This window comes from Schistocerca piceifrons, chromosome 1, assembly GCF_021461385.2.
Source record: "Schistocerca piceifrons isolate TAMUIC-IGC-003096 chromosome 1, iqSchPice1.1, whole genome shotgun sequence".
NCBI lineage: Eukaryota > Metazoa > Arthropoda > Insecta > Orthoptera > Acrididae > Schistocerca > Schistocerca piceifrons.
Genome location: NC_060138.1, coordinates 903,631,260 through 903,775,438, shown reverse-complemented (window position 1 = coordinate 903,775,438; position 144,179 = coordinate 903,631,260). Strand labels below are relative to the sequence as shown.

Genomic DNA, 144,179 nt, shown 5'->3' with positions numbered 1-144,179 from the left:
GTATCACACAATCTGCCCCACCTCCCTATTGATTATGAATCCTACTCCCGTTGTACCATTTTCTGCTGCTGTTGATATAACCGTATACTCACCTGACCAGAAATCCTTGTCTTCTTTCCATTTCATTTTACTGACGCCCACTACATCTAGAGTGAGCCTTTGCATTTCCCTTTTCAGATATTCCAGCTTCCCTACCAATTTCACCATTCTGTCATTCCACGTCCCGACTCGTAGAACGATTTCGTTTCGTTGGTTAGTCCATTTCTTTCTCGTGGTCATATATCCCTTGGCAGCCCCCTGCCGGAGATCCGAATGGGGGACTATTCCAGAATCTTTTGCCAATGGAGAGGTCATCGTGACACTTATTCAGTTACATGACATACGTGCTGTGGGTATATATCATGTGTCTTGAATGCAGTGGTTTCCACTGCCTTCTGCATCGTCATGCCGTTGATCGTTGCTGATGCATTCGCCTTTGGGGGCAGTTTCCCACCCCAAGGGTAAGAGAGTCCCTGAAATTTTGTCGACTCCTCCACACTCTTTGACAAGACCGTTGGCAGAATGAGGGTGGTTTCTTACCCCAGAAGAGCTAACGATTTTTAATCAAAATTTAAGCAGTGTCGTGACGAACCACGATGCGAGACCGACAAAGTTTTGATCACTAACCAAAACTACTACCGGTAGATCACGGTTCGAATTCATCCTACTGCTCACAAAAGTAGACCAAAGGAGACCCAAAGTCAATAATTTTGTTATTTGTTGATTGTGGTGGCCGATGTGGATGTGATATTTCATCCCAGTGCTCAAAAAAACAGTCCTGGACGATGTGAACTGTGTGAAGAGGGACCCTGTCATCTCGGAACATAGCATCACTATTTGAGGACAAATATTGTACCATGTGATGGACATGATCTGTCAAAATAGTCGCATATTCCTTGGTAGTAACACAACCCTGCAAAATAACCATGAGGTCCATGGAATACGACCGAATGGCTGCCCGAATAATCACCGAACCCATGTCAGATTTCGTTCTTGGGATGTAAAATCGTCCCGAAGTCGGACACACGGTGAAACAAGGCTCGTCCGGACATAAGACTTTCTTGCATCCCTCCATAGTCTAGATTTTTTGGTTTCGGCACTATTTGTTCCTGTTACTGGCTTTTGCATCGCTGATGAGTGGTTCTGGAATTCCAGTACGCTCTGCATCTCCCAGATTATGAAGCTCCCTTCGTGTTGTTTTGGTGCAGACAGTGTTGACGAGTGTTTCATTTGCAGCTGTTACCTTCTTATTTTTGGTCACAGACCTCTTCGACGACTGTCTGTCAGAATCACTCAACACACACTTTGGTCCGCATTATGACTTAGCTGGTGATGTTTTTTCCTCTTTCCCTGTATGCGATACAAATCTTCGATACGGTGCTTCTTAAAACACCAAGAACTTCGGCTACCTTGGTTACGGAAACAACCACCATACAAGCACAACAATTTGCCCGTGTTTGAACTCACTTATCTCCGACATAATACACTTGCAAATACACAGAACACTATTCCGACTAGCATTGATGACATGCAACGCACTGAGGACATTTGATATGTACCGTTCGTGGTCAAATAAACAGCAGAACCTACAGGATTGATTAGCATCTCCGTTTATGTGCAAGTATGCATTTTTGTCGAACCTCTGCATTTTCAGATGAAGATTACAGGTGAATAAATTTGTTTCTCAAAATTTGGTAAACTGTTTTAACAAAGCTCTCTTAACAGGATGTTTTTCTACAGCAAAATTTTACGCCTGTTTTTATATACGTTTCATTCTCTAGGTGGAACAATGCTGTTAGAGTAATGCCTCAGGTAGATGCCAGACTGAGATTCATAGGAGATATCTTCATGAAATGTAAACCACCCACGAAGGAAGTGGCTTATAAGGCGCTTGTTCGACCGATTCTTTATTACTCTTAATCAATATGAGAATCCTACCAGGTAGGAACTGATAGAAGGGATAGAGATGATCCAACAAAGTCACGGGCTAGTTTGGTTAACGAGAGAGCGCGTCACAGACACTCAACAAACGCCAATGGCAGACTTTCCGAGAGAGCTGTTGCGCATCACAGAAAGGTTGAAAGTTAAATTTTCGAGAACGTACTTCCTGGGAAGAGTCGGACAACATACTACTTCCTCTCACATACAATTCGCGGAATTGCTACTAGGACAAAATTCGAAAAGTTAAAGCTAATACAGAGTCTTGCGGACAACAATCCTTCCCAGGCCCATTTGCGAGTAGAACAGAATAGGAAGGATCAGATAATGGTACCAAAACCACCCTTCGCCACACGCCGTTAGGTGGCTTGCGTAGTGTGTTATAGATGACCCAAGGTAGAGTTACTAACATTTCAGCCAATTGCCGCACAAGTTATATTGGAGCAGAAGCATTTCCACTTAAGAGTAACAGGGAAATGTTCTCCATTTCCTACGTTTGGCTTACAACCAAGGAAAACTTCCGCAAAGCTTTTTTCGCCCGTTGTTTACCCAATATTGTAGCATACTGAGGAAGAGTCAGAAGGAATCTCAACTAAGAAGAGATCTGAAGATACGAATTCGCCTCATAATAATGGGAAACCTCTACCAACGTTCATCATACTAGGGGACTGAAAGAAACGGCCGTACCACCGAGAGTGTTAAAGCACCGCTTTCTAGTTATGGAGAGGCGATCCTGCCCCGGATCGAATCCGCGGATTAATGACGAGGGCTCGAAAGCCGGTCAGCCTTGATATTGTTTTTAGGTGGTTTCCCACATACTACTAAGTTAATACCGGGCGGGAACCCAATTCGCGTGTTAGACACCCACTGGGCAAACATTTAGTATATGTTCTTACACTTGCACATGAAATTTACTGTAGATGCAGACATACGGGTACACAGATTCTGTCCCAGGGAGAGTTGCGGCACCAGGGAGGGCGTGTCAACATCTACCACAAACATTGCCTCAACCTGTATCGCAAATCCGACCCTGTAGAAAAACGGGAAAATGCAAAAGGAGAAGAACAAGAACGATAAGAACAAAACTAAGTTACTAGGAGATAGTAACTATTTCACTTCATCTCTGGGAAATCCCAAAGAAAATTCAGGGAGGTATTTTTGGGAACCGATCTTTATCGTCAGGTAAGTCACACATGAACTGCAACTGAGAGTATTACTGTTAAATCAAACTAGAATAGAGACTGAATATGTTATTTTGTTCGGACTACCATTTAATTTTTTTGCACAATAAATATACTTACCGTAATCGATTCTTAACTTGTACGTCTGTGTAATTTGTGCAGCCGACGACGAGATGAACGATCTTACCTTCTCCGAACAACGACCTCTTCGCTGACCTGCTGTTCGTAATGCTCTTTGACCATCGATGCGTTGACCAACAGTGTTAGTCAGCACCTCTAGTTCCAATAGTAGATGAACACAAATTCCTTGCTCAGTTTATCAGTCGCACGTCAATCCTCTCCACATAATTCTGCCTGTTATAAAAACTGAAAAATAATTAACCTGACAGAATTGATGGAAGGAACACATATTGATGTTTCTAGAACATACTCAGACACTAAAACATTATAATACACATCTGCACATTAACTTCTACATGACACAGTCTTTATTATGAAACCAGGCCATCGACAAAATTCCGAATTATTTGGTAATCACACCGCTTCTGCCTCGCAACCGAAAGTATCAATCATTCGTTGCACAAACCTTGTATTTTTAATTCAACAGTTTGTCACTTCAAAGAATACAATGTTTCGTGTTTCTCATATGCTTCTTTCTTAACTCCAACAGTTTTACTTTTACACATCCCACATAAAAAACGGGTGTTGATCCTCTTTAAAGCTGTCTCGCTGATTTATCTGACTTCAACTGTCTCTCGTTTCCTTATTCATCTCAGATATCATATATAACAAATTAGTTTCTCTTTGGTGCAACTCTTAAAAAATGGGTTGCATTTCATACACACAGAAGTATAATTCACTAAGACTTTAGTATAAAGAAAAATTACATGAATTCTGTTACAAGATTAAAGTTAACATAAACCAGGACATATATATGTTAAAATTCTTGACGACCGAGGGTTATCCTTTGCTCTTCTTCTTCGTGCTGAGTACGCTGTGGACAGTCCCGTCTTCCAAGACGAGAACTGTGGTGTCCACAGAAATGCACGCAATTTGAGAAACACACTGGCACTCCATCGCGTTTCGAATAGTCTGCTGAAAGACCCTACATTAATCCGGTAGAAAATGTGTCGGACTAATAAATTGGAAAATCAGGTGAAACATAGCGAACTACATCTCCGTAATTTTATAGCTTCGCAACTACATCTACACTCTGCATCTCTTGTCTGCAAGCCACTTTCCGGTGCGTGGAACGAGGTACTTAGTTACCACTGTCACTTCCCCATCTTCTCGTTCCAGTTGTGAATAGTTCGCATGGATAACGATTGCCGATAAGCTTCCTTGTGGGTTCGAATTTCTCTAATTTTATCTTCAGGGCCTTTTCGCGAAATATACGAAGGTGGAAACAATATATCTGTTGACTCTCTAAGAACGTACGCTCTCTTCAACAATATCCACAGAGTGGTGCAGTACGCAACTCTTAAAACGTCTGCAGGTGGCGTTGTAGATAATCTCTATGACTCTTTCGTGCTTACTAAATGAAGCTGCAACGAAACGCGCTGCTCTTTTTTGGATGTTCTATATTTCTCTTATCAGTCCCATATGGTATAGATCCCATACTGACTACCAATACTCAAGTAATGGGCGAGCGAGTGTTTGTAAGCTACCTGCTTTGTTGACGGATTACATTTCATGAGGATTCTTCCTAATACTATCAGCCTGGAACTTCATACGTCTGGTAGGTCATTTACCTAGTGGTCCTATACCATCCCTTTGTTGTATGACCGAAGATAATTCCACGTCTGGAGACTTCTCTCCATTCAGAAGGACGTGCTGTGTTCTGTATTCTAATCTTCACTCATACAGTTGATCTGATCTTCCGTATGCCTGTGTTTTGTTCATTAGGTGGAAGTACGGAATTGTATCAAACGCCTTCCTGAAGTCAAAGTACACGGAATCTACCTTGGCGCCTCTCCGCGCCCTGTGGGCGAACGGAGCGCACTGGGTTTCACACGATCGTTGTTTTCAGAACCCATTCTGGGTCCTATGGAGGAGATTTTTGGCTTCCAAGAGTGTCATAATACGCGAGCGTAAAACATGTTCCAAAACTCTGCAAGAGACCGGTGACAGAGATGTAGGTCCATAGTTTTGTGCGTCGGTTCGACGACCCTTCTCGAAACTGGCAATCGTCTGTACTTTGTTCCGGTCATCAGGATCACTTTCCTCCTTCAAAGACCTATTTCTGCGAAGAGGGGCAAATTGTTCCGAATAGAATCGTACTGGTAACCCGTCAGGTCCAGCGGCCTTCCCTCTGTTGAGCGATTTCAGTTGCTTTCCTATCCAATGATCACTTATTGATACAGTTTTGGAAAAAGACGTTTATTTCGGCCTTTTCTGTGCCGTACTCCTTTTGAGTGTCATTATGGTCAGTCAGTATCTGGAAGGATGGCTTCTTAGGATTTTCTGTCCAATTTTACTGCCTAATTCATTGAAGGGGCCACGCTTGGATGTCCTTACGCTTATTGTGGCTCCGTTTGATTTTTGGTTCTCTCAGAGGCTTTGAATACATTTAAATTTGCCGTGAAGTATGGTTTCACAGCAGCTTCCTGACAAGACTGTAGAATCGCGGCAGGTCTCTTCCATCCCTCGCTTCTTTGCTCGGCACGTACCTGTCTAAGCGTATTATACAATGCTCTTCAACTTTGTGCATTGAACTGAACGTCGAAGGTCAAGGAGACGACATTGATCACTCAGATAATCTGAAATCTGTTTCTTGTCGCTCTTGCTATGCAGAAATGTCATTCTGCCTTCTTTAGCATTCCTGTTTATCACCGTATTTAGAATGTTGTAATGGTCTAGTCGTCACTAACTCTCTGTTCCACTCTGAGTCGAAAAGTTTTAATCCAACGATCTAATGATCCATGAGTGGCTTCAGTTCGGTATTACACTTGAAGGAGCATGTGGGCTATCTCCTTCTGCGTAATGAGTCTATTACTGAAGCCAATGTTACCCGGTATTAGCGTGATGTATGCAAGAATGGGAGTGTTTTTTGTTTCTTGGCCAGTGTGCTTATAAATCACCTTGAGTATAGCGTTCGTAGTCTCATGTGGCTTATCGTAGGTGTTTTAGTGGTGTACAGCGAGGTGATATCATTAGAAAATTTGTTGCGAAATAAAGATTGACTTGTAGATGATTAGCCGCTGATGCAAAAGGAAGAAGGAGGAAAAACTGGGTTTAACGTCCCGTCGACATCGATATCATTAGAGACGTAGCTCAAGTTCGGATTGTGTCAAGGATGAGGAAGCAAATCCCAGATGTCGGTCATCCGCCATTGATGCGAATACTGGTCGCTTGCTCTGAGAAAAAAAAGGAATGCTTTCTTTTCAAGTATCGTTCAACAGCCTCGAATTCTTACCAAGTTGCATTACTCAATAAGTACTACGTTTGATAAATGGAAGAAATGGAAAAAACGACATTTTGTCTATGGAGTTCTTGATTGATTATATTGTAAAAATTGTTTTGTTTATTTATAGACGCAATCACATGTTTATGACACAGTCATAAACCTGTGGTCAGTGTATGCCGCCTTTAGAATCTGAAGATGGTCATTGTATGGCCGAAACCGGTTATGACTGTGTCATAAACATGTGATTGCGTCTATAAATAAACAAAAAAAAGTTTACAAGAGATGGAAAATATTGAAAGTAGACGTGCAGAAACGTCACCCGTTTATTAGTTCGGTTGATAGGGTCACATAAATACTTAAAAAATACCACACGTAGCTCTACACCTACATACATTACAGACCATTAAAACGCAGACAGGGAGTACAGTACTTGGCATTGTAACACATGACAGGATTTTTTTCCTTTCCAGTTGCGTATAAGTCACAGTTAAATGGCTGCTTAAATGGCACCATGGGCGCTGTAAATTAGTCTAACCTTATTTTTGCGGACGTTACGGTATCGACACGTACGAGAGCGAAGAACGTCTCTATATTCTTCACTTAACAATGATTCTCGAAGCTCTGGAAGTAGCCTTGGCAATTGGGCATCTATCTTGATGCGTCTCCCAGTTCGTTTTATAGCACTGCGTGACGCTCTCCCGTTAAACAAAAGTCAAAGAAATCTGTGATCGTTTGTTCTAGCATTTTTTGTACACGTTTAATATACCTTGTTAGTCCAATCTGGTATAGATCCCATACATTTGAGGAATACTCTTAGACAGGAGTCACTTTTTTAGATTGCGTTCTGGCAGTATTCTTACCTACGGCTAATACTATGTAATCATTCCATTTCATAGGTCTACTAAATACTGCAATGACGGTTTCAGTGCCCGTGTTTATACAGTGTACATATCTTCATATTGCAATATGCGTGCAAGCATGTCTGAAGGAACAGACACAATTCTGATGATTACAGCTGCGGTAGGCATTACAAAATGGATTTCCATTCTGCGACTCTGGATTGACGACAGCGGTTTGTGACACATCAAAATCCTTGCTGGGCAGAGCCTCAAACCCGGGCATCCCGCTTATCGCGAGCACTCACGTTAACCACTTCGGCTATCCGAGCCCGCCTGCAGGGTGGTGGATTCAGTGACATATGGAAGTTTGGGTCGGTGGTGGAAGTGTACTCGGAAGCCGAAGTGGTTCAGGCGACCTCTTGCGATAAGCCGGAAATCCGGGTTCGAATCCCGGTCTGGAACAGACTTCCGTGTGTAACAGACAGCTTACGTCAAACCAGTTCCGCAAAATGCGAATCCATTTGGAAATCCTTACAAACCGTTAGGTCGGGATATTTGTATGACTTGACCGATTGGGACTGTGACTGGTTCATGTAGTAGCAAAGGATACTACTTTCCCGCGTTTCGCTAAGTTCACACTGTCATATTCTACACATTTCAAGCAAGCTGTCAGAATTTGCATCACTTCGGAATCTTGTCAATATCTGACTGCATAGTTGCGTGAGATCTTTCAGATAGGAAATCATTATAGATAATTGCAACATCTAAGAAAAGAGAGTGGCTACTATTAATATTGTCTTGCTTGTCGGCAAGGGTCCCTACACACTGCACGTGGGCACACCTGTAGTTATTTCTACTTGTGTCGACGACTCCATCCAAGATAACATGCTCCGTTCCCCATCGAAAAGTTTTCAGTCCAGTCACAAATTTAGTTTGATACGCCATAAAATCATGTGTTAATAAAGCGTGAGACGGTTGAAGAGAGACGGCGTGCATCGTCTTCATACACGTACACACTAGCCCAACGAAGGCAAACGAATGACAGACAATGGATTCCGGCGGAATTTGGTCGCCAACGTATTGGCGTTCGGCCTGCCATCCTCACTATACCAAAGAGGTTGGGATCAAGAAATTTTGAACCACACTTGGCTCTAACAACCTGTCGAGATTGTTCCCATTTTGTTATTGTTATTAAGTAGCGTCTTAATAACATTTTGACCACCAGATGTTATGAGGGAATAAGAGGGTTTAACAATCGTGTAATGTGCAGAATTTATTTTACTGCAAGAACCTGATCGAAAAAGAAGAAGAAGAAAAAACGACGCTAGTGGACAACCTATTGTAGGTGGTAAGTATTGTAGTGGGACAAAACTGAAGTCTTGCCTTAAAGCTGAATCGAAATATGGGCTATTTCATAACTTTTTGGGAATGAGAGCTACAGATTTCGAATTGTTATTGCATTATGTAGACCCTAAGAATTCCAAAGTTGATAATTCTAGTACGCGAGCCATACCTGCAGTAAAAAGATATTCATAGTAAAAAGATATTCATAAAGATTGAAACAACCCCTTAGAAAAATTAAGAATGACTGTGCTGGCAAACTTCTACATTATTTGATTTTCAAACAGCTGAACGTATGACATTTTTCTCCTTACTTATTCTGATCATCCCTAAACTGACACACAATATTTCTTTTAGCGCAACGCAATCTGACTTTCAATAATCCCTACAAAAGAGTGGCCCTGACTAACAATAACCTATACCTTTCATGAATCACTTACCTCACAAAAATCTTCGTTACTCAAACTACTGCAATACAACGAGCGCCAATGCTGCCAGCTAAATAAAAGATTCTAACTACTGAAGGCACTAACTACTGACAGGCATAGTTGAGAGGCACCCACATGCCTTGCTCATACTGTGGCATCAAGCAGTCAGGCCTGCAAGATGAGTGGTCCGCCAAGCGAGTGGATTGATTCTTATTTATCGAGTAATATCATCAACGACTGATTATGAGCTCTAGTACTCACAATTAAGCTACAAAAATATTCTCATGTTGGAATATTATGCAACGGAAACCGATAACGCACATCTGACTATTAAAAATTTACACAACTCTGATTGTTCACTACGCACTGGCAATACCACATTTTCTTTCTCACCCAAAGGCTTTGATCAACACGTGGCCATCGCACTGAATATGAATGGTGCACACGTTATAAATTCTGGATATCATGACTACACACTATTCGAGGAACAAGGCCACCAATCTTTCTCTTTTCACTATCTTTTTTATTCAGATAAATTTTATTATGATTCACAGATAACATAAACACACCATTACATTTTATACTACAATTACACATAAGAAACTCCGCCCAGTGGGTATGGCTTTACATTGGTGATTATCTTATGGTCTCGTAATGATCTAACGCTACAGTGCACTTTCTGGACAGGATGGTGGATCTTTTGCTATATCTCAGACTTCGACTCTCACACCCATCATCACGAAAATTTCCTCCAGACCGAGCGGTACAAAAAGGAACATGCATAACCCACTGCCTCCGAACCTATTTTGCTACTCTCCCCTGCAAACCACACATACTTAAATTACATGAAATACATCACACTGGCAACATATAATACATCACAAAGAATAGTCACAACGTTAGAATCACTTCACTTTCAGCTTTCCCACTTCAATTAGTATTCATCCCAGTTTCACATGACACTGCCCCACTTCGTAACTTTTCTTTCCTACTACGAACTGTGGAGGATATATGCACGTCTTCCTGTGCAACAATGCAAGCCAAGTGGCGTTGCTGGATAGACGGCTGACTCACCTTGCTTCTCTCTCAGAGTATCAGAGTTTGAATCTAGCGTCACACGGAAACATAACACGCCAAGTAATATTAAGATCATATTCATCACACACACGTGTCCTCGACTGATACCATGGACGAGTACTTCTCTTTATCCTTTGTCTCATACACAGATTGAGACTCACACAGTACTCACCACGTGGGAATACTCGTCTCTAATTTCAAGTCCCACACACGTCATTTCTTAAATATTTCCAACTTATAGTACACACACCAGTAATTCAGCTTAACTTTAGCACTTAGTACTAGCACTTGCAAGTATTTCAACTTATTGCTACACGTGGTTTCATTGTGACCATTGATCACTTCCAAAGATTACTACGATCCCCTTAATATTACCTGCCTGTCGTTTAATTCTGTCCCCAAAAGTTTCTGAAATAGCGAAATAATTATTCCAAACTACTCTTAAGTATTCCACATGCATACCATTCTCTCCACTCTTTTGTCTTTACGGAGCACACCTAAGACAGGTCTTACCAGAGTGCTGAAACATGGCCGTTCTTCTGGCCATCTCGCACCTCAGCCGAGGTGGGGGAACACCATGCTACCGTATTGGTCAGCCACATTTCAGACGCTCAAAGCTAAGGTAAATTTCATATATATATATATCAGTTCATGACATTCAGTCTTACAAATTTCCTTTTTCTGACGGACACACGTTCAGATCGTCCGCTCTCAAAACTCTGCCATCTCTCTCTCCACATCCACCACTGCTGGCGGCTCACCTCCAACTGCTCAACGCTATGCGCTGTTCACATCCAACTGCCCAACACTACAATAGTAAATATTCCAACAATGCAAACCAGCCATAGACTGCACACAGCATAGTCAGTGATTTTCATACAGAGCGCTACGTGGCGTTACCAACATAAAAACCTAAACAGCTTACTTACAAGATTCTGTTTTGTTTTTCACATCTTGCATGTTATTTTCTAACAGCTGACTTATTTACCTCCAAGCACCTAATCTTTTCAATTTGGTTTTACGATCGCATTAGGTAGAGCCCCATAAACATATTCGTTCGCGATAATACTATCAACATTAATGCCGTCTTCTTGTTCCACTGCCAGCTGCTGGTGGCCGAGCGGTTCTAGGCGCTTCAGTCTGGAACCGCGCGACCGCTATGGTCGCAGGTTCGAATCCTGCCTCGGGCATGGATGTGTGTGATGTCCTTAGGTTAGTTTAGTTTAAGTAGTTCTAAGTTCTAGGGGACTGATGACCTCAGAAGTTAAGTCCCATAGTGCTCAGAGCCTTGTTCCACTCAATACTCGAATATTCTTAGACACACTAAGTATATAATAGTACAACGGCCACAGCAATTCTCTCCTGCACCAACGAACATTGAACCCGGCTTCCACACTAGGAATTGCGTCCCATGCCCAACACACCGCCAATGCTTTGGTATTATTGCCGGCAGTCCGAACCGCAACCAAGGTCGTCCGCTTCGTTGGCTCCGATTTGCCGCCCGTGCAATGTAAGCAAATTTCGGCCAACGAAGTGGTTGGTTGTCGTTCGTTGGTCCTCGTTGGTCTAGTGTGTACCCACCTTTACATGGTTCCTGGAGCCATTGTTCCAAGATCTGTGAAGACTGTTACTTTCTTAAACATACGTCTGACGTAATCGGACGAAGGGTCGGGGGGAGGTACATTCGATGTGTAAGAGCGGAGGAAAATCGGTGATTTCACTGATACACGCAGCACTTTACGGTGGCTTGTGCAGTACACACGAATGTCTCCACTGTGGGCAGAGAACTATTTTTAATCAGTTGTTTTGAATGAAATTTTTGACCGTCGCTCTTGCTACAGAGCTACTCGGAGACGGCGGCGACGACACTCTGTCTTGTCCCGGCTGGCTTCTTTTCTGTCTAGAAAGAAAGGCTCACGCGTGCCAGGAGCGTAAGTAGGCCGTGCCACTTGCCGCATTCTCCGCCTGCTGGTGGGACTTGGCGCGGTCTCACGTCTGCTGAAGGACGGCGCGGCATATGAAGAAACGAGAAACGGAGGGCACCGCCAGCAGAGACCTCACGCAGAAAAATAATCGCTCCGCTCCACTCCACTCCACTCAACACAGCACGGCTAGCGAGCTGCCTTGCCTTTAGCACGCGGCCCTGATACGCCGGCAGCCTTCTACTTGTCGCCGGAAGTCATACGTCTGCACGGCTTTCGACAGCTGCAGTCATACCCTTTCCCGAAATCCTGCTGCCTTCTTAGGCTGCGTATTTTGGAAATACCTTCTACCGTACCCACTCATCAGACTCTCTGACCCTCAGTTCGACAACAAGCATTAACAAAGGAACAATCAGAGACTTTCCAACTTTCTGGTAGCCTCTTCTCAGCCACTTACCTCTGCTATTTTTGCGGCGATAATCTGCTCTCTAGCACCAATTTACAAAAGTAGCTGGTAATCCTTATTTCCGTGTATATCAAGACACTCTTGCACTCAATAAAACCAGATCGCTCCCGTCATCCAACTCTAGAAGACGCAAATTTTTTGGTGGACAACGGAGTAACCATAACAGATTTGTGGGCAGAAAACGTTGTAGAACAATGTTACTCCAGAACAGCTTAAGACGCCCTGCATTTCGTCCACGCTACTAGGTTTTGAAGAACACTGCACACAATAATTCACCAGCTGGATATATGTCTGTATCCTTATGTGCTTTGTAAACATTACAAGTTCAGTTAACTTATAATTATGAATTTCTCACTGTGTTAAATGTAAATGTATCTATTGTTAAAGAGAAAACAGTTTGTATTGTTCTTTGTTATGCTGGCAAACGCAAAATAAATAAATAAATTTTCTACCGTAAATTCCGGAGGTACTGGAGGCATCTACATTTGCATACATATACGGCAAGCCACCATGTGGTGCTTGGCGGAGGGTACCCTGTACCACCACTAGTCACTACCTTTCCTATTCCTTTGGCAAATAGAGCGAGGGAAAGACGACTTTCTATATGCCTCCGTACATGCCCTGACTTTCATATATTATCTCTGTGGTCCTTATGCGAAATGTTTGTAGAATCATTCTGCAAGCATTTTCAAATTCCAGTTCTCTAAAGTTTTTCAATATAGTGGAACCTCGCGGAGCAAACATAATTCGTTCCAGAGACCTACTCGTAGTGCGAACCATCGTTTAGCGAAACAATATTCATCTCCAGAATGAGATTTTCGCTCTGCAGGGGAGTGTGCGCTGATATGAAACTTCCTGGCAGATTGAAACTGTGTGCCGGACCGAGACTCGAACTAGGGACCTTTGCCTTTCGCGGGCAAGTGCTTTATTTCAGGAGTTCTACTTCCGCAAGGTTCGCAAGCGAGCTTCTGTAAAGTTTGGAAGGTAGGAGACGAGGTACTGGCAGAAGTAAAGGTGTGAGGACGGGGCGTGAGTCGTGCTTGGGCAGCTCAATTGGTAGAGCACTTGCTCGCCAAAGGCAAAAGTCCCGAGTTCGAGTCTCGGTCCGACACAGTTTTAATCTGCCAGGAAGTTTCAATATTTATCCCATATAAATTAATGTAAAACACGATAATACGTTGCATGCACCAAAAGTACTAAAATTTACCTGTTATTCATGCCATTTATTGGAGGATGATTATATGTACAGTATTATGTACTTTGCTGTTCACGATACATAACTAATTCTTTTTTTACTAGGAAGCCAACAATGGTCATTTGTTTCTGCTGATGTTCAGCACTTGGCGAAATTGCGACAGAACATTATGTTCAAATAAATTTGTAGCGAGCATAGTCACTGCTTTATTGGTGTGATAATTATCACTGTACGGTGCAACAGATTCCCAAGCTTCCAGCATTTCTCTTATTGCGCCAGAGGATTGCTGCTTCGCTGTTACAGCCGCCTCCTCCTCCTTTGAAGAGTTCCTCTCCAGAACTTCCCGCAATGAAACACTCTGCAACTCCGTAAGCTCTTCAGTGGTCATTTCTTTGCTGTTATCTTGCACAAGCTCATCGATATCATTATCATATCCAAACCCTTGCTCTTGGACGAAGACACAATCTCGTTGACTACAGGCTCTACAGATACTGACTCAAACGCCACAGGATCACGTTTGATAACGCGCTCAGGCCAAAGCTTCTTCCAAGCAGTGGTGATAGTTCTCTTGGTAACCCCAGCCCACGCCTTATCGATCATCTACACGCAGGTAACCACTTAGAAGTGATACTTCCAAAACACTCTGAGAGTGAGATTGGTAGCTCTAGTCAACTCAAAGTAATGCTCGAACAGTGCCTTATTGTATAACTTCTTAAAGTTAGAAAAAAATCTGCTGGTCCACAGGCTGGAGTAACGAAGTGGTGTTGGGAGGCAGTAATTTGATCTTGATGAACTGAAATTCTTCAAGGAGGTGGTCTTGTAGGCTTGGAGAATGGGCAGGAGCGCTGTCCATAACAAGCAAGACGTGAACTGGCAGATTCATCTCAGGCAAATATTTTTTTCACCGAAGGACCAAACATTTCATTGATCCAGTCCCAAGAAAATCACGTGTCACCCGACCTTTGTTGTTGGGCTCCACACGACACTTAACCAGCTCTTCTAGACTTTACACTTCTTAGAAGCTCGTGGAGTTTCTGAATGGTAAACAAGCAGCGGTTTAATTTTCAAATCGCCGATTACATTGGCACAGATTAGCAGCCTGAGATGGTCTTTCATTGGCTTGTGACGGGCAGTGCATTCTCCTCTGCTGTTATAAAGGTACGCTTCGGCATCTTTTTCCTGTTGCGGTATATAGCCCCGCACAATCTACGAGCATCTTGAAGTTACTGATGAAGTTCTCTGCTGTCTTAGCGTCGGGGCTGGTTGCTTTTCCGTGCCTCACAACCCTGTGGATACTGGTTCTTCTCTTGGATTTCTTGAAACACCCACCGCTTCCCTTAAACAGCCGGCCTCTGTGGCCAAGTGGTTCTAGGCGCTCCAGTCCAGAACTGCGCGTCTGCTACGGTGGCAGGTTCAAATCCTGCCTCGGGCATAGATGTGTGTGATGTCCTTAGGTTACTTAGGTTTAAGTACTTCTAGGGGACTGATGAACTCAGAAGTTAAGTCCCATAGTGCTTAGAGCCATTTGAACCCTTAAACACTTCTTCAACCACTGAAGATCCCAGCATCTTCTTAACAATGTAGGCAAAATCCATTCGCGCCTTCTCACAAAAGATGTTCTTGTTAATAGTGTCGCCTTGCTATTTGCTTTTCGTTTATACATATAAGGAGCAACCTTTAGACATGATCCAGAGTAAGAAACCGTTTTTAGATACTCTTGTCACTCCCTTAGAAGCATCTATCTCCTTAATCTTGTCCTTGTTCTTGAGAATAGTGCAAATAGTTGATGCAGACCAATTGTATGTGCGTGCTAAATCAGCAACGCTCACACCACGTTCGCGTTTTGCATTAATTTTACGTTTCAATTGTAAGGTCATTTTCTTTCTCTTATGGACGCCTTCTGGCGGCTTTATCTTACGGAACATTTCTAAGAAGGTTATTAAATTTTGCACACAAAAAAGCACTGTGTAAACACGAGTTTAGAAAAATGTTGATCACATGCCGCACTGAGATGGTAGCAGAAAGAGCGGTAAACCCAGTCTCCAGTACGTGCTAAAAACATTGACCATATGCCACTGCCGGCAGTGAAAGGTGTTCGTACTGTTGAACGTTTCCACCGCAGCGCGCGACGGCTGGTGCCGCAACATTAAATCATCGTCACTCGTTTCGCGGAACATTGCTCATTAAGGGAGTCATTTTTTTGCAATTTGTTTGCTCGTTAAGCGAAATGCGCGTTATGGGACGTGTTCGTTAAGCGAAGTTCCACTGTAGTGTTCTACGAAAAGAACTTCGCCCTCCAGGATTCACATTTGAATTCCCATAGCATCTCCGTAATACTTGCCCGACGTTCGAACCCACCGCTAACAAATCTGGCAGCCCGCCTGTGAATTGATTCGATGTCTTCCGTTAATCCACTCTGGTACCGATCCCAAACATTCGAGCAGTACTCAAAAATAGGTCGCACATGAACCATGCTTTCCCAAGCTTCTCTCAATAAACTGAAGTCGACCATTCACCTTCCCTCCCACAGTCCTCAAAAGCTCGTTCCACTTCTTATCGCTTTCCAACGTTACGACGTGACTGTGTCAAGCAGGTCACTACTAAATCTGTGTCCGAACATTACGGGTGTCTTTTTCCTAACCATGTCTATGTCAACTAGTATCGACACCTTTCCGCACATTAGCAAACAATCTCAGATTCTACTCACTCTGTCCGCCAGGTCATAGATGTACCGGGTGATCAAAAAGTCAGTATAAATTTGAAAACTCAATAAATCACGGAATAATGTAGATGGAGAGGTACAAATTGACACACATGCTTGGAGTGACATGGGGCTTTATTAAAACAAAAAAAAAAATACAAAACTTCAAAAAATGTCCGACAGACAGCGCTTCATCCGATCAGAATAGCAGTAATTAGCATAACAAAGTAAGAAAAAGCAAAGATGATGTTCTTTACAGAAAATGCTCAATATGTCCACCATCATTCCTCATCAATAGCTGTAGTCGAGGAATAATGTTGTGAACAGCACTGCAAAGCATATCCGGAGTTATGGTGAGGCACTGGCGTCGGATGTTGTCTTTCGGCATCCCTAGAGATGTCGGTCGATCACGATACACTTGCGACTTGAGGTAACCCCAAAGCCAATAATCAAACGGACTGAGGTCTGGGGACCTGGGAGGCCAAGTGCCGGCTGAGCACACGATCATCACCAAACGACGCGCGCAAGAGATATTTTACGCCCCTAGCAATATGGGGTGGAGCGCCATCCTGCATAAACATCTTATGTTCCAGCAGGTGTTTATCAGCCAGGTTGGGGATGATGCGATTCTGTAACACATCGGCGTACCTCTCTTCCGTCACGGTAGCAAAAAAATTGGCTCTGAGCACTATGGGACTTAACATCTGAGGTCATCAGTCCCCTAGAACTTAGAACTACTTAAACCTAACTAACCTAAGGACATCACACACATCCATACCCGAGGCAGGATTCGAACCTGCGGCCGTAGCGGTCGCGTGGTTCCAGACTGCAGCGCCTAGAACCGCTCGGCCACAGCGGCCGGCCTCACGGTAGCAGTTGCTGTCCAGCGCCATCTGTTGGACATTTTGTGAACCTTTTACTTTTTTTTTTTGTTCTAAGAAAACCCCATATCATTCCAAGCATGTGTGTCAATTTTCACCTCTCTATCTACATTATTCTGTGGTTTATTAAGTTTTCAAATTTATACTGACTTTTTGATCACCCTATATATAGAGAGTAACAGTGGTCCTATCACCCTGGGGCACTCCTGACGACACCCTTGTCTCCGATGAACACTCGCTATCGAGGACAACATACTGGGTCCTGTTACTTCAGATGTTTTCGAGTCACTCACATATCTGCGGACCTATTCCATGTGCTTGTACTTTCGTTAACAGTCTGTATTGGAATACGATTTCAAATTCTTTTCGGAAATCCAGAAATGTGGAATCTGCTTGTTCTCCTTCATCCATGGTTCGCAGTGTATCATGTGAGAAAAGGGTAAGCTGAGGTTCACAAGATCGATTCTTTCTAAATCCATGCCGATTCATGGAAAAAAGCTTCTCTGTCTCAGGGAAATTTATTATATTCGAGTTTAAAATAAGTTCAACAATTCTGCAGCAAACCGATGTTAAGGAAATTGTTCTGTAATTTAGCCGATCAGTTCTTTTACCCTTCTCATATACAGGACACACGTGCGCCTTTTTCCAGTCGCTTGCGACTTTGCATTGGGCAAGAGATTTGCGATTAATTCAAATTAAGTAAGGAATCAGTGCCGTAGCGTACTCTTTGTAAAACCTAATTGGTATTCCATCCGAACCTTGCGTCTTATATGTTTTCATGTCCTTCAGTTGTTTCTATACGTCAGGGATGCTTATTATTGTGCTGTCCATACGGGAGTCTGTTCGATGGTCAAACGACGGTATATTTATGACATGGGTGAGTGTCTACTGCTGATAAATTTGCTGCCCATATAGTAACGCACTTTTACTACAGCGCCTGATAGCGAAACTGGCTGAATTTGAAGTCAATTTCGAACAAAGAGATGTTCAGACTAACAGTTCGCAATATTGAAATAAAATTAGAAAGTTGTCAGTAAACTGTGAGCCACAATAACCACCTCTGAATGACTGTCAGGTTTTTCTGAGCGAATGATGTTTCGGTTGGAAGATGCGATCTGCCATAAGTTACTGTCTTGCGCTAGTCCGTTTACGTCTTCGTACTTACAAAATCCAGTGTCTGTAGAATTTGAATCATCCCTAAAACGCACTTTCCAGCACAGTTAGACTGCCTTTTAGCATTCGTCTCAAGATCCTTCGGAAAAGGTGTTTGTTTATCCCTTGATTCGACAATAACAAATTCATTACATGTGTCATACAGCTACTACTATTCAAAAATGGTTCAAATGGCTCTGAGCAAATGAGCAAATAGCTCTGAGCACTACGGGACTTAACATCTGAGGTCAGCAGTCCCCTAGAACTTAGAACTACTTAAACCTAACTAACCTAAGGACAACACACACATCCATGCCCGAGGCAGAATTCGAACCTGCGACCGTAGCAGTCGCGCGGTTCCAGACTGAAGCACCTAGAACCGCACGGCCACCGCGGCCGGCTATTGTCAGTTGCCCATCTGGTTTATATAACGTCAGCAGATTCTTTTCATGCTAGTTACTATCGTTAAAGTCCTATTGGTTTAATTATAAAACGAGCTGCATTGATGGCAGCTATTTAGTTTTACTATTATTATACACGTAATAGACCCTTTGTGGATCACGTGAAAAAAAAAATGGTTCAAATGGCTCTGAGCACTATGGGACTTAACATCTGTGGTCATCAGTCCCCTAGAACTTAGAACTACTTAAACCTAACTAACCTAAGGACATCACACAGATCCATGCCCGAGGCAGGATTCGAACCTGCGACCGTAGCGGTCACGCGGTTCCAGACTGAAGCGCCTAGAACCACGCGGCCACATCGGCCGGCGGATCATGTGAAGCTTCTACAGTTCCTCCTGCGGTTTTTCCAAGAGACCTTCATTTTCTCGCTCATGGCTTTCTTTCTTTCATCCGTCCACTTTTTACCGGTCTATTTTGCTCTTGTCTCTGGCTGGACTTCCCACTTGTCTATTTTGTTTATGTAGATGTTACGGTCTGCAGTGACCTGAATGGTGAGTTGAGCATCAGTAAGGTCTCTTCGTACTTGTTCGGCCCATGTCATACCTTCAAGGTTTTCAGTGGCTCTGAGTATCTGGCGTGTGAGTCTACACTCAGGGAGACTGTGTATGTTTCCATAAAATTTTAGGCGTCTTTTTCTAATGTCAGCAGCTATATTTGAAATTTGTTGGTTTGCAGTCTATATCCAGCTTCTGTTGTTCGTCGTCGAAGCATTTTCCTAATGATCTTTCGTTCTTCTTTCTGTAGATTTTGTAGCAGCATCTTGTTATGGAGTGACAAGGTTTCTGTTGCGTACCTAGGGCTTAATGACAGTGCTGTAGTGCCTGATTTTTGCATGCATGAACATGCACTTTTTGTTGCGAAGTTGGCGTGTTCGACCATAGACCCTCTCTAGTTTCTGTGCTCGAGTTTCTTGTGATTTTTTTTTTTTTTTATAGTCCAGTGGGTTGCAAAATTTCTCCCGGGTATTTAAAATGTGGAACACTATTTAGCCGTGCATATTTTGTGGTGAGATTATTTATGTTTGAGAGTGTACACATAAATTGTTTTCTCAAAAGAAATTTGCAAGTCAACCTTCTCGGCGCATTCCTTGAGTATTTCTATTTGATGTATTGCATTACGCTCACTGTCTGTCAAACTTGCAAGGCCATCGGCAAAGTCTAGGCAGATGACTTCAGTTTTCCTTCCAGTCTTCATTGGTTTCCATAGACCACGTTTTCTAAGCTCACTCTCCCATTCCCTTATGACTTTGTCCAAAACGATATTAAACAGAATTGGAGATAGTCCGTCTCCTTATCTTACTCCAGTTCTGATCTCAAAACATTCCGAGATTCCCCTCATGAATTTTACTTTATAGGTTGTGTTGGAAAGTGTCTGCTCAATGAGCTTACGTGTTTTCTGGTCAAGTCCGAGTTCTGTCAGTGTGTTGACAAGTGATTTACGGTCGACTGAGTCATACGTCTTCTTGAAGTCGACGAATGTACATATGGTTGGCTTATGTCTAATAGCTCTGTATTTCGACGCTGTTTTTAGATTTAAAATTTTTCAGGGCAGGAACGTCCGGGTCGGAAACCCGCTTGATACTCCCCAATCTTGTGTTCAATTTGTTCCAGTGTTCTCTGCAATAGTCATGAAGAGCAGATATTGTAGGCGACTGGTAGAAGTGTAATGCCTCGGTAATTGTTAACATCCGTTCTGTCTCCTTTTTTGTGCAGGGGATGGATAAGTGCACGCTTCTAATCGTCAGGTAATTCTTCTGTTCTCCAATATTCTTTAATAATTTCGTGAGCTCCTCATGTTTTAATTACATTTACATTTTGTTCCTTAAATTGTTATTTGAACACGTCGATTTTATGTAAGTTACATAGCCAGCTGCTAACGCCACCTAGCGGTCTTCGCCTCAAGCAACGTGTCGAAACTTGGTGACCCTCAGTCTCCATTTCCCTTCAGTACCGGCGACACACGTCTATACTATGTATATGCGGAATGTTGCGTTTCTTGAACGTTATAATGGGCATCAGCTGCCATACTATTCACATGTACCACGTCATATAGCAACATATATTTGATGATCTCTGTTACGAAATGGTGTAAATACCGATTGTGTAAGTTACTAAGTTGTAACGGCATAAAGCCTCTGGTTAGACTATACCTTTTATATTTCGTTATTTTAGTGTATAGTTCCTTGTCCAGATTTTGTCTTATTTTCCACTGCCTCTTATCTGTATTAATGTATATTTTCGCTTTGATGACTATCAATTCAATTCCAGTGGCCATGAACGATAAAAAGCTAGTTTTACGATGAAAAGCTGTTTTTAGTCATGTCAGATATGGATGTTGTAATTTCACGATGTATGAAGACGTAATGCCTCCAGCACTAATCAAAACTGGTTTGTGGTATATATTCTCTAATTAATTCGTCTGTATACTCTTGGACCCTGCTGGAATATTGTGTGCAGCCCTGTAAGCTGTTGTGTGTTGCTAACATGGGTTCAAAAATGGCTCTGCGCACTATGGGACTCAACTTCTGAGGTCATAAATCCCCTAGAAGTTAGAACTACTTAAACCTAACTAACCTAAGGACATCACACACATCCAACTGCGACCGTAGTGGTCTCGCGGTTCAAGACTGTAGCGCCTAGAACTGCTCGGCCACGCCGGCCGGCGCTAACATGGGAAAAAATTTGTTTTATACCTTAGACCTGAAGATGACTAGATTGTTAGCCGAATCCAGTTATCAACCAAGATAAAGGATATTTCATGTGCAATCTTTACTTCATGGGTTTTAAGTCTCTAACATAAATAAAAAGAATATTCACAATAAATTTAAAATCCGCACAAAAATGCGAAACAGTGAATAGGAAATAAAATTATTTTACTTTCCAAACATTAAACAGTGTTTAACTTCATTTTTAACAAGACAGTTCCCATGTCTCTATCAATTTTTGATTTTCTTTCTCATACGATTATTACTTTCATTGAAAAACTAGCGAACAGTAAATCTATCTGTTAGTGAAAACCTTATAAAAATGCCTAGAGTAATTCCTAAGATTGCATTCACACACAAACAGAAAAACAGGCGGCGGGATTTTATAGATGATGATTGAGTATTTGTTAATTAATACTTCTATTTCAAAATAAATATAGAATGTGAATAAAAGTAGCAACAAATGCACCTAATTAAATTCCCTCCAACAACTTCACGATTACAAGACATGTACGCTACACGCTCAACAACTGGTAACTATGTTCATAAAATCAAAATGACTCGCATTTAACTCGGAAATTTTCTAATTTTAAAAGGTGATTTTTAATTGCTTTGAGATTTATGTCTTACTACTTTGTAAATTGATATCCTCCAACTGACCTTGAGTGTTATAACTAAGAAGGAAATGGAAGTGGTCCAATCTGCAAGGATCCCTTCTCTGTGTGACTCCCTCTTAACTCCAGCAGGACACTTTACCAGAGAGGGAATCGTAAGCATCATGTCACTTCTGAAAGAGTACTCGAATGGAAGCGTAAATCTAATATTTGCTTCTTCGATGCAAATTCAGATAGCCTCGATTCATTGCTGCTGTTGCTGCCACACACAGCATTTTCCAGCTATTTTCCAAGATAGTTTTCCACGCTATGGAGCGTCCAGCATAAATGTAATATTTGTTTCTTCCACCGAAATTTTGAGACCCTCGATCCATCGCTGCTGTTAGTAAGGCTCGGCTCTGAGCACTGTGGGACTTAACATCTATGGTCATCAGTTCCCTAGAACTTAGAACTACTTAAACCTAACTAACCTAAGGACATCACACAACACCCAGTCATCACGAGGCAGAGGAAATCTCTGACCCTGCCGGGTGTTAGTAAGGCTTTCCCAGCTATCTTGCAACATAGGTCTCAACGCGCTGGACTGCCTGAGCAACCTGATACGGACTTAATCGCGCCAGTTAAATGTGCCGGAATTACTATCCAACTGGAAAAAAAGTTTGCTGCACGAGAAACAAGATCAGACTTCCTCCAAGTTACACTGTTCCTATAGGTCACAGATATCGCCATCCACAGAGTCTTCAAGTAGTTTAAGTCGTTTCCCCATGGGTAGGGTGGCTGGTTCTACCACTACAGCATCACCTGTTCCACAGGCAACCACTGGGTTCTATCTACTCATTGCGCCTACGTATTCGTACCTCATCATCGAGTAAGGGGGCGTGGGAGTCAAAAACACTGAACTCGCATTTAGGAGAACCGTGTTTCAAATCCCTGTCTGGCCAACCTATAACTCTGATGGCAAACACCGAGATGGTTCCTTTGACGACGGCGGAATTTTTCGTCACCTTTACACAATCCGATCTTGTGTTCCGTCTGTGATGACCTCGTCGTAGATGGATAAACTGAGCTTGATCTTTCTTGACCTGATCTACATCGTAGAGTAGCTAGGCGACTCTGGTGTGTAGTAGCTTCCGAAATCCCCCTTATTTTATTCCGTGGAACTCATTGCTCCTGTAACTCAGAGTGTAACACACAATTTAGCTGCAGTTAGATCTCGTCACTGGTTCATGTAAATTTTCTGTAGGTCACCACTCAGACCCCCTCTTTAGATGGATTTGAGTAGTAATCATCTGCAACCACCGAGAAAAGTTTTCCGTAACTGTTGCTTATGTCTCACAAAAAAATGGTTCAAATGGCTCTGAGCATTATGGGACTTAACATCTGAGAGGTCATTAGTCCCCTAGAACTTAGAACTACTTAAACCTAACTAACCTAAGGACATCACACACAACCATGCCCGAGACAAGATTCGAACCTGCGACCGTAGCAGTCGCGCGGTTCCGGACTGAAGCGCCTAGAACCGCTCTCCCACCGCGGCCGGCTATGTCTCACATTAGATGCAATTTTTCTATGATAAATACTATCAAAATGATTTGAGTGTTAGAAGTGGCAGTATGAATAAGTGGCACTATGGACTAATAAAGTTAATATTGGCAGTACTTCTAGTACTGCTGCCACTAATTATGATAACAGCAGTAAAGATAGTAATAACGACAATAATAACAACAATGGTACTGGCAGATATAAAAAGAATTTATAAGTGTACAAAACAGATGTTTTCTGATATAGTGAGTTCTGCACCAGCACAGAATATTGGAAAATGAGGAAGATCTGGACGGAAAGAAGGATGTACGGGGGTAAAGTGTGCGTACAGGGACATTGGTAATCATTATTGCACCCATATTAGATATGTCGTTGATTTGTGAAGCTGAAGATGTTATTCAGATCACTAAAATAATGCGGGGGGTTATTACACAGTCGCGTTCGTACTACCGATGACTTCGAGAAAGCAACTGAACGACGGAGTGGGACAAACTATTTTTGTCTTGTGAGGCCGGGCGTTTATGCCATGTCGTTCAGACACGACAGTTAAGGTCGAATCGATATATGAGGAACAGTTCACGTAGCTGCAGTCTTGGACTGTGCGGCTGGTCCCGGCGGAGGTTCGAGTCCTACCTCGGGCATGGGTGTGTGTGTTTGTCCTTAGGATAATTTGGGTTAAGTAGTGTGTAAGCTTAGGGACTGATGACCTTATCAGTTAAGTCTCATAAGATTTCACACACATTTGAACATTTTTTGAGTTTACGTCGATTTAAACATAAATATCAACACTTCTAAAAGACAAATGTGGAGTGCAAGCTCCATGTTTGTGTGCGGTGTAATTAAGGGTTGTATTGAAATAGGGACGACGCAGAACACAATTACGTACAGATGTTTGAATTTACCTTGTAATTGGTAACCGGCACTGAATTTATTAAAACCTCGTCGGTAGTCTAATGCTCAAGTACCAATAAATAGCTTGTAATGTACTTTTCGCGGAGTAGTAGTGCGGGACGCGTAGAACAAAGGGGTATCAGGGCTCAGTTGACACCAAAGTCGAACTATCAACAAATAAGGACGTAATGGCAATAATAGCAGGGCACCTCTCGCAGCAGCTGACGAATGTTGCGCCGTATATCATCGTAATATTGTTCGTATTAATCGAATTACCATCTCTGCACGACATTCGAAAACACATCGTCATTCGACGACCCTGATAAAACTTACAAAATCATATCGGAGCGGCTGCTTGAGGAAAAAGAGGGATCTGAATTTTAGAAACGGATGGGGCACGGGTATTCCTTTAGTTTTGTCCGTTCTACGGGATTTGAGGTATCGCTTCTTTCACCTTTCTATGTGGTCACAGCATCAACCTTATGAACTTATATTCACGTCCAACAATAACTTGTTTTGAAAGTACAAGCTCTGATCATCATCTTCTTTTCACTGTTACGGATCGTAATGTATAAAACCTTTGATAATTTCATCTTCCTTCCTCTATCTTTCATGTGGAAAATTGATTCTTTTGAAAAAGTGTCCTCTATGTGCTCAACCACCAATCTGATGTCAATATTAATGAGCAGACACATTTTTACCCTCATATTTCCTTAAAACGCTTCTCCCAGTCTGAGAACATACTTCATTCCGTGGGTGGAGCGTTGCATCATAATCAACAGCGAAAACTGACGTGGGTGAAAGTATATGTTAATACAAGCCAAAACGTTTCAACAAAGATAGGTGTCCGAACAAACCGCTGGCCAATAACAGCGAATGTGTGTTTACGAGATACCAGTGGCTTCAGAATGATATAATGTCCTATTTAGTGCAGATATACAAGAGCGTTTAATAAGTAACGCATTCATGTTTTCTGAAAACAGGTTGGTTTTATTCAGAATTCCAATACATCATATGATTTCCCACTCTTTTGGCTACGAAACCCTCTCGGTTCAGTGGCTCGCAAGGTGCCACTGTCCTCGTCAACGTCAGAGCTGAAGTCTTGTTACATCAATAACCCCCTCTTCATCGACATACTGCTTACCCTGCAGTGCGCCCTTCATTTGGCCATACAGATGGAAGCTCTTTATGGCCTTCTGTTAATAGGCGAGGAAGCCAGCAGGCACATACCTTTGATTTCCCCATTCGGTGGACGAGTGTGTCAGCACTACCAACAGAAACGCACAATTGTGCAGTGAGATGTTTGACCGTGATTCGTCGATCACCACATTCCAACATGGCAGGAGTCACGTCTGTGTACGGCCGGCCGGCTCTTGGGAGAAGGAAGAGGTTTGAGCGAGATTGTTACAATGACAGACGCCTCGACAAACGACTCACTGTACTTCTGTTCACTGCCAGGTCTCTGTAGACATTCTTCAAGAGCCTATGAATATCTGGGATGCTGTGGTTTTCCACCGAAAAAAACTCAATAAGAGCTCTCTGCTTGGATCGCACCTCCGCTACAGACGCTATTTTGAAGGTTACTTATAGCGCTTGCACTATCGGAACTCCATGAAACTATACGGGCTGAAGAGCGAATATTTCACGACGTGCCACGACAAATTCCGCATTTTTTCAACTGAAATTGACCGAGAAAAAATGCGTTTCATTAGTTACTGAACAACCCTCATAATTGAAATGTAAACTTTTCCATTAAGTTCGAATGTAATTGAGCTCAAATTTCATCCACAGCACATGGTTGCAAAATGTAGTAGATGCGTGATGCACCACGGCAAATGTTTCTGCTGATGTATGATGAAATCGAATGCAGCCGTATTGTCCAAAGGTGCTCGGCTGTTCACTCACTGTACTTTTGCTCGCAACAAGGCCAATGTCAAGTGTGCTGCATTTTCTGTCTGGGATCATCGCAGAAATGAAGTGTACAGCAGTCCAGTTAATACCCTTGAAGAATCGGACCAGCGAAACTTAGGAAATGAGTTGTGTGTGGAAAGCATTAGCAACCCCTGCAGACACGAGTGCAGTACTCCGCCCACATGCGAGTATACCTCCTCTGGTAGGTACGAGTGTACAGACATTCTTAAGTGCTGTAATAATACTGTATTTCTTGTTACCGTAGGCCAAGCGTGAAATTTGAGAAACACATCGTCCGTAAAAAAAACTTCCGAGACAGATTTTATTCCTCGCGTACAAGCGACGTGAGCGCAGTAACTATGGCGGCAGTTTGAAATAACGCCCGCATCTCGTGGTCGTGCGGTAGCGTTCTCGCTTCCCACGCCCGGGTTCCCGGGTTCGATTCCCGGCGGGGTCAGGGATTTTCTCTGCCTCGTGATGGCTGGGTGTTGTGTGCTGTCCTTAGGTTAGTTAGGTTTAAGTAGTTCTAAGTTCTAGGGGACTGATGACCATAGATGTTAAGTCCCATAGTGCTCAGAGCCATTTGAAAAGTTTGAAATAACAATTGTAAACAGTAGATTTGCATTCGACCAATCAGTTGTGAGCTGGCAGTTTTACGTAGACAACGAGCGGCCGTTGTGTGTCAACATTGTTGTGCCAGAAATCGGAACGATGCAATATCTCTAAATCAAGTGTTCAAGATATTCTTCAGAATATTTTGAATAGTAGACAAGTGTGTGCCAAGTTTGTCCCTCACACGTTGACTCCAGAAAAGAACAAAGACTACGATGTGTGGTCGCTTTCTACAACCTGACTGAAGTGTAAAACCACGACAAATCTTTTCTGGAGGAAATCTTCACAATTGACAAATAGGCGCAATGCATAAACAGTTTGATGACATAATCGACATCCAAGCCAGTCTGTCGCGTGGGTTGAACAGGCAGGTCAAAGAGGGACTTTCGTCGTAGTTACCCATGGTTGCGTAACGCTCTGCGCTTCGTACTAAAGAGAGGGGCGGGGGATAGGGGCAAGTGGTAGAATACCCGGAACATTAAAACAAACATCAGATTAACTTTTTTCTAATTTTTTTTATTAATCAAGTTACGAAACTTTTTGAACTGACGGGTTACGTGGAGATTTAATGCAAAAGTCTGTATTGGAAATACATTTACGTTAACTAGGAAAATATTTTATAACAAATCAACAGCGGCTCTCAACAACACATTCGCCGTTATATTGGAAACGGCTCTTTTGTAAATTCATGTTTTCTTGGAATTTTTTTGTTTCTGTTACTGTAAAAGTGGACCAAGTGACTAAGGAATTGCTTCCTGATAAAAACGCACTCTTATACTGTAACCCGGATTAACATGCAACAGTGCTTCTTGCATTGTGCTGCCATGCCATTAGTAGTGGAAGCAACGGTTACGTGCAGTACACCTGACGTGGTCACAAAGCTAATTTGTTCGTAGGTGGAAAAAAGTGTTTGTGGATTTCTTGGAAACTTTCTTCTATTGCCTACAACTTTGAAGATACGTACGACTAAGTGAACGCATGTCAAGATAAATAAGTTATAAATGTTGACCATTTTACAAAATAATTAAATTTTACTAACATTTACTTCAGTTACTGGGAAACGAAAAATATTATACCTATATGTTATACCGGTGACTTTGTGACAGACAGCACACACACTTGCAGAAACAAGAGTGACATTTGAAAACATGGAAAACAAATTTCATTAATGAAATATGGGATGTCTGTGAACGATTTGGTAAGAAATATGAAGTATTATTCCACATTCTAACTTTGTTTCTAAATATAATATACAGTTGCTTAGAACACTGTATAAAATTTTGTCATTACGTTAATTTTTCTGACACCACTGAACATGTTCACGAGTAACAGTTTGAAGTAACTGTTTTGCTTAGAGTACATTTCGATAACTGAGAAGTGCTTGCGCGAAACGGTATAACCGTCAAGTGGTATTTTTTTCGGGAAATGAAAAAACCGTCTCAAATGTTATGTAATGTTCGTTTGCTATTAATAATGATTTCATTGGATCACAAATACAAATACGCTGGTGTCAGAAATTAAAGCAATAAAAGTAAGTTTTGTAAGGTTGTGTTTATTTTGCTACAAAACAGTATAAACAGGTGATAACAAAGTAGAAACAATGCAAAGAACACAAGCTGTAAATAAATGCAGCAAGCGTAACAGTAAAGATGTTCTTCGATTTTTCCAACATGCGTGTTAGTAAACAAAGACGTTCGTCGATTTCTCCAACTTAACAGATTTGAACACAGACTCAGACAACTGGTTAATTTGTTCAGTGTGAGTTGTGGCCACGTCTGGCAGAAATACAGGCCTCACAACAACGGATCATGCTGCGAATGATGTCGTCAGTCTCCTGTTGAGGCAATAACGTATCTTTCAGAGATGCTCGCAAGCCTTGGAGAGTGGTTGGTGGATGCTGACGTGATGCAGCCTATCCCCCTAGTGTATTCCAGGCGTCCCCTATTGGATTAAAACCGGGAGCGAGAGCAGGTCGCGCCACGCATGCAATATCTTACGTTTCCAGCAAAAAGTCTGTAAGAGGTATGCGATGTATGCGCTGCCTGCAATAGGCAAGGTATATGAGAATCTCTGACCAGAGAGCAGTATGTAGTTAGTTGTCGCGAGTCGGTATTAGTCTTCAGTAGTCTGCAGGAGTCTGCGCTAGTGTGTGGTAGTCTGCAGTAGTCGACGGGAGTTTACGCGTGTCTGCGCTTGTGTGCAATCTGCTCTGGTCGGGACTCTGGAGAATGAGTTTTATTGTAGAAGGTAAAGAAGCAGCCTTGCGCATATCTAGTAATGTATGTGAACTGTCATCCAATTTCTTTTAAAAAATGCCCCAATAATAATTTTTATAATATAAAGTAATTTTTTAAAAAAAGCATTCATTTCAATTTAAAGAATATATCCAATGCATGATCATTCCTTTCACGAATCACAAAAGTATACGCCAGCACTGCACGGAGCTGTGTCGAAAATTTTTTAGGTAAGAGCAGATATATTCGCAGTTTTTATTGAGGTAAGAATTTTTGCCTTTTTTTATTCAGAATACAGGGCCGTGGCGCAGCGCTGCTGTCGTCATAAAATTTACCAGGTTACTGAATTTTTTATTTTGTGGTTTAGGAATTTTTTCTGTTTCAAACTTAACATTAAATGAGAAAAGAATTTTGTGGGTACATTAAATGTGAATGCATTTCTGCACGGAGATTATAAATGGGAACCAATTTTGCTCCGAGGTTATAATATTTAAAATTCATTTAATTATTATTTCCGTCGGGAGGTTACACTTGGTTCACTTTAATATTTTTTGTGGGGAGGTTACAAGTCAACCACCCGTGCTCTATGAGATCGAGCATTATCGTCCGTCAGCATGAAATCTGGGTCCACACTACCTCGCAACGATCGCATATGAGGTCCCAAGATCTCGTCACGATATTTGTCACCAGTTAAATCTTGCTAATCACCCGTAATATTTCATGAAGATGTGTTCGAGTCGTCAACATTATCCCTGCCCACACCTTTAGGTATCCTCCTCGATATCGGTCTCTTCCATCGATATTTCGGTGCCAAAATAGTTTTCCATGCTTCCTCCAGATGCGAATCCATCGACAATCTATCTCCAGACCAAATCGGGACTTATCTGTGAAAAGAACATTGGTTCACTGTTCGGCTGTCCAGGAGGCATTTGGACAACTCCACTCTAGATGTTTCCTTCTGTGAAGACGCGTCAGAGGTACACATACAGCAGGTTTCCGACGATGGACTCTGCCGAAGCATTCTGTACACCATTTGCCTCGATACAACAAGTCCAGTGAAAGCTGCCAGGTCAGATGTCAGTTGATGTGCGGTAGTGTGGCGGTACCATTATGCCCTTACAGCCAAATAACGGTCCTCTCTTTCTGATGCCACATGTGGTTGGCCCTGCCCTGGTCTTAGGGATACAATTTCGGTCTCTATAAACTGTCGTCATATCCGAGAAACGACAAAACGATTCACATTAAACTACCAGGCTGCATCAGTTTGCGATTACCCTGCTTCCATTATTCCTACGGACTTCCACCTCAGAGAGTCTAATAGGAGTCTTCTCTGTCCCATACTGCATCATCTGTGACTATGTAACAGCGATTGTGCTTCTGTATCTACCCGGAAAACGCTATCTCATTCGATAGGTGATCTGAAGTCACCGTTGTCGAGGTTGTCCATTGACCGGAATGCCATCTTGCGTTCAGCACTCGATCGTACGGACATCTGTCGACAGTTTATATGATTATATCGTGAACTAGACACAGAATGGGGAAATAGCAGTTTGTTCAAAATGGTTCAAATGGCTCTGAGCACTATGGGACTTAACAGCGGAGGTCATCAGTTCCCTAGAACTACTTAAACCTAACTAACCTTAGGACATCACACACATCCATGCCCGAGGCAGGATTCGAACCTGCGACCGTAGGGGTCGCGCGGTTCCAGACTGAAGCGCCTAGAACCGCTCTGCCTCTCCGGCCGGCAGCAGTTTGTTGTTTTAATTTTGGACACTAGTGTATAAATAGTACTGAAAAGGTAAACTTTTCAAATAAATCATACGGAACAAGAAATGTTAAGTGTTCTGAAATTTAATTCCAATTCTCTGTCCATTTTAATTGCTTCGCTGAAAACTTTCTGTAAAACATGTGGTATTTCTTACCCACGTAAGGAAACATAAACAGAAGATCTTTCCTTCTTTTCAGCATTTATTTCAGGTGATGGATTTAACTGAGGAGGATCCTCCAGACGGGTCATATTTTGCATTGTATAATCTGTCTTGAAGACCGAATATACATTCAGTTCCTCAATTTCACCGAAGGTTTTCTCGACAAGAATTTTGTTGAAATTACTCACTTCAAGTGAAGAATGTGGAATCAGATTGAGTTTGGATTTATTGATGAATAGACCAGTTAGTGCACCCATTGCAAAAACTCTTCACCTTGCATGTTAATAACTGCGAACTGAGGTTTCAGTCTGGCTGACCTGAACATATTTTGAGGTTATAAACACAATACATACATCTCGAACTAGAATTTTTGCTGGTTTATTTATCTCCGTTGTGATGGAGTGTAAGCATTTCCATGAACTAATAAGTCTGTCCTAGCATACAATTTCTTCCTAATAGTAATACATTCTGTATTTAGGTCCATCTTAATGCGGTAAGCTAATAAATAAAGAACTGAAGCACTTATATGTTCACGGGAAAAGCACAGAGAAAGGAATGTATGGTAGGTGTCAGCACTAAATGGTAGCGTTGATGGCAGTTATATCGGTCTCCATGAAAAATGTAAGCAGGCATTTCAGGTGCCGTAACTGGACGAGTTTTTGAGCTAAATGAGAAAGGCCTGGCGCTTGCACAGTATTAGCAGCAGTACAAAGAAAGGTTTCAATGTAAAATCTGAAAATGATATGTCCTGGCACTTCTACCGTTTCCACAAACTGTATTCAAATGGTTCAAATGGCTCTGAGCACTATGGGACTTAACTTCTGAGATCATCAGTCCCATAGAACTTAGAACTACTTAAACCTAACTAGCCTAAGGAAATCACACACATCCATGCCCGTGGCAGGATTCGAACCTGCGACCGTAGCGGTCATGCGGTTCCAGATGTAGCGCCTAGAACTGCTCGGTCACCCCGGCCGGCAAAACTGTATTCAGTTGTAAGTTTTGTGACCTGTTTTTTTCTCATAAAGTTCCACTGAAGAAATGCGTAAATAAATGTATAGAGAGTTTCGATGACCCAGATGTTAATAATGTATAAAAGTTTAGTTTAATTACCTTGGTTAAATCTTACAAAAACATAAGAGTACTTCACGCCCACTTTTTGAAAATGTTGTCATCTAGTCAGTATTAATTTTTATTTTACAATTTGGAAAGTGTTTTATCGTTTTTAATGAATTGTCCTACCAAATTTTTCATTTAAAAACTTAACCCAAAACCTTAAGTCTTAGTGGTAGTCACTTTCCACAGTGAATGTCAAATACAATATTTTCAGGTTCACGACCTTACATACGCATCAACAACTCTTTATAAAGTATGTTGTGAGTAAAAGACAAGATTGCATTTAAGTACTACCCCCTCCCCCGCCCTCCCCCCTCGGTAGCATACGATGTTGGAAGTCGGTTGTCATTGCTTAGAGTGTGTTGTTATAAATTTTCAGGTTCTGGACCATACTTACACATCAGTATCTCTTTAAAACGCATGTTCTTAATGCAAGCCACAAATATGAACAAATTTTATTTTATTTTCAATTTTTTAGGGTGAGACAAAAGTACCCTCCCCACAGTGGTAATGCGCATTGAGGAAACTGCGTTGGTATTGCTGGGGTTAATACAGTTTTTTTACACTTATTTTGTTTCAGTGAGGATAGGCTCCTAGTTACCTGGATTATAAGAAAATTAAAACAATACATCTCACCAAATTGGCAAATATTGTACCAATAGTTTTTCTATGTACTGGGAAAACTGAACTCATGAAACTGAGCAGATGTGTGAGTAAAGAATTCTGCGGCAGATGAATTTAAATCTACTTTCTCTGTCTTAGACTTTACATCACAATGTTGTGCACAACTAGGGGAGTTGGAGTTGGGGGGAGGGGGAGATTTTGGACAATATTCCATTTCCCAAATAGACGATTCCACAAAAAAACTTCATTGCTGTCAAAATTAAATGATAAAAGTTACAAAATTCCATATATGAGGAAATTCAGTGTCTCAGTACATATTTTTATAAGATTACGGTACAGAAACTGCTAAAAGTGTCACAAAGTTGCCCACGTTTAAGGTATTGCATATTTTCATCCGTTTCAGTTTTCACTGATCATTATGATACATATGTTCAACATTGATTAACTCTGTTCTGTCTGAAACTTTCGCCATGATGCGAACATAGTATAATCCCAGAATGCGATTTTAATTCTACAGCCGAGTATGCCCTCATATGAAACTTCCTGGAAGATTACAACTGTGTGCCGGACTGAGACTATCAAAGGTCCCGAAAAAAAAATGAAGATATGGTTCTAAGCACTATGAGACTTAACATCTGATGTCATCAGTCCCCTAGACTTAGAACTACTTAAACCTAACAGACCTAAGGATATCACACAAATCAATGCCCGAGGCAGGATGCGAACCTGCGGCCGTGGCACTTCTTACGTAGTAGAACCCAGTACGGTGTCCTCGATGGTGAGTGTTCATCGGAGGTGAGGGTATCACCTGGAGTGCCCCAGGGAAGTGTCGTAGGTCCGTTGTTGTTTTCTATCTACATAAATGATCTTTAGGGTAGGGTGGATAGCAATGTGCGGCTCTTTGCTGATGATACTGTGGTGTACGGGAAGGTGTCGTCGTTGAGTGACTGTAGGAGGATACAAGGATTTGTGATTGGTGTACAGAATGACAGCTAACTCTAAATATAGATAAATGTAAATTATTGCAGATGAATAGGAAAAAGAGTCCTGTAATGTTTGAATACTCCATTAGTAGTGTAGCGCTTGACACAGTCACGTTGATTAAATATTTGGGCGTAACGTTGCAGAGCGTTATGAAGTGGGACAAGCATGTAATGGCAGTTGTGGGGAAGGCGGGCAGTCGTCTTCGGCTCATTGGTAGAATTTTGGGAAGATGTGGTTCATCTGTAAAGGAGACCGCTTGTAAAACACTAATACGACCTCTTCTTGAGTACTGCTCGAGCGTTTGGGATCCATATCAGACCGGATTGAGGGAGGACATAGAAGCAACACAGAGGCGGGCTGCTAGATTTGTTACTGGTAGGTTTTATCATCACGCGAGTGTTGCGGAAATGCTTCAGGAACTCGGGTGGGAGTCTCTAGAGGAAAGGAGGCGTTCTTTTCGTGAATCGCTACTGAGGAAATTTAGAGAACCAGCATTTGAGGCTGAATGCAGTACAATTTTACTGTCGCCAACTTACATTTGGCGGAGCGACCACAAAGATAAGAGAGATTAGGGCTCGTACAGAGGCCTATAGGCAGTCATTTTTCCCTCGTTCTGTTTGGGAGTGGAACAGAGAGAGAGGATGCTATTTTGGTACGAGGTACCCTCCGCCACGCACCGTATTGTGGATCGCGGAGTATGTATGTAGATGTAGATGTAGCAGCCGCGTGGTTCAGGACTGAAGCGCCTAGAACAGCTCGGCCACAGCAGCCGGCAAGGTCTCGAGTGCGCCTCTGGGTCCGGCACACAGTTTTAATCTGCCAGGAAGTTTCATATAGTAGTCACTTTTCCCTTGGTTCCATCCATTGCCGTAAACTGAGGCTGCATCCAGGCGAACAATATTAATGAGCCGAGAGTTGTTATGTAGCTCAGCTAAGAGCTTCGGCGTTGGCAGCAGGTAGTGCAAGAAAGTCGTGAGCTGCGATACAAACTTGTCTACAGTAATGGGACACAGCCTTCCGAGTAATGGGCGGCTGCAGGACTACAGCCGACCCGGCGCCTCTGTGGGCGGCGCGCGGCAGTCGGCAGACACATCCCCGCGGCTGAGGACAAAGGCGAGGCTGTGTCCTCGGGACGCGACGCGCTGTGCTAACAACGCTGAGCGGCGGCCTTCCCGCGGCCTCGGCCCGCCTCTATTTAGCTCACCGGCGTGTTGCGCACGCGGAGCAGACATCCATACCGCCCTTCCCTCCCTGAGCCCGGTGCCCGCGGGGTCGCGGCAATACCGAAATGTCAGAATTACTCTAACCTCGATATACTGGCTGACCTCCACCGCGTGCCTCAAGCATGTCGTTCTCTTCCCTTCGCCTTTCTTCGTTCGTCCAGAGATGGAAAAACCCTTCTACATCATTCAGCTAATACGCCAGAAACTAATTAAATGATTATGGAGATAACATGGAATACTTTTCCCGTCACGGCGATTACTTATGCGAGTAACCGTTTAAAGGTGAGCCACACCCCTCCCTACACAGGGTGTTACAAAAAGGTACGGCCAAACTTTCAGGAAACATTCCTCACGCACAAAGAAAGAAAATGTGTTATGTGGACATGTGTCCGGAAACGCTTACTTTCCATGTTAGATCTCATTTTATTACTTCTCTTCAAATCACATTAATCATGGAATGGAAACACACAGCAACAGAACGTACCAGTGTGAGTTCAAACGCTTTGTTACAGGAAATGTTCAAAATGTCCTCCGTTAGCGAGGATACATGCATCCACTCTCCGTCGCATGGAATCCCTGATGCGCTGATCCAGCCCTGGAGAATGGCGTATTGTATCACAGCCGTCCACAATACGAGCACGAAGAGTCTCTACATTTGGTACCGGGGTTGCGTAGACAAGAGCTTTCAAATGCCCCCATAAATGAAAGTCAAGAGGGTTGAGGTCAGGAGAGCGTGGAGGCCATGGAATTGGTCCGCCTCTACCAATCCATCGGTCACCGAATCTGTTGTTGAGAAGCGTACGGACACTTCGACTGAAATGTGCAGGAGCTCCATCGTGCATGAACCACATGTTGTGTCGTACTTGTAAAGGCACATGTTCTAGCGGCACAGGTAGAGTATCCCGTATGAAATCATGATAACGTGCTCCATTGAGCGTAGGTGGAAGAACACGCGGCCCAATCAAGACATCACCAACAATGCCTGCCCAAACGTTCACAGAAAATCTGTGTTGATGACGTGATTCCTCAATTGCGTTCGGATTCTCGTCAGCCCACACATGTTGATTGTGAAAATTTACAATTTGATCACGTTGGAATGAAGCCTCATCCTTAAAGAGAACATTTGCACTGAAATGAGAATTGACACATTGTTGGATGAACCATTCGCAGAAGTGTACCCGTGGAGGCCAATCAGCTGCTGATAGTGCCTGCACACGCTGTACATGGTACGAAAACAACTGGTTCTCCCGTAGCACTCTCCATACAGTGACGTGGTCAACGTTACCTTGTACAGCAGCAACTTCTCTGACGCTGACATTACGGTTATCGTCAACTGCACGAAGAATTGCCTCGTCCACTGCAGGTGTCCTCGTCGTTCTAGGTCTTCCCCAGTCGCGAGTCATAGGCTGGAATGTTCCGCGCTCCCTAAGAAGCCGATCAATTGCTTCGAACGTCTTCCTGTCGGGACACCTTCGTTCTGGAAATCTGTCTCGATACAAACGTACCACGCCACAGCTATTGCCCCGTGCTAATCCATACATCAAATGGGCATCTGCCAACTCCGCATTTGTAAACATTGCATTGGCTGCAAAACCACGTTCGTCATGAACACTAACCTGTTGATGTTACGTACTGATGTGTTTGATGCTAGTACTGTAGAGCAATGAGTCGCATGTCAACACAAGCACCGAAGTCAACATTACCTTCCTTCAATTGGGCCAACTGGCGGTGAATCGAGGAAGTACAGTACATACTGACGAAACTAAAATGAGCTCTAACATGGAAATTAAGCGTTTCCGGACACATGTCCACATAACACCTTTTCTTTATTTGTGTGTGAGGAATGTTTCCTGAAAGTTTGGCCGTACATTTTTGTAACACCCTGTATATACAAGATAATGGCTACAACACAGAGAAAGCACGCGGCATTATCAGAAGACTTCAAGAAGAATATAATAATTCCAATCCCAAAGTAAGCAGGTGTTGACAAATGTGAAAATTACCGAACTATCAGTTTAAAAAGTCACAGGTGCAAAATATTAACGCAAATTCTTTATAGACGAATGAAAAAACTGGCAGAAGCCGACCTCGGGGAAGATCAGTTTGAATTCCGGAGAAATATTGGAACACGTGAGGCAATACTGACCCTACGACTTATCTTAGAAAATAGATTAAGGAAAGGAAGACCTGCGTTTCTGGCATTTGTAGACTTAGATAAAGCTTTTGACAATGTTGACGGGAATGCTCTCTTTCAAATTGTAAAGGTGGCAGGGGTAAAATACAGGTAGCGAAAGGCTGTTTACAACTTGTACAGAAACCAGATGGCAGTTATAAGAGTCGAGTGACATGAAAGGGAAGCAGTGGTTGGGAAGGGAGTGAGACAGGGTTGTAGCCTCTCCCCGATGTTATTCAATCTGTACATTGAGCAATCAGTAAAGGAAACAAAAGAAAAGTTCGGAGTAGGTATTAAAATCCATGGAGAATAAATAAAAACTTTGAAGTTCGCCGATGATATTGTAATTCTGTCAGAGACAGCAAAGGATTCCGAAGAGCAGTTGAACGGAATGGACAGTATCTTGAACGGAGGGTATAAGATGAACATCAACAAAAACAAAACGAGGATAATGGAATGTAATCGAATTACATCGGGTGATGCTGAGGAAATTAGATTAGGAAATGAGACACTTAAAATAGTAAATGACTTTTGCTACTTGTGGAGCAAAATAATTGATGATAGTCGAAGTAGAGAGGATATAAAATGTAGACTGGCAATGTCAAGGAAAGCGTTTCTGAAGAAGAAAAATTTGTTAACATCGGGTATAGATTTAAATCTCAGGAAGTCGTTTCTGAAAGTATTTCTATGGGGTGTAGCCATATATGGAAGTAAAACATGGATGATAAGTAGTTTGGACAAGAAGAGAATAAAAACTTTCGAAATGTGGTGCTACAGAAGAATGTTGAAGATTAGATGGGTAGATCACATAACTAGTGAGGAGGTATTAAATAGAATTGGGGAGAAGAGGAGTTTGTGGCACAACCTGATTAGATGAAGGGATCGGCTTTTAGGACATGTTCTGAGGCATCAAGGGATCACCAATTTAGTATTGGAGGGCAGCGTGGAGGGTAAAAGTCGTAGAGGGAGACCAAGAGATGAACACACTAAGCAGATTCAGAAGGACGTAGGTTGCAGTAGGTACTGAGAGATGAAGAAGCTTGCACAGGATAGAGTAGCATGGAGAGCTGCATCAAACCAGTCTAAGAACTGATGACCACAACAACAACAACAGTAGTGAACATCTTGTACACGTTAAACCACGCAAGTATTTATGTACAATACTAAGAAGCAATGCGTTTTATCAGTCTGTGACGGGCTTAATCCGTGAAAGGGAGGTGACAACTGAGTGTAAGGAATTGTAGTACAAGATGAGCATTGCACTAATAGTGACATTTGCATCGGAAATCTGAAAAGTGGCAAGAAGACAGGAGAGTAGAATCCAAGATGTAAGTTACGGAAAACGAGGAGAGAAAGAGTGAGAAACAATGATGTTAGGAAGGTAATTAGAGTTGGAAAGTTAAATGATAGAAATGAGAAGAGTGGGTTAAAATGGTTTAGACATATAAATAAAATGAAAGATGGAAGGATACCAAAACGAATGATGCAGACGAAGTTTGAATGCAGGAGTGAGACCCAGAGCAAGGTGGATTGACTCGGTTTATACGAGTCTAAGAAAAAGGGATCTGGACTGGATCAAAACATAGATCAAGAATGTTCGGAAGAAAAGAGAAAGTGGAGATGTACCAGATTGTCCCAACCTGGCCTGATGGTGCAGGAAGAGGAAACGAAAACACCGACGAAGACTAAGGAGTGACTGAATTTTTATGATCAGATAAAAACACAACTTAAGAATAAGACGATTTCCCGGCGTAATGAGTAAGATTTCGGGATTGCAGCCAGAGGACGCCGACTTCTAGCCACGATATTTAGGTTGACAACCAAGCATCTATCTTTGGGAGCCTATATATCGGCTGCATTCCTATTTTTTTTAAAAAAAGTTGTATTAAAATAACTTTTCTTCTGCTTACAAAGACCTGTTCTTCTCGGTTCTGTAAAGAATGATGTGCGTCGCTGAAGGCTGGAATCTAAAAAACACCATGTCAATGTGAACCTTTCTGACAGATTAAAACTGTCTGCTGGACCGAGACGCGAACTCGGGACCTTTGCCTTTTGCGGACAATTGCTCTGGTGGAGCGCTTACCCGCGATAGGTAAAGGTCCCGAGTTCGAGTCTCGGCCTGACACACAGTTTTAATATCACCACACACTCCGCTGTAGAGTGAAATTTCATTGTGGATCAGTGAAAATTTCATTCTGGAAACATGTCAATGTGGCAGGCAATATGTACAGTGGTTAAACTACACGCGCAGCATCTGAGGAACATGGTCGCCACACTTGCCTTGGGCAGTCACAGTAAGGCAGCCATTGCCGAACATGGATCTGCCACGTAAAGTTCTGTGGTTTACTTTGGCACACAAATCTTGACCACGACGACATCCTTTTGGGATTCACTCATTAAGGTGTTTGTGGAAGTACGTATGGTTGTAGATCTTACTAATCGTGATGGCGAATTTCAACCTGATGAAGGCTGCAAGCCGGTGGTTTCTTTACTATTTCACAAACACAAAATTTTTCACAAAATTTCACGTCAAGCAACAGCCAATTTTATGCTTTATCTAACATCAGTACTATGTGTCCTTTGCTGTGCACAGTGGTGTGTCTTGCAGAGTATGTATACAGTTGTAGATTAATCGAATCCGCACGTAGGATTATTGACGGTTTGCCTCGTTCACTGCCCAGCTTGAGTGTACGTCTTAGGCGCTGTACCGCACACGTCTAGACAAACGCTGGGTTGGTCCGCTACTTACAGATGACAAAATAGTGTACAGAAACAACTGAAACACGACAACACGCTTAACACAGTTTAACCGGTTGAAAGACAATCGCGGACACGACTTCCTCCATTTACTGTGGCTAGCACAACCTTGAAATAAAATTAATTCGACAGTTGGTAAAAAAGCGCACTCCATATAAATGCTCGGGAAGAGAGAATCACAATGTGTTGCCATTAATGACTGCACACGGATGGGAAATTAATTACCTTCAAGTGCCATCCAATGGCAACACACGGAAAAAAGTAAGTACACACTTCATTATATCAAAAGTAATCGTCATAACACTTAATACATTTATCCCACGGTGAGGCAAGGCGATTAGTGGCTAAATGGTTCAAATGGCTCTGAGCACTATGGGACTTAACATCTGAGGTCATCAGTCCCCTAGAATTTAGAACCACTTAAACCCAACTAACCTAAGAACATCACACACATCTATGCCCGAGGCAGGATTCCAATCTGCGACCGTAACGGTCGCGCGGTTCCAGACTGAAGTGTCTAGAACCGCTCGGCCACACAGGCCGGTGCGGTTAGTGCCTTCATGAAAAAATTTTAGAAGTTATCTACGGAACCATGATTAAATTGAGGCTTCGTCCGAAGCAAATCGATGGCTCTAAAAAAATTGGCTATTGCGTGCGGAGAGATCGGGAGTGCATGGAGGATATGTAAGCCGTCTCCAACAAAACTTCTGCAGTACATTCGAAACAACTTGCCGAAAAGAATGCCTGCCCACATGTTGCCGAAGTTCTTTCGAGTATGGTGGAGCTGTTTTTCTGGGGAGCTCTTATTCATCCTCAGTACGGTCCCGATCTCTCCCGATGCGATTTCCCTGTTTTTGGAGCCATGAGGAAAGACACGTGTGGCAGTCGTTCTGCTTCAGATGAAGTGGTACGTGCCTGCGTACAGTCATATTTCCGTAGGCAAGCACAAACATTTTGCCATGGAGGCATTCACCATCTCGTCTCATAGTGGGATAAATGTATTAGCTGTTATGGCGATTACTTTTGAAATAATAAACAATTTATTCCTTTTTCTTTACATCTGTCACGTGTTCATTTCACTGCCATTTATATGTATGTCACGTCAACGGTCTTGCAGCAGCGGTCGCACTGGTCCCCGTCAGGTAAGTTAAGCACTGTTGGGCTTGGTTAGCACTTGGATGGGTGACCGTCCGGGTCTGTCGAGTGTTGTTAGCAAGCAGGCTGCATTCAGTCCTTGTGAAGTGAACTACTTGAGAAGTAGAAGTTCTGGTGAAGTTAACCGAAGTCGCCGGGAGAGCGCTATGTTAACCATATGCCCCTACATTTCCGCATTCCGTGAAGCCTATCGACTGTGGATAATACGGCGGTCGGTCGATACTGTTAGACCTCCAAAAGCCTGCTGGGACGAAGTATGTTTCTGTCTACATGTTTTTATGGTGTCATCAGGAGTAGCCTCACGCTTCACCCCTATTATATCCTCGAACCCTCAATGACATGTCCTATTACATACGATAATGTCTGTAGCTGCTCTGCCGTTTTTGAAAACCAAGACAAAAATTCGGAGGGTTTGTTGAACTATGTAGCAGAAATTAACTGTAACGACTGCAGAAAGATGTTGTACAAAATGGCCCAGCAACTTGACCCTTCTGTAGTCATCAGGAAGATCAACGAGACATCAATCTCCACTATCGTATGGCTTGAATGGCTCTGAGATGCTTCAAAAGTGAGAGCTACTGTCGGTACACCCTTCGGCGTAAAATCGTGCGTTTTTACCATGTGTAGTTGAGTGGTCAGCGCGACAGACCTAGGACCCGGGTTCGATTCCCGGCTGGGTTGGAGATTTTCTTCGCTCAGGGACTGGGTGTTGTGTTGTCCTAATCATCATCATTTCATCCCCATCGACGCGCAAGTCGTCGAAGTGGCGTCAGATCGAAAAACTTGCACCCGGCGAACGGTCTACCCAACGGCAAGCCCTAGTAACACGACATTTACATTTACCATGTGAATGAGTCCAAACAAGATAAAACGATCGATCTCCACGTAATGTATTCATAATCCTTTGAGATTTAGACTCGTTATGTCCCGCCGACACGACATTTACCCTTGCTAGAAACTAGTGAAGTCGCGAGGGATTAGCCGAGCAGTCTCAAGCGCTGCAGTCATGGACTGTGCGACTGGTCCCGGCGGAAGCTCGATTCCTCCCTCGGGCAGGGGTGAGTGTGTTTGTCCTTAGGATAATTTACGTTAAGTAGTGTGTAAGCTTAGGGACTGATGACCTTAGCAGTTAAGTCCCATACGATTTCACACACATTTTTTAAACTAGTGAACACAAGAAGGGCCGTACATAGCAACGAACAATTCATTCATTACTTCACGCCCATTTATGATAATCGTCTTGTTCGTAAAGCTGTAGTGGACCGCAGAGCTTCGTTTACAGTGTGGCGCAACCGTGGAGTCATGGAACTGCGTCAAAGGTTCGTCGCCACTGTCTGCTGCGCACTGCACTAGTAAATACCAGGCATAACATTGCGTTGGCTTTCGTTGTCACGCACACTTCAGAATTCAATGCGCTGGATACGCTAACGCCGTTTCTGATTGAGTGCATTTATAATTGCATCTGCCTCTATACACTCTATACATCGCAATGCAACTTAAGGTGTGTGGCAGTGGGTACTTTGCACACCAGTGGCACTTCGCCGTTTTCCTGTTCCAGTCGCGTATGGTTCACGGGAAGAACGGGCTCCTATCTCTTTAATTTTATGTTGACACATATGTAAGAGGAAACAATATTTTGGTTGACTCTTCTAGAAACTTACGCTCATGTAACATTAACAGTAGACCATACCGTGATGCAGAACGCCTCTCTTGCAGCGTCTGCAGCTGAAGTTGACTGAGCATCTTCATGATGCTGTCGCGATGACGCTTTCGTGCTTGAAAAATGAACCGGTAACGAAACGTGCTGAACTCCTTTGAATCTTCTGCATTTCCTCTGTCAGTCGTATCTCGTACGGATCCCAGACTGACGAGCAATATTCAAGTATTGTGCAATCATACAATAAAGGGTCTTCCTGTCAATGAATTCGCAATACTGTACGTTTGTTTATGTTGAGGGTCAATTGTCACTCCCTGCACTAAACGTCGATTCTCTGCAGGTCTTCCCACATTTCACTACAAGTTCCCGGTGTCGCGATTTCTCTGTATACAACACTATGGTCCGCGAAAAAGCCTCATGGAATTTCCAACGTTATCTACTACGGCATCTACGTGTATTGCGAAAAGTAACGGTCCTTTAACTGAGTGGCAAAATTTCTTTGAGCGAATATGAAACTTGGGTTACTATAAGGTTGGTCTTCATATCAGGAGTGCAGAAGTAACTCTTACAGTAACACTATTGATTTTCATTGTGGGTACGTTTTGGATCAGTTTATTTACTTCAGTCTTTGGACTGAGTTGGACTGACATAACGATATCTGAAGATGATATTGTGTAATTTCGAAATAGATCAGGTGAATTAAATAGCATCAGTAAAACAGGATAGTCGATTTTTCAATAATGGCATATTGGCAAACTTTTGTGTTTTCTAACGAACCCCAACACAGATTCTTTTTCAATTACGGTCTCATAAATGTTAGATGTTATTGTGGCGACCTCAGGTTAAGAGCTTGTAAGAAATTACTCCTTTTCGTCAATGCACATCTCCCCTCTACAATTCTTACTGCACTGCCAACTTCTGCTAAGTAAACGACAAAGCAACTGGGTCCTTTTCATGTCTTGTGAGTTTACGCTGTGCCATGAAAGAAAAGGGACTGGCGTATTTTTTCCTACTCTGTATCGTTTACGTTTAGAAGACTGTAAACGGTTGAGGTCTGCTGGTATCTGCGCAGAAAATCAGTTCCCTAGATTAGAGACCAGGAATTCATCTTGCCTAGCAGAGAAATGTTTTCCCGCTCGGTGCTGTTTACTTATAATAGTCTGCAGATGGTTGAGGTGTCCTGCTTTCTGCACAGGGTGTTAATTTCTCAGATTTTCTGCCATGCAATCATCTTGCCTTTGCTGGGGATGCAGTCACTTGGAACGGCATGGCAACCCATGGAAGGGATCACAGTTTTAATCACTTTACCGTTTATCATTAACATACATTTGGAATGAGTTTGTTTTATGGGGGTCTGGTCCCAGATGCCTAGAGCCATCAGAAGAGAGTTAGGTGGGATGCTGTAGTGAGAGCCCTGTTACTATCAAAAGCGCCAAGAAAACATCACTGACGGTAACACATTTATTAGGCAGTAATACAGGATCGTTTTCCAAAGCGCCGCGCCAGAGCTAGGCCAGTGGAGTAGCACCTCGACAGGGGCTGGAGGCTGGCATGTGCTCGTCTTGCAGTACCCAAAGCACAGTGAGGCGTCGAGTTGCGGCTGCTACGTCACAGGCGGTCATCGACTGCGGAATCCGGCGGCGTCCTGCCCTGTGTGTCGATCTCCAAAGCGCTCTCATAGATGTCGAAGATTTGCACTCAGGACTCTCGCCCTAGGTATGGTTCAAATGGCTCTGAGCATTATAGGACTCAACATCGGAGGTCATCAGTCACCTAGACTTAGAACTACTTAAACCTAACTAACCTAAAGACAGCACACAGATCCATGCCAGAGGCGGGGTTCGAACCTGCAATCGTAGCAGCAGCGCGGTTCCGGACTGAGGCGCCTAGAACCGCTCGGCCAGACCGGCCGGCCCCCCAGGTATATTATCTCAGAAGTTGGCAATGCAGCTAGCAGCAGCAGCTTCCTTCTAGTCGGGCTCAGGGTTCCATCGAAGAAAGCTAGCCATGTTGAGGGTCGACCTCTATAGCCTCCTCTATCACTCGGTAGCTGCTGCTGACACTGAGACTACGCACTGAACAGTCGGCTATCGGCACTCAGCAATCAGACACTTTTTCAGAAGGGTGGGATATATATTCTGGCGCTTCTCATGCACTCTGAGGCGGTGGAGATGGCATGACATCATGTGCCTGGATTTTCCCTCGCTGTCAGCTCTCCTAGTGACTTCAGACTTGCGTAACTTCACCTTTCAGAGGTGGCTTAACCTAAATACTTAAGGTTGCGTTATAGCTAGCCTCCCTTACAGAACTCTGCTTTATCACTTGTATGACAGCATCTCTCAGCCTCTATAATGTCATTATTCTTCTTTGCTTGGAGACATGGGCTCTCGGTCGTTCCCCCGTGCTGTCATAGCTTTCATGTTCGCCGTGACTGACTCAGTATTTCTCCCTAGCTGGCAGTCCACTGGTCTGGTAGCTGCCAAGGTAGAACTTGGATGAAATTTTAGGGTCTAGGCATACTATCTTGGGACATAACAGTTCTCAGCCATTATATTCCAAGAACTTCTTAAAATATTTTCTTACTTTGCCACTAATGAACTATAGTAATCGGCATCGACACGTATCTATCCAGTTAAATCTACGCATGTTGTGTGAAATACCACGCTTCAGCATCTGGGTCATCACTGATTTAGTAGCAAAAAACTGCAGACTAGGATCAGGCGCATGTCCCATCTAGCTCCTGATGTACTCTAAATATTCGATGGTGGTCGTACAGAGGCTTCTATTTCCACTATTGGATGCGCTGCAACGCCCTTAATATGAGAAAAATATGGCATATGGTTATTTACAGCCTAATCTTTTTGGTTACTCTATTACTCTCAGTTGTAAGAGGACATTAGGGCAATGAATGTAATCTTTGAACTATTGTCCTCGCATTTTCGTGTGCCGTTCGCTACCAACAGTGTTACAATTTTGCGCCTCACACACACTACGTCGATTCTTTTATTTAGTACATCCAACTCTTTTTTCCCATTTCTCATAGACCCTCAATCACATTCAATGCAGTGGACCATACGCAGTGTCGTTTGCACGATGTTAAGCCATTGTGCTGTAGCAGAAGATTTTCACCTCATTATCACCTCACTGAAGGCAGATCAGTCTCAGATATACTATTACCCGGAGACGTTCTTCTGATAGTACCGTTTAAAGTCTCTGCGGAGCGTTGAAAGGATAGGCTTACATGTAAGAATTATGAAGGGTTGAGTCCGCCCACGAAGAACGCTGCGGTAACGATAATTGCAGCACACTGGCCGCAGAAGGCAGGGATTTTGGCTCCGGCTCATAACACAGTTCAAGCTTCTCACATACAATCTATGACGGACTTTAAACTTCACGCCTGCTCTGATTTATAAAGGATGAGTTCATAAATCTAGGTAAAAGTACAGCAGTCGGCAAATTATAAAAATTAAATGTAAATCAGCTACAATGGATGCTGTTTACATAGCTCGAGAACGTTCAGTTCTAAGATTATTTACATGTGTTGACATCTTTATCGAACCATCTGATTTGAATACATAGAAAGATTCAGATACTAACAGCGTAATCAATCACAGTTGTCTTTAGCTGGAGTTGCGCCAAACGAACTCTAGCTGGAGACGACAGACAGAGATACAGATCTTGACTTTGCACCGTCCAAGAGATGTCAAGCAACTATTACTACTACATTCATTTAGCATAAATACTATGACGAGGAATCAGAGAAAAATGGCCTCACACTGGAATGGGACAGGATACTTCTAATACTAATACACAGTGGACGCCCTGCTGCTCATCACACTATGGCTTACAAACCTATGCGTAGAAATCCCTTAACTACTGCTTATGTTAAGTGGTACGAGCTAATCTCTCTTCCGTTTATTGGCCCATAAGATTTCATTTTTAATACCCCTATCCTATTAATAAAAGTTCTTTCGTAATGAGTAAAAAATCCGTCGTCAGTTACTATGAGTTTCAAACCTACGTTACTTTGAAGAGCTGGTCGTAATGGAAGTAGATTACACCTACCTTACATAGACCCAAGAACCAATTATAACAGGAGCGAAGAGCAACAGTTTTAGTATCCTAATAATGGTGTGAACTGATACTTTTCAAGTAAAGTATGTATCATCACAGATGTTAACCACGTCAAATGCCTGGACAAATCGTAGGTGCAGCTATGCAGTAAGAGCTTGACAATGTGAAACTTGAGCTTTCCGTCGTGCATGGAATGTTCCTAAAACTTACGGGATTTTTGTTTCAATTGAAATTAAAAGTAATGCTAAATCAGGTGGGTTTTATTCCTTAAACTTTTTTCTTTAAGAAATCATTTTCGTATGCACATAGGACGCTCCCTCTAACCGCTGCATCTGGTGGACGGATCCCTTGCAGCCGGATCAGTGGTCGTCGGTGGGAATTTCAGAAGTCCTCATGTTGGATCTGTAACAAAATTATTTTGTATAAGTCATTTTCGATATATTTTCTATCTGTATACATAGGATGACTGGAAAACAATAAACTGTAACAAAATAGCGACGTGCGGCAACAAATCTCATTTTCTTCGCCCACAAAACTGAGACAAAAGCGTGCAATGAAAATAAACTTTTGGCGGTATCGCAAAACTGCTTCGTACGCTGAAAGAGAATACAGTTTAGATGGCGGAGTAAAATTCCGATCAAAATGGTACCTACCATTCTCAAATTACTTTGTTTTCAACATAGGATTAAACATCCAGGCGGCTGCACATAAACGGTAGGTACAGTGACCTAGGTTTCGATTTCGACACCTACTAGTGGTGTTTTCATCAGCATAAATGTTGCTAAATCGTTAAATAATATTGCTAAAAAGCAATAGTCAGAATTTGGAGCAGCTATGTTCCGATGTTGTTCCCAGCTGGACACATATGTGAAACGCACGAACGTTATATTTTACTTTTGACAGGAACATAGCTGCTCCAAATTCTGACTATTGCTTTTTAGCAGTGTAATTTTAACATTTATTCTGATGAAGACATCCCAAGTAGATGTCGAAACCTAGATCAATGTATTACCGTTTGTGTGCAACCGGTTGACTGTTTAATCCTGTGCTGAAATTAGTATACTGTTGCTGAATAACAGCCATGTATAAAACGGCAACTTACGTTTCCCGCCAATTTGAAAAATTTAGTTTCGAGAAAACTGCGTTTAGAGTGTTGGGCTATGGTTCAAATGGCTCTGAGCATTAAGGGACTTAACTTCTAAGGCCATCAGTCCCCTAGAACTTAGAACTACTTAAACCTAACTAACCTAAGGACATCACACACATCCATGCCCGAGGCAGGATTCGAACCTGCGACCGTAGCGGTCTCGCGGTTCCAGACTGTAGCGCCTAGAACCGCTCGGCCACTCCTGCCGGCTGTTGGGTTATACTTTTTGAAGTTCATTTAAACACACCTCTAGTCATCGAGTCGTGAGCCATACAGTAATACTTTCTGATCAAAAAGAAGATCTTCCTCCTACTTACTAGTGGCCACCGTGATCTTGTTCACCTCTTTGTCAGCTACTGTCATTCCGGGCTCTGCTCGATACAGGTTTCGTCCGCTTTTCTTTTTTTTTTTTTTTTTTGCAGAAGTTGTAACAGAATGGTCCGATTTCAGGTTCGAGCACGTTCATGATTTCCGTAAGGCCTGTCAGGAAGAAGTTGAAATTACATGCCGCCACAATGGCCACGATGTCGACTGTTTCTTTTTCTCTCGCTGTAACCGGTTTTCTGAGACACTTTTTCGCCTTGTAACTGGATAACGGACTTTCTAGTGAGCTTGGGATGAACACTACAACAAAATAGACACCACAGAGAATACCTGAAGCCTAAAAGACTATTTTTCCCCTTAAGGGAGTTCAGCCGTTTAACGACTCGACAAACGCCAATATTTCGACGGGTGGTCATCCCGTCGTTTTCAAGGAAAAAGTGAAACGAGAGACGAGTGTCCAAAGAAATTTTTAGACCTTGAAGGACGGAGCTATGCCAACCTGGAAACAAAAAGACGACGTATGCGGAAAGACAACACACACTATAAAAAACTGTTGCTACTGCTCGACCGAAGGCCCAAGAATCAGCCAATTATGAGAGGAACGCGGGACGACAAAGTTATACAGAATCGTAATCACTATGTAAACTGTTACATTTCACGTCTAAAATTGATCACCTTTATTTTTTGAGGCCCTAGGTTTGGTTGGCGTGGTTTAGCACAGAGAAGGTTTAAGCTGCCAAGCACAGCGACCTCTCGTTTCGCTTATGCCTTGAAAGCGATTGCTGTTGTCTAGTGTGTTACCAGTTTCATTTCCGTACTTCGAACAATGATTTGACAGCACATGTATTAAGATGTATAACCACAAGTATCATGCCGATACAGGTTTTCCTCTCCTTAGATCTATGCATGTGTAGGTGACTGAATATCCTGCTAAGTACTACATTTGTTAAATATTTTGATACGCTCAAATCCGCATACCATGGACTTACTGTTGAAAGTTGCAAGATTCTTTTGCTGTACTTCTTCTACGTTGCATGATGAGAAAATGTTGAGAGGACTGAGAATAACGAAGCACGTAGCAGTAACGTTTGTGTTTAACAAGTCTCTCTACAATCCGTAACCCTTCTGAACTTCTCTGGTGTTCCATCTTAACTAGTAAATTACCTAATGTGGCATACTTGGAGCAGTCTTGAAGCACTGTGAAGGCATTACTTTACCGGAGAGCTGCAGCATTCTGAGGATTCTAGAAACGCGGAACAAGAACTGCGGCTCCCCTCTTCCCACTTGAGCGCGAAGTAATTCACGAGATTGCTGCCGCAGCGGCCGGCGCAGACAACAGGTTCCCCTAGCGGCTGCTTAGCGGCGGTCGCAGTTCCCTTATTGCGGTCTGTCCCGCCCGTTTATCTTCAGCGACGGCGGAACGCAATTACCTTTGAATGTCTTCGTCCGAATATTTGTACAAGCCGAGAGCTATTATTTCTGGCAATGGTAATTCATCTTGCGCCTTGCCGCAGGATTTGGCGTGTACTTGGGTTATTCAGTTACCGCTGGGGGACAAAAAACCACATTCAGAAAGAAGCGCCGTCCATCAGCATAATGAAATGCTGAAAGTAATGCGACGTGCCGGCGAACAGCCCGTTCCGCGATACGTCGACAGTGGTTTCGGCTGTGGCACTGAAAGTACTGCGCTATTGTGCTGCCTGTTTGGAAGAAAGATTGCATGTTGGGCAGATACTACAATTTTTTTCTCGTACCTACTCCGCTTTAGAAAAGTTTGCTTGCAATTTGCACATATTATTTTTCCTTTTACAGTTACGAAATTTACTAATAATTATTTTAACTGTGTAAAGCAAAGCCTCCGACTTTTATTACGTGAAGACTCCTAAAGCTTTTAAATAAAGGGAACATTATTAACATTCTACATGTCTATTCTTCATGTCTATATATTTATTTCTCAACATACTCACGCTGGCGACCAACACATTTCACCTAGCAAGCGACCGTCAAAGTAGAATGTTTGACGTTGTTGACGGAGCCACAACTTCACCTATGGTTCCACTGCTGCAGTACTATCAAAATGTCCGTCCCGATAGCTGAATGCCTCTTCCTGATCCTTATCCTTCGATCCTCGAACACGTTGCTTGGGCATGGCGGCGGGATGGCCAGGCTTCAGGTATTGACCCCTGCCCTACCCGTCGTCCTGCTCCTGCAGCGGTTCCTTGAAAAAAAAGACTGCCGTCCTCAGGGGCCCGGTTCGATTCCCGGGATTCCGGGATTTTCTCCGCTCATGGACTAGATTTTGTGTTGTCTTTATCATAATTTCATCCCCGTCCGGTGCGCACGTCGCCCAATGTGGCATCGAATGTAATAGCACCTGCACCAAGGCGGCCAGACCTGCCCCGTACGGGCCTTCCCGGCCAATGACGCCAAACGCTCTTTTCCACTACTATCAGAATGAGGTCCTCGGTTGTTAAATTTTGGAAACAGATGAAAATCGGATGGGACCAGGTTGGGACTGTATAGAAGATGATCGATGACAGTGAACCGAAGGCGCCGGTTTGGTACAGATGTTGCAACGCTCGTCTGTGGTCCGGCATTGTCATGCTGAAGGAGATTCATCACCCTATGTGTAATAAGGTATTCTGCGATTAGAGCCCCAATTAGAGCACGCTTTTTCTCAGGCACCGACTTAGTTACGTTACACGTCGGTATGTTACATGCTACAATTTGGAGCCCTCTAGCGGCAGAGGCCTGCAAATATGTAGACATGAAGAATTATAACGTATAATGTCAATAACGTTGGTTTTATTTTAAACACTTTAAGAATTTACATATAAAAATTCGAAGAAGCCCTCGTAGAATGTGATATTACATGTCTGTGGAATACCAAATAGGTACCTGAAAAATAAACTGCGGAAAGAGAGAACACTGAAACTTTATAAGACCACAGCTGTTCGTACTTTATTCTATGAAAGTGACTCATGGTAGACATGCAAATAAATCCAGGCAGCATAAATGAGATTTATCAGTGCAGGAAAAAGATGGCTCAAATGGCTCTGAGCAGTATGGGACTCAACTGCTGTGGTCATAAGTCCCCTAGAACTTAGAACTACTTAAACCTAACTAACCTAAGGACATCACACACATCCATGCCCGAGGCAGGATTCGAACCTGCGACCGTAGCGGTCGTGCGGTTCCAGACTGTAGCGCCTTTAACCGCGCGGCCAGGAAAAAGATGTTCATTAGACTAATGACATAAGGAGGGGTTTGAATATGTTTAAATTTGGAAATAAAGAGCACTTAATTGGAAAGAACATATTAACAGGAAGAGTAGCCAAAGTATACCTCCCATAATCATAAGTATCAAATGTAAAGTCAGAAGGAATCAACGAAAATAGAGGAAAGGATATGGGTCGTAAAGACGAATGGCTTTTGATGTTTAGATCTTCTCTTCTTCTTCGTCTTCTTCTTCTTCTTCTTCTTCTTCTTCTTCTTCTTCTTTTAATCTCGTTACATTCAGGTACAGATCCTAGGTCCCGCTCTGAGGGAGAAGGGTCACGTTTCGCTATTGGCTCTCCCTAACACCATCACTCTCCCATCAAACAGTACATAACTTGCTGTCACCTCCATTTTTAGCGTGGTGCTACGAAGGCCAATGATTTTAATAACAATAACTTTAAAATTTATAAAATGTCCTGATATAATAATCATAATTTGTTGGGATCGATGGTTAGTATATTGTTTTAACACAGCTTTCCAGAATCTGCAAGTCAGGGAAATACAGTAGGCAAACCATAACTCCATCAACAAAACTTCGGAAATTGTTCAGCGATTGTTCATCATTGGTGCCAAGTGGCTCATTACAGCTCAGTCGCATTTATTTTGATTTTTTGCCCTCATTTAAATTTCTATACGTACTGCACCGATAATATCAGCGTAATCATGCAAATACCGAAGGAATGCACTGTGTCCCGTTTGAAACGCCTTTTCCATTCATTTACGATACTTCTTTTGACAACAGTAAAGCCCCCTTTACTCCTTGACCTCAAGACTGAAATCAGTACTGCTCGGTTCTATCTCGCTTTTATTACTTTTTTTTTCATCCAGCTGAGTTAACTGCGCGTTAAGAGTCATGCAAAGCAGTAAGGATAGGTTTGGCGAAATACACGAAGAGTGTGCGTTCACTGAATGCAAAGTGACACGACGACGCTGTGCTAAGATGTTATCCCATTGACGGCAAACCAGTTACACTGCTTTGGCAACTGTTCGAGGTTTGTTGCATCGCTGTGTTTTGTGTTGTCGTATTACAGATTTTCTAACTGCCTAGAAGGTATTTTCCCGTAAATAAACGTAACTGTGATGATACACTCAATAAATCATAATTATATCGTTAACCTGTAACAAACCCTAGCAACTTCGACAACGCCATAATTTAGAAGATATAAAATTGCATTGTGCGTACATCATTATCAATATTTCATCACGTTCTGCGACAGTGAAGACAGGGGTGCAGTCTACGGCTAAGCGAATATGTGAATGGGGGAAATGTTACATTCTGTCAGTCCCTCCAACATTCACGAAAGTCAGAATTTACCGTTTTGTTTTCTTTTTGTATGGTCTTTCCCATCCTGTCTTACCGTATCCCATTTCCTGCGATTTTCTGGTTCACTCATGAAGCGAATGACCACCTTCACCTGGTTGAAATGTCTTCGACACCCGATCTGGCCGAAAGACTATCCATGTGAGAAGGGCTCCAACCAAGCATCTGGATAGTGTCCTGCGTTAAATACAACTCCTAATGTTCTATTATCCTCTCCATTTTCGAGACTCTTAGTTCTCTTTCTACTTTATTCTCTGACACTAGGTTGTTGAGAAATCTGATGTGACCTCATCCAAAGCAATTTTACTAAAGACGTTAATGCTTTTACTTTCCCAAACGTCGCATGGATCTATGTCTGTTCATATCCACATTTAGCACAAAAAAAATAAAAAAACACCTAGTACATTGTCTGTATATTTGATTTGTTTATTCATTTCTCAAAGCGATGGCCTTCCTTTGCCAGCTTCATTTTGTTTTAAAGCTTATGTTGTGGTTTTTGCATTAAATTATAATGTCTCATTTCCAAATCTGAAGGAATTGGGCTTCGACTTTGGTAAGTAATGTCATCTAGATTTTAATTCAGGGAAAGGCTTAAAGGACTTTGAGATACCACAGCAGGCAAGGTGTTATTTGTCATCGAGACCGCTGCAGATATTTCCGTAGCTGATCCGCGCAAAAGGTACCAGCTGCTGTCACATTCAAGCGATAACTTTGTCGCAGTATGATTTACGGAGCTGTGTATTTGAGACGTCCTGCTAAACCCGCAGGACAGGACAGGACAGGTAGTTTAAGTTGTGGAAAGGGGCCAAAATATGCGGCTGTCAGTTACACTCGAACATACAACCTTTTATTTGATCGAACATTACAAGAGCCAAGATTTTTTTTAAACACAGCTTTAGTTTTGGAACTTAATTAGCGGTTGAATGCGCTGTACAATCTCATGCCTTAAGGGCAAGACTCCTTTAATTTAGAAACGGCTGAAAGCCAATAACTTAAAGCTCAACCAAAATCAGAAATTTAAAAGGCAAAGTCTTATCTGAAAACAGTTCATTAATTAGGCTGAAGGCCCAAAGCATCTGACACATTAAGAGCAAACAAGTTAAATTCAAAATCGGTTGAAGGCCCAACACTTAAGACTCAATAACATCAATTTTAAAAATGCCAAAGGCTTTACGTAAAACAGTTCTTAAATTAGGCTGAAGGGCCAAACCATCTGACGCTTTAAGGGCAAAACAACCTTAATCTAAAAATCGGCTAGAAGCCATACAAGTACAAACAACAAGAACAAACAAGAAAAGGTACTAAACCGAAGGGCGCTCAGAAGGTCCAAGGGTCGGAATGGAACTCAAACACAAACGCTCGCTTAGGTGAGACGGGCAGTCGGCCCAACCATTGTCGATCCGACAACAACCCAACCGACAGACAGTCAACGGACACACCGACAAGATAATCTCCGCTTCACCCGACCACCACACAACAGAGAGTTCCATGGAACAACGTAGAAGGTATTGGCATCCACAACCAATTATACATTAAGCTGTCAAACTACACACCGTGCTGGACAGTGATAACACGATGAGGAAAATACACTGCCTGAATTTGCGTCAAAGGCCAGGGCAGGTACGCGGAATGTTAACGGCCGCAAGGCAGAAGATTCCGCTGGTACACTTCAATTCAAATAACCAAGTACAGTTAAACTCCACCGGAGGGTGGCTAAAATTTGCCAACTTGAAAACACACGTTGTTGCTAGCGGCGATATCCCAACAGCCGACAACGAACTCCAAACGACACAATGAGAACAATAGTGACCACCTGGTAGATTAATTCAAAACTCAACTTTCATGTCCAGGATCGGGAAGCTACGAACCTCGTAGCAGTGGGAACAGCATCACACACTCGGACCACGCGTGGACGTCGCCAGCACCCCCCGGCCAAAAAACTACGCTCCGCGGAGCTTTCCTGGGTGCTCCGCGCCAACCGACGAACTGGTCAGGCCCGGAAATGGTGAAGGACCAAGTATAAGTCGGCCGGTGAGACGACCAACCGAACGACCAACCAACGGTAGTCCCGCTCCAATCTCCCTCCGTCGGACAGTGCATCTGTGTCGCCAGTGGTCGGCGAGCACTGACTGTCAGCGTCTCACCGCTATTCCGTCCCCGATTCCACTGCTGCTGCGTCCCGACTGCACAGCTGGTCCGTCTTAAACTCACTGCTAGACACACGACGACCCGGGAATACTATCGGTCGCTCCAGAGATGGTACGACTGTGCACTTATCGATACGTGCCTCTGCTGCTGCACACGGGCAAGTAAGGCAGGAAGTTAGTGACGCCAGTAAATGGAATACGAAAACGATGGGGCGGTACCGCAATAGAAAATGACAAACAATAAATGACATGAACACGAGCCGTGCACGGCTCAGTATTATTCTGACACAGATACTGGATTTATCGAAATTCCCAGTGCTTTCGGATTTCTCTTTAATGTTGAGGCATTATAAGACAATACGATCCGATCAGAGAACAAGGACGTGGTGCTGTGTGTCTCCTTCAAAGAAAGAACCCAGGTCCCGTAGGTAGAGTTTGACAGGCCCGCATGGGGAACGAGACGACGGTAGCAGGGCGGGTAGAAATCATAGCCGGGTAGTAGCTCAGGGCACAGAATTTCGAAATATATATATATATATATATATATATATATATATATATATATATATATATATATATATATACAAAACTATGGAGGACCTAGATAAGGTGACACAACATATTACAGGGTGACTATTATTGAAATAAAATCGTCATAACTTCTGAACGATTTTTGTTGGGACGTTCAAACTGCACGGATGGCAGCGGGGCATCATGGGAATTAGCATAATGTGGCTTAGTGACGAAGCCCACTTTCATTTGCATGGGTTCATCAATAAGCAAACGTGGCGCATTTGAGGGACTGAGAATCTGCATTTCGCGATCGAGAAGTCTCTTCACCCTCAACGGGTGACATTCCTAGATGGCAAGGTGACTACAGAACGGTACGTGAAGGTTTTGGAAGATGATTTCACTCCCATTATCGAAAGTGATCCTGATTTCGACAAGATGTGGTTCATGCAAGACGGAGGTCGAGCCCATCGAAGCAGGGGAGTGTTTGATGTCCTGGAGGAGCACTCTGGCTTTGGGGTACCCAGAGTCTACTGGCATAGGCTTCGACTGGCCGAGATATTCTCCGGATCTGGACATAAGCGACTCCTTTTTGTGGGGCTACATTAAAACCAAGGTTACAACAATAACTTCAAAACCACTGCTAAGATCAAAACAGCCATTCAGGAGGTCATCGACAGCATCGAATATCCGACACGTCAGCGGGTCACGCAGAATTGCGCTGTTCGTCTGCGCCACATCATCGCCAGTGATGGCAGGCATATCGAACATGTCATTACCTAAAGCCGAATATCTGTAGTGACGTTTGCGCGTTGAATAAAGTGTGTGTAAGCCGAAGTTTGTAACAAATTAACGTTTTTCGTATAATGAATAACTTTCACTGTTTAACAACTCATGAAAATGTGACCAGAGGTCTCCCTCTCGTGCACAGGATGTTAGAAGCACACAGTGTGAGGTCAGCCTGACTATAGCACCAAATGGAGCTGACCCACCAAACATAGCCAGTTGAGGGAACGGGAAAAAGGTCAGCCTGCAGTTACGATGCAATGTGGAGGTGTTCTTCACTACAACATCGGTCACAGATAACATTTCGATGGCTTCACATAGAAAAGAATCAGTGGGAAACTGGAAGAAGGACGAAGTGTAAGAATGTAGCTCACGAGTTTGATATTATTCACACCGTTGTTTCACGCGCATGAAGAATGTTCCGGACCACACGCACTGCTTCCCGAAGGAGAGAAGTGTAGTCGACCAGGTTCAACTACAGCAGCAGATGACCGCTCCGTTGTGCAACGGGCAAGGAGGAGTATACATCAGACAGGGTTGAAATTGTAACAATGTGTATTAGGACAACCTGGTCGCACTCTTCAAGGTGTGACGGCGACTGCCTTGGGATAGTCTCTTTGCCCGTCGACCAGTACGTTGTGTCCTGTTGACAATAGGACATTGGTGGCACCGTTTTCTATGGCTCCAAAAACACAGTGACTGAACCACCGAGAAAAAGGGATCGCTTTCTGTTCTCGTATAAGAGCAATTTCAGTCTCAGTAGCGATTCTGGGACGTAACTCACATCGCGAAAGATGAGCACGCGAAATGCACCCAAGAACGTTGTCGAACATTATCGTTTTGGTGGCCAGTTTTTATGCTGTGGGGAGTCATAATGTTGAGTGGCAGTAGTGACCCCCAAATCTTTGAACACTTTACACTCACCAGTCACGGTTATTGTGACATTGAATCCTTCATCATGTGCGCCTTCTCATGGGTTCATTCGGCCCAGACATCAGTTTTATGACTGACTCTGCACAGTGCATCGAAACGCACAGGAAGAAGAGCTCTTGAAACAAGAGGATATTCCGCGAATGGACTGGCCTGCCAATTCCCTCAACTTAAATGCACTGAGCACGTTTGGGATTGCGTTGGAAAGACGTATTATAGCACGTTCACACGCACCAGCGACCATCCAGCACTTGTCAACCGTGCTGGTGGAGGAAACGAAATCCCTACCACAAGAAGTTCTTACCAACCTTGTGGTCAGCACCTTAGGTCGTTGCAGAGCATGCAGTGCGGTCTGTTGTGACCACACACACTGTTAAGATCCATATCCTGTCACTTTTTATGTTAAGGAGACCTTTATAAATTGCAGTGACTTTGATTAAAAGTGTCGTTCCCTTTAGTCGCATTCTTTAAATCTTTCACTTACGTTCTTTGCTATGCTGTGACAGTATATGAATGGTCTATGTATGGACGACGAATGGAAAAACTGGTAGGAGCCGACCTCTGGGAAGATCAGTTTGGATTCCGTAGAAATGTTGAAACACGTGAGGCAATACTGACCCTACGACTTATCTTACAAAACAGATTAAGGAAAGGAAGACCTACGTTTCTGGCATTTGTAGACTTAGATAAAGCTTTTGACAATGTTGACGGGAATACTCTCTTTCAAATTGTGAAGGCGACAGGGGTAAAATACTGGGAGCGAAAGGCTATTTCCAATTTGTACAGAAACCAGATGGCAATTATAAGAGTCGAGGGGCACGAAAGGGAAGCAGTGGTTGGGGAGCGAGTGAGACAGGGTTGTAGCCTATCCCCGATGTTAATCAATCTGTATATTGAGCAAGCAGTAAAGGAAACAAAAGAAAAATTCGGAGTAGGAATTAAAATCCATGGAGAAGAAATAAAAACTTTTAGGTTCGCCGATGACACTGTAATTCTGTCAGAGACAGCAAACGACCTGGAAGAGCAGCTGAACGGAATGGACAGTGTCTTGAAAGGAGGATATAGGATGAACATCAACAAAAGCAGAACGAGGATAATTGAATGTAGTTGGATTAAATCGGGTGATGCTGCGGGAGTAAGATTAGGAAATGAGACACTTAAAGTAGTAAATGAGTTTTGGTATTTGGGAAGCAAAATAACTAATGATGGTCGAAGTAGAGACGATATAAAATGTAGACTGGCAATGGCAAGGAAAGCGTTTCTGGAGAAGAGAAATTTGTTAACATCGAGTATAGAATAAGTGTCAGAAATTCGTTTCTGAAAGTATTTGTGTGGGGTGTAGCCATGTATGGAAGTGAAACGTGGACGATAAATAGTTTAGACAAAAAAAGAATAGAAGCTTTCGAAATGTGGTGCTACAGAAGAATGCTGAAGATTATATGGGTAGATCACGTAACTAATGAGGAGGTATTGAATAGAATTGGGGAGAAGAGGAGTTTGCGGCACAATTTGACTAGAAGAAGGGATCTGTTGGTAGGGCATATTCCTAGGCATCAAGGGATCACCAATTTAGTATTAGAGGGCAGCGTGAAAGGTAAATGTCGTAGAGGGAGACAAAGAGATGAATACACTAAACAGATTCAGAAGGATGCAGGTTGCAGTAGGTACTAGGAGATGAAGAAGCTTGCACAGAATAGAGTAGCATGGAGATGTTCATCAAACCAGTCTCTGGACTGAAGACCACAACAACATGTATGGTCCAAGTTTCATGGAGCTATGTTTTTGACAGCGACGCAACACGCAAAAGTTCCTTTCCTCCCTAGCTTTTGCACACACAAACACACACACACACACACACACATACACACACACACAAACACCGAAACATTGTTCCCGACAAATGTTACAGCGTCAGTGGGCCCCGATTTTTTGTTTGGTTAAAGTTTTTAGCGTTGGTATCAACAGAGATATTGAAGCAAGTTCGTTATTTAAATGGAACCGTATATTTTTTGTAACTGGATTTGAGAATTATTGAGATGACAATTACATTGATATAGAGTCGAAAATATTCAAAAAATGTCCTAGAATGTGAGAGCATGGTGGCCGGAGTCGGCATTAGAGGTGCAAACATCGCCAAGCAGAGTTCTTGTGCTACGCTGTGTCAGAATGTCAAAACCTTTGCCTGTTTTCGTGTCTGCAGTGCGGGCCATCCATTTTACTGCGCCAACATTCGCTGCGTGCAGACATGTACACCAATGAGGAGAAGTCGAATGTACTACTTTTATATGGTGGCTGTAAAAGAAATGCCGTAAAAGTGGGCTATATTGCCGGATCGCCAGTGTTCGATGCACCAGATAATTGCACGAATTATTAAGACGTTAGTGCGGACAGGCTGTTTGAACGTCAAAAAGAGGGTCAGAAAGAGTGCAACTGACAGAGAACATGAAAAAGCTGTTCTCGCTACGACGCTAATGCATTCGGACAGTGGTTCAAGACATACTGCCAAGGAATTTGGAATCAGCCTGACGAGTGTCATTTGCATCCTGAATCGACGGAACATCCATTCCTGTCGTCTGTCACTATATCAGGCTATCGACGACCGTGATTTCGAAGATCGTACAGAATTTTGTCGGTTTGCTCTTCAGCAACTGAAAGACAACCCTACGTGTTTCCAACGTGTGCCCTCTACCGATGAAACAACGTTTAGTAACCACGCTACTGCAAATTTGCATAACATGCACTGCTGGGCAGCCGAAAATCCGCATGGCTTCGCCATGTGCAATATCAAGGGTCGCGGTGCATTAACGTAAGGCTTCATGGGAAATTACATTGTGGGACCACGTTTCATCTCACGCGTTGTAAATAGGCATTCGTACGCGTGTTTTCTGACGAACACTCTTCCAATTCTTCTAGAAGAAGTACCACTGGGTATTCGACAGTGTATGGGGCCGGCCGCTGTGGCCGAGAGGTTCTAGGCACTGCAACACGACGGTTGTCCAGCTCACTCGTCACGTGTTCCAATGCAAACACTGAATGAGAACTTCCCTGGACGTTGGATAGAATTAGATTTTGTTGTCAAATGGCCTGCGAGGTCCCCCGATTTGACTCTTCTTTATTCCTTGCTTTGGGGAGCAGTCAAAGATCCTGTCTACGACGAAGCTCCACCTACGTCAGACGATATAATCGCCAGTACATGCTCGACCTTATCATCAACTGGAAATACATCCATTCGTCGTTCTTTCGAACGGTGATTGCAAATGTGCCTTTCAGTCCATGGTCAACAATTTGCATACATACTTAAATAAAAGACAATTTTTTAAGACCAAATGTATCTTATGTGATCTGGGCGGTTACCGAATCATTGTTAGTATTTTCTTCATTTAATTTACGTGTATACGAAATTGCATTTCAGTGTCAAATCTGTGGACAAAGCGTTTAGTTAAGAAGAATATTAATTTTGCGGTGCACGGGTGGTCACCAAAGCAATTGCTATAAAATATGTAGTTCAGCGAATGTATCCGATATTATATAATTTAGAGCAGTGTAGGTAGAGAGGTAGAGAGATCAGACAGTATGTATTTTATCTAAGAAGGATACAGCCACTTGCTTGAAAACAGAGCTCAAATCTTCCTTCTAACATTTAGATATTTAATACAGTAGTTGTTTTGTGCAGAGTATAAGACCTCTTTATTTATGAAGAATGGACAGTTGATGTCTCTGTTACACCTCACGTAAATCTGGGAGGATACACAGAATGGGTTATTTATAGCTATATGATACGCTAGATTCCAGCCTATGACGCTTTTCCCCCACATTCGTAGGTGAACCTGCATCTAGACCATTAGCTGGTTCAAGGGGAATATACTTTTATTCTCGTAGGGCAGGTCTGCCTTACCGTATACAACTACGCAGCTGGTCTGATACACCTGCTTGGCAGTATTTGCGCTGCAAATGTCGTTTCCGGCGACCGTTCTCTCACATCCTAGCATATTTCTAGAATGTTCTGCGACTAGTTTCAACGGCCACTTTAACAAACGCTATATCAATGTACTTGTCTTCTCTAGAAATATCGAATGCAGTTATAAAACTTATACTATTCCATTTAAAAAAAACGCATTTGCTTCAGTATCTCCGTTGATACCATCGCAAAAAACATTAACCAAACAAAAAAAATATGTGCCCCTCGATGCTGTAACATTTTCCGAAAGCCGCGTTTCGATATGTGTAACCGTTCACGAAATAAAAGGAGAGTTATGTCTTTCGAGACTCAGCCTATACAAATATATTTCGCTGGCTGAGGACAGGAATCACCATCACCCTTCCTCCCTCTTCAAAACGACTGCTGACCCTAGCAGGCTCACAATACTCGAAAACACGTATAAAATACAATGCCCAATTACTCTACGCCAACCCAATGATACATGACCTGAAAAAAAAAAAAACTACAAATACTCTACTACTTTCTAGATCTCAAAGCATACGACACTTCATGCTGTACTCTATATTCCTGGTTTTCTCTGTGCTTAGCACCTCTCTTCACTCTCTCTTTCTTCCTCTTTCCTTCCTGTGACACGCCTGGAATCACATCCGGGCAACACTTAAGTGGCCGTAACCGCCCAGTGCGTACTATCGTTGTTCTCGTTGGCAGTTGAAGCTTAACATTAAGAGGAGATTTGGTTTCAACAACTTAGTATGGCTCTTGATACCTCGTGAGGAATCTCTTCGTTTTCCCTTTTTGCGTATAGGGGCTGGACGGCATTACCCATTGCCCCACTTTATGCTGCGGTAAACTTCCTTTCCGCTTTACTGCGTCTTCCTGCCTTTTCAGAGCCTTTGTATTCGCCTTTTTTACCCGTTTCCAAACATACCGAACTGTTCTCGCGAATTGACGCACCGATTCACCAGTCCTTCCTTTCTGTAGTTTCACTAAATCAAACGGTGACGGCTTTTTCACCAGTACACTACTTCATATGGAGACAAACTGGTGTTTGTATGGACTTTTGCATTGTACGCGCTTACAGTATGCTCCAAATACTCGTCCCACTGATGGTGATGAGAATCCACATGAAAACTCAGCATCTTCCCGATTGTTCTGTGTACCCGTTCCGTCCTTCCGTGCGCCTGTGGATGCAGCGCTCTCTTCCTCAACTTCTTTACGTTCAAAAATTTACACAGTTGATTCATTAAATCCGACATGAAGTTGGTCCCTCGGTCAGTAATTATTGTCTCCGGTACACCAAACTTCATAATCCAGTAGTTTACTAACGCTAGCGCGACTATTGCTGCCTGTTGATTTAGCATAGCCACCATCTCCACATACCTTGAAATATGGTGTATTATTGTCAGAACGAATCAGTTCCCCGGTGGTGTTCGCCTAAAGGGTCCTAAGACATCAATCCCCAGAAAAGAACGTGAACATGTCGCTTCCGACTCAAATCTGCTCTCTGCGCACATGGTATACAATTCTTGACATACTGATCCACATCTTCTTTCCTACCTCTCCACCAATACCTCTTCGCCACGCTCCTATTCGTCGCTCTACACCCTCCATGACCGGATAACTCGTGATCATGTGCTTATTTTAAAACCGCATCCCTCAACTTCGCTGGCACTACTATCCTCAGCCCTAGCTTCGTTTCCCTGCACAGAAGACCATCATACACATTAAGCAGTGGCTGTGTCCGATACAATTTACAATCGTTGCCCATGTCCTGTAATTCTTGCCATAATGCTAGGTCATTTTGCCACCTTCCTACTTGTAGTTGTTGTTGAGGTCTTCAGTCCAGAGACTGGTTTGATGCAGCTCTCCATGCTACTCTATCCTGTGCAAGCTTCTTCATCTCCCAGTACGTACTGCAACCTACATCCTTTCGAATCTGTTTAGTGTATTCATCTCTTGGTCTCCCTCTACAATTTTTACCCTCCGTGCTGCCCTCCAATACTAAATTGGTGATCCCTTGATGCCTCAGAATATGTCCTACCAGCCGATCCCTTCTTCTAGTCAAATTGTGCCACAAATTTCTCTTCTCCTCAATTCTATTCAATGCCTCCTCATTAGTTATGTGATCTACCCATCTCATCTTCAGCATCCTTCTGTAGCACCACATTTCGAAAGCTTGTATTCTCTTCTTGTATAAACTACACTCCTGGAAATTGAAATAAGAACACCGTGAATTCATTGTCCCAGGAAGGGGAAACTTTATTGACACATTCCTGGGGTCAGATACATCACATGATCACACTGACAGAACCACAGGCACATAGACACAGGCAACAGAGCATGTACAATGTCGGCACTAGTACAGTGTATATCCACCTTTCGCAGCAATGCAGGCTGCTATTCTCCCATGGAGACGATCGTAGAGATGCTGGATGTAGTCCTGTGGAACGGCTTGCCATGCCATTTCCACCTGGCGCCTCAGTTGGACCAGCGTTCGTGCTGGACGTGCAGACCGCGTGAGACGACGCTTCATCCAGTCCCAAACATGCTCAATGGGGGACAGATCCGGAGATCTTGCTGGCCAGGGTAGTTGACTTACACCTTCTAGAGCACGTTGGGTGGCACGGGATACATGCGGACGTGCATTGTCCTGTTGGAACAGCAAGTTCCCTTGCCGGTCTAGGAATGGTAGAACGATGGGTTCGATGACGGTTTGGATGTACCGTGCACTATTCAGTGTCCCCTCGACCATCACCAGTGGTGTACGGCCAGTGTAGGAGATCGCTCCCCACACCATGATTCCGGGTGTTGGCCCTGTGTGCCTCGGTCGTATGCAGTCCTGATTGTGGCGCTCACCTGCATGGCACCAAACACGCATACGACCATCATTGGCACCAAGGCAGAAGCGACTCTCATCGCTGAAGACGACACGTCTCCATTCGTCCCTCCATTCACGCCTGTCGCGACACCACTGGAGGCGGGCTGCACGATGTTGGGGCGTGAGCGGAAGACGGCCTAACGGTGTGCGGGACCGTAGCCCAGCTTCATGGAGACGGTTGCGAATGGTCCTCGCCGATACCCCAGGAGCAACAGTGTCCCTAATTTGCAGGGAAGTGGCGGTGCGGTCCCCTGCGGCACTGCGTAGGATCCTACGGTCTTGGCGTGCATCCGTGCGTCGCTGCGGTCCGGTCCCAGGTCGACGGGCACGTGCACCTTCCGCCGACCACTGGCGACAACATCGATGTACTGTGGAGACCTCACGCTCCACGTGTTGAGCAATTCGGCGGTACGTCCACCCGGCCTCCCGCATGCCCACTATACGCCCTCGCTCAAAGTCCGTCAACTGCACATACGGTTCACGTCCACGCTGTCGCGGCATGCTACCAGTGTTAAAGACTGCGATGGAGGTCCGTATGCCACGGCAAACTGGCTGACACTGACGGCGGCGGTGCACAAATGCTGCGCAGCTAGCGCCATTCGACGGCCAACACCGCGGTTCCTGGTGTGTCCGCTGTGCCGTGCGTGTGATCATTGCTTGTACAGCCCTCTCGCAGTGTCCGGAGCAAGTATGGTGGGTCTGACACACCGGTGTCAATGTGTTCTTTTTTCCATTTCCAGGAGTGTATTTATCGTCCACGTTTCACTTCTACACATGGCTACACTCCATACAAATACTTTCAGAAACGACTTCCTGACACTTAAATCTGTACTCGATGTTAACAAATTTCTCTTCTTCAGAAACGCTTTCGTTGCCATTGCCAGTCTACATTTTATATCCTCTCTACTTCGACCATCATCAGTTATTTTGCTCCCTAAATAGCAAAACTCATTTACTACTTTAAGTGTCTCATTTCCTAATCTAATTCCCGCAGCATCACCCGACTTAATTCGACTACATTCCATTAACCTCGTTCTGCTTTTGTTGATGTTCATCTTATATTCTTCTTTCAAGACACTGTCCATTCGGTTCAGCTGATCTTCTAGATCCTTTGCTGTCTCTGACAGAATTACAATGTCATCGGCGAACCTCAAAGTTTTAATTTCTTCTCCATGGAGTTTATTTTCCTACTCCGAATTTTTCTTTTGTTTCCTTTACTGCTTGCTCAGTATTCAGATTGATAACATCGGGGAGGGGCTACAACCCTGTCTCACTCCCTTCGCAAACACTGCTTCCCTTTCATGCCCCTCGAATCGTATACCTGCCATCTGGTTTCTGTACAGGTTGTGAATAGCCTTTCGCTCCCTGTATTTGACCCCTGCCACCTTCAGAATTTGAAAGAAGTCGGCTTCTACCAGTTTTTCCATTCGTCTGTAAAGAATTCGTGTTAGTATTTTGCTGCCGTGGCTTATTAAACTGATAGTTCGGTAATTTTCGCATCTGTCAACGCCTGCTTTCTATGGGATTGGAATTATTATATTCTTCTTGAAGTCTGAGGGTATTTCGACTGTCTTATGCATCTTGCTCATCAGATGGTAGAGTTTTGTCAGGGCTGGCTCTCCCAAGGCCATCAGTAGTTCTAATGGAATGTTGTCTACTCCCGGGTCCTTGTTTCGACTTAGGTCTTTCAGTGCTCTGTCAAACTCTTCACGCAGTGTCATATCTCCCATTTCATCTTCATCTACACCCTCTTCCATTTCTATAATATTGTCCTTAAGAATGGTTCAAATGGCTCTGAGCACTATGGGACTCAACTGCTGTGGTCATAAGTCCCCTAGAACTTAGAACTACTTAAACTTAACTAACCTAAGGACATCACACACATCCATGCCCGAGACAGGATTCGAACCTGCGACCGTAGCCTTCGTGCGGTTCCAGACTGTAGCGGTTTTAACCGCTCGGCCACTCCGGCCGGCATCCTTACGAACATCGCCCTTGTATAGACCCTCTATATACGCCTTCCACCTTTCCGCTTTCCCTTCTTTGCTTAGAAGTGGGATTCTATTTGAGCTCTTGATAATCATGCAAGTGGTTCTCTTTTCTCCAAAGGTCTCTTCAATTTTCCTGTAGGCATTATCTATCTTACCCCTAGTGAGATAAGCCTCTACATCCTTACATTTGTCCTGTAGCCATCCCTGTTTAGCCATTTTGCACTTCCTGTAGATCTCATTTTTGAGACGTTAGTATTCCTTTTTGCCTGCTTCATTTACTGCATTTTTGTATTTTCTCCTTTCATCAATTAAATTCAGTATCTCTTCTGTTACCCAAGAATTTCTATTAGCCCTCGTCTTTTTACCTACTTGATCCTCTGCTGCCTTCACTATTTCATCTCTCAAAGCTACCCATTCTTCTTCTACTGTATTTGTTTCCCCCATTCTTGTCAATCGTTCCCTAATGCTCTCTCTGAAACTCTCTACAACATCTGGTTCTTTCAGTTTATCCAGGTACCATGTCCTTAAATTCCCACCTTTTTGCAGTTTCTTCAGTTTTAATCTACAGTTCATAACCAATAGATTGTGGTCAGAGTCCACATATAGCCCCTGAAATGTCTTACAATTTAAAACCTGGTTCATAAATCTCTGTCTTACCATTATACAATCTATCTGAAACCTGTCAGTATCTCCAGACTTCTTCCATCTATACAACCTTCTTTTATGAATCTTGAACCAAGTGTTAGCTATGATTAAGTTATGTTCCGTGCAAAATTCTACCAGGCAGCTTCCTCTTTCATTCCTTACCCCCCCCATTCCGTATTCACCTACTACGTTTCCTTCTCTTCCTTTTCCTACTATCGAATTCCAGTCACCCATGACTATTAAATTTTCGTCTCCCTTCACTATCTGAATAATTTCTTTTATCTCATCATACATTTCATCAATCTCTTCATCATCTGCAGAGCTAGTGGGCATATATACTTGTACTACTGTGCTAGGCGTGGGCTTCGTATCTATCTTGGCCACAATAATGCGTTCACTATGCTGTTTGTAGTAGCTTTCCCGCATTCCTACTTTTTTTCATTATTAAACCAACTCCTGCATTAGCCCTATTTGATTTTGTATTTATAACCCTGTATTCACCTGACCAGAAGTCTTGTTCCTCCTGCCACCGAACTTCACTAATTCCCACTATATCTAACTTTAACCTATCCGTTTCCCTTTTTAAATTTTCTAACCTACCTACCCGACTTAGGGATCTGACATTCCACGCTCCGACCGTAGAACGCCAGTTTTCTTTCTCCTGATAACAACGTTCTCCGTAGTAGTACCCGCCCGGAGATCCGAATGGGGGACTGTTTTACCTCCGGAATATTTTACCCAAGATGACCTCATCATCATTAAACCATACAGTAAAGCTGCATGCCCTCGGGAAAAATTACGGCTGTAGTTTCCCCTTGCTTTCAGCCGTTCGCAGTATCAGCACAGCAAGGCCGTTTTGGTTAGTGTACAAGGCCAGATCAGTCAACTATCAGACTGTTGCCCCTGCAACTACTGAAAAGGGTGCTGCCCCTCTTCAGGAACCACGTGTTTGTCGGGGCTCTCAACATATACCCCTCCATTGTGGTTGCACCTACGGTACGGCTATCTGTATCGTTGAGGCACGCAAGCCTCCCCACCAACGGCAAGGTCCATGGTTCACCTTCCTACTTAGTGCATCCGAATTACCACGCTTCTTCCCAGGCTTGTGCACTACCTCGTAGTCGATTTCACTAAGCCTCACAGTCCATCTAGGGAGTCTAGTGGACGGATCCTTCAACCCCAACAACCACTTCAACGCAGCATGATCTGTCACTACCCGAAATATTCTCCCATATAAATAACATTTAAAATATGTGATTCCATAGATTACGCTAAGGATCTCCCTCTCTGTTGTTGAGTAATTCCTCTCTGCTGCATTCAGCTGCCTAGACACATAAGCTACAGGATGTTCTTTCCCAGCAATTTCCTGACTAAGAACACGCCCTAATGCTTGATTCAATGCATCGCATGATAGTATAAGATCCTTTTCAAAATCTGGAAACGCAAGAAACGGACTTGATGTTAACAATTCTTTCAGTTTGTCAAACGCTTTCTGACACTCTTCTGTCCACTCAAATTTCACACCCTTCCGTAACAATCGCGTCAACGGCTGTGCAAAATCTGCAAAACCCTTCTCGAACTTTCGATAGAAATTGCGAATTCCGATGAATGAGTGCACTTAGTTAACTGTTTGCGGTTCCTGAAAATCCCTTAGAGCCTGTTCCAACCCTGGATCTGTTCGCACTCCGTCCTTACTAATAATATGACCCAAATATTTTACTTCATCTGATGCAAAATGTCATTTCTCCAGGCTCAACGTCAAACGAGCTGCTCTTAACCTCATTTGAGACTTCCCTTAACCTCTGTGTATGTTGCTCCATACTACTTGAAAACACTATAAAGTCATCCAAATAGGCAAGACACTGCTGTGGTTTCAAACCCCTCATGACACTGTCCAGCAACCTCTGAAACGTTGCCAGAGCCTTTTTCAAACCGAATGGCATTCTAATGTACTGGTAATGGTCTCTATGTGTAGAGAAAGCAGGTTTTGGGCGTTCGTCTGGACCCACCTCTAACTGATGATAACCACTTGTCAAATCCATCGTAGAAAAGTACTGGCACTGTCCTAAGTGGTCCAAAGTCTCCGATATTTTTGGAGTGGGGTATGCGTCCGTTACTGTCTTATTATTGAGGCATCGGTAGTCACAATAGAACCTGCGTGTCTTAGTTCCATCCGTAGATTTTTTAGGCACAACGACGATGCCCGCACCCCCAGCAACTATTTCTATGCTCTATAATACCGTCCGCAAGCTGCTGATCAATGAACTCCTCCACAACCGGCTGCAAATACCTCGGTATTCTATATGGTTTACGGTAAACAGGGGCTTCATTCCCCTTGGTATCCTATGTTGAACTAATCGAGTTGCTGGTAAGGGCCCTTCTGGAAGAAACAAATCCCTAAATTCTCACAATAATTCTTCCATATGCTCTCTTTCTCCTCCTTTAAAATGCTTAATTTTGTCACGCAATGCAGTTCTATTGGCAGTTAGTGGTTGATCGCTTCGCCTACCTCTCGAACATCAGTCTTCGTCATCTGGCACATTCAAATTTGTTACTAAAACTCCTTTCCTCAAATTCGTGTCTACAGCGCTAAAATTATCCACGTTCACAGGAACTACTCGCTCCGTTCACCTTGGTCTGCGTAACAGGGCCCCACAATGCTGAGGAAGCACCCCAGCGGCCTGTGCAATGCAACGCTGTGTCATGCCGGTCTTGGCCGGCCCGCTGAGTTCCGATGATGTCAGAATGTCTGCACCGGCAGCCGACTCTGTGGCCACCGTCCCAGTTGACTCCATGCTGCTCCGCTGGGAGCCGTAGGCTGGCCCCGCTGCTGCTGCTTCCTCACTCGCATAGCTGAGAACGCTGCGGTAACGATCTGGCGTCGCAGTCTGCGGCCCTCGCCTCAGAAGTCTCCAGCGTGTGTCGGGAGCCGAGACGACTACCCGCGGTAGCGAGCTGAAGAGTGGCGTGCCGCTGGCTGGCTGTGGACCCCGCGTCGGCCTCAAAGGGTCGAACCAACGACCCGCTGTGGACTGGGACGCTGTCGCTCCATCTGTTGCTGCGTGTAGCTCAGTGGTGTGACATGCCTCGCCATCGATGAGAGCTGACACGCTTGAATGACTCCCGTCAGAGAACAATACCTATTTATACTTGGTTGCGCTCCTCTGTTTCCTTAACGCACTGCTTCCCGTCATGTACACATAACACTTAGGTTGGCCAGTGGCCGTCCTCTACCTGTGACTTGCGCCATGGAAACTGCTGTGTCGGCCCTCTCCGGCAGTTCTATGCCCCTGTGGCCTCTATTTGCCTTCGCAACTGCTAGTATGCGTAGCTTACTGCAATCCGGCCTGCACCTGGTTGTTACTCGTGCTCCGCATATCGCACAAAACTAACTTTCCCTAGCCTAAACGGTGGTGCCGCTACACGAGATATTGAAACAATTGCTTTTGTTTATTTTATTAATGGAGCGATTTACCATTTGCAACAGTATTTGATACAGAGACGAGTACAGTGACATGATTCTTATTAATGATGCCATTGAAATATTTCTTAAAATACTCGAGAAATATGCTTCACTTCAAATGCAAGGTGATCAGAATTGGCTATTGCTGTGTGAACACTGAAAAGCTGGGCTGCTACCAATCCTTACCATTGTTTACTTATTTCCATGAAAACTGTTCACACTGACGCGAGTATTTATGCTAATTTGAAACGACTTTCCTAAGCCCATTCTGGTGTGATAGAGGTTAGCATATGCAGGTTGTTTCATAATTCCTATTACAGCCTTCCAGGGGTCGAAGAGCGGACTTAGTCGATAGAATTTTGATAAGGAACCCATTTCCGGAAATGTATCATTTGGTTACGAAATGAGATTTAAGGTGGAACCCCGGTCAAATCTACTGCTTCACAGTAGGCACACGAACTGAGAAGAGGGTGCCGTCGTCAATCCGTGTTGTAATTATTGCATCACACATCATTTTTGTCCGACTACAAGAACAAGGCACGTTCGTTACGAGGAGGGTGGGCTGTGGTGCCCCACGGACGCTCTGCGCTCTCGACTTTGAATAGGACGTCGTCCGTCACGTAGAAGAGAACACGATGAGGAGTACTCAGTACATTGATCACGCCATGGGCTCCTGTAAAGCGCACTAAGTCCCTTCTGCAAACCCTATAAACCTGTAGTAGGAATTGTGAAACACGCCACATCAGTTGTACCTCACCCTGTATCAATACTGTACGAAGTAGGGCCAAGAAGAAATACGTTTAATCTTAGCAGCGAATGTCTATCTCCTTGCTGCATGATAATGATTTAGCTTGGCATCAGAGACCTACTTTGCGATGTTTACGGCGTAGTAGCCAAATGCCGCCCGTCTCTGCGTAATGTCTTATGAAACTTCATTCCGATACATTGAGCTGTTATCGAAATGAAAGTTGTGTTAAGAATTGCGCGATTCGCTCTACGTGCAATATAAAGAGTGTAAATTTTAGGTTGACAAACGAGAATAACTATATAAATAAGCTTCACACGAAAAAATGTGTAGAATCCAAAGTTGATTATTTTCGAAGGGAACATCTGCTGGTTTTAAAATTAGCCAGCTACCCGAGCCCCCTGGGGGTGGGGCGGGAGGCAACTTTAAAATTTCGAATAGGAACCCTAATTTTTCTATTGCAGAATCAGATTCTACGTAAAAAACGACGTACATTTTGTCTAGAACATTTGTTTTGGTTCTTGGTAATTGGTGCTGTAATTCAAGAAAATACATGTTCTCATTTTTGCGTGGAAAATTGTTACTGATAAATAAAAAGTGAGCTCACTCGTTAGTAAGTAACATGTTTGGTTAGTTAGTTAGCTAGCCAGATGATTTGTTTGATAATTAAAAGTTGTGTGGCCTCATGACCATGAAACAGACAAAACTTACCCGAATCTGCGGAAAAAATTAATATTTGGGTCAACATTCCTCTTTCTCAAACCCCACCCTACGGGGAGACAGAGAGAGTTTTAGTTTGAGCGAATCAAAATTTACGAAGTAAACAAGTATTTTTTATTTATCCGTAACCATTTTCCACGCAAAAATGAGAACGTGGATTTTCTTGAATTACAGCGCCAACTACCAAGAATTAAAACAAATGTTTAAGACAAAATGTACGGAGTTTTTTATGTAGAATCTGATTCTGAAACAAAAAATGGGGGTTCCTACTTTAAATTTTTAAGTTGCCAGGGGGATGGGGTGCCGAGCTAATTTTAGCACCAGCAGATGTCCCACTCGAAAATAATCAACTTTGGGCTCTACAAGTTTTTTTCTACACATTTTTTCGTGTGAAGCTCATTTTTCCAGTTATTCTGGTTTGTCAACTTTAAATTTACACCCTGTATATCGACTTCAACAGCTCATATAGTTCATTTACATAAAAATGACACAGTTTCGTTATAAGCAAGCTGAAGAGCACCACATTTGCAAAATATTTTCATTATTTTCATCTCGTTTCATTATTTGCGTATCGTTATTTGCTATTGCCTTTCGTTTTTCATGTTATACCATATTCCAGGCTTGCAATTTCACAAAAGTTTTTGTTACTTTCTAGGTCAGTATTCGATCGTAATAAATTTCGTTTGTTGATGGATACATTGTTCACTTGTACCAAACTCTAATGACAGGTTTCCTTCAGTTTCAATTACTATTCTCTTACAAGTAAGTTTCTTGCCTTCCCGTTCGAGGAGGCAAGGTACCCTATCAGTTTCTATACAGGTGCCTGTGAGGCGCATGAGTTAATAGTGTTACCGAAGATCGCTCGCCTGTCGCGTAACACTGGCGCCGCGTGTTACGGAGCTGACAAACAGCTTAGATTCTACTTGAGACGGCTCATTAAGCCCCATGTCAGCAGGTTGAACAGATAAGGAGTTAATTAGCTAGCTCCGGCCCGACGAGCACATCGAGACGCCTGCGAAGTTCCCCTTCTGTACACAGAGTATGGTGCTCAGCTAAGGGGTACTGCTGGTAGACTTACTAAATGAACAAAGCAAATCTGCTCGAAGACACAAACACATTTTGTCAATAACAAAATGTAACAGACATTTATAGGGGTGAACTTACTTTTTTGTATATACTTAAAACACGGCTATCGCAGCAGAAAGTCATATGAGCCGAGGTCATTAACGACGTTCAGATTGCACAGTTTTATTTTCATCTATCATCCATCTAATTAATTTTAGGTACATTTATTTAGCATATGACACGTAAGTTCATTTCAATGTTGAACTACATTACATTATATCTAAAGACTTATTATTTTGTCACAAACAGACATATAGTCCTTGTACGAGTACTTATTGATGAAATGTGCGGTTTCCATCAAGAACTCCTCATAATAATGTCTATATGTTCTAGAGATGCATTCATCCCTGACGTGTTAGATATTCTGCCTCGGTACGCCGCAATATCATGCTGGTGAGGGGAGCATTCCCCATTTAAAAAGTGAATCTGCTTATCTTCCACGTCCCGTTCTCAGCCGGTTGAGAGTTGGCCATATCTTACGGGTTCGATCAAACCCACGACTGTCTCTTATTACAAGGCAATAATTGGCATTTTTCTTGGACACTTCGAAACCATTATTTCTTCCAGGAATTCATCCCAGTGAGACTGTTCTCAGGTGCAAGTGGAGGACGTATTGAATAACGTCTGTTGATTCTGAGATCTGGGATGTCAGAACCCACCGGTGGTCCAGGTGGTCCAGGTCCAGGTCCTATTGTAGTCCCTGATCGGAGCTTGTTTTCATCGGAGGTTTGGGGGTAGTATGTGACTCAGAACAGGGAGACAGGTGGTGAGAGTAGGACTCATTGTTCCCGAAATGATATGTATTGTATTATTATGTTAGACATCAGTCTTGCTTTCATGAACAGTGTGCAACCATGCTGGCGCGGTACTCCGCATCAGAGTGTATGAAGGTCAATACAGAAGTCCATAGACTTGCCACTGATGATGCCCATGTGGTTCCACAACGTTTTTGAACAAGATAACTTCCTATCCTCACAATAACAGCAATTTTTGTGAGTTTCGATATAAAATACATAGTTCTATTGAGGGTGACAGTCAAGGGTATGTTGACTCATTATTGTGGTTAAGTCGTGTGGCATCGGTATAAACTTCCAGAACTCTATTGGATTGTCTGTTATTAAGATAGAAGCAAGTCACTTCTGCCGTAGCTGCACTAGATCTAACCCTCCATTATCGGAAGTATTGTACCTGTACAGAAAAATCAAATGTAAGGATTTCTTCTATAGTTCCAAAACTGTGTGCCTTATGGCTGTGGTCCAGTAATCACAATAACCAATCTCGTTATAAACTGTTTCCGGGATATCGACAAAGTAAAGAGTAAAGAGCAGTGACGTGATTATCCAATCTTAAGGGAAGACATTTTTGAGTAATTTCTAGCTATTGATTTTGTTCGTCTGTTTCCTCTGTCAACAGTCATGTTCTCAATACGATTTGTAACTTTTTGGCATAGCATTAGTTTACAAGGTAGGCTTTGCCTGCAGAAGATACCGTAAGTGCTGATGAATAAATGAGAGCCACAATTTGCAGAATTATTTACAGAATGCATGAGAAGGAAGAGATTTCCCAAAAACTTTAACACTGGTATAATTATTCTGTAACACAAGATAGGAGATAGGCAGGCCATAAAAAAGTTATATGCCTGTCAACTCATCTCCATCATGGAAATACATTCACTAAAGTTATTACTTTACTCATAGTTTAAAAAACATCAAGTTTTAATCAAGGGCCGGCCGCTGTGGCCGAGCGGTTCTAGGCGCTTCAGTTTGGAACCGCGCGACCGCTACGGTCGCAGGTTCGAATCCTGCCCCGGGCATGGATGTGTGTGATGTCCTTAGATTAGTTAGATTTAAGTAGTTCTAAGTTCTAGGGGACTGATGACCTTAGATTTTAAGTTCCGTAGTGCTCAGAGCCATTTGAACCATTTTTTTTAATCAAGGGAAGGAACAAGATCGCTTCATAAGTGATACAGCACGATGGACCACTTAGAAGTCGCGAATTAAGATGTAGTACGCGGAAATGAGTATCTTCACCTGAGGTTCATGAAGTTTGAGATGGATTTTGACTCGGTTTGAGCACAACAAATACTAATAACGTATGTAACATACTGATAATGGTGCATAAATGCTTGAACTTCAATTAGGCTTCATCACGATAGCGACAATTTCAGATAAAGGCAACGAGTTCCCATGTCACGAAAAATGTACGAAAACCGTTCTTTCACTGAGACAATGGAGAGATGCATGTGGGGAATTATTAAGAGAGACAGGAAAATAAGTGAAAAGACTGGAGGGAAAGACATAGTAATGATTCTGGAGAAATTGAAACAGCGGACGGTGGGACGTTTACTTTGGGAAATAAGTTGTGGACGGACCAACGAAGTTCTTTGTTGGATACTAAGATGTAATCAAAGAAGATGAAGATGACGTAATGGATGACAGTCAAAGAAAGGAATATGTAAGGGAATAATTAATACTTAAGCCCGAATACCACGATGTATATAAACGTCTAAGTGAGTGGTTTTAATTACCAGTGGATGTGAAATAACTGATGATGACTATGATGACCAATCGGATCTTACTTTCCGAGTAGCCCTCGTAATGTAAAAATATTTTTTTATAAAAAAAAACGTGTTTCTGTTGCAAATTCTATTTTGTCGTTTCTGACTAACGGCCATTCTGAAGTTTCAGTACATTTGTATCTCCGTAACACGTTTCGTTATTCGCATGTTTTCCTTCCATTACGCACTTTTTCGGTGAATGGGACCACGTCAGTAATTTCGTATTCATTACTCCCACGACATTTGAGATACTTTCCTCCTTAGTTGCTTGTACTGGGATTAATACTGATTAATATACTTTCTTGTTATCGTAAAATACTGTTCGCGGTTTGTATATTATTTATTATTTGCACACAGTAAAGAGGGCAATGTAGTTTTCAGGGACACGTAGTTTTCAGGATAATGTAGTTTTCTTAGATTAAAGATTCTAATACTATACGTGAAGTGTATATACAGGAAATCCAAGGGTATTTACATACATAATTCACATGTTATCAAGTATGTTTGCATCTAGAGTGTGCCAATGGCACTACTGTTATGTTTACGAACTGCTGCCCGCGCAGTGATCTGATGTCAGGCGTTTTATACAAGGTGGGCGGTAAATAACTAGGTATCATTAAATAGCTGTCAAGTTTTTAATATTGATGGAATAATATTGGAAACAGTGCAGACATACAGAACATTCAAAGTGTAGCGGTTTTCCTGTGGCCGCAAGAGGCGATACACTCAACAACAACGAAGATGGCCGATCGCCTTACAGTTTGTGAACGAACACAGAGTATTTTACACTATGAGATGTGGAATTCGATGGTTCTTGGGTGGAGATGGTGGCATACGGTGAACGAAGGAATGCCGCAATTCGTCCGGAGACAATAAAGTGTCGTTACACGACGCTAATGACCACAGGTTCGGTGACTGATGCAGCAAAAATGGGTCGTCCATCCACGTCTCGGTGTCTTGAATATGTGGCGATTGTGCAGAACATGTTCAATCGCTCCGGGGAAATGAACAAGCCAGGCAGCTTGTGAAAGCGGACTCAGAAGACACGCTGTACATCAGGTGTTGCATAAAGAATTAAACTTTCGATCATGGAAACGCCATTACGTGCAGCAGCTGACACCAGAAACTATGATCGCAGAGTGCAGTATAGGGAGTTGGTGTTGGGTTGGCACAAAGATTGGCCTCAATTATTTCTTAACATCCTCAGTAGTGACGAGGCAGGATTCAAATGGGAGATACTGTCCAGCGGCACAGTCGCCGTTACTGGGAGGCACAGGATCCTTGAGTTACGGTGGAGAAGATGCTTTCTCCTCCAAAAGTGACCGTGAGGTGTGAAATAATGGCCACAAATGTCATCTGCCCACATCTCCTAGCTGACACAGCAAACAGGGATCGATAGCTTCAAATACTTCAGGATTACGTTTGGCTCAAGGTATATGGATGAGAAAATACCGACGATATTACCTTCATGCTAAACGACGTACCGTCTCACTTTCCTAATGTCGTGCAGAATTGGTTGGATGACAAGTTACCAGGACGTTGGCTAGGGAGAAGTGGACCTAACGAATGGCCTGCAAGAAGCCCAGACCTGACACCCAGTGACTTTTTTACGTGGCTGGGCAAAAGAGGAAGTGTACTGTACGAAATCTCGCACACTGGACTAATTGGAAGCACGAATTCCGGAAGTTCTTAGCAAAATGGCACACAACTTCCTCCAGAAAACTGTGAATTCCATTCCAGGTCGCTTGAGGAGACTGGTCGACGCCACAGGTGCCTACATCCAAATATAATGGACTTTTTACATATGCAGTCATGTTCCCATATAACAGTGTACATACTGAATTAATAACAAATATATATCTCTGCAAAGATAAAAGTTATACGTCAGTTTCAATACCTAGTTACTTCGCGTCCCTGCTTTATATAACGACAATAGATAAAGAAAATAACAAATACCTGTTGATTCATTTATCTCGAAGGTACATGAGCGACACTGCCTTGATATATTGGTTTGTGTAATATGCGGAACACTTGTTTAATATTAACTTGCCTCTTCTTCGTCGAGTTGTTGTCATATGATGCCCGTCTCATGACAACCGGTTCATTTTTAGTGAGAACACTGCTCAGAAGTGTCACAAGCATGACACTGAAAAACAAACATGCAGAGTCTGTGTCCTAAACACACCATCGTAATGGTTATGCTAATGAATTTATAAGCAGTAATTGATCTCATTTTTCCCATCACGTAACGGGTTTCCTGAAGGCAGTCGGCATTTAAATCAAACGAAATCGAACGTTGAAAAAGCGCGCTGTAGTTATGTTTGTTAATGGTGGACAAATATTTGAATTGTATACTCGCTTGCATACGATGTATCATAAAGGCGTCGGGGATAAGACATACGCGGTAAGTACAGAGACAAAGAGAATTGGATGGTTACACCGGGGAAAATGTTTTCCCTTTGATAGTAACAGTTCCTTCCTCTATTCCTTCGTACAACAAATTTCATGTTGTTTATTCTGTGAAAGTCTGTGAGCACTATTGACACATTAGTCTAGAGCATACTGAGGAATAACAGAAACCGAAATAGGAATCGAGTACTTTATACCAATTCACCGCACAAAATGACGCCAGACAAGTAACTGCATATTAACTAAATACATAAGAAAGCTCTTTGTGAAGTTGTACTACTTCAGCATACCCTAACAGAAAAAAATTCTCTGCTAGATTCAAAGTAAAAACAGTGCATTGAATAAGAAAGGTCATTAAAGGACTCTGTGTTGAGTAACGGTCCGGTGCACAATAACAACATGTCAACAAGTTGCAGCAGCAAGTAATTTGCTTATGGTACACAGGCTTGTATATGGTTTTACATTCCTTGTACCTTATTTTTGTAAATTTGTGTTCGCGCCCGTGCGAACAAAGAAGGCTTTTTCAAGAAACTGCCATAAAATTTGTGAAATAACTTTTAGAGTATGTTTTAAATATCAACTAGGTAGGGAAGCGCAACTTCTAGAGGAATAATCATTCCTTGAATTTCGTACGTTGTGGGATACTTACTAAGATGCTCTTTACAGCGTATTGCCGTGTTACACCCTAAGCGCTTTCAAAGTGGCCGTCAGGCACACTGCTTGATATTCCTCTTAGCCGAGGGCGGTGAAAACCTATTTCTTAGTCATGTCTGTATTATATGCAGCTTCTGGAGTATTTACTTGGAAAATTACGATTGTGAACCTATCAGACAGCGTCTAGAGTGCACTGGTCGTAAATCTCTGTTCAACAGGTTTGCTTGTTCAAGGCCTGCTTGGGTGGACAGCATTTCCATACCTGACCCATTATTCATCTTGCCGATGCAGTTTTCACAAAGAAGCGCGTCCCTCTTGAAACACCAGTTGTCTTTTGTGTCTGACCTAGGTATTAAGTGTTTTGTATATGTGCCAGGCTTCCACCGTTAATAAACTCGTCTACACGACACCTTCAAGCGTTGTAGTGGTTTCTGTGTGAACGACTATGCAAACTGTCCCAGAAGGGATGGACAGTATTGAGATATAACACAGGAACGTTCATTCAGTACAAGGGAGTCTAGTAAACGTGGGATCCAAAATGCGTAGCTGTTTTAAAGGCACATTTGCATGCTGAGCTTTTACTAGTAGAAAACGTAATTCTAAGTAATGAAACAAGGAAATAATCTGAGCCATAGATATAGTCCACGGCAGTATAAATATTGTATGCAGCCGCTGGAAACATTTGAAGATTTTTGATCGTCATATGTTTAGGAGAAGAACAAGCGCCCTTTTTTTGTGTGTTTTGTCCAGATCGGACGCATTTTTCCACACCGCCATTAATACTACATTATTTTATAAAGTCATTCACGAACTGCAACCATACGGCACTCGTAATTACATAATGTAAGTGTCGTACTTTATTCTGTGTTTTTGCCGGCCGCGGTGGTCTAGCGGTTCAGGCGCTCAGTCCGGAACCGCGCGACTACTACGGTCACAGGTTCGAATCCTGCCTCGGGCATGGATGTGTGTGATGTCCTTAGGTTAGTTAGGTTTAAGTAGTTCTAAGTTCTAGGGGACTGATGACCACAGATGTTAAGTCCCATAGTGCTCAGAGACATTTGAATCTGTGTTTTTATTTCAGAATATACTGTTATTACTAACGTATATATGTCTTATTGTGTTTCTTTAGTCATCGTATTACTGTTAGGTGACTTGGCAAGCCAAAACGTTCAGTACTTTTAAGCAAAAAGTCGTCCTGCTCGATCTACCGTCGTCTTCCGGTGCTGTCCTAATCAAAGTCCGATTTAAATCGAAACACAGAGAGAAGAAACACAGTTAAAAATGCATTAACGGACCTTTAACAAAAAAGTCATGTTCTATGAAATTTTTGATATTCGTTACTACAATTCATTATATTGTCTCGATCCAGGAACGAATGATCCAAAAAACAAATTAATTAATTTGTCGACTTCGTGTCGGGACGCATTGTTATATGTACTATATTGTCTTCCTTTTGTTACATGTTTATTGGAAACTACAAACTGGATATGAGACCGGAATACATTGAAGTAATACGAATTGTCTGTCGACACCTGAAATTACACTGCAATCGCAGATACAAGGTAAGGCACCGCTCCATTACATCAGCAATCTTGCCCTAGCGCTTTGTATTATCGTTGCTTGCTTGGTAGATCTGTCACAATTTTCCCTTTCCGTAGCACTGAATTTAACCTATACCGCGGTTTCCAAACTTATTTTCATTACTCATACAATGCAGCAATACAGTTTTATCAGTTCACAATATGGCCGACTTTATTTCTGTGCGAAGTAATACGGCGTGCAGCCATTATTGTTCAAAATTCCACCATTACTTTCGACAATTAATTTTCTTGTCCAGACATTGTCGCACAGCAAGATTAATTTTTACATTTATTCTGATTACACGTATCAGTTTAAATTTTTATTGTGTCATACATTACGTGTGGCATGATATTGACCAGAAAACAATTAGTAAAGATGGGGAACCAGAGACTGCAAACACAGACGCAATCCGACTCTGACACGCCATTAAACAATGAAAGTGTCGTTACGGTTGACTCGAATACTAACGAGCGACATATTATTGACCATTCTGCTGACGTAAATTCAGAAAATAGACCGTCCACCAGTAAAATGCCTAAATCTAGTTCCAAACCCATTTTGGTGTCACACGTCATGTCTAACGACGTGGCGGGGGCGAAACAGTTGTACATCACTAGTATTGCCAGTATGTTCGATGCTATTATGAAACAAACGACACAACATAAACAGGACATTGACGCACGTATCGACCAACAGATGACGTGTATACGCGCCGCTTTGAAAACAGCTCATGACGAAATGAAAACACGACATGATGAAATTAAATCAGATTTAGCTGCACTTAAAACATCAAACGACACTGTGTAGCCGCGTTGAGAAGATAGATATTGGACTGACTGGACTAGTTTCCTACCTCAACGTGAAATTTTCAGAGCTTTCATTACAACAAGAAAACACAAATAAAGTTGTGAAAGAGATCCAAACACAAGTGAACAACCTCAGTAAAACATGCGAGTCTGTCTGTAGTTACATTAAATCTTATCCGGTAGTGCATGATGATATAAAAACGGGTTTTGCCGATGTCGAAAACAAGGTTGATACAATTGACAAACAGATTTCTGATAAACTAAGACTATGTGCTGACAACCATTTCTCGTGCATCAATAAAGAATTTCGCAGTTGGATAGAGCAAGAAGACAAATATTTTGACGAGTGCTTACAAGAAAAATTGCTTGCTGTTGTACTCACCTCGACTTGACACACTGCGTTGCACTCGTGATATTTATCAACAACATTTTCCTTGTCATTCGTCAGTTGAACCGTACAGTAATCATTCTGAAACTAAACGTTACTATAATGCCGAGGAAGAGGAGGGCCTCATAAAACTCACACAATTTCAGCTATTTATACTTGAAAAAAGAATCGTACGTCCCGTCATCTTTCTTAAAGCCTTCTCAAATGCATTTCCTCGTACGTGGAGCGACCGTAGGAGGATATCTTATGTTGTCGGTTATATCTAAGGCGACGCATCTGTTTGGGCATATAATGAAGCCGACAGATGTGTCACGTACGAACAATTTGAGAGAGAGTTTCTATCTCTGTACAGGAACGACTTCGTAGGCAGATTGTAAATCTTGAACCATTCAAACCTAAGAACCGAAATTTGCGCCGGTATTTTGAGAAATATTTCAGTATGGGACATTTCCTTGACGATCCGGTTCCAAAGCGCGACATCCTCCGCGCATTGAAGGCAAGACTGCCGTTTAATATCAAAGAAAAACTTCTGCACATCCCAGACAACGACGCAGAGTTTTTCTCACAGTGCTCGATTCTGTTGATATGCTTTAGTTTACGAGGACCAGCGTTCCGTGCGGCAAAGCAATTGCTACAATGTTTACACCAGCGCCATGCAAAATACGCAGTGTAGCCAACACAATTCCGTCGCGCCGGCTGCTTTCGGACACGCAAGTCAACAGAATCAACCGCTTCAAATGGCAAATGTATATACACAACAGAGATAGCATGCTTAACACAGCAGAAACACTTGTTATTTTACTGGCGGCAATCCAAATAAGAGACGGCGCGACAACAACAACTACTACTGCAACGGTCGTAATAATTATCAGGATGGTAACAAAAATTTTAAGAGAAAAAAAAAACTATCAATCCCCACCAAACCAGCAACAGAGTTGTAGTGACAACAACTACGCTGCTCAGTATCAAAACACTGCGACACCACTGCAGCAAAACAATAACGCAGGCCAGTGGCAATTGCCGCCGCCGCAATTGCAAACTCAGAACTGGAACGCATCTACGAACCCGCAGGTGAGTTAAAACTTGAAAACTCAACGACCGCCACACTTTGGAGACTGGAATAAACATTACCTTAATGTAAATATTGTCGGAGTAACTAGTGATACTCCACCTCCGTCTGTGCCTGCACCCACTACAAATGTGATGACGTCAAACTAAAAACAGTCACTACTGTGCCCAGGTCGTGGCTATGGAAGATTTGGGTGGCAACTTCAATTTACATTTATTATTTGACACACCTACTTTGCAACGGCACAATGATCGTGTACCTGATTATTGTATACAGCAACCATTATTATTAATAAGTTATAATCATGACGAAAACTTGTCTGATGAACTGTGACAAGAGAACACATAATGTCGTTCATTGACCAATGAAATTGTTTTCACCTCAACTGCTGGTGTTGTGGGTGGTATTCTCACTACTATTATTCTGGACATAGGAGCGGCTTTTAGCGTCTTGTCCTATGATCTTTACAAGAAAATGTGTTAGTCTGAACCCATACCACAACATCCTGTCCAGAACAGTAAAATTTTAACTGCCGTAGGCAATAAGTGTTCTAGGGTTAAGAAACAGGTATTTGTGACAGTGAAGGTAGGTAATGGAATCGTACAATGGCCATTCCTCTTCGTCCAAAACCTGATCACTAATTGTATTTTAGGTTTAGATATATTGTACGAGAAGGACAGCACTAATTGACTCCTCCCGACGTAAATGTATACTTAGAAATAAGGGCAGTGAAATTTCAATTGACCTGCATACCGGGGTTCTGAAGCACAATACATATTGTACAGGGTACAAGATTCAGTTAATACAGGATACTGATGATGTTGACACACAGACACACGCACCTGATGCCGAGTTTGAGGACTTGAAAATTTTAATTAGGAATAAGTTATCAGAAACCACATCTGTCACACATGATAAACGTAATGAACTTAATGATGTTTTGTCCAAGTATATACAATTATTTAGCGAACGAACAAATGTGATCAACACATATGTGTATAAAATAGAAGTTAAGCGTCACCAGATTTTCTTCCACAAAACCTGTAATGTGCCACTACCCCAACGACCTGCTGTGTGGCACGAGTTGAAACAAATGTTAGAATCGAACCGTGCACGTCACCTTGCTACACCCCTTTACTTGCTATAAAGAAACCCAACTGGAATATCAGAGTTGTTTTTGCTGCTCGTGCAATCAATGAGATTATTTTACCTGTTCGCACGAAACCTGAGAATTTAGAGGAGCAACTCCAGAAATTTTTAGATTGTAAGTATTTTTCTGCGATAGATCTGACCAATTCGTTCAACCAAGTTGCAATCACGCCAGATTTTAGAAAGTATACTGCATTTATATTCGGAGGGCGAACCTATCAATTTTGTGTCCTTACCTTCGGTCTGAACGTCAGTTCAGGTGTGTTTATCACCGCATTGTATGTTGCAGTTGGTGATGAATTGGTTGAATCAGTTACTCACTACACTGATGACCTGCTCATAGCTAGTAAGACTTGGTATGAACACAATGATACTTTGCAAAAGAGTCCGCATAAAGTCGCACAAGCTGGAGTTACAGCTAATCTCGAAAAGTCAAAATTAGCTTGCCGTGAAATTAAGTATGTTGGACATATCAATGCTCGGGGTATACGACCTGACCCAGGTAAGTTGGACCCAATCAGGAATTTTCCTAGTCCACGGACTAGAAAGCAATTGAAATCTTTCCTTGGACTTTGTTCTTTCTTTCGACGATTTTTGCTTCACCAACTTTTAAACAGCAAACATCTATGGAACCTACTCAAAAATAATCGGATATTGATATGGTCTAACCATTTTCAGAAAGAGTTTGATAGTATAAAGCATGCTTTGGTTAACGCAAACATTTTGGATCACCCTGATTTTAGCTTAGATTTTTGTATGACATGTGACGCCTCATCCTATAGCTTAGGCTGATGTATGAGATTGCAGTCTTTCTCGGTGTATTCCACTGATGAATTCTTCTCGCGTTATCAGCCGAGTGGTGGCGTCGTCTTGTCGTAACGTTTCAATGAGTTTCTTACCCTTCATCTTCTTGCGCCAGAAGATTATGGTTACGAAAGTCACTGAAACGTTGCGACAAGACGACGCCACCACTCGGCTGATAACCCGAGCAGAATTCATCAGCTTAGGCTGATGTTTGTTTCAAGTTGTAAAGAATGGAGAACAAGAGCATGTGAAAATTATTAGTTTTGTGATCGGCACACTTAGTGAATGTGAATGCACTTACTCTACCACAGAACTTGAACACTCTCTATAGCGTGGTTTAAGAAAGTCTATTATTATTTGTATGGTAAGCACACAAAAATTTATACTGACCACCAAGCTCTTACATTTCTGCTAACTTGTAAGCAGGTACAACCCAGGTTATGACACTAGGCTTTATCTTTGCAAATTTTCCTTTTAAATTGTATATATTAAGGGTAAAGACAACAGCATTGCCAACGCTTTGTCTCGTTTACCTCTAGGCATAAATGAGAGTAACTCTGGCCTGGAGAATGTGAATGATTGCCAAATACTTCTTGTGCAGGATAAGCTGTATCACAAGTACTGTATCAACTTATGTAGAAATATGGCAACGATGCAGAAATATGATCCTCACTGGAATAAGGTAAGAGTTTTACTCACAAATCAACTTGACTATCCTCTGTTCAACCGATATCTGATTCATAAAGATTTGATTGCCGTCATCCTGAAGCCGCTACTTGGTGTGTTTGTATTCTTATGGATTCTGAACACAACATAATTTGGCACACACATTTTTTCGGGTCATTATAGTACCAAGAAGTGCCTAGCAAAGCTTAGTACCTACTGTTACTTTAGCAATATGAGACGTAAGATCCACAGTATACTCAAAACATGTGCGATTTGTCAAAAATCTAAACCACTGAACTTGTCTACGAAGACTGATTTGCATTCTATTCTACCCAGTAAAACTATAGGAATTGTAAGTTCTGACATAAATGGTCCACATCCCACAAGCAGTGGTGGTGTGAAATATATTCTTACATTTTATGATTTATTCTCCAAGCATGTTAAAGTGTATGCTATAAGATCTGCTGCTGCCACTGCCATCATTCGTCGTTTCTCATGTGGCTACATTCTTCACGTGGGGAAACCAAAAGCTATTTTATCCGACAATGTTGCATACTATAATGGGTACAATTGGCGTAAATTTCTCAAAGAACTATTAAAAGTATTTTTATCTCAAGGTACAGTCCCCAGTGCAATCCCACTGACCGTGTGTTCCGTGAGATTAACAGATTTATGAGAACCTAAGTTTCTAGCAAATTCACCAATTACGTAACATGTTTGTCTTTATTTGAAGAGGTACACAACTACTTCAATGTTTATGAAACACCGTACACTCCTACTGAGCTCATGTTCGATCGCAAAGAAGACAACGATTGGACAACCCCGTTACCAAAACTTTCTTTTCAGCAAACGACACACAACGAAAAGGTAAGGGAAGTCACCGCGACGGTGACTGCGGGAGCCAAAATTAGGAACAAAAGTTATGCGTGCACTGTCAAGAGGAAGCAGGAATTTAAAGTTGGAAAGTTAGTGCTTTTGCGTACTCAACATAAGTCGTGTGCTCTTCAGCGGCGCAACGCGAAGTGACGTCTGTTGTACGACGGTCCTTATGTTATTGTCAGCGTTCCGCATCCTGGTGCATATCTGCTGCAGCATCCTAAAACAAACAAAATTATTGGACTATATACTCACCGTGATCTTAGAGTATACCATGCTCAACAGTAAACACATTCATGGATCATGCTTAAGTTACGCACAACTATGAAATACACGTCCCTCGCAATACTTCTACAAAGAAGCTACGTAGTATAAGAGTTTTATTTCAGCTGTTCTTGTCAGCAACAGAAGGACAAAGAAGATATTCGTCTTCGCCGAATACTTACAGCAGTCACTTAAAATTTTAAAGCAAATTTTATATTAACTTTTGTAAAGGTGCGAAGAAGATATATTTTCAGGCTACGAGATTGACTCTCAATGCACCGCCAGTCTTCGACTGTTAACGACTGATTGACGTGAATACTTCTACAGCCTTACACTATCACCTTGAAACTGATTAGATGCGCATGTCACCATTGAACGCACACTTACGAGTAGCTAAGGCTATGCTTGCACTGCACACTTACACTCGTGTCCCGAGTATTTTTTTGTGTTTAGTGTCATTTCACTGCTTTCGTTATTTGCTTATTTGTAGTTGCGCCCTTGGTCTTATTGCTGGTGTGGGATGTCGTGTCTAATCCTCCTCTGTTTCAGGTGACATCATTTGCAAAAGCAAAACGTAGATTTAAACTGATTGTAAATACTGAAAATATTATAAAATTACGTCAAGCTATATGAAAAATATTTCTATGTGACCAATGATACTAGTGTGAAGACAAGAGAAATATGTTTCTATGTTTATGTAAAGCCAATATGTAATATGTTTGTATTTACTTGTACCTATGTAAAAACCTGTATGTAACATTTTCTGTATTTAGGTAAAGCTAAATGATATATGCTCACTTGTATATGTTATCTGTACTTCTTACATGTGCCCACATGGGAAATGTTGTGAGACTTGCATAACCTGAAACTATTTGTGGACGTTTACTATACGTCGCTGAACTTGTAACTACGAGGAAACTGGTGAGCATAATTGAAAAAGACTATTCATGATATACAGGGTGAGTCACCTAACGTTACCGCTGGATATATTTCGTAAACCACATCAAATACTGACGAACCGATTCCACAGACCGAACGTGTGGAGAGGGGCTAGTGTAATTGTTTAATACACACCATACAAAAATGCACGGAAGTATGTTTTTTAACACAAACCTACGTTTTTTTTAAATGGAACCCAGTTAGTTTTGTTAGCACATCTGAACATATAAACAAATACGTAATCAGTGCCGTTTGTTGCAGTGTAAAACGTTAATTACATCCGGAGATATTGTAACCTAAAGTTGACGCTTGAGTACCACTCCTCCGCTGTTCGATCGTGTGTATCGGAGAGCACCGAATTACGTAGGGATCCAAAGGGAACGGTGATGGACCTTAGGTACAGAAGAGACTGGAACAGCACATTACGTCCACATGCTAACACCTTTTTATTGGTCTTTTTCACTGACGCACATGTACATTACCATGAGGGGTGAGGTACACGTACACGTGGTTTCCGTTTTCAATTACGGAGTGGAATAGAGTGTGTCCCGACATATCAGGCCAATAGATGCTCAATGTGGTGGCCATCATGTACCGTGTGTACCGTGATGTGCCTACAACCCCAAAGGATATGAAATAACGTATTGTGGCAGCCTGCGGCGACATTACACCAGATGTACTGCGGCGTGTACGACATTAATTACACCAGAGATTGCAATTGTGTGCAGGAAATGATGGCCGCCACATTGAACATCTATTGGCCTGACATGTCGGGACACACTCTATTCCACTCCGTAATTGAAAACGGAAACCACGTGTGTACGTGTACTTCACTCCTCATGGTAATGTACATGTGCGTCAGTGAAAAAGACCAATAAAAAGGTGTTAGCATGTGGACGTAATGTGCTGTTCCAGTCTCTTCTGTACCTAAGGTCCATCACCGCCCCCTTTGGATCCCTACGTAATTCGGTGCTCTCCGATACACACGATCGAACAGCGGAGGAGTGGTACTCAAGCGTCAACTTTAGGTTACAATATCTCCAGATGTAATTAACATTTTACAATGCAACAAACGGCACTGATTACGTATTTGTTTTTATGTTCAGATGTGCTAACAAAACTAACGGCGTTCCATTTAAAAAAAACGTAGGTTTATGTTAAAAAACACAGTTACGTGCATTTTTTATGGTTTGTATTAACCAATTACACTAGCCCCTCTCCACACGTTCGGTCTGTGGAATCGATTCGTCAGTATTTGATGTGGTTTACGAAATATATCCAGCGGTAATGTTAGGTGACTCACCCTGTATTGATATGTATATAGACGTGATGAACTATTTACGTTTGAAATTTGTTTACAAACTGTTAATGTAAAGTCGTGTTACGAATTGTTTGCGTAAAGACTTGTTAACGGACATTTGTTCTACGTCACAACTACTTGTATACTTAGGTTAGAGAACTCCCTCCTTAGGCCCGACAAGACGCCTCCTGAGACGCGGCAAGGTAGGAGTAGGCAAAATGCAATAGGGAATAACAATATTAATGTGCTAATACTAAACTGCAGGAGCGTCTATAGAAAGGTCCCAGAACTGCTCTCATTAATAAACGGTCACAATGCCCATATATAACTAGGGACAGAAAGTTGGCTGAAACCAGACGTAAACAGTAATCAAATCCTAAACTCAGATTGGAATGTATACCGCAGAGACAGGCTGGACAGTGAAGGGGGAGGCGTGTTTATAGCGATAAGAAGTGCAATAGTATCGAAGGAAATTGACGGAGATCCGAAATGTGAAATAATTTGGGTGAAGGTCACGGTTAAAGCAGGCTCAGACATGGTAATTGGATCTCTCTATAGGCCCCCTGGCTCAGCACCTGTTGTGGCTGAGCACCTGAAGGATAATTTGGAAAATATTTCGAGTATATTTCCCCACCATGTTATAGTTCTGGGTGGAGATTTTAATTTGCCGGATATAGACTGGGAGACTCAAACGTTCATAACGGGTGGCAGGGACAAAGGATCCAGTGAAATTATTTTAAGTGCTTTATCTGAAAACTACGTTGAGCAGTTAAACAGAGAACCGACTCGTGGCGATAACATATTAGACCTTCTGGTGACAAACAGACCAGAATTATTTGAAACAGTTAACGCAGAACAGGGAATCAGCGATCATAAAGCGGTTACTGCATCGATGATTTCAGCCATAAATAGAAATATTAAGAAAGGTAGGAAGATTTTTCTGTTTAGCAAAAGTGACAAAAAGCAGATTGCAGAGTACCTGACGGCTCAACACAAAAGTTTTGTCTCAAGTACAGATAGTGTTGAGGATCAGTGGACAAAGTTCAAAACCATCGTACAATATGCGTTAGATGAGTATGTGCCAAGCAAGATCGTAAGAGATGGAAAGGATCCACCGTGGTACAACAACCGAGTTAGAAAACTGCTGCGGAAGCAAAGTGAACTTCACAGCAAACATAAACATAGCCAAAGCCATGCAGACAAACAAAAATTACGCGAAGTGAAATGTAGTGTGAGGAGGGCTATGAGAGAGAGAGAGGCGTTCAATGAATTCGAAAGTAAAGTTCTATGTACTGACTTGGCAGAAAATCCTAAGAAATTTTGGTCTTATGTCAAAGCGGTAGGTGGATCAAAACAAAATGTCCAGACACTCTGTGACCAAAATGGTGCTGAAACAGAGGATGACAGACTAAAGGCCGAAATATTAAATGTCTTTTTCCAAAGCTGTTTCACGGAGGAAGACTGCACTGTAGTTCCCTCTCTAGATTGTCGCACGGATGACAAAATGGTAGATATCGAAATAGACGACAGAGGGATAGAGAAACAATTAAAATCGCTCAAAAGAGGAAAGGCCGCTGGACCTGATGGGATACCAGTTCGATTTTACACAGAGTACGCGAAGGAACTTGCCCCCCTTCTTGCAGCGGTGTACCGTAGGTCTCTAGAAGAGCGTAGCGTTCCAAAGGATTGGAAAAGGGCACAGGTCATCCCCGTTTTCAAGAAGGGACGTCGAACAGATGTGCAGAACTATAGAACTATATCTCTAACGTCGAACAGTTGTAGAATTTTGGAACACGTATTATGTTCGAGTATAATGACTTTTCTGGAGACTAGAAATCTGCTCTGTGGGAATCAGCATGGGTTTCGAAAAAGACAATCGTGTGAAACCCAGCTCGCGCTATTCGTCCAAGAGACTCAGAGGGCCATAGACACGGGTTCACAGGTAGATGCCGTGTTTCTTGATTTCCGCAAGGCGTTCGGTACAGTTCCTCACAGTCGTTTAATGAACAATGTAAGAGCATACGGACTATCAGACTAATTGTGTGATTGGATTGAAGAGTTCCTAGATAACAGAACACAGCATGTCATTCTCAATGGAGAGAAGTCTTCCGAAGTAAGAGTCATTTCAGGTGTGCCGCAGGGGAGTGTCATAGGACCGTTGCTATTCACAATATATATAAATGACCTTGTGGATGACATCGGAAGTTCACTGAGGCATTTTGCAGATGATGCTGTGGTGTATCGAGAGGTTGTAACAATGGAAAATTGTACTGAAATTCAGGAGGATCTGCAGCGAATTGACGCATGGTGCAGGGAATGGTAATTGAATCTCAATGTAGACAAGTGTAATGTGCTGCGAATACATAGAAAGATATATCCCTTATCATTTAGCTACAAAATAGCAGGTCAGCAACTGGAAGCAGTTAATTCCATAAATTATCTGGGAGTACGCATTAGGAGTGATTTAAAATGAAATGATCATATAAAGCAGATCGTTGGTAAAGCAGATGCCAGACTGAGATTCATTGGAAGAATCCTAAGGAAATGCAATCCGAAAACAAGGGAAGTAGGTTACAGTACGCTTGTTCACCCACTGTTTGAATACTGCTCAGCAGTGTGGGATCCGTACCAGATAGGGTTGATAAAAGAGATAGAGAAGATACAACGGATAGCAGCGCGCTTCGTCACAGTATCATTTAGTAATCGCGAAAGCGTTACGGAGATGATAGATAAACTCCAGTGGAAGACTCTGCAGGAGAGACGCTCAGTAGCTCGGTACGGGCTTTTGTTGAAGTTTCGAGAACATACCTTCACCGAGGAGTCAAGCAGTTTATTGCTCCCTCCTACGTATATCTCGCGAAGAGACCATGAGGATAAAATCAGAGAGATTAGAGCCACACAGAAGCATACCGACAATCCTTCTTTCCACGAATTATACGAGACTGGAACAGAAGGGAGAACCGATAAAGGTACTCAAGGTACCCTCCGCCACACACCATCAGGTGGCTTGCGGAGTATGGATGTAGATGTAGAATATTTGTATACTGCCTGACAAACTGAGTACGTGAAAAATCTGTCATAGTGAAGTGCTCCGACACTTTTGAGTGTATCGCAAATTGACATTTATTGAGCTGCATCTCTGTATTTCAGCTAGTCGGAATAACAAGAACTGGTTCCCTACAGCACCTACGGTCGCTTTGTTCCAAAACGATGAAGACTACTCGACTGGTGGAGGAATTCTCGACGGGTCCTCAGGAAGCAAAATGCTCTCGGAAATGACGGACACTCTTATCTGGTCTAAACGAGGATCGACGACAGCATCGTGCCGTCCGAATTCCTGCTTCCATGCCTTCACAAACTTCAGCTGTGCAATGGAAATCCACAGTCTTCTATCTGGCGATGTACGACCGTACGACCTACGGCAAAAAACAGTGAAATCAGTCCAAATAAACAGTGTAACCAGTGAAAAAACATGAACTGTGCTACGAGTGATCGCGCACACGCATCTGTATCGAAACTGCGAACTGTGACATTTAAGTGCCATAAACAACGCTCACCTAATGTTATCGTATGTTTTGAGTTCATGGAACTGTGAACGACGACACGTCGTGAAAAGACGTTATATCTGAAACAAGAAGACATTTCAATCGCAGTACAGTGCGAAAGAGGTTGTCAGCAATAAGAATCTGTAATTTCATGCTAACGAATGTTGTAACTTTGGGATTTTGTACCTGTTTTAGATGTTAGTCCACATTTGTGAAATCCATGATGATAATTGTTATCACTGCGACGCCTTGTGCACATGAACACACAGACTGAGTATAAACAATGTGTCGTGTGATGAACTCGTTTCGCCAACGGCCGCGCTGGTACTGAACTTTACGCGGATGCGCATGCGGGACAGGAGCAAAACCAACATAAAACTGGTATAGGCACACGTGCCACATTCAAACATTGAACATCTGTTTTGCGTAAATATTATGCTATGTATGTTACATATAATATGTATGTGTATTTGTAGACTTATGCGTGCAATGTGCTTTGGAGTGAGTAGCTCGCCCGCAGGTGTGTCCTTTCTCCTCGCAACTCAGGGGGCAATTTAAAGGCACATTTGCATGCTGAGCTTTTACTAACAGAAAACTTAATTATAAATAATGAAATAAAGGAATAATTTGAGCCATAGATATAGCCCACGACTGAGTAAATATTGTATGCAGCCGCTGAAAACATTTGAAGGATTTTGATCGTCGTACACTGCCATTAATAATACAATATTTTATTAATTTATTCACGAGTTGCAACCAAACGGCACACGTAATTGCATAATGTAAGTGTCGTACTTTATACTGTGTTTTTATTTCAGAATATACTGTTATTACTAACGTATATATGTCTTATTGTGTTTCTTTAGTCATTGTATTATTGTTGGGTGACTTGGCACGCCAAAACGTTCAGACTTTTAAGCAAAAAGTCGTCCAGCCCGACCCACCGTCGTCTTCGGGTGCTGTATTAATCAAAGTCCAATTTAGATCGGAACACAGAGAGAAGAAACACAGTTAAAAATGCATTAGCGGACCTTTAACAAAAAAGCCATGTTCAAGCGCCGACAGATTACATGAATTTTTTTTATATTCATTACTATAATTCATTGTATTGCCTCCATCCAGGAACGAATGAGCCAAAAAAGAAAATGTAAACTGTGAACACTTTTTCATCTTTACTGTGAAAAACACATATCTTCTACTGATAAAGTGTTCGTAGCTTTTCAGGTATGTATTCTGAAGGCCCGTTTTACTAGAAAGTTATACGTTGTTTGACGTATACTACCTCCTGCTAAAATGTGGAAAGCATACAGCTTGCAATAGAAGAGATTTGCTTCACAGTTTCGAAGGTGAAGAATTGCTCACATCCCTTAAGATATGCATTTTAGAACGAATGTTCACAAGACATTTTTTGTTCGAATCGTTCTGAGCATTTCCCTGAATTCAGAGCATTCCTCCTGGGACACCCTGTACTATCTATCATTTCCCTGAATTCTGACAATCCCTCCTGCGACACCCTGTACCATATACGTTAACGCAGCACCTTTCATCATACATATATAGGTAAGGAAAACTGTGGAGTGGGAGCCTTCGTATTACGGTGAAATCGAAATGAAAATTTCCATTTATTTCATTGATTTCCGACGTAAAACACGAGAAGATTCAAAATTTCTAAGTGGCCGAATACGGAAATGTTTGCAGAATATGTGAAGAAGTAGCAAAAAAACTCTTTATGCTTCCAGTACCCATAGAATCTGGATGCGATACGTTTCCACAGCTTGTACAAACGTAAGATTTCTCAAGTCTCTTGCCTGCGTGAAATCATAGAAGGCTTTTCAACACAATTTTCAAAATTGCATTTAGTCTGGTCATGAAGGTACAATAGTGTGGAGAAAAGATCATCCAAAGAACTGACGGTCTTGTACGTGTCTCTTCTTCTCCTTCTTTGTAGATTCGTCACTGCCTTTCTGAATTGCCTCTTCATTGTCAGCCTGCTGCTTGTCTTCGACAAGTTTTCTAGTGATGGTGACGTTAATTTCTCTGACAGCTGCCTTTGTTTTTACGCAATGCAGAAGTAAATACATGTCAGTAACTCCTTCAGTCACCACGCTAAAACCTTATAGCAGTGGCTTCTGCCAGAATTAAAACCTCCTTTCTGCGAGGAAGAGAGCCTACAAGCTTCTTCAGCTATTAAATGGCGGGACGTTTATTGCCATGTTCACCTGCTGTTCCAAATAGTTACACACATACAAATCACGAATATGTAGGAGAAGGTATACGTATACATACATATATTGCACTTCACTCGCTCCACTTAGGCTGCAGTCTCAGTACCCTTTACTGGCTTCGCCAGGGTGACATCTTTTAGTACAATACACAAAGTGATTACAGTATAAGTATTCTTTAACAAATCTGCTGATTTGCATCTGCAAGTGTACTCAATATAAAGGACCATCAAAAAATTTTCGTTTGAGGGAGTTGCTGCGCCGTGCATGCAATGCAGCACGGTTCCGATACGGGTATATAAGCACTGACATTTAGGCAAGGGATTACGGTGACATTCATGGCTTTCCGGGGCGCATGCGATAAATGTGGAAACGTGAACTATGGCGACGTTATTACCTAACGAGTTTGGTGGTCAGAAATCTGCATTACTGTAATGGTGCCAAGGCACGAGTTTATTTCGACTGTGTTATGACACACTATAATGACAGTTGCATATGTTCTAAATTTGAATGCCTGACACATTACGGAAAAGTGTGATTGATCCATTGATAAACGATGTTTTTCTCCTTAAGAATGATTGTAACAGTCGAAATCGGCAAAGAATAAAATTTGTACAACTGATGGCACAAATATGCTTTCTCCAAATTATTTACAGATGTAGACAATCACTAACGACAAGCTGCAGTAATTTGTACGTTTAAGAATAGAGGATACAGAGGAGATCATCTCTTTGCCGTTGCAGTTAAGCATTTTGCTTTTTCTTAATGTTGACAATAAATTACATGAATTTATTTCAAAGGTTTGTTACACTTTTCAAGCACAGTCAAAAATAAGGCTCTGAGAACTATGGGACTTAACTTCTAAGGTCTTCAGTCCCCTAGAACTTAGAACTACTTAAACCTAACTAACCTAAGGACATCACACACATCCATGCCCGAGGCAGGATTCGAATCTGCGACCGTAGCGGTCGCGCGGTTCCAGACTGTAGCTCCTAGAACCGCTCGGCCACGCCGGCCGGCTCAAGCACAGTCATTCATCCCGTGCACTATAGGCAAATGGTTTAGGATGGAGGTAATACGGCACTGGTATTCTGCCTGTATACGCCATATCTTCAGTCACTCGTTACGTATGGACTGCCTGCCGGGTATAGATACAGTATAAAGTAGTTAACTCTATCCCGTGTAATACCACCCGTAGCAAGAAGGAACTTAATTAACTAACCTTACGTGGTCGCAACGCGTTTCATATAGAAATTTGCACATTTTTCCAGTACTCCATAGTGCCTTTTGTATTCTGGTTTCCGTGATTTTTGGAAATGCTGTGCCGTTGACTATCTGTTAGTTGTCTTTCTTTGCAGCTGTTCCCCAATCTCATGTACATGAATCCCTCAAATGCAGTTCCTCGTACAAAATACAATTTTTGTTATTCACGTCTGTAACAGCTCTGATCTAAACATACATTTATGTTCTGATGTCACTCGTTAGTTTGTGTTCTGATACAAGCTGTCACCGAAAATTATGGCTTTAAAAAATTACTGAATCATCTTCAGTGAGGAGGACATCTTTGTCTTCAATAGACTGTAATAACGCTTTTCTTGGGACATGTGGAATGAAAGCAAAAGATCATCTAGTCACACAACTCTAATAAATGCTTTCTATTAGACTGCAGCTTCTACGTGGGCAAGCAGAAGCCAGAAAAATTTCGATATTTTTCAAGGTGAAGCGCAGGAAATAAGCAGAAATTTCGAGTGTAGAATCACTGTTGGACACCTGCTGCAGTCGTTACCGCCACTGTTGTTCGGTATCTGGCAGCGCTAGCAGGAGTTAATATGCTATGTTTCTACGTTTTGAATGCACGTCTTGGAGCCGAAGATACCTAATTTAAGGCAAAACGACCCTTATAATTTCAAGTAATACGCTTAATTTTTTAAACTATACTTCGCTTAGAGTGCAGTTTCAGTTTCCTTGAAATGTACTAAAACGTTATATCTGGAGACTGTAATAGCGACCCAGTCGACAGTAATCGAAGAATACTTAACCAATGTGAGAATGGTAACAAATGTTTTAACATAAATTTTTTCTCATTGGTTCTGCGTGAACTTCCGCCGCCGGGAGTTGCTGCCATATTTAGATGGCTACTTAGGAACGAGCAGTAACATGAGTATGGTCATAAGTCTCGTTGTTGAAAGTTCGTGCAGAACTAACGATTCAGTCTCTAAAAGAGTATACGTTAATTAAGTATTCTCAGGGAAAATTTAGTGCTCATATAACTGCATCTGACTGGCGGACCTAGGTTTCGTATTTAAATGATGTTGCTGTATTAAGTGCATAATTTAACTATCAGTTACCTCGAAAATGGCCGGTTTTTCAGTTGTCTGTAGAGATTCATAAAACCTGTTTCTGGCATTCTGATCTGTTATTCAAACTTCATTGTTACTCGTTTCCAGTCAGTCACATGCGCATAATTGCTTCCCTTATGAGTAACAGTCCATTCTTTATAACACAACACCCAGTGGTAAATTTTCTATCCAACTGAATAAACGTACCAAGGAATCGACCCATTATCATTCCTTTATCTTCCACATCGCTCAATCATCTTCTTCTGTGTAACTACTACGCTGTCGACACCGTCTTTCTTACAGTGCAGCCTACCCACTATTCATCCCAACGAAGCCTTCACGACTCCATCTCAACAACTTTACCTCCTTGTGTAATCACTGGAACCTTCTTATCAATCTTGTAAGAATCCAGAGAATAAATAAATAAGAAAACATCCTATCATTCCGTTCCAGAGACCTTTACCCTTCCATTCACAGCCATAGAATCCACGTAATTTCTTCTTCTTATTGAAGGTTATTCACAGAGCCTCTTCCAACCTTCTCTTATCTCCCACAGTATATCATTCAGCATCTCCTCTTCTGTTCACACCACCCTTCACCTGGTATCTCCGTCTTGTCCGTGGACCTCTATTTGGTCTTCGTCCATATTCCGTTCGTTCGTGACTCTAGCTGGAAGTCTTTCTGGTCCTTTTATTTTAATGTAGTCAAACCATTTACACATGTTTCTCTTCATAGTTTATTTTAGGGTCCTGATCTGATGGGTGTTTCGTATTGTTTCATTCTTTATCCTATCTCTTACCCAGGATCCCTCGTAGAAAGTTCTTCTCTGTTGCTTACATTCTGCTCAGATCTCTCATTGTACAAATCTAAAATTCTGATCGATTGGTCAAAATTGGCCGATAATATGACTTGTATAACATGACCTTTGCTTTGGCAGGTAGTTTCCAATTTGTAATTATGTCAGATATACAATAAAAAACGTCGAACAGTTATCTATGCTCTCCGAACTTTCATCCTTGATATTTCCTTTCTTCGTTAACTTACTTCTTAGCTACCTAAAGGCATAACTCTTCCATTACAATGTACATCCTTCATTTTTTTCATTTTTCCCCCTGATTTTCATTAATTCACTTTTTCTTAAGTTTATTTCCATATCTGCTTCTTCAATTACTCTCGGACAGGTATTTGGTTGCTATACAATCTCTGCTCATTTTCTTCCCAAATAATCATAGCAGCTGCTTGTGCTATGATTTTCCTATCATCCGCTGTTGGCCCTTGGCGAACTTTCCTTATAATGATGTCCATGACAACATTAAAAACCACTAGTGACAGAATACTTTCTTAACAAACCCCTCTATCCATTCCAAACCATTCTGATATTTTGTTTTCTATTATAATAGAATTCATATATTTTTATGAGTGTTTGTGATTCTCAGTTGCATTCATTTTGACAATTCCACTCCGCTGTTCGGACCTTACCATATCTCTTCACTTCTGTCTATGGATGCATCTACCACGTCTTTCACAAATACGAGTACCATTTCTTTTCTGCTACCTGACAGGCTGTAAATAGGGCACTGTAGTTGCTCCAGTTCGAAATCCCCGTAGTGTATTTTCCTAATTGTTGTTCTATCTTATTCCTGACTTTCTGTAAAATTATCTTTTCATAAATCTTCATGCACCGGTACAGTAATGCTATTCCTGTATAATTCTCACAGAGCTTCTTGTTATCCTTTTTAAAAATAAGTACAGTAATCGCATTTGTCCAATCATTATGGGCATTTCCGTGTGTCCATACTATCTTCGTAATTCTATACAATCATAGAATTCCAAAAGGCCCTGCGGCTTTGGTCATTCTATTTTTCATTTGTAATATAGCTTTCACATAACTACTACTACTATGAAATATCTTGAACAAATATTTGGCTAAAAACAGCTTTGGGCTCTCCGGTAGCAACCATCTAGAAGAAAGCCCACAACAGACTAAAACTACCAAGGATGAGAAATCTTACGACCACCATACATACATTTAAAACCCCCAGCTGACCTACGGTTATCTGTGTTAGTTTTAGCATGGACTCCCACCCATCCTAAGTTTTACCACTCCGTCCAAAGCCTGTAATGACATACACTGCACCTCACTCTCTGCATCCGACTACCTCCTTCTACTAGTATCCCGTACAAGCTTACAAAGCTCCCAAATCTTCTCAGACGCCAACAACGCTTTCGCCTCACCTACATCTCCTGTAAACTTGAATTCTTCATCACTGAGAACACAGGCTTGGTGTCGCTCCCGTAGCAACCATACCACCTTCCCTCCACCTCGGGACACTTCGTGTCCTTTCCCAGCGTATTTTCAGTCACCATCCTCTCTCAGACGATGAACTCATCCTTGACTTCTATTCTTGTATCTGACCACAACTATCCCTACACATCCTATCCAAAATTAAACCTCAAACCACCGTTTCCTTGTCCAACTCCCATTCTTCTCATCTCCTAATACCTACAACCCTCCTGTCAGTACCTTACAACATACACATCGGAAATCCGTTTCCGCATGACATCGTCCCGTGCTTCCAACATCGTAACACTAACCAACAGCTGACAGATTCCTCATCATACCATCTTTAAAATGAAGAGAAAATATATCTCTATCATGTTGTCATAAAGATCATCACTTACTTTTAATTTCTTAATTATACCGACTGAGACAGAAAGCGTTGCAGCTGCATTACCCGTCTAACATTTACCACTGTGAAGATGTTCTTCACTATGCAGGTATTAAATGATTAATTTTCCATTAGGATCTGATTTCCATCATCAGAACCGTAACAGGTTTGATTTCTGTATTCGTTGTGGTATGGAAGAAACAAACCTTCAACACCATATCGAGGAACTTACTACTATGCCCGATACACATACTGTGTCAGTGCAGATTGTTCGCTGGAGGCTCGCACGAATGTATAAGTTTCCCCATCACATCCAGATATACTCAGTGGATAATAAAACAAGGGAGTATGCACACCAGTCAGGAATCGATACATTCCTCAATATTTTCGTCATGTTAACTGCAGGGTGGGGTATTGCATTGTCCTGCTGTGATATGCTATCTTGCACCCAGTTCCTGAAAGGTATGGTAGCAGAGTTTACCATTCTTACCACATATCGGCGAGAATCCAGCCTAGTTTCAGCAGTTATTATGAAATATGATACCAGGAAATGGAGAAGTGTAAGTCTCGAGAATGGCTGTTTCCCGTGACGTTTCATCAAGTCGTCTACAACACGCTGGCGTCGATCTAAGAGCCGTAGATGCAACTGAATACCACAGATGACTGCTGCCTGTCCCAAAAGGCACTATGACCGTTGTATGTGGTATGCTGTCAGTGGTGATTGACGCATGGAAACGCGAGACTTGAACCCAGCTTCCAGTAAGCTGTTGAGAGGTTAGAAGCCTCTTGTGGCCTGTCTCCTCTCATTTCTCTCTTTCTCTCTCTCTTTTTAAACTAATATCAATTTATTAATGTGCTTCAGTGCGGGAGGGCTGAGAAAGGTTGTTTCTGTAAAAGAAACCGGTAATGAGGACTCATAATAGTTAAGCTGGTGTTGGGACATGGGTTGCTCTTCTGTCCTTCTTCTACCCTTCTTGTGTGGGTAAGCTGGGTTTGTGGACGAGGACGACTTGAGTTTGGCAGGAAAACATAAGGTTGGGCAGAGTTGGGTTTGCTGGGAATACGAGGGGGGTTGGGACAGTAGCAATTGCTGGCTCCTCAGAGCAGCCGACCTGCTATGGGTCTGGTCATTGTGTTAGACAAGAAGCATCTGTGAACACGATCCACTGGAGTCAGCATTATCCGTTCTATTGATGTTTGCCGTGTGGGATTCGCTTGACCGATGCTAGGTGTTAGTACTGTTTTCAGTGGTACTCGGAATCTTGAGGTCTGAAGCTACGGGACACCGGCGCCTATCGTCCAGGCGATATTCTGTTCGATTTTGGCGGCGGTTTTCACGCCGGCTTTCGCGCTTCGCACGAAATGCAGGGAGCTGATTGGACAACTCAAGAAAACATGATGTGCCGTCAGACAGTCCTACTGAAAACTGGCGGCAACGACCACGCTAGGTACAAAACTGTTTGCTATTCAGCTTGGTGGGATTTTGCGTAGTGCAATGAACACAGATGCTTGTCACATTTTCCTGCGGCCTCCTAGCGATTGGAAACATTCGAATATGATGGGATCGCCAAGTACCAGGTTTCGGCGTCAGTGCACTGTGCACGAGATCCACAGTCTCCTGTGCACCGCCAGGAAGAATAAACCTATTGATAGTGTCTTCTCCTGGAGATACCCTTGCACAGAGTTAGTAGTAAAACTGTCTCGGTTATGCGGACAGAAGTTTGGATTCCTTCTGAAATTTATCTCATCGGGTTTTGTCCACTGTCTCTATCATCAGTGAGTCCAACATACAGAGGTCAGCGGCTGCTCCATCCGACGTCTGTTTGTTGTCTACACACTGCCTGAGAGCTTTTAACACCATAACTCTAATGCTCTACTGATTTATTTTGCTTTTGTTTTGGTTTAATGTTATAACATTGAGTATCTGTAAAGGTGGTTGGATTGAATCGATATCATGAGAGTGTTTATTCTCTTCCGTGTAAAAAACTTTGATGTCATGGTTTGATACTATGCAATGTGGTGTACCTGTCATTTAAATTCTTTGTCTCAATTGGAGGGAGACAAAACTTACTGTACATATTTGGAATTTGTTTAAATAATTTTCTGTAGGACTACCAACATATGCACATGTTCTGTTTTATATAAAATGTTTGTTAGCTGTTATGTAAACTGCTGACCTTTACTTAGGATTCGTAGTTAGTTTGCATGAAAAAGAGGTAGTGTGGTTCCCCTCGGGAACGGAACTTAGTAGCGCGCGCAAATTGTGGCTGGCCCAGGTAGAAAAGGTGGAACAAGAGTCAGTCGGGGACGAGCTACCAAACTGTGAACTGCCCATGTAAAAGTTGTATATTGTGCTGGTTCCGAGAGAGGCTTTTCCTGCCGCTTTCCAATGCCTCGAATGGATGGATAAAGAACTGGAACTATTCTGGAATTGATGTCTATCATCGCCACCAAGAAATGACAGAGGCCGGCAATTCTACCTGCAAATCCACCTACCAACATGCAGTTGCCACCACATTGCTCAATCACTGTAATGGAGCACTATAATAATGTACAGTGAAGGATCAGCTCATTGGATGTTTTAGTGTGCACAAATATAAGGGTAACTTATGACGGAATTCATGTACCTACCTTGAATTTTTTTTTCTATCACAACACCTCTCAGGTGCCTCTCCATTTAAACTATGATTACCGAGTGTCCTAGTTTGTGCAAAAAAATGAAAGCCTCAAAGACAAATAGTTAATTAAACAATGTTGTTTGATCTTTGGCAAGAAGGGAGTATTCAGATATACTGTGGATTTAGTGAAATTGTGGGAGGTAGTAAATGTAGTTTTGTGAAAGCCTCCCAGTGATGGAAACAGTCCAATTTAAAGTTTTGTGGAGTTTCAAAGTCACCTATTTAATCATTTACTTGAAAGTAGAAGACTGTGGTAATAAAGACAATTTGCTGTTTCTTTTAAAGATTAAAAGTTCTTAAAAATGAGGCTTATAAAGTTTTGCTTAGTTAATGATCATAGTGGTGCCTGTAGTAAATTTTAAAAGGTGAGTCAGTTTCTTGCAAATTTATCAACATTGTGTCTCACTGTAGTAAAGGTGGAAAACTGCAATAGTGGAAAGTTATATACTCATGCTTGCTAAGTACTTGTTTCTTTTGGGCAATGAAAGTGCATATTAATAGTGTAATAGGATACACAGGTTATCCGTTATGCTCAAGACAATTAAATAGAAAGACCACTATTTATGAAAACAATAATTTCGTTTTTCAAAAGACAGTGAGAAGTAACCTGTTAGTGAATTCCAATTAACTTTAATTCTAAATAAAATAGTATTCAGCTAAGAGAGACTTAACCCGTGATCAGTTCATAATTTTGCAGTGAACTACATTTACCATTTTATGTCAGCTATGAAAATGTGTGAAAAGTAATAGTGTGTAATGTTATCTGTTATATTTATGCAAATAGTCTATTCTGCTCTGTCAGCTTCCAGTCTTAAGCGTGAACATATGCAGGTGTTAGAGTTCATTGCACTTGCGTGTAGCAAAATATAGGTTGTGTTTGTCCGTTGAAGTTACTCATACCTATTTTCTTGAACAAGAATGTTAATCATTCTCTTGATTAATTAGTCTGGCGACCGTTTTCTTTATTCTGTAAACAGTGTAGATAGGCAAAAATATTGTTTGTTACTGTTCGAATAATTACATAATTCTGACTTTTATTTCCTCCTTTAAGTACAACACGGTCAACGTGAAACTTACCCTTTAAACAATTTATACAAGACTGTGCTTAAACTGACACACAATATTTTGTTAGCGCAACGCAATCTGACTTTCAATAATCCCTACAAAAGAATGGGCCCTGACTAACAGTAAACTATACCTTTCACAAATCACTTACCTCACAAAAATCTTCGCTACTCAAGCTACTGCAATACAGCGAGCGCCACTACTGCCAGCTAAATAAAAGATTCAAACTACTGAAGGCACTAACTACTGATAGGGATAGTTAGCAAATGAAAGATATTAATAGAGAACAAACAATGTATTTACCTTGATATCATCATATATAAATATAGCAGTTCATGACAAATTTCAAAACTCCGCCATCTCTCTCCCCACATCCACCACTGCTGGCGACTCACCTCCAACTGCGCAACGCTACGCGCTGTTAACATCCAGCTGCCCCTCTACAATGGCAGACAACAATGCAAACTAGCCACAGACTGCACACAGCACAGCCAGTGATTTCATACAGAGCGCTACGTAACGTTGCCAATCAGAAAACATAAACAGCAAACTTACATAAAGAAAACATAAACAGCCTACTTACATAGAGAAAACATAAACTGCAAACTTACATAGAGAAAACATAAACAGCCTACTTACATAAAGAAAACATAAACAGCCTACTTACATAGCCCCCATGCTCCCCACAAAAAATTTTACAAATTTTTTTGGCCAGTGGCCAATACAGATTTGAAAAATTTTTTCATAATTACAGTAAGAAAGATATCAAATGCACACACTGATTTATACAATGTTGGTCAAAAGCTAAAATTTTCTCACAGTCCATAAAGACAGTCCAGATTGTTCATCACAATAGTAATTACAGTTTTTTTTTCACAAAGTCTCATTAGTAAAAAAAAATTGCACACAGAAGTAGTGGATTTCCATGCAGTCTTGAAGAAGTAGTGTTGTCCTTCCAACGGAAAGACAGTGCTGACTCTTGACATGCTGACAGGTAATGGGCCACAACAGAGCAAACCCACAGCAGAGTCAGTCGACGTTTTGAAGAAGATCGGTAGGTAGGTCATCACAGAGCAGACCCACTGTAGTCCTGGTAGGGAGTATTGGTGAGGCAGCAAAGGTGTAGACCCACTGTAGTCCTTGTAGAGATGGCCAGCAGCCATCTGCTGCGACTGCGCAGCTGCACAATCACCATCGAAGAATCTTGCAGAGAAGATAGCAAGTCCATAAACCATCACTTGTGCACGCACAAAGTTTTAGGAATTGTTTTTAGAACCAGCAATGCTGTTATCCAGTACCTTGCTGAATTATCAACACACGTGCAAACACTAACAGTCTCTGCTTCTCACATATTGTCCATATACTATGACCAACAGAAATGTGTGCAGTGAAATGGAACTTCCAAGTTACTTGATTAGATGAACTGGTGTCAATTACAATTTTATAACATAAAAATACGATTACAAAGGTACAAAATACATCATTAAAAACATAACAATACAGATAACATTTGTAGTAATACAGACTTTACAAAAGAATAGAAATAAACATATACATCAGTGTTACAGGAATTATAACATGAGTACATACATAAAAGATCATTATAACTTTTGAAACATCAACTTTACACATGAGCATTAAAACAAAACAGAATAAATAATGTCTAAGCATATTTACAAGGTAAATAACATGTTATTAATGCCAATTATATATGAGGATAACTGTATTCCTCATCATAGTGAATGTAGCTTAGTATTAGAAGAAGAAAAAATTCTACAACATAAATCTTGTCAGATACACATATAAATACAGGAAGAACATAAATACACAAGGGTACACAAGCATATAGCGGAATAATACAAGGAAAGGACAGGGTTTGTTTTACTGCAGTATTTTGCATGGAGATCTCCTTTCGTTCATCATTATTCCCAAAAGTCCTATCTAAGCCTGCTTTCTGTATTCTGTTCACATCCTCTGTCAAAAATAGTTTTTCTCCACTGTACAGTATCCTTTTTTTTTTTTTTTTTTGCCCAAACCATTTTCATATAGCTTCTCAATACATTTCTGCCAAGTCATCATAGTTAGTTTCTTATATAGTCTACCCCTCTTAAGCTAACTTAAATCTACTGAGCTCAGATGCTAAACTAAGGGACGAGGCAATGCAGCATCACATAACAAATCAACACAAACAGCAATGCAAAAAATGCAAATTGGCAAAGCTAGCAGCATAAATTAGCAAAAGTCAAATTCAATAACACTATGCCTGGCAATCAGCAGCAACTTATACCTAAACATGACATAGCGCAAGCAGAAAAAATATTACACTAAAATGGCCATGTCTAATACCTATGTCACATCTTAACATTAGAGTGATGCATCACAAAAACTTACGCTAGTAGATAAGTTACCAAATCGTAAAAAAATTATTTATGCAATTCCTGTGAAGGGAAATGTCTTTTTGTGCTCCCTCATTTGTTTTGGATAGATCATAAAATTATTTACTGGATCTGTAGGCATAAAATATTTATATTAGTACATATATTAAATTTTATTTTAACCAATGCTGCAGTGCAGCTAGAAACTTGATATTAAACAAAATGTGTAAATAAACACATAAAGCAAGCCATATGGCATTTTTCTTAACTAGCAAGGCAATAGCTGTGAAATGTTTCTCATCGTTTCATTAGGCATTTCAGTAAATATCATAAATTACGAGCTCCACAGTATGCTTCAACAAGGAGATGTCAGTAGCGCGGACAATGGCCTTCCCTTTCTTTTTTTTTTCTACCTGTGCTTCTGACGAGGCACTCACACTAATGGCTTGTTCTCCAGGCGTCTGACACACCTGGGTGCCCACGACGCATTATGTGCAGGTGGTCACTTAACTTTCGTACGGAAATATTTATGACAGCAGTTTCCGCTACAGTGACAGTCTCATATAAAAATATTTCACAGGTCAAGAATTTGCGTTGTAAATGTGTAGAAACAAAATCCTATGAATATAACAGTGTCCAAAAAAATTTCGTCGGCATTGTGATACATTCACGCATTTACACACATCTCATAACTCTTAAAGTACGATTCTCGGTTTCCAACATCCTTTTTCACAAGTCAAGAGTCCTTAACTTCTTTCATTACTCCTTACCTTATTTGTCGACACTTCTTCAATATTGCATTATAACAGATAAGTAGCATAATCAAATAACTCATATAGCATCAGCCTATTAATCATAAACATACCTCAGCAGCATAATACACATCGTCATCGTAATAATAACATCATAACACCTCAGTCAAATCTCAAAAAGGTCGTAGCTTTCTGCAATAATTTCAAAACCTAAAGAAATTTCTTTGCTCATTTCAGTAGTGTCATCTGCCTCAAACGTACTTTAAAAATCATGGTCTCATACCAAATACATCATTCAAAGCTCTCATAGTATCACAATGGTTCCGAAAAAATATGAAAGTTCACACAGTACAGACAGAATACAATTTCGTAAGTGTGAAGTTACCCAACGGTGTAATTACGTAAACATCTGTCACTGACATAATAAAAAAGTTTGTCTCACTCAGTTAAATTATCAGATAGCTGTGTAATTTGTGTGTGAGAGAAACATGGTACCGATGTGTAAAGTTGTATAAGCAAATACCATATTAGCTAGGGCTCCTTGTGCTTGCCACACACATGGTACACAAAGTAGGCGTGTACCCCCCTGAGGATTATTGTAATTATACCCTCAGGTGTTACAGATTACAGCAATGGAATGAAATGTATCACGAAAAACTTTCTTTGTAATTCAAAAATCTTTAAAAATAAATGTTTTAAGTACAAAATTAATCACACAAATACGTGTCCTGTAGCGCTAAATATGCGTCTTGCTGTAAGATAATCTCTGTGGAAGTGTCGTAGTTGTCGTCCTCCAAAAGCTAAGTTCTGCAGAAGTCAATGTACTTACCTCATGATAAAAGTGAAATGCTTTATGTATAGATATCTTAGTTATTATGCTTATTGGCGTGATGAAGAAAGTACTGTACAGTAACGTATTGTTATGCCACGAAAAAGGCTGTCTCATTGTTGCTATACCACAAAAGTTACTACTAAAACATGTTTTTCTTCCTAGAAGAATTCAGAAAACTGTGCAGATATAAAACAGATACACCGCAAAAGCAACAAGGTAAATTGTGTCACACATTAATAGCGTTGTGATATAGTCCTGTAGCTGTCAAATAAACTAACCACTGTGTCACCTGGTATCTCACAGAAAGTACTTTAAATCCAGAATATATTTTCAAGTCAACCAAAATGTTGCATTATAATCTCATTAGCAGTGCCAGTATATGTTCTAAGTATGTGAGCCTTATAGTCGTTATGTAATTGTGCAACTAACAAGCAAGAATGTACACACACAATAACACTGTGTCGTCTGTTCACAATAACAATGCATTCGTAATTTCTGTTTCAATAAGTTCTCTTGGTTCTTGACTGAATATTTAACTTCAAACATTGTTGCATGTTAACAGATTCTAAGTCTGACAAGCATACTAGTAATGTAAAGTGAAAAGTTTTATGGCAATGACAAAGTTAAAAAGTAGATTATCTTTCAATAAACGGTTTTACGTGTGAAATGTGGTGTAATCCTTTACTCTTCCTAGTACGCAGAGTTTCAACTTCAACGCAATTATCATGTGGTATACGTCGGTAAAGAATACTGGAATTTTTCTCAAGGTTAGCGTCTATGCTATTTTTCTCTGAGCCAACTGGCGCATACGGCTGCCTGCAGTGCGAGTCATTGTCTGTTCCTTTGTTGGCGCGCGTCGTTATTGGGATTAGGAGACCTAACTTCTACAAATTCACCTTGCCAAGAGGGCCCAGCTCTGTTAGAATCCCGCCAGTTCTGATGAAATTCACGTCTGTCGTTTTGTCGGTACTTTACATAGTTTCTTGTTTGTCGGTCATGTGGTGGAGAATTTCTCCCTGAATCGTAACTGTGCGCCGAACTGTTGCGTCTGAAGTTATTCTGCCTCCCTTGATAATAATTGTTCTGGTTCCCATATTGTCTGTTTCTCTGATTGTCTCTGTGATAGTCATTACTACGGAAATGCGATCTTTCTCTGTAACTATTATTACTCTGCCAGTGGTTGTCATATGGGTGGTGTTTGTTTTGGTCACGATTTGCGTTGTAAGAATAGGCTTGTCGTGTCCAGTTATTGCTTTTGTCGTCACGGAATTGTGACCGATGTAACCTGTAGTGATTGTTTTCCTGTTTTCGCATCCCGCGACTGTCTGGGTCAATTTCTAATTCCTGTAAGAGTCCTTGAAAAGCTTCAATGTCGTCTTTGCAACGTCCTGCTAAAATAATATGTCGTAAATGTTCAGGCAATTTCATTAAGCAAATGCGGATGAGTTCTGAAGGGCTGTATGGGTTTGAAAGATATTGATTCTTATGCAACATGTCTTCAAAATATTTGACAAGACTGGAAAATTCAGATTGTTCGAAATGTTTCATCATTATGATACCATGTTTTACTCGGTCTTGTGTGGCTTGAGACCAATATGCTGAGAGGAAGGCATGGTAAAACTCTCCTTCACTGTGGCAATCGTGAATTACCGATCGCATTCTTATAGCTGGTTCATTCTCCAAGTAGCCACACAAAAAGTCTAATCTGTGCTCTAATGACCAGTTGGGAGGAAAACAATGAGAGAATTGATGAAGCCATGCTTGTGGATGAATGTCGTTGCCAGAATTCCTAAATGTTTTGAATTTACGTGTAGTAATGAACAGCTTATAGTCAAAATCATCATGTCGGCGAGTCGCATATCGGTCATTGTTACGTCGTTTCGGCGGTTCCATTTCAAAATTCGGTGCACCTTGCCAATTTCTTTCATAACTTCCGAAATGCCCTGTGTTATTATTTTGCGGCTTTTCCGTATTTCTAAGTCCCTCTTCCCGTGTTGGAGCGCGAGTGTCCTCTGAAATACGTAATTCTTGTACTACCTGTGTCAGCTGATCTTGTACTTCCCGGATTTCTCTTTGGTGTTGTGTATTAATTTGATTCTGATTTTGTTTGAATTTTCTTAGTTGTTCATACTCTTCTGTGTCAGTGAAGGCTACCGGTCTTGCGTCAATCAGATTATCATCTACCTTCGTAGATAAATTAGTGAACTGATCCAAAAGTTCGGCTACTTTCTCCGATAGTGTACTTATTTCCTCAGTGTGTTTTTCTGAACCAAGTTTCAGAGTATCTACTGTGTCCTTAAAGTTTTCCTGAGTTTTTGCAAGTTGCGTAACCGAATCGGTAGATGCAACTGAGTCAAATTTAGCTTACAAGGTCTCATGATTTTCATGAACAATAATTTGCACTTCTTTTATGGCTGCTTCGTGATTCTGTAATGCATTTTCATGCCGCGAAAAAATAGGTTGAAAATGCTCACAAATTTGTGTTTTTACGTCATTACAGACTTTTTGACATTTCGATTCAATGTTATGTAACTCACTAGTTAAATCTTCATGCGTTTGTTCAAGAGTTTGTTCCAATGAGTCTAACTTTTGAAGCTGTTGTTGTGTTTGTCTCTGATTTTGTTCCAGTGTGTCTAACTTTTTGAGATTTTGTTCCACTGTGTCTAACTGTTGCTGTGTTTGTCTCTGGTGTTGTTCCATTGTGTCTAACTTTTCAAGCTTTTGTCCCATTTGTTGCATTAATTGTAATAACAATGCACTGGTGTCTGAAACATGTTCCTCAGTGCTTTTCGGCAGTGAAGTTGCACCGGCAACATTCACATTTTGACAAGTGGAAAATGTGTCTTTACTCATTTGAGAAAACGGTGGGAACCCAAAACCTGAGTCTGCAGTATTTGCAATATTGTGTTCTGTCATTCCCGATTCCTGAGGCGAGCTGTTGCCGACCAATCGATCGATAACGATTCCCTGTTCACTACCTGTTTCACTGTCTACACCATTGTTTGCAACCCGCTCCATTTCCCTATGCACAATTACCAAATTACTACTTTGAACATTAGTTAATTCATTACTCTGCGGCGCTAACACACTGCTTTCGTCTTACTGTCATTTCTCAGTTTACTTTGGAGCCTAGTATTACGTTTTTCACACGCCATTATTGTCACAGTATTTCACACGATAACACAGAAAAGCGCAATTTGAAGAGCAAAATAAAATAACATAGCAATGGAAATAATGTCTACTTAATTGCCAGCGCAGCTGCGAAATACTTGGTGCAAATCTACATGCATGCCACAACTGTTTTACTGTACAACAATGAAAAACTACAACTACAAAGGAAATTCTCTCTACAATTACGCACTAGCAATAAACAAAATCTACACTAATTACACAAACTACAACAAAAAATCAGAAGATTCCAGTGAGGTATCCTCGGCTAAGGGTCGACATATGAAACGTCCCCTTAGAACAATTGTACACGACTGTGCTTAAACTGACACACAATATTTTGTTAGCGCAACGCAATCTGACTTTCAATAATCCTTACAAAAGAATGGGCCCCGACTAACAGTAAACTATGCCTTTCACAAATCACTTACCTCACAAAAATCTTCGCTACTCAAGCTACTGCAATACAGCGAGCGCCACTACTGCCAGCTAAATAAAAGATTCAAACTACTGAAGGCACTAACTACTGATAGGGATAGTTAGCAAATGAAAGATATTAATAGAGAACAAACAATGTATTTACCTTGATATCATCATATATAAATATAGCAGTTCATGACAAATTTCAAAACTCCGCCATCTCTCTCCCCACATCCACCACTGCTGGCGGCTCACCTCCAACTGCGCAACGCTACGCGCTGTTAACATCCAGCTGCCCCTCTACAATGGCAGACAACAATGCAAACTAGCCACAGACTGCACACAGCACAGCCAGTGATTTCATACAGAGCGCTACGTAACGTTGCCAATCAGAAAACATAAACAGCAAACTTACATAAAGAAAACATAAACAGCCTACTTACATAGAGAAAACATAAACTGCAAACTTACATAGAGAAAACATAAACAGCCTACTTACATAAAGAAAACATAAACAGCCTACTTACAAACGTAACAAAATTCCTCTCAGTGGGTAACACTGCTCTGTTGCGTTATACCATAATTGCTTTAATAAGATAGCTTTATTTCATAACCTGCCTCCAACTTTAAGGTTATGGTTCAGCAGTAGCATACGGTAGTGTTATAAGCTTGATGTTTAGTTATCTAGGATGTGATACTCTTTTTAACTATGACAAAGACGTTGAGAAGAAGGTTAGGAAACATCAAGCTATCTGCGGAACAATTGGAAGAACTTTGGGAAGAAAACAAGAAGGAGCACAAATTCTATGAAGTTGTGGCTGTACCTATTCTTGTATAGGTTCCAAATGATGGACAGTAAAAAAAAAAAAAAAAAAAAAAAAAAAAAAAAAAAAAAAAGATATGTAAGAGGCTGTAATAAAATGGATAGAATAAGGAATGAAACAATGAGAGCAGATTTAAAAATCTTTTTAGTTAACGACGATACAGAGAGGGTGGAATGAAACAGAAGGATGATGATGACAGAATAACAGAAAATAGATTGCCAGAAAACATAGTGAACTATCTGCCGACTGGAAAGAGAGAACTAAGGACCTGCTAAGAGACGAACGAATAGATGATAGTGATTACAACACTTAATCCTTTGAAAGGATGATGAAGATAAAACATTAAAAACAAAGTTTTTACAACACAAACGGTCTTCTAATCCGCTTCCCAAAACAGTGTAGCCCTACCGCAGAACGCAAGTTATTTTCAGCGAGACCCGCCATCTTTCGGAATTTGATGAGGGATGGCGGTTGTGCTGCGTGGCTACAGGCCGGGGCTGGCTGCAAGTCAAGCGCAGCGGGCGTTGAGGCGGCTGGCCGCCGGCGATTCGCGCGAGCTGGCCAGGGCTGGGCAGAGGAGCCGCTGCCGGTGCCAGCTGGCGCCCGCGCGTCCGCCCACCTGCGCCCCACACTTATCTCTCTCTCGCCTCCTGCAGCTGTTCTGCTACACATGTGCTGCAGCGCAGCCTCGGACGCGGACCTTCGCATGTCGACAACCTCAATTAAAAGCGCCGTACCACTTCAGTTTCACCAGCGAAGGATCGTGGTGCTTACCAATAATTAACGGGGCCGAGCGAAACATAATTTGATTCCCTACGTTCGGCAACACTTTAACTTTACGAGGGGACCTGGAGACCTGGAAGACGTGTATTAAATATTTCTACCTCTAGCACTCCAAATCATTTGTTCGAACACCTTCACGGTCTCTGGTTTGTGACATGTGCCTACGAAGGCTGAAAATAATGTAGTGTTAACAGTGATTGAATACAGTGTTTCATGAACTAACAAGTTCGATGGATGTTCAATACGTAATGCAACACATTTTTTTCTCGGCCAATATCGGTTGAAAAATTGCGGAAATTGCTTTGAGACATCTTGGAATATTCCCGCTTCAGCACCTATTGCTCCATGACATTCCCACATGTGGCGTCGCTATACGTAGCTTTGAAAATGCGTCTTTAATGGAGGTGTATTCCAAACAGAAAGCTACCACTGAAAACCAGAGCATCTCAGATATTCATAGGCGCCTGCGGAATATCTACGGAGAAAGGGCAGTGTATAAAAGCACGGTCAGTCGTTGGGCGAGGCATCTCTCAACATCGCATCATGGATGCGCAAAACTGTCAGATCTACCGCCTGCCAACCGGCCACACACAACTGTGACTCCTGAAATGTTGGAACGTGTGGGAATTCTCATTCGAGGTGATCGACGGATCGTGTCAAACGCCTCGCTGTTTAACTGGACTTCTCTATTGGACGTTCTGACACACTCCCCCAGCAGTTGGCTACTCAAAGACGTGTGCCTAAAGGGTTCCCCGTCGTCTATCAGAAGATCATAGAGAGCATCAAAGGGCCATCTGTGCAGACTGTCTTGTGCCTTACGAAGCTAAGTGTGACAATTTTTGCCAAAAATGGTAACAGCCGACGAAAATGGGTTTACTGAGCCCGACTGATTAGCACACTGGCCTTGCATTCGGGAGGACGACGGTTCAGACCCGTGTCCGGTCATCCTTATTTACTTATATGGATATGGTGTCTGTTCTTTCGGATATGTCCGATAGAACAGACACCATTGATGACCTGCAGCCATCTAGAACGAAATTAGAATTATATGTTAATACCTTCAGCAGCTGACAGGCGTTGATATATATCAACGGGGACAGGTGAAAATGTGTGCCCCCACCGGGACTCAAACCCGGGATCTCCTGCTTACATGGCAAACGCTCTATCCATCTGAGCCACCGAGGGCACGGAGGATATTGCGACTGCAGGGACTACCTCGCGCACGCCTCCCGCGAGACCCACATTCTCACCTTATATGTCCACACACTACATTTGTAGTGTCCCTACCCAACACACCCATTACTCGTGGAAGACACACTTACCAAGTGCCGTAAAAGTGCATCCGGGCGGAAGAGGAAGATCATGGACGGCACTGATATATATATATATATATATATATATATATATATATATATATATATATATATATATATATATATATATATATATGGCAGGTATTACCAGAACTATATACGTATATGGATGCGGTGTCTGTTCTTTTAGCGATGACCTTCCTCTTCTGTGCGGACGCACACATATTACCCGAACTCTCACGGGACTTGGTAAGAATGTCTTCCACCAGCAACAAGTGTGTTGGGTAGGGACACTACGAAAGTAGTGTGTGGACATATAAGGTGAGGATGTGGGTCTCGCGGGATGCGTGCGCGAGGTAGTCCCTCCAGTCGCACTCTCATCTGTGCTCTCTGTGGCTCAGATGGATTGAGTGTCTGCGCTGTAAGCAGGAGCTCCCGGGTTCGAGTCCCGGTCGGGGTACACATTTTCACCTGTCTCCGTTGATCTATATCAACGTCAGTAGCTGAAGGTATTAATATATAATTTTAATTTTATCCATATTTACGTTTTCTGTGATTTCCCTAAATCGTTTAAGTCAAATGCCGGCATGGGTCCTTCCAAAAGGCATTTTCCCTTTACTTCTCTGTCCTTCCCTAATCCGTGCTTCTGCTCCGTCTCTAATGACCTCGTTGTCAACGGGAAGTTAATTAAACACTGATCTCCTCTTCTTCTCCGAAATATGCGGTTCAACGCTGCGAAGTGGAAACCAAATGGCGTTTCATGGAGTAGCGCCAAACCACCACTCCTCAGACGAAAAAGTTCCAAGTTGCACCCTCAGACGGTAACGTCTCGGAGACAGTCTTCTGGGGCTGTGAAGGATTATTCTATTTGATGTCCTCCCTCAAGGGGGAACAGTTAACTCGGAAGTGTGTTGTGCTATCCTCAGGATATTGAAGAAACTACTTCAGCTTATCCGTCGCCACAAAAATGCAAATAAACTTCTCCTCCTCTATGATAAAGCAAGGCCTAACACAAGTCTGCGCACCAGAGGGGAGCTCAAAAAACTTGATAGCACTGTTTTTCCTCATCCGCCCGACAACCCGGATCTCGCAGCTTACCACTTCCATCTCGTTGGCCCAATAAAGGATGCAGTGCGTTGAAGATGGGCAGGTTACTGATGCTGCAAGATGTTGCCTTCGACGTCGGCCACTAGAGGGATTCCATGCGAGCATGCGGAACCTTCAAGTAAGGTAACGTAAGGCCGTCGCATTGAACGAAGGTTAGTTTGAAAAATAGGGTTTTGTAGCCTAAAGAGTGGGGAGTAATATAAGGTAGTGGGGTCTTGAATAAAACCGAAATAACCTGCTTTCAGAAAAAAAAATTGTGTTGCATAATTTATACAATGCCCCTCGCACAATTTGCTTTGCATTCCTTTGGTGTAAACTTTTAAGTCTATTTCCTTCTGCCAGACGTTGGGAAGCCGTTGTGGACCGTTGAGATGGCTTTCTCTGTTGACGAGTGGAGACGGAGCCATCTATTGCGCGGAGTACAGACGCCGCGTCAGGAAGTCGGCAGCCTCCAAGGGATTCCTTCAACTTCGGAAAGAGGTGTGAGTCACAGGGACTCACGTCTGGCGAGTACAGATGGTGTTCCGAGAACTCTCAATACCACCGCTGCAATAACAGCGCTGTGGCCGAGCGGTTCTAGGCCCTTCAGTCCGGAACCGCTGCTGCTGCTACGATCGCAGATTCGAATCCTGCCTCGGGCATGGGTGTGTGTGATGTCCTTAAGTTAGTGGCGTTTAAGTAGTTCTATGTCTGGGGGACTGATGACCTCAGATGTTAAATTCCGTAGTGCTAAGAGCCATTTTGAGCAATAACAGCTAGACATTATTTACGATATGACAATGAGAATTGTTATGCGACATGATTGGGTGATCGTTTCGCAATCTGCACGTTTGCACCACTCGTAGATATCGCCCCAGTCCGGAGCAAATTCTCTGTCGCATTCCGACATGCATGAAACACCTTCACATTTCATGCAAACGTCCTACATGGTAAAACATTCTCGCTACATTCTTCACGTGACCCGCGATAACATTCTGATGCGTTTTTGCGACGGGCAACATCAATTTTAATCCACGATCGTTGTTCGCCTTTTGAAAACATGCTCTAGAACTGTGAAATCGACACTTCTCACTTCAACGACATACAACAAGAACACTCCCAGCTGTACGCCCCTCACAAATAAGATACATTCGATAACAGCGCCGTCCAACCGCTCTTATATGGTACTTGCGCATGTCCGATCTGCGGAGTGGACTACGTTGCCACTAACTTATTTAGAGCCCTCGTATATTACCGATCCATCAGTTAATAAGCTCCGATTGCAAACTTTGGAGACGAATTGCTTACAGTGGACTGTAGATGAGCCGTGCTGCGGCTCGCGTTGGTGCTGTTTGTAGGTTTCCGTCCTCCGTTAGAGGCCAGACGTATCGTTTAGTTGACATGGTTGCGGATGTTTATCTTCTTCTCGTGTTGACTGGCGCCACTTGGTGTCACAAGCGTTGCCTGTCCGTTAGTGGCAGCAGCGGCGGTTATCGATATGTAGTAGCTGTGGCCCTATCTTTGGGGGCGACGTCGTTGTACTTCTGGGTCGTGTCAGTGTGCAGTTCGGTAGGGGGACTCAGGAGGGGCCAGCTTCGCTCAGTGCCAGAACACGCCGGGACTGCTGATGGCGCACATGGACTGCCGGATCAAAGGCCTGTGGTCACGAGGGTGCACAACCTCGTCGTAAACCGGATCCTGCAAGCTTTAAGTTGAGTGCATTTGGATTCAAGTAGAGAAAGCTCCACCATTGTGAGATCTTGCGATTCTCCAGTGACTTGGGTCCGTGTTGCTGCTCGTAGTGTCTCCGAGGAGAAGAGTAGCGAGTGGAGTGCTCGATGAAAGCGGATCTGATTACCTTTCCTATACTTCTAATTAGTATTTATTGCGTTCAGTTTGTTACTATTTGTTAAGTTCAACCAGCGGTATTTTTTCCTGCCTCGTGGCCGCTAACGCCCCAGTTACCTGCCCTGGGGGCTAGTGTTAATAACGGCAGTGTACGTTTCCTCGCCTTGCCGCTGCTGTCCGCTGAGGCGTGTAGTTTTGACAGCTTTCTTGATTGTAGGTTGGTTGGCGATTCTTCTACTCTGGTGGTAGTGATTCATTTCTCGTTCCGAGTGCTCTAAGCACAGTATTCTGCGGGCGGAGTCCAGACTGCCGGTTCCAGCTTTGGCGTATTTTTACATCTTTGCATTTGGTTTACTGGGCATCAGGTAGCCTCAGCAAGATTATCATTAGCCTTTTTTTCGACTGCCACTAGTCTTAGCTACCTGCGTGTGAAGTGAATGCAACTCTTGGCTGCCTATTTCATCGCTCGCGAAAGTGTTTTTGCCGGACCTACTCAGAGGTCGATTCCTGGTCCAACGTCTGTGACTGGCCCTTGTGTTTTATTATTCTATTTGCTGTTTTATTGTATGTTCCTAAAATGTTTTATATAATTGCCATTATTGGCATTACAGCAGGTTTAAATGATTGTGCTACCAAGTTTACCATCATTTTGTCTCACCTGTTTGGTAATCAGTCGCTTGTCCTTTTAAATTGACCTTTACTGTTGTATTTGCTGTTTTACGGTAAGTTTTTTTTTAATTTTTTGTATAATTGCCATTCTTGGCGTTACAGCAGGTTTAAATGGCTGTGCTACCAAGTTTACCATCATTTTGTCCCGCCCGTTTGCTGATCAGTTACCTGTCTTTTTAAATTAACCTCTGGTATTGCATTGCTGTTTTACATTGTGTTTGTTAAATTTTTTATAATAGACGTTCTTGGCGTTAAGGGTCTTCAGCCGTGACTAGTGGTTACTTGCCTTCACATTCTAATTGTTTTTTGAAACATTATTTGCTGTGTCCGTATTTTATGCTCATTTGGTAAATTTTAACGTACTGAAAGCACTATTAATTACACAGTTTTTTTATTCTTTCATTAATAACGTGTGGTATCTTTATTTTGCCGGCCGGAGTGGCCGAGTGGTTCTAGGCGCTACAGTCTGGAATCGAGCGACCGCTACGGTCGCAGGTTCGAATTCTGCCTCGGGCATGGATGTGTGTGATGTCCTTAGGTTAGTTATGTTTAAGCTGTTCTAAGTTCTAGGAGACTGATGACCTCAGAAGTTAAGTACCATAGTGCTCAGAGCCATTTGAACCATTTGATTTATCTTTATTTATTGCTGAGTCTGGAATTACCGTTTTAAAATAAATGTGTGTAACTGAAAAAGGCAACCAATAGTAACTGATTACTACCCCGTCCACAATCGTAGCTGAGTCCTGCCTTCCTTGACTACCAGGTTCCAGTAGACGTTGGTAAAAGTTGGTTCCGCGAAAAGAATTAAACACCGGAGGTATTTCTAAACGTATGACTTTTTGAGAAGATCGACCGAAGCATGGGTAACCTGTGTTTGTATTAGGAAAATGTTGTACCTTGGAACACTTTTTGGACTTCCACCTCTCACTGAGCGCCGGCCGCGGTGGTCTAGCGGTTCTAGGCGCTCAGTCCGGAACCGCGCGACTGCTATGGTCGCAGGTTCGAATCCTGCCTCGGGCATGGATGTGTGTGATGTCCTTAGGTTGGTTAGGTTTAATTAGTTCTAAGTTCTAGGGGACTGCTGACAACAGATGTTAAGTCCCATAGCGATCAGAGCCATTTGAGCCATCTCACTGAGCGAGGTGGCGGAGTGGTTAGCACACTGGACTCGCATTCGGGAGGACGACGGTCCAAACTCGCGTCCGGCCACGTAGATTGTCTTTGATTTACGTAATCGCTTCAGGCAAATTCCAGGATGGTTCCTTTGAAGGGACACGGCCGACTTCCTTCCCCATCCTTCCGTAATCCGAAGGGACCGATGACATCGCTGTTTGATCACTCCCCCAAATCAACCAATTAACCAACTTTCGCCTCTAGACAGCTCTGTAAGAGAATTTTAATACATTTTCTTACACCATTTTTGAATATTATTCTCTCTTGGGCTACAGTTTTTTTTTTAATTTACAGAAATAACTCCGGAACGGAAGGTTTTTCCAAAGGTAAAAAAATCTTCCACGGTATAATATGGTTATATACAAGGAGCCGTCAATAAGTAACGCAACATATTTTTTTCTGGACCTGTTTCGGTTGAAAAAAAATGCAGAACTTTTTGTGTGAAATTGTCAAATAGTCTCGCTCAGCCCCTATGGTTTTATGAAGTTCCAGTAGGTGGTGGCGCTATACGTAGCCTTCAAAATGGCGTCTGTAACGGACATGCGTTCCAAGCAAAGAGCTGTCACTGAAGTTCTTTTGGCCGGCCGAAGTGGCCGTGCGGTTAAAGGCGCTGCAGTATGGAACCGCAAGACCGCTACGGTCGCAGGTTCGAATCCCGCCTCGGGCATGGATGTTTGTGATGTCCTTAGGTTATTTAGGTTTAACTAGTTCTAAGTTCTAGGGGACTAATGACCTCAGCATTGAGTCCCATAGTGCTCAGAGCCATTTGAACCATTTTTGAAGTTCTTTTTGCGGAAAGCAAGAGCATCCAATTATTCTTAGGCCCTTACGAAATGTCTGCGGAGACCTAGCAGTCAACAAAAGCACGTTGAATCGTCAGGCAAGGAATCTGTAGACATCGGAACAAGGTTGCGCTAACGTGTCCGATCTGCGGCGTGCCGGCCAGTCACACACAGCTGAGAAGCTGAAGAAAAGACTTTAACGTGTCCGTCACCACAAAAATGCATAGGAACTTCTACATGACACCGTAAGACCTCACACAAGTCTGTGCAATCGAGAGGATCTCACAAAACATCAATGGACTCTTTTCATACAACCTACAGCCCGGATCTCGCACTTTCCGAATTCCATCTCTTTATCTCAATGAAGGGTGCATTCCGCGGGAAGCAGTACGTGGGTGATGGGCAGGATATTGATGCAGCGAGACGTTGGCTTCGACGTCGACCGCCGCGCGGGATTAGCCGAGCGTCTGAGGCGCTGCAGTCATGGACTGTGCAGCTGGTCCCGGTGGAGGTTCGAGTCATCCCTCGGGCGGGTGTGTGTGTTTTTGTCCTTAGGATAATTTCGGTTAAGTAGTGTGTAAGCTTAGGGACTGATGACCTTAACAGTTAAGTCCCATAAGATTTCACACACATGTGTACATTTTTTGCGACGTCGACCAACAGAGTGGTACCATGTGGACATATAGGCTCTCCAAGTAAGCTGGCGTGATTCCGTCGCATTGAATGGAGATTACGTTGAAAAATAGGTTTTTTTAGCCAAAAGAGTGGGTAGTAATATGATGTATTGGAATCCTGAACAAAATATACCTGCTTTCAGAAAAATAGTGGCATTGGATTGGTTGGTTGGTTGGTTTGGGGAAGGAGACCAGACAGCGTGGTCATCGGTCTCGTCGGATTAGGGAAGGATTGGGAAGGAAGTCGGCCGTGCCTTTTCAGAGGAACCATCCCGGCATTTGCCTGGAGTGATTTAGGGAAATCACGGAAAACCTAAATCAGGATTGCCGGACGCGGGATTGAACCGTCGTCCTCCCGAATGCGAGTCCAGTGTCAGAAAAATAGTGTTGCATTACTTAATGAATGCGCCTCGTATCCAAGAACAAATATTATATTCAAATTCGGAAATGTTCCAGTCGAGAAAATTTTGTCAATACAGTATTTAGTAGTCAATCTGTCACGTTATTCTTCTAATACATACCAATAACCAGACGCTGAAATCAAGTTAAGTAAAAGACCAGTTATAAGTTAAAATGGTTCAAATGGCGCTGAGCACTATGGGACTTAACATCTGAGGTCATCAGTCCCCTAGAACTTAGAACTACTTAAACCTAACTAACCTAAGGACATCACACACGTCCATGCCCGTAGCGGTCGCGCGGTTCCCTACTGAAGCGCCTAGAACCGCTCCCCCCCCCCCCCCCCCCCCCCCCCACCCCCCTGGCTGGCAGTTATAAGTCAAACAAATTTCGAAGACTAAGACAGTTCTGAAACTCAGTTCAGAGCCTTGGCGTCACGGTAGGAGGCGCAAGTGCCGCACTGATTTGCTGTGTTTATCGCTGTTTGTGACGTAGGGAAAGGCGGGAACCGTGATGCGGTTGGCGGGTCGGTGTTGGTGCGAGGCGGCAGCAGTTACGGACTTAGGGACCAGTCTGTTGACATGGTGGCAGTGGGCCTCTTAGTGTATTCGGTGCCGTATGCATGCACGTTAGCATTCACTGCGGCTGATTTCTGGGTTTTGGAGATAGAGTGCACCAGTAATTCGCCTTCTGGAATGTTCTCGCCGTGTGCAGTTTGAATGTTGGCGGCCGGAATAGTGCTTGATGGCATATGAAGTACTAAAGGAGTTATGGTGCGTATTGTGTTTATTTCCTCAGTGAACTTCGCCTGTGGAGTTTGAAAGATGCGGTTTTCTTGCAATTACTGTATGGTATTTGAAGCCGCCAGTGTAACTTTTCTGATTTGATAAATTATTTCTGTTTAAGTGTGTAAAAGAAGTGCCGTACGGATGGCTGGTCTGTTAGAATCTCCAAGTTAGTCACGAGTTACGTGTATGTTTACTTAGATGAGCCACTGACCGAAGTGCTAAGTTTGTCTGTGAACTCTTCTGCTCCGATTCTTCCGGCGGTACCTAATGTGCAACTATGTTTGCTTTTGTTGTTCCTTACCTTTAAGTCATTCCTTACCTGTCGTAAGTTTTGAGCAATGACGGATCAGCTTGTGATGTTTTCAGCTAATGTTCTTTTGAATTTGTTTTAAATGTGTTTAACTTTGAAGGTCTGTAACCTCAATCTTATCTGTAAATGTTAGATCTGAAGTCCGTACTAGGCGGGTAATCTTGTATCTACTATTCCGTAGTTTCAAAAGAGCATTGAATGTATGTTGGTAAATCTACTATTGGTTATCACAAGGGTCTTATCCTTTTATATTAGCAGTTTTAATACCAGTAACTGAAATTTCTGCTTATAATTAAAAGATTTAAGCAATATTCAATTAACTTAGAGATAAGTAATTGCTTAGCGAATGTTACGTTACTTTAATGGCTTTATTGAATCTTGAAAGACCACAAGACGTTATCGCCGGAGCTCTCGACTTTAGTGTCGTATTGAGTATACAATTTATTGACAGCCATGGCTTGTGAACCGTGACATCGTAACTGACGCGGCGCTTGTCAGCTTGTAAGTACTCCTGTATTTCGGCCTGTACGTGTACCCGGTCGACGTTTTCGGTGACCGTAAGCTCTCGCTGGAGTTTGGATTCCAGCTGCAGCTGCTAAACAAACGGATATTCTATTTGATGGATCGTTTTAAATAAGTGCTTTTTCGAGATTGCCCTGTCTTGTAATCTAACGTAACGTACCTGAGTCTATTTTCTGTGCGTGAGTTTACGAACATTTACTGTACTTAAGTTTTAAACGTTTAAATTCCAACTGTAATTCACTGCTCTTTATAGCCAGCTAAGCCAAACTTGGTTGTACACTTCTTGTACTCATTGAAAGATTACCAGACTTAAAGTTGTAAATATCCCCTCTTTCTCGGAGGACTGATTCTTGTTCTTGGTTGTTGTCTCTAAATTTAATTTAGGAACCTGTACTTAATTCCACTGTTATACTTACGTGGGTTTGATGCAAATGTCTCACGACGGTTTAAAATGATGGGTTACTTTAATTTGTTGTCCACTGAGTTTTAAGAGTAGCCTCTGTGGGTGTAAAGGTGGCTTCGGCCTACTTAATGTGATAAATAGCAGTTATTTCAATTATTTTTTCTCTGTTTTAAATTTGCTTGTGTAAGTGAAGATTGTTGTTTAAACTGATATTTTTCTTGTCTAAAGACTGCTTATGAAAGAGGAACCTGCTGTTCGTTATTCATTATCAGGTGCAAGAGAAGACTGTCGTTTTAATTGTCGTTCTAATTGTTAGTACATTTTGAAATAAATTTCGGATCTCTTAAGGAAAAATTTGCTCTGCCTCGGCTCTTTCTTTCACGTCTCCTGTCCTTCGTCCATCCAATGTTCGGACATTTCAAGTTGATTTCCAAATATCACAAGTTCTTTGGTATAAGACATTAATACCTTTCAAGGTATAATGCAGTGGACCAACGACTCAGTACGGCTACACCATTTACAAGTTATATAACTAGTTTTAAAAATATATGGAAGAATTTTAATCATCATTAAATTCTGTAAGTGCATAATTAAGAATGTCTTCCGTAGAGCTTTAATATATCATAAACAACTGAAATGTGTAGACCTAGCAATATATACAACTGCAGTACAATACACGATGTCACGTCTCACAACAACAAAACGGTAGAATATGTCGGAAACTATTTACGGCGATTCCTAGCACGCATCCCTTCACGTAGTTTTAAAACAGGTCACTAGACTGAAGCACCGGCCAGAAAATATGTGTTCCTAATTGCACTATTCTCAATGTACAATTCTCTAGCCTATATGTATATTTAGACAAAGATTTCAACAAGATTCACTGGAACACATTCTATGAAACCCTGAAGCAGCAGGGATAAAGTTTTCAACAGCTTTTAGGAAAAGAAGACTTCTGTTACAAAAATTAGAACGACATGAAAGGGAACTATTAGTTGGGAAGGTAGTGTGACTCGAATGTAGGCAATTTAGCCGATTCTTGGTGTTATTCAAATGTTACATTGAGTAAACAGCAAAGGAAATCAAGGGAAGATGGGGAGATAGAATCAAAGCTCAGGAAGAAGAAATAAAAACTTTGAGGTGTGCTGAAGATATTGTGGTTCTGATGGAGGCGGCAAAGAATTTGGAAGATTAGATGAAATGATGAATTGTATTTCGAAAAGAGCTTATATGGTGGGTAGCAACAGAAGTAAGACAAGGCTATTGGAATGTAGTCGTATTAGTTCAGTCGATGAAGAGAGAATTATATTAGGAAATGGGACAGTAAAGGCAGTCAAAGAGTACTCCTATTCTGATAGCAGATAAACTGACGATAGCCTAAGTGCACAGAACATAAGATGTCAGCTGACAATAGGCAGAAAAAAGTTTCTGAAAAGAGAAATCTGGAAACATAGGACATAAATTTAAATGTTAGGAACTCTTTGCTGAAAGTATTTATCTAGAGTGTAACCTTGTACTTCAGTTAATCGCGCACGATAAACGGTTCAGTAAAGAAGAGAAAAGAAACTCTTGAAAGCTGGTGCTACAGAATAATGCCGAAGAAGACATGGGTGCATAAGATGAGCAGGAGTCGAATCGAATTGTAGGTAAAGAAAGGACCTGTTGATGGGACACACGCCCAGGCTTCAAACACTGGATAGTCTAGCATGCACAACTGTCTCAGCCCCGTCTTCGGATAGAGGACCACAACGAAAAACTTTTGGTGAGAGTTTAATGAGAAGACGTACAGATCTGAACTGTGCTTGCCGTTAATTCCTTTCTCTTGTGTGCCCAGTGATATGTTCGAAATCGATCGTTCACACTAATTTACGTTAGTCCTAATGTTTCTGGATTTGTACTTTTTTATCTTCAGAGTAGACACGGGTATCAGGTCCGTGTTGATGACTGTTTTGAGTGGAAAATATAGCTCTGCCAGTCTTGTTATTGATAGGGAGGCAGTAAATAGCCATATACTTCCGAGTAACATTTGGGGACCACTGCACTGTGAAGTGCAGTGAAAGTGAATCATTTGGTCACCCAGAAAAATGCAATGTATTGCCGGGCATGAATCCCTTCGAACATTTGTGGGACTTAATCGAGAGGTCAGTTTGTGCACAAAATCCTGCACCGACGACACTTTCACAATGATGGACGGCTGTAGAGTCATCATGGCTCAATATTTCTGCAGAAGACTTCCAACGGCTTGTGGAGTCCATCCCACATGAAGTTGCTGCTCTACGCCAGGCAGGAGGAAGTCCAACACAATGTTAGGATGTATGCCAAGACTTTCGTCACCTCAGTGTAGTTTTCGCAGCAGTCGCCGAAATAGTGTAACTGAGGCGGAGAAAGGGGAACCAGCCCTCATTCGCCGAGGCACATGGAAAACCACCTTAAAAACCATCCGCAGACTGGTCGTCTCACCGGACCTCAACACTAATCCGCCAGGCGGATTCGTGCCGGGGACCGGCACGCCTTCCCTCCCGGAAGGCAGTATCTTAGACCGCACGGCTAACCAGGAGGGCTGTATGATAATATAAAAATAATTGCAGCCAGACATGCAAAGGCTTTGTTGACCTCACATGCAGTCGACCATGGCATGGCAACCTGTTACAGGCAATTAATACATCGTGTGTAGCCATTTGAAGGCCTTGGAGGCTCTTAAACCTGACATTCCACTACATGAAGTCATTCTTTTGGAAGCAATTATCGCTGCTATGTGACCTACCGACTGTCATGAGTGGGGGTCAAAAATGTGAGTGTCCATGTTCACCACTTAGAATCAACTGATAGGGACATCACTTCTAAGGATCTGCAAGGAAATACCGGTAACTCAAATCAAACAGGGCATGCCAGGAAGGCTCATCTGCTTTAAGCTGAACCTAGTAGATAGTGTTGGAAGTTCCATGCGGCTTTTCGTGGATGATGCTGTAGTACACAGAGAAGTTGCAGCATTAGAAAGTTGCAGTGAAATGCAGGAAGATCTGCAGCGGATAGGCACTTGGTGCAGGGAGTGCCAACTGACCTTTAACATAGACAAATGTAATGTATTGCGAATACATAGAAAGATGGATCCTTTATTGTATGATTATGTGATAGCGGAACACACACTGGTAGCAGTTACTTTTGTAAAATATGTGGGAGTATGCGTACGGAACGATTTGAAGTGGAATGATCATATAAAATTAATTGTTGGTAAGGCGGGTGCCACGTTGTGATTCATTGGGAGAGTCCTTAGACAATGTACTCCATCAACAAAGGAGGTGGCTTACAAAACACTCGTTCGACCTATACTTGAGTATTGCTCATCAGTGTGGGATCTGTACCAGGTCGGGTTGACAGAGGAGATAGAGAAGATCCAAAGAAGAGCGGCGCGTTTCGTCACAGGGTTATTTCGTAAGCGTGATACCGGTACGGAGATGTTTAACAAACTCAAGTGGCAGACTCTACAAGAGAGGCGCTCTGCATCGCGGTGTAGCTTGCTGTCCAGGTTTCGAGAGGGTGCGTTCCTGGATGAGGTATCGAATATATTGCTTCCCCCTACTTATACCTCACGAGGAGATAACGAATGTAAAATTAGAGAGATTCGAGCGCGCACTGAGGCTTTCCGGCTGTCGTTCTTCCCGCGAACCATACGCGACTGGAACAGGAAAGGGAGGTAATGACAGTGGCAAGTAAAGTGCCCTCCGCCACACACCGTTGGGTGGCTTGCGGAGTATAAATGTAGATGTAGATGTAGACCTCAGCGTCCTAAACCGATTGGATGGCCCTTGACTTTCAGAAGACGTTATGTGATGTATAACGTCGTTATCTGGTTATGAAATACGGTTTACCGGAATATCAGGCTCGATTTGGGACTAGATTGAGGACTTTCTAGCGAACGTAGAATGTGAAAGTAATTTCGAATGTGTCGAAAGAAAGTCTAGCAGCCGATTAATGTTTAGGAAATAAATGAACGAGTAGGAGGATAAAGTCGCTTTTCCATGTTATCGAATTTTTATCAGTCAAGCTGCATGGAGACCTAAGGAGGACCGATACTTGATGCAGGACTTGATTCTCAACACAAACGAATGTATAGACTTTCTTGACCGTGTAAGAAAGGACACATTACCGTCTGATTTCGCCACCGATGAAAAATAACTGGCAGTGGTCACTACCGTAAAAATGTCTAGAAGTATGTGTCCAAAGTGATTTAAAGTGTAACGAGGTGTGTGCCCTGTCACGTGTTCTTTCCGTCAGTGGCAAGTGTCACCCAGGCACTCTTTCAGTCCTTACAGCTGGCGCTCACAGTGTCGTCGTGCATCATTTACACTTTTATTTTTAAGTTCCAGACACGTTTCACAGAAATTCAAGGGAGGTACAACTACCTTATACATACCAGGTGATTCAATAGCCACTACCTATGGGTTTTATGCAACCCGCAATGCCTTCAAATACTACATTCAAGATTTTAATATTATGTCACTCACTACGTGCGAACCGTAAGTCCTACAGTAAAAGATGAACAGAATCATTTTTATGGAATTTAGTGTAGTTAAATTTTGTACTGCGAAATGTTTTCGCAAGAGGTCATAGTTTTCGAATTATCCTAGATAAACTTTGAAAAGTGGCTTTCAAACACATTTTTCTTGAATAACTTGAAAACCATGTCCTCCAGTGAAAACGTATCTAGTACAAAATTTAACTGCTTTAAACTCCCTACAAAAATTCCTTTTCATTTTTTTCTCTACGACTGGTAGTTCGCGCGTATCCAGCGAGAGAGTATGAAAATCTCGTCCATGGTTTTTGAAGGCGTTGCGGGTTACATAAAACTCATAGTCAGAGGCAGCTGAATCACTGTTTATATCTTGTAAGATTACAATGAAAGAAATATCCGAAGAGTTTGAGGTTTTAAGAGGCTTTCCTCAAGGGCACTACTCGTAAACGGAACAGCAGGAGCGCAAAACGAAAACGCCATGCCAAGTATCGTCTATCAAACATCGGCCTGACGTACCCTTAAACTAGAACTTCATTCCACGAGGCAACTCTAAAGAAGCTGGACTCTGAGCCAGATTTTTCCTTGCTGCTATTAACAGTATTCTTTTTTTCCATATTTTCTCTTTTGTTCGAGGATGATTATATTCGTCTTCTGAAAATATGGATCTCATAACTTCCAAGTTAAACGTCTTATATGATCGCCTATTGCACGAATAGCATGAGTCACACTGTGACAAAACTTAATTTCTCACGTATTTCACGACAAATAATAATTACCTGAAGATGTTCTGATATGTTTGTTTCATCGTAGAAATGTTCACGTTGTATGTATATGCAGAAACACTTGCAGAATAAATCTCAAGTGCTGAATTACTCCCCACTTTAAATGTATATTAACGCAGGATAATACTCAAAACAGGAGAAAATATCACAGTGCGTCGAATTGCACTGTTACCTACAGCTCTTTTGGCTCTGTAACTTCAATTAACTACCTGAAGGTATCTGTCGGAATGATAGAAAGTGGTACCGAACAATAACCGATAGTATGGACGTCAATGGAAGATTGTGAACTGTTGGGACGGTGCTAATAAGGTAAAGTCCATGTCAGACACAGCTCATTAATTTGAGGTTTTGAAACCTCGAGCACTGCTCTCGTAGTATCAGTAAGTTGATTTTAACAATGATACCAAACACTTCAGAGACGTTACACTACAGTTATTACCTAATGGCTATCTCTAAAATTTCGCAGAATTTATCTACATGATTATACGTGCACTAAATTCGTCAATTACGACCTTAGAAAGATATCTTGGAATCGAAGCAAAATTGCAGTTATGTTCACATACACTACTCTATTTGCAGGTGTGAATAGCACGTATTGAGAATCTCACAGTATATGTAGGATCTTCCAGGTCAGCGTTTGCAGTTCTTCGAAAAATATTGGTGAAGTAGGAGACTGACGATTTCAGATAGGACACTTGTCATTTAAAAAAACCAGAGAAGTCCGCTAATGTCTTGGTAAAGTTGCTATAGAATGTTTACTAACCACAAAGCTATTTCAGATGCTTATGCACATTATTTTGTGGTACTGGTGGAGGTCATGACTGTTGTCCACTGACCATGAGCTGTCTCATTTGCTTATTCACTTGAGTTTTGTGACCGGCATAAAGACAACGTCGATTTTACACTCTCCATACTGGTTCTCGAGAAACGCCCAGTTGACCTCCGACGCTACTCTGGAGGCCAAATGGGCGTTTCGCACATATCAATATAGAGGATATGGAACCAACACAAGTTGTAAATACACCGCAAACGTAAAATGCGTACCAACAAACGTAGCTCTGACATAACAGCGTAACTAGTCTACACCCGTAAATAAATTATGAAATCATTTCTCGATGCGTACTCTTAGAAAGTTTGCCTTGCGACCTCAATTGTTCTGTGGTTAGTTATTTATTTCACAGTTCCTTATGAAGCTATTAAGAGCCTTCTACCGTATGTACTTCTGAAACAGCCTGTGTAAAAATAGTTGAAACTGTATCTATAGGAAACAGATTCTTCTCTCAGTATTACATAAGCCTTCCCCTCAACGACTGCGACATCGGTATTACATGTGTCGCCCATGTTCGTTGACCAATATCATCTACAAATCTTATTCATTAGAGTTCGAGCTGTGGGGATGGAAGGCAAAGTAAAGTACATTGAGGTCAAATATCAAAACTTCAGTTTTCGCTGTCGAAAACTGCTCTGTTCTCTATTAAATGCCTTGGAACCTTTTTGCAATTTTTTTTTATTCGTGTCAGAAGCACCATGGATACAGGAATATAAAAAAAATGAATAGCACACAGAAAAAAATTAATTACAGGCATATGAAAATATATATAAAATATATATATACAAATGTGTGCACAGAAACAAAATGTTATAGGCATTTGGCCCATAAGCGGGCTACGTCGACAGCATTTGGGGTTGCCAACATCAGATCCTCTAAAGTGCAGTGTGAAGGACATTCAGGGCAGTTATACATGTGCTGGGTCGTCTGCACCTCTCCACAGTCGCAGAGATTAGATGTAGTAGAATATCCCCACTTCAGAAGGTTATCTCTTGACCGTGCAGTGTTGGTGCGTAGCCTATTTAGTGATCTCCAGACCACCCAATCCTCATCGTAACCTGGTGCCAATTCTTCCTTTGGTTCCATCCAGTGCCCTTATCCCGACCGCTTCCATCTCTCCACCCCAGATCCAGGTTGGTCGCTAAAATCTTCGGTTGCTCTGAGAAAACTGCGTCTAGATTTCAAGCGTTTGGTGGCTGGCTGAGTTTTGTGGAGGGGGTAGCTCTCTGCCATCTCAGCCCTCGCTCTTTCACTATAGGCTGCCGCTTCTCTTCGCACTGCAGGAGGTGCAATCCCAGCAAGATGGTAGAGCTTGTCTGTTGGCGTCGGTTTCAGACATCCAGTGACGAGCCTGCAGGTCTCGTTCAGAGCAATGTCGACCTGTTTAGCGTGGGTAGAGTTGTACCAGACACTGCTTGCATATTCGCCTGCTGGGAAGCAAACTGCTAGTGCTGTGGTCCTCACTACCTCTGGCTTTGCGCCCCAGAAGGAGTTCGTTATTTTCCGAAGAATATTATTTCTGCCGCTCACCTTCATTTTGGTGTTGATACAGTGCTGTTTATACGTCAGAGCCCTGTCTAGGGTTACTCCTAGGTATTTGGGGTTAACGCAGTGTTCGAGGAGTGTGTCCTTCCAGAAGACACGCAGCTTACGGGATCCCTGCTTGTTACAGAGATGGAAGGCGCAAACTTGTGTTTTGCTTGGGTTCGGCTTGAGTTGATTGTCGGCGTAGTACTGACAGAGCATGTCTAGCGCATCCGTCAGCTTTGTCTCAACATCCTCAAAGGAGTCACCCTGTACGGCCATAGCACTGTCATCGGCGTAGATATAGTTTTCCGTAGCAGCTGGCAGTGGCTGATCGTTGGTGTATATGTTAAAAAGTAAGGGTGCCAGTACGCTGCCCCGAGGGAGCCCACTTTTCTGGGCCCGCCACCTGCTATGCATCCCTTGGAATTCCACAGAGAACCTACGGTTCTCTAACAGACTTCTAACTGTGGATGTGAATTTAAAGTCCCTGGTAATGGCATACAGCTTCTACATTAGCAGACGTAAGTTGACGGTGTCATATGCGGCTGTCAAGTCTATAAAGGCGACACCGGTTATTTTCCGGTTCTCATAGCCGTCTTCAATCAGCTGCGTGAGGTTAATTACCTGAGATGTAGTGCTTTTCCCTGGGCGGAAACCTGCTTGTTGGGGGATTAGGTAGGGTTCTATGGCACTGGAGAGGCGATCCTGGAGTATTCTTTCAAAGATTTTAAAGATATGGCAGAGAAGTGATACGGGTCGGAAATTTCTGCGGTCATCAGCATTTTTGCCTGGTTTTAAAATGGCAATAACTTTAGCCTTCCTCCAGATTGTGGGAATCTGACCTGTTTCCATGCAATTGTTAAACAGTTTCAGTAGCCATTGTTTAACGTTGGGACCAAAGTGTTTAATCTGTTCAACAAAAATCCCGGCCAGGCCCGGGGCCTTCCTTAGCTTGCATTTCGCTATGGCTTTATCCAGATCTGCCATTGTGAGAGGGGTGGCCAGAGTTGAATTTTCTTGGTGTTCAATCCTGTCTATTTTGGTCTCCGACTTCCTGATTTTGGTGTCGGGTTTCCCATTCTTGAGAAGCTGGTGGGCTATTTGGTCGGCTGTGACGGGAGCATGTCCTGGAGAGAAAGTCGGGTCATTGTTGAGACGTTTAAGGAGTGTCCAGGCTTTCTGACTGCTCCTTTTCATGTCAAATTCCTCTATTGTCCTCAGCCATTTCTCTCTCCTGGTTTTAGCTAGTGACTCGGTTAGCTGCTCGCCCGCAGTGATAGTTTCCGCGGATAGAGGGTTTGCGTCAAACAGTGTCAGGTATTGCTGCAACTGATCCTCTAATTCTGGCGTAAGGCCTTCAACATAATTGCTTCTGCATCCTCTAGGGATCGATTGCTTGGAACACCACTGCACAGCCTTCACGAAATTGTCATAGAATCTTGGTTCAGGTGGTAGGTTGTTTACAGAATCTTCCTTGAGGTTTTGAAAGGTTGACCATTCTGCTTTCTTAAAATTGTACCTACGGCGAAAAGGTACGCTATGGGGTTTAACAACAGATCTGATCTGGCACATTATTGGACGGTGCTGGGTGTTTGGTATTGGTGAGCAATCTCCTTTTGAGCATTGGGACGTTACTTGATGGCTAACGAAGATGAGGTCTGGGTTATAACCTCTCCTCCATCTGCCACTGTTGTAGGAAGCAGGCAGTTTATTGTCATGTATCAGTTTTAGGTTGTTTAGCTCGGCCCAGCAGATCACAGCCGTGCCATTGTCGTCGTCTTCTTGGTAGCCCCACTGCGTACTGTGGCTGTTGAAATCACCGATTACAAAATTAATTCTGTCTTTATTAAAATTGTTTACGTTGGAGCTGGAAAAGTCCACAGTTGGTGGTTTGTACACTGATGTAACAGTGCAGTCACTAAGTTCAATGGTTAGCACTTCAGTATCATTGATGTCGTTTATACTGTTTGAAAGGATCTGTATGTTTGGCCTGGTAAAGATTGCGCTGCCATACTGTCGGTGTGGCCTTTCAGCTACTAGTCGCACGCCGTTTATCTTGGGTCTTTTGAGTGTGCTATCTCTGGGAGTTTCTTGTAGACACAGGACGTCACATTTCTCTTTCTGACAGAGGTCTTGTAGTAGACGTTCTTTGCATGCAGACAGGCCTTCAATATTTACAGAGATAATCGTCAGTGCTGGGCCTGATAAGGTCCGTTTCTGTAGGATTGTCATGTTGCTTCTGGAGTGAAAGGATCAGCCGGTATACAACCGCCCAGGGGACGCCCGAGTATGTGTATTGCATTCACATACTCTTCGTGGAGGCTCCTTTCTTGTCCCCCTTTTTGCAAATGCTTAGCACGTAGACCTAAGTAATGCCATATCGACAAAAAAACCATTTCTCTTGCTCACTCTCTCTCTCCTCTCTCTCTCTCTCTCTCTCGCTGTCTCCCTCTCCATTAATATTACTTTAACTCAACAACTGTTAAGCTCGTAAATGGTCCACACTTTGTAAGGTGATCGCAAAGAATTAATGATATTCTCCATTTTAACATCATACGGAAAAGAATACTTCCTGACCTCTGCACGTAAACCTGTGATAATATAACATCCGTGTACGGGAAGAAAATAGGAGGTGAAAAATTCAAATGGCTCCAAGCACTATGGGACTTAACATCTGACGTCATTAGTCCCCTAGGCTTAGAACGACCTAAAGTTAACTAACCTAAGGACATCACTCACATCCATGCCACTCACATCCATGCCCTAGGCAGGATTCGAACCTGCGACTGCAGCAGCAGCACTGTTCCGGACTTAAGCGCCTAGAACCGCTCGGCTACAGCGGCCGGAAAATATGAGGTGAATGACGAGTGTGAAGCGAGATTTCTTCAATAAAAGATAGCCTGAACCGAACTAAAATCTAACTCTGGGACCTTGCCCTGGGGCCACAGTGACTATCTTTGCCGAAGGCATCATTCGACGGCCGTGTTACATTCCCGTCGTTTATCGAAAATGAAGCCGCTATTCTTTCCGTTGAAGTAGCACATTCGTTGTCCATAAGAACCTGTGTCGCTCCTGTCCCAGTCTTTCCGCCGAAGGAAAATCCTTCTTCAGTGCAGGAGGACAAACCTGTGACTTTCGTGTATCATTAAATGAAACAACAGATTTACCGTTACCAGTCACTGTTTATTTATCTCCACGACGCGTTTCGAAGGTTTAAACCTCCATCATCAGGTGCGTTTACATTTATTAGCATGACATGTATGTGTGTGTCGTGTTACGATTTTTTTGGAGGAACTTTAGGCACAGTCTAGTAGGAGAAACAAAACACTATTTCAGGACATGGTTTGGGGTTTCTTTTGACAAAAAACTAAACGTATATCTAACAGTAAAAATAAAACAGAGTAGCTCCAGTGGTCACAGGTTTCTTTCACTGCCGTAACACATCGCATGTATATACTATCATTATATAAACGTATACGGCGTCGGGAAACTATTACATGCAAGGACCACATTGCAGAAGAGAAACATTATTACAAAGCACGAAGAATATACATCGTAACAACATTATTACTCAATAAATTTAAAGGATTTTGGAGACCTTTGTTTGAGGTGGTATATCAATCCTGTTTTATCAAGTTTATATGGCTTAAACTTCATACTCGTTTACATAATAAGGTGAAATGTTGCAACCTTTAAGTACAACAGTTATGTTGGTTACGATGGTAAAATTATAGACAAATAACAATTTTGGTTGGGATTCACAGATAGAAATGAAAGGCTTGATACAGAGACAGAGTAAGAGAAAGTGAGAGGGAGATAGAGGGTCCAAGGAGTGATTGGATGGGAGCAAACTTTCCAAAGTAGGGGCTCTTACGACATGTCTCTTACATGTAATAACTGCCTAAAGGTTGGGGTAATAGATTGGTTAATGCATTAAAAATATGCAGATGGATGAACAGCTTTCGTCATAAGTTGATGTACATTCAGTTTCAAGCTGACCGGGGCTACAAGCTGTTGGTGTGCTGATACATTTGTAAATGAGGTCAATCCCTTGTACACTTGGGGGATGTCATGGTAACATAACTAAATACACTTCATGGTAAATATTAGTGTGTGTATGTGTGTGTGTGTGTGTGTGTGTGTGTGTGTGTGTGTGTGAGAGTGTGTGTGTGTGTGCATTGCAAATTTAATAACGTAGAGAGCTGCTGAAAACAGAGATGATACTATTGTAAAGATTGTCATTTTTGTCATTTAAGATGGTACAGGTTGTTTTGTTTGGTGTTTGTATATTTGGAGTTTTTCGAGGATGTCTAGTTTTTTGCCTTTAGGTTGGATGGGTAGGATACTGATTCCTGTGTTGTTAACATGGTGTCCTGTTTCATGGAAATGGGTGGCTACTGCTGATGTGCAGTATCTTTTGTTTTTTAGTGCTGCCACGTGTTCTTTGAATCTAATCTCAAATTATCTGCCTGTCTGACCTATGTAGAAGCAGTTGCAATCCAAACCTTCAATTCTATACACACCTGCGTGGTGAAGAGGGTTTCGTGTGCTGATGTTGTGGGATAATTTCTGTCCAATCTTGTTTTCGTTTGAAGATTTTGGCACACTGATATGAAATGTTATCTAGAAAGGGGACTGTATGGAATATGTCGTTTTCTTATTGTTTTCTGTGATATGATTGCTGTGTCACTAGTGAGTGTTTATGGTGTCTACTATGGAGCTGTTGTAACCATTTTCAATAGCGGTTTGTTTTATTATTTCAATTTCTTGTTAATATTTGTCTTTATGGAGTGGTACTTGGATAGCTTTATTGATCGTATACCGGAATGCTGCCATTTTGTGGGCTATAGGATGACAAGAGGAGCTGTGGATTGTAATATGTATTGTAGTTCGCTGCCGATAGATTTCAAATTGATGTCTGTTATTCTTTACTGAAATAGTAAGGCCCAGTAAATTTATAGTCGTCTGCTTGATGTTCAACTGTGAATTTTACATTTTCATGGGAATTGTTGAATAATTGGTCCAACTCATTGATGTTATCTTTTGTACCACAGATTAAAATGATGGAATCATTTACGGATCTTTAGTAGTAGTTGATATTTTTGAGGAGGTGGTGATTGCAATTCAGTATTTTGTCTTCTAAATTACTTACAAATATTTCAACTAACAATCCGGAAATATCTGAGTCCATTGCCAGTCCATCTGTTTGTTTGTAGATTTTATTGTTAAATTTAAAAGAGTAGTTTAAAAGTGTGAATTCCGGCCGGTCTAATAGTTCAGTTATGTAAATTGAGGGGATTTTTTTGTGCTTTCATAGGTTGGCATTAAATATCTGTAGTGTGAGATATATTGGCACAGAGGAATAAAGATTTTGTATATCAAATGAGGCAAGTGTGGCTCCATCATGAGCATCTATGTTTTTGACATGTTGTGTAAATTGTGCTGTGTTTTTTAAGTTTTCTTTCATTGTTGAATGTGTATGCTTCTTTGAGAATTTTGTAGAGCATTTTGTCGAGTTTGAATGATGGGCTGTTCCTACAGTTCACTGTAGTCCTGGTGGGGGCTTCATCAGACCTATAGTGAACTGTAGGAACCATTTTTTGCAACCAACAGGCTTTTTTTGAGGATGAATAATTTACGGTGTCAAGTTGTGGTTCACTCTAGTAGCATCCCGACAGGAACGATTCGTCTGATGTGCTAAATTCAAGTGAAGTAAAACCACAACACTATACTTCATTTTATGGATATCCCTAGGTGCAGGTTGTAAGTAGAAGGTTCATTTTAATCATTTGTAAGCGTGACAGTTTCACTGCAGAGACAGCATTAGGCAACCACACATTCACACGCTATATGTTACATACACCATAGTGGTTTACAACGAGGTATTTTACGGTTGTTACTGTTTCCAGAGATTTATTACCAATAGTGTAAGCGTACAACAGTGGATTCCTTCGCCTTCACCTGTTAATGAGCAACATGTTACATTTACTTAGTTTCAGTCAACTTCCAGTCCTTGCATCAATTGTCAGTCCTTTGCATGTTTTCCAGCAATTTTGTACAGCCTTCCCTCATTGTTACTTCTTATAAACAACCGCATCATCTAGGCAGCCTCATGGAGTTTCCCATGTTAAAGGCCAAGTCGTATTCACTACCTGAAAATATAAAAGTGAAGCAGATGCACAAAGCGAGGGAAACGAAGTGAAACTTCACTGGTTTAGAGAGTGTGCGAAGTTATTTCAGTGATTACAAAACTGAATAAAATTTACAAAAGACTTCATAGTGTAAGCCCGCTTATCAGTACAACGTTGTGTTCCATGGACCGTGTATATATGAACTGATTCGGTTGCGAAGGATATCAAAAAACCGTTGTGTTCTTTCCTTAGGCAAACTGGCCCACAACTGTTGTAACTCGTCGTTGATATCCCGTCAATGGGACGGATTTTACGTCCGAACTGGCATGACATATGTTCTATGGGGTTCATATCTGGAGATCTTGCGGGCCATGGCAACATTACGCAGGTACTTCATAGAGACTTGAGACATGTGCCATGTGTGGACGACGATTGTCGTGTTGAAAAATGGCGTCACACATGAGAGGCAACAGATGAGGACGCAGAACGTCCGTGACGTCCCGTTATGCCTCCAGAGTTTCCTCAATGACCATCACATGTGACCTGAAGTCTTATCCAATAGCTGCCCACGCCATGACCCATCCAAGTGCTAGCCCAGCCCGACAGCGCTTAACCTTGCTGATCTGACGGGAACCGGTGTTACCACTGCGGCAAGGCTGTTGTCCTAATTCTGCTATTTTGGCAGCAAAATGACTAATGATGGCCGAAGTAGACAGGATGTTGAATGTAGGTTGTACTGGCAAGAAAAGCGTTTCTGAATAAGAGAAATTTGTTAATACAACATTAAGATTTAAGTGTTAAAAACTCTTTCCTGAAAGTACTTTCAGTGGTCTAGCCATGTTTGGAAGTGAATAGTATAGACCAGAAGAAAAAAGGTTTTGAAAGGGGATACTACAGAAGAGTGCTGAAATTTAGGTGGGTAGAAAACGTAAGTAATGGGGGGGATAATGATTAGAACTGGTGAGAAAGAAATTTGAGGCACAACCTGACTAAAACAAGGGATCGGTGGTTAGGACACATTTTGAGATTTTGAGACATCAAAGGATCATCAGTTTAGTATTAGAGGAAAGTGTAGAAGGTAAAAATTGTGGACGGAGATCAAGAGACGAATTCACTAAACATATACAGAAGAAGTTGCAGTAGTCATTGGGAGATGAAGAGGCTTGCGAAGGATAGAGTAGCACAGAGAGCTGCATCAAACCAATCTTCCAACTGAAAGTCACAATAACAACTGTACTGTCGTCATATTATCACGTGAACCAATGCTTGCTTTAAAATAAGTTGAGCACTTGATTTGCTTACACCTCATTCACACTTAGATTGCCTATGGACCTCTTTGGCACCTGCATGCACTCTTCTTCGCACGCTACTCATTTCTTCTTGCCACACTGTCCCTTTTTCAGATCATGCACACTTTCTTCGCTCTCAGATATGTCTCATAATTTCATGAGGGTTACACATGGCGTTGGTGTAACATACAGGGTGTTACAAAAAGGTACGGCCAAACTTTCAGGAAACATTCCTCACACACAAAGAAAGAAAATATGTTATGTGGGCTTGTGTCCGGAAACGCTTACTTTCCATGTTAGAGCTCATTTTATTACTTCTCTTCAAATCACATTAATCATGGAATGGAAACACACAGAAACAGAACGTACCAGGGTGACTTCAAACACTTTGTTGCAGGAAATGTTCAAAATGTCGTCCGTTAGCGAGGATACATGCATCCACCCTCCGTCGCATGGAATCCCTGATGCGCTGATGCAGCCCTGGAGAATGGCGTATTGTATCACAGCCGTCCACAATACGAGCACGAAGAGTCTCTACATTTGGTACCGGGGTTGCGTAGACAAGTGCTTTCAAATGCCCCCATAAATGAAAGTCAAGAGGGTTGAGGTCGGGAGAGCGTGGACGCCATGGAATTGGTCCGCCTCTACCAATCCATCGGTCACCGAATCTGTTGTTGAGAAGCGTACGAACACTTCGACTGAAATGTGCAGGAGCTCCATCGTGCATGAACCACATGTTGTGTCGTACTTGTAAAGGCACATGTTCTAGCAGCACAGGTAGAGTATCCCGTATGAAATCATGATAACGTGATCCATTGAGCGTAGGTGGAAGAACATACTGACGAAACTAAAATGAGCTCTAACACTGAAATTAAGCGTTTCCGGACACACGTCCACATAACATCTTCTCTTTATACGTGTGTGAAGAATGTTTCCTGAGAGTTTGGCCGTACCTTTTTGTAACACCCTGTATAACTCCTCCCACCATGGCCCCTGCACTTCTTTCAGGTTTCCACATTTCCGACAACAACCTAAAATCCACTTTCTTTGCTCCAAGAACTAGTTAACATCCGTCTCCTCTTTTACTAGGCACCTTTAATAAGTAATGCAACACTTTTTTTTCTGAAAGCACGTTGGTTTGGTTTTATTCAGGACTACAGTGCATCATGTTATTCCCCACTCTTATTGGCTACAATACAGTATTTTGCAACATAGTCTCCATTCAATGCCACGGCGTATGCCACCATACTGGGAGGGCCTGTATGACGGCGTGGTACCTCTCTACTGGTCGACGTCGGAGCCAACGTCCTGCTGCATCAGTAACTTCCCCATCATCCACGTACTGCTTCCCGTCGAGTGCGTCCTTCATTGGGCCAAAGAGTCAGAAGGCGGAATGTGCGAGATCCTGACTGTCGGATAGATGAGAAACAACAGTCCAATGAAGTTTTGTGAGTTCCTCTAGGATACGCAGACTTGTGTGAGGCCTTGCGTTCCCATGGAGAAAGAGAAGTTCGTTTGCATTATTGTGGAGACGAACATGATCAAGTCTGTTCTGCAGTTTCCTGAGGGTAGCACATTTCACAGTAACTGCACCATGGAGGAGGGCATCGAAGGGAATAACCCCTTCAGAGTCCCAGACGACCATCGCCATGACTACCGGCTGAGGGTGCGGCTTTGATATTTTTCGTTGAAGGCGAGGTAATTTGGCGCGTGGCAATTTGGCGTGGTAATTTCCACGGATTGTCATTTTGTTTCCGGTTCAAAGTGATGGACCCATGTTTCATCACCTGCGACGATGGTTCAAATGGCTCTGAGCACTATGGGACTCAACTGCTGTGGTCATCGGTCCCCTAGAACTTAGAACTACTTAAACCTAACTAACCTATGGACATCACACACACCCATGCCCGAGGCAGGATTCGAACCTGCGACCGTAGCAGCAGCGCGGCTCCGGACTGGAGGGCCTAGAACCACACGGCCACCACGGCCGGCCCTGCGACGATGTTCGACGAAAAATTTTCACGGTCAGCATTGTAATGCGTAAACAACTCCGTGCGGATGATGTTGCTCTTGATGGTCTTTGGTTAGGCGACGAGGAACAAAGGGCGTACACACCGTTCAGTAGCCTACCTCGTGGACGAGTGTGACAGCACTACCAACAGAGAGATCCAGTTGGGCAGCAAGGTTTGAGTTTGTTTTCAGTCGATCACCTCGAAGGAGAGTGCCACACGTTCCGAAGTTGTAGAAAACACAGCTGTGTGCGGCCGAATGGCACGCAGGTGATATACAGATTTGCGCGACGTTGTTTCAGTGACGAGCGACGGCCGTCCAGCCGACTCACCGGTGCTTTCAAGCTGCCTGGTATCCGTAGACTTTCTACAATACTCTGGTTTTACGCGAAAAGAAACTCAATCACAGCTCTGTGCTTGGATTGTATCTCCGTTACAGACGCCATGTTGAAGGTTTCGATGGCGCCCCACCCACCGGAACTTTATAAATCTATAGGGTCAGAAGCGGGAATATTTCACGACGTTCCATAACAAATTCGGCAATTTTTCAACCAAAATTGGGCGAGAAAGAAAGTTTGCATAAATTATTGATCGCCCGTCATACGTGTAGTTATTGGCAAAAGAAAAATAAATGAACAACTAAACACACTAGTGTTAAGAACACCATATAATCACAATTGTATCAGGTTATTATTGATACGTCCTCAGTTATAATCCTGAGTTAATAACGAGCACCAAACCGGATACAGGGACTAGTGAACACAGAGTTGTCGTAGCGAGACTCCAAAAATAAACGAAAAATATACCTGTTCAAAAAAAATCAGATAAAAATCCTCTTGACTCCTTCTTGAGAGACAATCTTCTCTCCCTCCAGATTAATAATATAAGTGTAGACCATATGTGGCTTGAATTGAAAGACAAATTTATACCAAATAAATTAACAAACGACGGAGCTGATCCTTCTTGGTACACAAAACGGGTCAGAACACTGTTGTAGAAACAACGAAGCAAACATGCCAAATTTAAACGGACGCAAAATCTTCAAGATTGGCAATCTTTTACAGAAGCTCGAAATGCTTATAATAGTTTCCACAACGAAACTTTGTCTCGAAACCTGGCAGAAAATCCAAAGAGATTCTGATCGTATGTGAAGTATGTTAGCGGCAAGAAACAATCAATGCCCTCTCTGCGCGATAGTAATGGAGATACTATCGAAGACAGTGCTGCCAAGGCAGAGTTACTAAACACAGGTTTCCGAAATGCCTTCACAAAAGATGACGAAGTAAATATTCCAGAATTAGAATCAAGAACAGCTGCCAACATGAGTAACGTAGGAGTAAATATACTCGGTGTAGCGGAGCAACTTCAATCACGTAGTAAAAGCAAGTCTTCTGGTCCAGACTGAATACCAATTAGGTTCCTTTCAGAGTATGCTAATGCATTAGCTCCAAACTTAACAATCATATAAAACCGTTAGCTCGACGAAATATCTTTACCCAAAGAATGGATAGTTGCACAGCTCACACCAATATTCAAGAAAGGTAGTAGGAGTAATCCTCTAAATTACAGGCCCATATCATTAACGTCGATATGCAACAGGGTTTTGGAACAAATATTGTGTTCGAACATTATGAATTACCTCGAAGAAAACGGTCTATTGACACACAGTCAACACGGATTTAGAAAACATCGTTCTTGTGGAACACAACTAGCTCTTTATTCGCACGAAGTGTTGAGTACTGTTGACAAGGGATTTCAGATTCATTCCGTATTTCTGGATTTCCGGAAGCCTTTTGACACTGTACCGCAAAGCGGCTCGTAGTGAAATTGCGTGCTTATGGAATATCATCTCAGTTATGTGACTGGATTTGTGATTTCCTGTCAGAGAGGTCACAGTTTGTAGTAACTGACAGAAAGACGTCGAGTAAAACGGAAGCGACTTTGGCATTTCCCAAGGTAGCGTTATAGGCCCTTTGCTGTTCCTTATCTGTATAAACGATTTGGGAGACAATCTGAGCAGCCGTCTTCGGTTGTTTGCAGATGACGCTGTCGTTTATCGACTAATACAGTCATCAGAAGATCAAAACAAATTACAAAACGACACCGACCTACATAGGGAGAATTCATCGCCACGATTGAATGATGGAACTTAAAGGTCGTACGGGAAGATACAGGTGTTCGTTCCTTCCGCGCTCTGTACGAGATTGGAACAATAGAGAATTACGAAGGTGGTTCGATGAACCCTCTGCCAGGCACTTAAATGTGATTTGCAGAGTATCCATGCAGATGTAGATGTAGATATTAAAATCCGAGCAGTCTGGGACACCCACTACATGGCAAACAAGTGGTGTGAGGTGACTAACGATATCCCATGCAGGTGATCAGCTTCAGCGCTGGACAGCATCCAGTGTAGGAGGTCTCACATGTGTCTGTGGCTGTTTTGTCGCGGTAACGTCGTTGTCGCTGCTTCCATCAGCGGCCGACCGCTCGGTGAAATCTCGATACGTGCAGGCCTATTTGCCGACGGGTGATCTATATGCGTGCCTCACAGTATCTCGTTTCCGTCCAGGAAGAACGAGGCGACGTGGGAGACGGTGTGCGGTCACGACGGGAGCAGAGCGGTGCGCCGCTGGAGCTGGAGCTGTACTGCGCCGGCTGACAGGTGACAGGCGCGCCGTGACTGCGCCGCGGGTTGACATCCGCCTCTGCAATCTGCCCACAGCGCGCGCCAGCCGCTGGAACGCCAGATAGGCGGCGGTGCTGCTGAATGCGGCCCCGGAGATATTGCCGCTCGCTATCTCCTCTTCTTGCTCTCTGCCTTCGTGCCACTGTCCGTGTCAACCTAACTCCTCTTGAAGTGGCTTAGCAGTTCCGCTCACTGCCTGTAATTACAAATATGTACATACTTGTACAAGGCAGACGGCGTAGCTCGGTAATGCGATCTTTCCTGCATGTCACATACTAATGTTTATACCAGCTCTATTCACTGATAGAACATGGGAAAATTTAATACGAACACCTTTAAGACAAAAATGAAAACAACGCACCACAAAGTAATTATCCGAATGGGACGGAAATCAGCAAATCTGATGTACATTTACAGACAAACAAGTGATTACAGTTTCAAAAAAATTGGATGATTTGTTCGGAAGGATAACCCTCGCATACTGAGTAGGTCAATAAAGCATTGGTCCACCTCTGGTCCTTGTGCAAACAGTTATTCAACTTGGCACTGATTCATAGAGTTTTTGTCCTATTGGCACGCCAAATCATTAGAATCCCACGCTGGTTGGGGGTCCCTGCCTATAAAGCTCCAAGCGTCCTCCGTTGGGGTCAGATCCGGTGAACTTGCAGGCCAAGATCAGGTTTGACAAGCACGAAAACAAACGTAGAGACTCTCACCGTTTGTCTTGCTGAAGTGCAAGCCAAGAATGGCTTGCCACGCAGAGCAACAAAAAGGGGCGCAAAATATTGTCGACGTACCGCTGTGTTGTAGGGATGTCGCGGGTCACAACTAAAGGAGACCAGCTAAGAAAAGAAATGAAGACAAGGCACACCATACCATCACTCCTGCTTGCCGGGACATATGACTGGCGACAGTCAGGTTGCTATGCCACTGCTGTCACGAGTGTGTCCACACACGCCTTCAGTCTGTAATCTCATTGACAGAGGTAGAATTGACAAACTGCCAGTGGGAGTCTGTCTCGGGTTCTTCGGCCGACATTTATCTGATTATTTTACTGACGTTTCGCCAGCATTAGTGGCTGGCATTGTCAAAGCTTCACCCTCCATTGCCGGTGAACTGGAGCCGAGCTCGCGGCCGCACACGATATGTAACTGGCCCGCCAACGTCCGAGGGCTTCTTCGCGGTCAATTCCGGTGCGGCTCTCCTCTTGCTACCTGCGACGGTTGTTTGCTACAGTAAGGGAAGTCAGGATCCGTTTACTTCAGGCTTTCCGCTTTCTTATTGAACCTGTTCGCATGTTTCTGTATTTCTACAGTTTTTTCTAAACAAGCGCTTCTCCTCAGCCAGAACTTCCGTGTCGGCGAATTTTATTACGTGGTCGGTCTCACTCAGTGCGTGCTCTGCCACGGACGATTTCTCCATCTGCCCCAACCTGCAATGTCGCTTATGTTCTTTGATCCTGGTGCTGAGTGCTCGTCAGTCGTTCGGACATAAACTTTTCCACATGTGCATGGTATAACGGTACATTCTTCCCCAGGACTCATATGAAATGTCCGATTCCACCTTTTTCTATATGCATCCGGTAAGTTATCAGACAATTCAGTGCTTCATAAGGCCTTATATACAGGGTGTTTCGAAAATGACCGGTATATTTGAAACGGCAATAAAGACTAAATGAGCAGCGATAGAAATACACCGTTTGTTGCAATATGCTTGGGACAACAGTACATTTTCAGGCAGACAAACTTTCGAAATTACAGTAGTTACAATATTCAACAACAGATGGCGCTGCAAGTGATGTGAAAGATATAGAAGACAACGCAGTCTGTGGGTGCGCCATTCTGTACGTCGTCTTTCTGCTGTAAGCGTGTGCTGTTCACAACGTGCAAGTGTGCTGTAGACAACATGGTTTATTCCTTAGAACAGAGGATTTTTCTGGTGTTGGAATTCCACCGCCTAGAACACAGTGTTGTTGCAACAAGACGAAGTTTTCAACGGAGGTTTAATGTAACCAAAGGACCGAAAAGTGATATAATAAAGGATCTGTTTGAAACATTTCAACGGACTGGGAACGTGACGGATGAACGTGCTGGAAAGGTAGGGCGACCGCGTACGGCAACCACAGAGGG

At 42.5% G+C, this 144,179-nt stretch overlaps 1 long non-coding RNA gene across 1 annotated transcript; it reads right to left on the bottom strand.

Annotated features, from left to right (window-relative positions):
* Nucleotides 1–47,493: 47,493 nt before the first annotated feature.
* Nucleotides 47,494–103,520, bottom strand: LOC124775769. The gene is made up of 3 exons (XR_007015601.1): nucleotides 103,467–103,520; nucleotides 86,250–86,362; nucleotides 47,494–47,634 (listed from the first exon to the last, which is right to left on the bottom strand). It is a non-coding gene; the product is annotated as an uncharacterized LOC124775769 (long non-coding RNA).
* Between the last annotated feature and the right edge of the window lie 40,659 nt (nucleotides 103,521–144,179).